Source organism: Sorex fumeus, unplaced genomic scaffold, assembly GCF_029834395.1.
Source record: "Sorex fumeus unplaced genomic scaffold, SorFum_2.1 ptg000015l, whole genome shotgun sequence".
NCBI lineage: Eukaryota > Metazoa > Chordata > Mammalia > Eulipotyphla > Soricidae > Sorex > Sorex fumeus.
The window spans coordinates 854,469-998,647 of NW_026606072.1; the positions used below are offsets into that span (position 1 = coordinate 854,469).

At 43.4% G+C, this 144,179-nt stretch overlaps 1 protein-coding gene across 2 annotated transcripts; it reads left to right on the top strand.

Annotated features, from left to right (window-relative positions):
• The first annotated feature begins 15,185 nt into the window (after positions 1-15,185).
• On the top strand, positions 15,186-90,984 carry NPR3 (natriuretic peptide receptor 3). 2 transcript variants are annotated; one of them, XM_056112158.1, is made up of 8 exons: positions 15,186-16,240; positions 28,669-28,791; positions 43,047-43,213; positions 73,520-73,655; positions 80,296-80,390; positions 82,518-82,653; positions 84,272-84,359; positions 85,536-90,984. In XM_056112158.1, the coding sequence occupies exons 1-8, from the start codon at positions 15,478-15,480 to the stop codon at positions 85,645-85,647; spliced, it is 1,620 nt and encodes a 539-aa protein (XP_055968133.1). In that variant the 5' UTR covers positions 15,186-15,477; the 3' UTR covers positions 85,648-90,984. The 2 variants fall into 2 exon arrangements, with proteins under 2 accessions (XP_055968133.1, XP_055968132.1); XM_056112157.1 differs by having other exon boundaries at positions 15,405-16,240; positions 84,275-84,359.
• The last annotated feature ends 53,195 nt before the right edge of the window (positions 90,985-144,179 follow it).

Below are 144,179 nucleotides of genomic sequence, written 5' to 3' on the forward strand. Positions count from 1 at the left end.
TTCATAAGTGTAGGAATGGTCTAATGACAATCTCTACCTCTGAACTCAATTTTGATGCTTTTGGGTACAATTTAATGAACCTGTATTTTGTATTCATAGAAAGAGTTTTCACAAGCTTAATAGAAGTTATTAAGAAGCTGCAATGTATTTTTCTTTGTGTGTGTGTGTGTGTGTGTGTGTGTGTGTATGTGTGTGTGACAGAGATGGGCCCCACCCAGCTAATACTCAGGGACTATTTCTGCTCGTGCTCATAAATGACACTAGCGGTGCTCAGGGGGCGTACGCAGTGCGGCAGGATTGAACCAGGTTCGTCTGTACCCCCTATACTATATCTCGCTGGCATTGTAAGGTATTTTTTTCTTTTTATGTATAATATGTAGACTAACAAGGACACATGAGTAAATAGAATGTATACCGAGATTTTATAGCAAGTAGAGATGTAAGAACTTATAGCAGCAACTGATTGTTACAACCATCAAAGATTTTTTCTAAGAACTGGGACTGTGGGTCTGTGGTAGAGCCCTTGTTTTGCATGTAAGAGTCCCTGGGTTTGATCTGTAGCTCTCTGTGTGTGTGCATGTGCGTGTGTGCATGTGTCAAAGCCTTCATCTGAGGAGGTCACAAATTTATGTTAAAAATGATCACGATCACGATCATCCTCTTGTTTGTCGATTGCCTCGAGCAGGCACCAGTAATATCTCCTTCACCCTAGCCCTGAGATTTTAAAAAGTGCCATATTCAAGGCTCTTTCAGAGTTAGAAGAATGAGACCCATCATTGTTACTGGTATTTGGCATATTGGGTACACCACGGGGAGTTTGCCCGACTGCAATCCGTAGCCTGCCAGGTTGTCCAAAGTAAGAATGAGATAATAAGATGTTCGCGTTGCCCCGACTGTGGCCACACGCTTCCGGTAGCTGGATTTTATAGTCTCTGGGTCTGGCCGTTGATGGGATTACACAGTGCTGGGGGGCAGTTGGTGGGTGTGACCCCTGTCTACTGGAAGATGAAGGATCTGAGTGGAGGATGCTCAGCCCCAATCCAAGCAGGCCTGGAGATCTCAGCCCTGGGACCCTCATGCCTTTGTTCCTCTTTGTTAAAAATGATAACTCTGCTTTAAACCACCATTTCTCAAACAGTGTGAGATGATTCTAAAGACATCCTCTCAGATAACCATGAGTTCGCCAAAAGAAAGTTTAAGTGTTGCCTTTCTATTTCTAAGATAATCTCCAGGTTTTTAATATCGATTTTATGGATCATCTGAGTGCCCAACTCAGAACTGAGTCCTGTCAAGAATTTTTATGCTTCTGTTTGCATTTGTGTTCCTGATTTATTACCATCAAATCACACTACTCTAATTATAGTGAGTGAATAAGAAAAGAACACTAATATTTTAGCATCAAATAAAGGTCAACTAATGACCTGGCCCTGTTGTCCCAAGGTTTTCTTCGGACTGAAGAGATGAAAGTGGTGGGAGGATTGAGTCATCACAAGACATGCAGTTGCATAGTGCTATGGAGCTCCGAAGAGCCTGCAACTCAGAAGTAGTCTGTATTCACAATGGGAGGACCAGCACAGTTTCAAAACTTACCATCTGTCAACTGAAACTGAAATAAGTCATTGGTTTTATCATTTTGTTTGAATCTTACAATGTGTTTTAGTTTTCTAATCTTACAAGTGCTATGACTCCAAGCATCTATACCTCCAGCTTTATGTTTGTATACACCTTAGTAACGTAGTTTAAGACACTGTGGATGAGTGAGAACTGTTCTTGTAAAATATTCTATTGGTTTAATTGAAAGGGCTCATTTTAAGAACCAGTGCTCTAAGTATTTTGGATTGTTTCTCTAAAACTGGCCTGACTAGTGTGTTTCTCTGAGTATTTTCAAGAATATTATTAATCTTCCTGCTCTGGTGCTGCAAAGTACTCAAGTCATTGCCTCAGATCTTCTGCGAGTGCCTTCTTAGCACCTCCGCATTCTTCTTTTGGTCACTTGCCTCTGTGTTTTCCTTTCTGGAATGCAGTTTTAGTGTAACTGCCAATCATAGTGCCCCATCTCTATTCCACCCCCACCCCTGGCCTTGGACTAGACAGGGGATACAAATGATGCCAGTCAGACTCTCGTTGGAATTTGAGGCTTGAAGCAGAGTGACACAAGCCCTGAAAATAGTTGAAGCTGATTCATCTCAGTGGTAGAGTCTTAAAGATGACAGTTAACTCCTGCTACTTTATTTGCTTGCTTTTGTCTGCATTCAGTCTATTTTAAGACTTTGTGTGGACTGTTATGGGATGATCTACCTTTTACCAAATCCCTTTATTTCTGATTAATTTACTGGGAGATGGGCTTTGTTTATATGCAACCATGAATGGGTCTTAAAGAGAAAACTTTGGTAAGAAGGGCTAGTAAAAATAATTTGAGGGAATTTTTTATGGGTCAAGAAAATAGGGAGGCAATGAAGTCATATCAGATTTGTTGGGGTGTCTCATTTGGCTGTTAGTCCTATAAATGCTGAAGGAAGTTGAAGAAGTCTTGCAGCCTAGTGTCTTGAGTATCAACCAGATCAGGTTCGCTCACTTTCCAGCCACTCCTGACATTGAGTCTGTTACCAAGACTCTCCAAGCCTTAGTTTTCTCAGACGTAAGCTGAGATGAACCTTAGAGTATTTTCGGAAGATTCAACGTGATAAAAGCTATGGAACATGTAGCAAACATCAAAGTGTAAAGCATTGCTAGTCTACATTTATATAATAGTCATCGGGTTATATTCTGGGAATACAAAAGCAATAAGAGAAAAGAGGGGCTGGAGAGATAGGACAGCAGCTAAGGTGCTTGTTTTGCACACGGCCAACCTGGGTTCGAGGCCTGGCATCCCATATGATCCCCTGAGCACTATCAGGAGGAATTCCTGAGCCAGAAGTAAGCCTTGAGCATTGCCAGCTGTGGTCCCCCCAACCCCCCAAAAAAGGTAATAAGAGAAAAGAAATAAAATTTATCTCTATTCTTGGAAAAACTATTAAATTCTTTTTATTAAATTTGTTTCCAAAAAATATCTTTTTATTCTACTCCAGGTGATAAACCAGGAATTAAGTATCCTAAGTAAGCACTGATTTTAATATCCAAGTGAGGAGGGGAGCAGAAATTAGCCAGGGAAAAACAGAGTGGAGAATTTTGAGAAATGTAATATGATCTAGTCTATGTAAAATGTCTGTCTAGTATTTCTGGCTTTATAGATAGGACTATTGAATTAAGGGAGACAATCCTCAATTGTAATTTATATTTTTTGACTTTGTACTCAGAAAACATACTCTTTTTTTTTTATTAGTGAAACACCATGAGGTACCGTTGTAGGCTTACAGGTTGTTGTGCTTGGGTTTCAGTTATACAATGATCGAGGACCCATCCCACCACTAGTGCCCATTCTCCACCCCCACCATTCCCAGTATCCCTCCCATCCCCCCATCTCCCATCCCACCCTGCCTCTGTGGCAGGGCACTCCCTTTTGTTCTATCTCTGGTTTTGGGTGCTGTGGTCTGCAGAAGAGACATTGGGTGGCAATCATGTTCGGTCCATAGATTACTTTCAGCAAACATCTTCCATCCTGGGCAGATCTTCCCAGCGCCCTTTATTTGGTGCTCCCTTCTCTATCCGAGCTGCCCTTACCCCTAGAGTGTGCAGCTGGCCTCTAAGCCATGGAGTGAACAACCTGGTATTTATCTCAGCTGTTCTTGTGTGTTAGTCTCTTATTTTGTTACTTTATGTTACCCAGATGAATGAAATCTTTCTATGTCTGTCCCTCTCTTTCTGACTCATTTCCCTTAGCAATTTCCATGTAGTACCACTTGTACGTAAATTTCATGACTTCATTTTTTCTAACTGCTACATAGTACTCCATTGTGTAGATGTATCAAAGTTTCTTTAACCAGTCATCTGTTCTCAGGCACTCAGGTTTTTTCCAGATTCTGGCTATTGTAAGAGTGCTGCAATGAACAAACAAGAGCAGATGTCACTTTGATTATACTTTTTAGCCTCTCTAGGGTATATTCCCAGGAGTGGTATTGCTGGGTCAAATGGGAGCTCGATTTCTAATTTTTTGAGAGTCGTCCATACTGTTTTCCAAAAGGGTTGACCCAGTCGGCATTCCCACCAGCAGTGAAGGAGGGTTTCTTTCTCACCACATCCACGCCAACAAAGTTTGCTTTTGTTCTTTTGAATGTGAGCCAATCTCTGTGGTGTGAAATGATATCTCATTGTTGTTTTGATCTGCATCTCCCTGATAATTAATGATGTAGAGCATTTTCTCATATGCCTTTTAGCCATTCAGATTTCTTCTTTGAGAAAGACTCTGTTCATTTCGTTGCTCCACTTTTTGATGGGGTTAGATGATTTCTTCTTGTGGAGCTCAACCAGTACTTTGTATATCCTTGATATCAACCCCTTGTCGGATGTGTATTTGGAGAATATCCTTTCCCATTCTGTAGATTGTCTTTGTATCTTGGTCACTGTTTCTTTTGAGGTGCAGAAGCTTCTTAGTTTAAGATAGTCCCATTTGTCTATCTCTGTTTTCACTTGCTTGGCCAGTGGCGTGACATCTTTGAAGATACCATTAGCTTCAATGTCATGGAGGGTTTTGCCAACTTTGTCTTCAATGTACCTTATGGATTCCGGTCTGATGTTGAGGTCTTTAATCCATTTTGATCTTACTTTTGTACATGGTGTTAGGCAGAGATCTAAGCCCAGTTTTTTGCATGTAGTTGTCCAGTTTTGCCAGCACCATTTGTTAAAAGGCTTTCCTTACTCCACTTCCCATTTCTTGCCCCTTTATCAAAAATTAGATGATCATATGTTTGAGGGGATGTGGGTGTGTCGGAGTGGTACAGAAGGTATGGCTTGTCCAGGCTGAGGATTTTGAACTTGTAAATACCCCTTAATCTTTTGATAAGGGGTAGAGGAACCCCCACTCCTCTTCCAGGCAACAAGCTTCCTTTCCTAAAAGTCCTTTAAGATGAAACACCTGGCATTGCCTTTATAACAATTGCCTACCAAACAAATGTCACCTTACATTGCTTTGAGATCCTTCACAAGAGACAGAATTTGACGGAGAGGCTCAAGTGCTGGTCTGGGTAGGAAGAACGTATGTACAAAGTTAACTGATACTACTGAGAAAAGCAGGCAGGGGTCTGGCAGCATCTGCGAGGGTGATTCCAAAGGAAATTGCCAGACATGAACACTGAAGATCTTTGTCTTTTCCTTTTTCTTAAAGTACTTCAGTACTTCTCCAGGATTTTCAGTGTTAATGTATGGGCTTTAGCATGCTAAATTGGCAATTAGAGTGTGGCTAATTAATCCAGTGTTGAATGCTGTATATTCTAATGTGTTTGGAATATGTATCCATCCTAGATGCTTAAGCCCAGGGCTAGGTCGATTCTCTTGTTCTTTATCATGGTACAGTTTGCAGAAATATGGATCCCATAACCAGTGAAATTGCACTAGTGGAACTAGGTGGTCAAAAGACAACAAAATTCTCTGAAGTCTTAACCAAACAAATGTATATCCTAGGATAAAAAATTAACCTCAAGAAAGTTTAGGACTTTGGTCATCTCTGAGAGATTCTAGAATGATCTGGATTGTTTGGGACATTCTTCCTAACGTGAGAGATATGTTGTACATTGCTTTCCTTACCACTAATAATGGGGTACAAAGCTTGGTGGGCCTCTTTCCTCTTTGGACTCACATATACCCCCATTTGGGCATTTTCTTTAACTCATTTACTGATTAACTTGTAATGTACAGGCTCTGAATGGGGCCTAGAATAAGAATGGTTCTGAAGCAGACTTAGTCTCTGATCTCAGCTGCACTGCCATTTAGAATGAACAGTAGGAAAGTTTCCCTCCCTCCCTCCTTCCCTCCCTCCCTCCTTCCCTTCTTCCCTTCCTTCCTTCCTTCCCTTCCTCCCTCCTCTCTCTTTCTCTCTTTCTCTCTCTCCTTCCTTCCTTCCTTCCTTCCTTCCTTCCTTCCTTCCTTCCTTCTCCTTTTTAAAAAAATTATAATTATTTTTGTATTGAATCACCATGAGACACAGAAAGCTTTTGTGATTGTGTTTCAGTCATACAATGTTCCAACAGTTATCCCCTCACCAGTGTATATTTACCACCACCAGTACCCCCCATATTCTATCCTCTCCTCCCCTAACCCCCTCCCTTACCCCACTGCATCCCAGCCTGCCTCTATGGCATGCACTTTATGCTACTTTTGGGCATTATGATTTGCAATACAGATTCATTCTTTCTTTCTTTCTTTCTTTCTTTCTTTCTTTCTTTCTTTCTTTCTTCCTCTCTGCTTTTACCTTATTCAAAAATAGAAACAAATCCATTATTTTGCTTTAGAGTTGAGTAGATATATGAAACAAGAGGTCTCCTGGACTTTATGTGATCAAAATGTGTCCATCAATAGCCATATATAGATGTGATGTTTTCACAGTATGAATCCCCGCCCCCCACCAAAGACCAGTTTAACTGATCATGTAAAAGATATACCAACCAAACTTCCACCACAGCTCTGGAATGTCAAGGTAACTGAGAAGTAGAAGAGTACCTGTTCACAATGAGATTAGGAAAGAAAAAATTGTACAGAAACAGAACTGAAGGTATTAAGTACATTCTTTTCCTGTAAAACTTAGTTTTCAAATAAATGTTTTGCTCGATAAAATGTTAAATTGAGAAAATTAAATAAACACTAAATGATCACTGAGCATTTATTTACATGAAATCACCATATTTCAGGCCTAGAACATTCCAAATGATGATGTATAACAACCCCTTACTGTGTAGCACAACCAGGACCGTTGGAGTCACCATATCCTTGTTCTTGCTTTCCTTCATTCAGTGGGAACCAGTGTTCATGTAGCTTGCCAGGCTCACCATCCACGAAATAGAAAGACTAGATGGACTATATTCTGGTAATCTCAAAATTCTAACATGTTAATTATTCTTTTGGGAATTTTTTTCTGTATCTGTATCCGTATTTAGGTCTTTGAAAAGCAACCTACTTCTTTTTTAGGGGTATACAAGACATATACATTTGTACTTTATTGCAGAGTGGATAACTTTTTTTTAAAAGATTTTTTTAGTTGAATCACTGTGCGATAGACCCTTAAAAAGCTGTTCACCATTAGGTTTCAGTCATATGGTGTACCAACACCCATCCCTCCAGCACTCCAGTGGTGTACATTTCTCTGTACGAGTGTCCCCAGTTTCTCTCCCATCATCCCTCCTCCACAGACTGCCTCTAAGGCAGGCACTTTCTCTCTCTCTCTCTCTCTCTCTCTCTCTCTCTCTCTCTCTCTCTCTCTCTCTCTCTCTCCTCTGCACTGCTCCCCCTTCCTTTTGGGCCTTGTGGCTTGCAATACAGATACTGAAAGGTTATCTGGTATATCCCTTTACATACTTTTAACACTCAATTCTTACCCACCGTGATCATTTTCCAGCAATTATTGTCATTCTGTTCCTTTCTCTATCTTACCTACCTTCCACACCCCATCCTCCCCTTGTGGTTGATTCTAAACATTGATCAGTCATCCTAGCTCCTGTTTTCCCTAGCTTTGGATATTAGCCTTCTAATATAGATATATGAATATATATATATACACACATATATATAGGATTACTTTCATCCTTTATTTTAGAGTGATCATTTATGCATTTTCAAGGTATTTCTTTTTTGTCTTCATGTAAGCATACGTTTTCCTTTTTTTCTTCTTAAGGCAAAGATGATGGATTTCTTTATTTCTTTAAACCTACCTTGAACAAAAACCTTAAAAGGATTCTCCTATCAGTTGATTTAAGCTTTTCCTTCATACCAGTCAGAGTACATTATTGTACCAATGAATCGAGTGCCTAGGACTGAATAGTTTAAGTGTACATTTGCAATAGTCTAAAGATGTTTGGCATTTTGTATTTCTAGGTGACCTCGACATCATAAAATATTTGATAAGTGTGTTGACCTATTATCTATTAAGATAGTCAAGGTCCCTACAAAATTGTTTTAGGCTAGTCAGCTGACAGACACCTGAGATGACGTCGTACAAATATCGTACAAATTTCACTGAAGGTCAAAGCAATGAAATCTGGGATTTAAAAATTCGTGATGTGTGTGTGTGTGTTTATGTGTGTGCGTATTTCCATATCTGATAGTATTCAGGAGTTATTCCTGGCTTTGTGCTCAGAAGTGACCCAGGGTGGTATTCAGGGAACTTTATGCAGTGCTGGAGATTTGAACCTGGATCAGTGGGACACAAGTCATTATTGTTAACCCCTGTACTATCTCTCCAGATCAAATTATATTATGTAAAAGTGTATGTAATTCATTGGGTCAGCAAGTTAAAATTTTGTATATAAAGTTTAGAATACACTCTATTTACTGATTCCCCATCACTGTTTGTCTGTGGCTGCTTTTGTTACACAGTGGCAGAGTTGAGTCATTGAGATGGATGTGGGATGGCCTGAAAGGTCTAAAGCATTTACTGTCTGGTCCTTTACAGAAACATTTTCTTAACTTTGGCAGTGGAAAAACAACTTGTTAAGTCAAATAATTGCATAACAAGTGCCAAGGGCTGTTTGGTTTACCCACATCTGTTTTGACAACTGCAAACACTGTCTCTACTTGATGAAACACCAAATAATTTACTGTCATTTTTCCAAGACTTATCTCTTTTCATTCCAGCTAAATTGGGCCTGTAAATGGATATGTAATAGGATTCATTCTCTTTCCCCACACAAAAAAATATTTTGTGATAACTCTATTCAGAAATGTAGAATTACTTTTGTTTTACTATTTTGAAGAAGCAAGGAAACCCTAGAAGTTCTTGCCTTGATTTCAGATTAGTGGATGAGGGTGACTGTATCAGCCAGGAATCAGAGAAGGGACTCAATAGAAGAGAGATATCAAGAGAGATTAATTTACTTTATTAACTTGCGTGATTGGCTTGCAAGGCAAGTCTAAAATCTGGTGAGCAGCTTGTCGGGAACAAATTGTGTTTATTGTGGAAGGAATTTATTACTCAGGAAAGTCTCCATTTGGGGCCTGTCTAGATTATCCATAATCTCCCTAAATCCAAAATCTCCTTAATTAAACCCACTGGTGATGTATTTTCATCACATTCACAAAATACCATCATAGAAACACCCAGGTCAATGCTTCTTTTATTGTTACTGCCGTAATCCAGGTCACATACGTGCCTAGCTATAATGCTTGTATTTTTAATTATGGTGCTTGTTGGGATCATACGTCAGACTGTGGGGCTCATACACTTTTCTTTTGGCTACAGTACTTCAGTACTTGCCAGAGGTTAACATTCCTTTAGTTGTGATGCGCATATATATATATATATATATATATATATATATATATATATATATTGCTTGACCAGGTTCAGTAATGTCTCCATTGTGAGACTTCTTGTTACTATGTTTGGCATATTGAATATATCACAGGTAGCTTGCCAGGCTTTGCCGTGAGGGGAAGATACTCTCGGTAGCTTGCCGGGTTCTCCAAGAGGGCCGGAGGAACAGAACCTAGCTCAGCCAGGCCAGCAGCGCAAGGCAAACGCCCTACCGCTGTGCTATCACTGTACTTGATTTTGTTGGGGTCTGAAAAATCATTCATGGTATTGGGGATCACAAACAGGGCTGTTAGAATCCTGTTCAGGGCATGCAGTGGAACTGTAGAATTGATCCTGGTGACTGAACCCATGCGTCAGGCTGGTGAAACAGGTGCTCTAAAGACACTGAACTACTGAACTATCCCAGGGATCCTTGGTGGAGTACTGAAGGGAAGGTAGTCACAAGAGCTCCCAATGAATCATTCCTGCTGTAGAGCTACTTCTGACTCTTACTTCCACAACAACAGGACAATACCATTCTCTCTCCATTTCAGAAGCACAGAAGCAAGAAAGGGGACAGAGTGATGGAGCTGATGATCAGCTAATGGCTTCAGACATGTTTTTTTAGGCTTCAGAACACAGTGAAATCCACTGAAGACTGGGGTCCTATATAGACTGACCTCCCTAGAAATGGAAATAAAGTCATGAGCTTGGAGACTCAGATGGGAGAGGCAAATGCTGCCAAAATTTGGGGCTACTGAAAGGCTTAAGGGAAAAAGCAGAATCCAAGAGAAGAAAAAAGAAAAAAATTAGAACCCAATGATTGCTTATTTTATCCTAATAAATTTTCCTCAAATTCCATTTTATAGGGTTGGAAAGATAGCGTGTAGGAGGCACATGTCTTGTACGTGGTTGACCCTGGATTGATTCTCAGGAACACTTGGTCCCCTGAACAACTCTGGGAATGACTCCTGAGCAGAGAGGTACGAGTTGCTCCTGAGCACACTGGGTGTGACCTTGACCCCTCAACCCCACCTGCCTCACCAAACTACCAGAACCAAAACTTAAAAATTAACCACCCAAAACCCCAAACCCCATTTTATCTTTTTATTTTATTTCATCTTTTTTGGATTAGCAAAATGTACAACAAAATAAACCAATTATATATGGTCAGTACTGGCATACCTAACCTTGAAGCGCAGTTTTTTAAAAAATGAATAATTCATAAATTAAAAAATTGTCTGTATATTAACAATAGAATTCTGCTTTCTATTTATAAACCCTAGAAAATCTCATGTGAGTACCCCAGTGAAATCACAGATCAGTTCTGCATTTTCCCAAAGTAATTTCTAATCTCATTTGTCTCAGAACACCTCCAAAGAAAAGAAAAAAAGATTGTTAACAAAAGCGTAAGAGGGCTGTAATACAGAAACAATTTAGACCCTAAAGAGATTCAAATACTAGAACCGTGTTTTCAAAATATGCCTGCAGGTCACATTTAACTTCAGTGTCTGGTGAAATTGAATCATAAATTTAATTAGAAGAATATGTTATTGCTATTATTACAGTGGTATTGTGCGTGCGCACACACACACACACACACACACACACACACACATACAAACTCATAGGTTTGTGTAATAGAAGAGAAGGGGTCAAAAAATAGAGTCCCTGCTTAAAAAAGACAAAACCTAGAGGCAAAGTTTGGATTTAATTTGTTGGTGCTTATTGGATTTTCCTTTCATATCTTCAATGTTTTTTTTTTTTCTAAAACATCAGCTATACGTTAAAAACTGAAATCCCAATACTTGCTGAATTACAGAAGCGTTCTTAAATTTTGTGTTTATTCTTTTATCTTTTCTGCCTCTAGGGGGAAGTGTGTTTTCAACATTTCTGTTTCAGGAAGGCTATAAGCTTCACAAGGGTATTTTACAGTGTGACTTCAGAGGTTCTTTTCTAAAAATCTGAAAGGACCCTTTCTGTAGAACCTCTTGTCACTAGGAGGGGAAAGGTCACACAGATTGTAACAAGTGGTGGAGAAAACTTCTGCCTGGATGTGCTTCCAAGTGTCTGTACGTTGGCCTTGGAGGCAAGAAATACCAGCACTCAGGCACTGATTTTATTTCACAGAGTTAGAAAACAAAGACTTGAGTACTTTACAGAAAACTTGACACCTAATTTTAATAAACAATTTGAAAAAAATGGTTTGTGGACATTGACAAGATCATTTCTAAATCTTACAAAAGGTGATGATATCTCTAACAGTGTTTAAGACTAACACGGACTTTCAGCCAACTTCATTGTATTTTGCAGCACTTCTCTGTAAGTGCCTTTTATTTTCATCCAGCAAGTAAAACAAAGAGCAAGCACTCAGTGAGAAGGTTAGCAGTCTTTTGAATGATGCTTCTTCTTCCACCCCCACTTCAGTTTTACAAAATTGAAAAAAAGTATTTGAAAATTCAAGGAAGGAGTTCTTTTCCTTTTGATTTTTGGGCCACAGCTCCTGGTGCTAAGGGGACCAGGCCTGGCCTGCTCGCCAGGAGACCCCTGCTTGTTGAGCTCTCTCCCAGAGCATGGGATGAATATTTTCTGTATCTTCTTCTTTCTTGGTTTAACTCATCTTTTTACTGTTGTAGAGATTTGTATATAAAATATTAGCAATCTTCTGACTCTGCTCTATCTTTGAAACTTAATTACATATGAAATGAAGGTTTGCTATATAACATGCTTTACTTAATGATAGTTTTGTTTCCAAATTCTCTTTCACCTGGCATAATCGGGGGTGCACACTTGATCTCTTGCCCAGTTTCTTGAAAAAGATATTCTCAGGGGATGGAGAGGTTTTTAAATAACTCATTTTGTAATTGGTGGTGGTGGTGGTGGGAACTCAATTCTTCACGCAGGCAGTGGGAGTGTCTTAAAGACAGGGGTGAATTTAGAATCTATCCCACCGGCTGGGAATGTGTTCAGTAAGCACTTGCTTCGAATGTGCGAGCCACAGGGGGGGAGAAATCTTTTCCAGCCCAAGATTGGAGAATGCATATATATACATATACTGTTTGGGGGGGGGGAAATCTAATTGGATGGGAAGAAAACAAATTTATAGGGTCAAAACCTGGGTACTCCTATTTCTTGGTGGGTCTTCTTACAATCTGCTGTTTATTTTCGTTGGGAATAAAAATCCTAACTTCTGCACATTGGGAAATTCTCGGAGGTGCTTTGAACATCACCAAGAGTCCAACCCTGTCTTTTGGGGTTCAGCTGTGTAAATTGAGGGGCTCTTCCTGGTCACACCTTGTTTTGTCAGGATTTTGAGTGACTAACTGGAGAGGGAGCAACCCCAGAGACTGACACACCTTAGCGCGCTGCCCTAACAGTGACCCTCGTTGGGCAGCGCCTGGCGGAGGAGCGGAGCTCTTGGTGCCCCTGAAACCCCAGACTCTCTGCATAAGCCCATGCTACACCCCGCCCCGCGCAGAATCCTATCGCCATTGGCCCGCGTCCCCAGACACAGGGCAGAACCAGCGGTAATAGGAAACCCTGCTCCTTCTCTGTCTCCTGGCAACCAGTTTCCAAATCCATTAAGACCCTAGGAATTTGGATTCAGTCCTCGTCTGTCTCGGTCTCTGTCCTTCTTCGGGGTTCAGGGGGGAAGACTCAATTGTTGTGAATACTTCAATCTCACTTCTTAGTGTGTGTGTGTGGGGGGGGGTGCTGCTCCGGAGTGAAACCGTGGGTTCACGTCTTTTTTGCTAGTCATCAGCAGCTCTTAATAAATCAATGAAGGTTCTCGCAGGCGCTACAAAGTCCCGCTGAAAGATTCAGGCGCATCACTTGAAATCTCAAGGACCGAGCGGTTGAAGGTTAAAGCGTTGCCTGTCGTGACGCAGCAGGAGGTGCCAGCAAGCGATATGCAGGTGCCGTTATTGGCTGCGAGGCTTCTGCCTTCGGTGGCCACATCTCCGGGAACCCCAGTTTGCGTTTTTTTTTTTTCTGTTACAAAGGAGACTGACGGCTCTTGTGGGACTCGAAGTGGGGGTGGGGTGGGGGGCTGGGGGAAGACCACCCGAAACGACACAAAATAGCACAACCACAACAAAAAAACTTGAAGCCCATCAACCAACCCCAAATCAAACAGCGCTGTGGGTGCTGTGGCCAGCGGGAGGCTGCCGGCTTTTGCCGAAAGAGGGCGTCGGGAGGGAGGGTTTGAGACGCATCGGAATTTGTGAACTCGGACGCCCGGGCGAGGGAAAGACCACTTGAAAACATTTCCAATTTATTTTAATTTGCTGGACTTAAGTGTCCAGCACTCTCCCGCCCCATGTGGCGAGTTCACGTCGCTAAGGGCCTCGGTGTGCCACCACGTTGCGCTGGGACCTGTCCCGCAGCGGGCGGACCCGGGCGCGGCTCCTCTGAGCTTGTCTCGGCGGCCGAGGGGAACCGCGGGCCCGGGTCTCCGGGGCAGGAGCCACTCCCTGCTTGTCCCGACTCTGAGCACTGTGTGATGGTGCTCCTGGGAGAAGAAGCGGTTGGATTTCCGGGAGCTCGGAGGGGAGCGGAGCGTGCGCCGCCACCCCAGGGGACACTTGGGGGTGCTACCGGGGGGGGGGGGCGCGGAGAAGCTTACCTGGAATAGCTGGGTTAGCCCGGAGCACGCTTTGGAGATGGGGTTCAAGCCTTTATTTAATTTATTTATTTATTTTACCCCCCCCCCAGAAGCTGAGCGGTGGTTCCCCCCCCCCCACCCCCCGGCGTGGGGAGCAACAAGTTTCGCTTTGCTGCTAGCAGCGCGCGGCTGAGGGTCTGTGCGCGCCGACGCCGAGATCCCCAACACTGCGCGGACGCGGGGATCCCCAACACTGCGTCCGCAGGGAGGAGGTCGGCGCTGCGCCGCGGCTGGAGGTGCCACTGAAGACCCGGCGTCCCCGGTCCGCCATCTGGCCGTCCGCACTCGGGACCTTGGTCTTTGTTCCCCGACCTTGAGCCGGGGTCCAGAAAGGTCCTCTGCCCACTCCGAGGGGGCGCGTCGGGAGGAATCTGGACGAGATGAAAAAGAGGTGAGAGCGAGTGTATGTGCACATGTGTGTTGGTAGGGGGAGTGGGGAGGGGGAGGGGATACCTACGGATTATTTCTCCACCGAAACCACCCATTTCCCTACCCCCTACTCCCTCGCCTAATTACGTTTCGGCTTTTCCTTCCTTGCCTTCACTTTCTTTGTGTGTCGCGCGGGCTGGCATGTGCATTTCGGCACATGCAAACACAGTTCCTTTACCCCAGCGGGCAGCTGGAGAGGACTGTGCCACGTGCGGGCCCCGGCGGGGCGTGCGGCTCAGCGCTGCGGGCTCCCGCGGGTGCGGTGCGGACGTGGGCAGCTGCGGCTTTAAGGCAAAAGCCCGCGGCGGGCTGGGAGCGGGGGGTTAGGGACTGGGGAGGAGGAGGAGGAGGAGGAAGCGGAGGGGTGCGGGGAGGAGCCCTGATGTAAGAATGTTAATGAGAGGCTCCCCCAGCCCAACCCCCACCACTCCCTGTCCCCCCACCCCCACCCCCTGCTGGAAATACAAGCCCGCCTCGGCGCGCCTTGTGTGGTAACACGCTCCGCCGCTGCCACGCTATTTAAACGCGGGCCATGGATCCAGGAACCGGCGCGAATCAATGAGATCAAACGCGAGGGAGATGCACCGTCAATTACAAACACTCGGACAAGTCTAACTTTTTTTTTTCCTTTTACAAATACGCTTTCAAAAGCAACCTTAGCAACGCCCAAATAAGAAGCCACCTCTAAGCAAAATAGCATATATAAAGGGAGGACGAATATATATATTTATCATTAGTGTATATAAGTATATTCCAGGCGTACAGGTTTACACCCGGTGAACTTTTTTTTTCTTTTTTCTTTTTCTTTTATTTTAAACTAGTGGTATCGCAGAGAAGGACTCTTGCTCTCCTCTGCCTTTCGGCGAGTTACCGAAGGTGGGATATTCTCCTAGCACGCCCTAAGGGGCGTAGGGACCTCGGAGAGAAGAGAAGGGGAGAAAGAGGCAGGGTGGGCGGGTGTCACCGGGCGAGTCGGCGGCGAGGGCAGGAGCGTTCGGGCGGCACCATGCGGTCCCTGCCGGTGCTCGGCTTCTCCGCGTGCGCCCTGCTCTGCTGGGCGTTGCTGGCCGGCGGCACGGGAGGCGCCGGCGGCGAGGGCGCGGGCGTGGGCGCGGGCGCCGGGCGCCGGGAGAGAGAGGCGCTGCCGCCGCAGAAGATCGAGGTGCTGGTGCTGTTGCCCCAGGACAACTCGTACCTGTTCTCCCAGGCCCGGGTGCGGCCGGCCATCGAGTTCGCGCTCCGCAGTGTGGAGAGCAATGGGACCGGGCGGTGGCGACTGCCGCCCGGCACCCGCTTCCAAGTGACCTACGAGGACTCGGGCTGCGGCAACGGCGCGCTCTTCCGTTTAGTGGACCGCGTGGCGGCGGCTCGCGGCGCCAAGCCCGATCTCATCCTGGGGCCGGTGTGCGAGTACGCGGCGGCGCCCGTGGCCCGGCTGGCATCGCACTGGGACCTGCCCATGCTGTCGGCCGGGGCGCTGGCCGCCGGCTTCCAGCACAAGGACACGGAGTACTCGCACCTCACGCGCGTGGCGCCAGCCTACGCCAAGATGGGCGAGATGATGCTCGCTCTGTTCCGCCACCACCAGTGGACTCGCGCCGCGCTCTTCTACAATGACGACAAACTGGAACGGAACTGCTACTTCACCCTCGAGGGGGTCCACGAGGTCTTCCAGGAGGAGGGCTTGCACACCTCCTACTACAGTTTCGACGAGGCCAAAGAGTTGGACCTGGACGACATCGTGCGCAACATCCAGGCCAGTGAGCGAGGTGAGCAGGAGCGTGCCGCGGGCCCCCTGCCCCGACCAGCGGCTCTCCGTACCGGGTCCTCGAACCCCACTGCCCCGCGCGGCACGGGAGAACCTAGGGCGGGCGCGCGCGCGCGAGCGCGGGAACTCGTCCGGGAGTGTGGCCTGTGCCCGAGCAGAACTTGGATGATCAAGCGTCCAGGTGGTGGGCTGGGAGTAGAGGGTCCCAGGGAGGTGGAGGAGCAGGGGTGGGGATGGGGGTGGGCGGGGAGGGGCTTTTAGGTTGGCTGTTGGCGCGCGTCTGGGTCGGACAGGTGCTGTTTAACCGCGGGAGGATCTCCCCCAGCTCGCTCCCCCTTCTGCCGCACCCGGCTGGCCGTTTAGGGGTGCGTTCTGGTGAGCGTCCTGCTCCCGCGTCTCTGAGTATCCGGAGACGCCAAGAACTACCTAGTCTTTTCCTTCCTTCCTTTCTTTCTACACCCCTCTTCCCCCGACGTGCGTCCTGCTGAGAGCAGCTGACGTTCTGGGGTCCCGCGCGACCCGTTGGCCAGCTCAGGTCTGGGGTGTCTCCGTTCGGAGCCTCTCTTTCCCAGGTCTCAACTTTTCTTTTGAAGGCTCATTGTTTCGCCTTTCTCAGACCTTCCGCGGGCGCGCAGTCCCCTCGGGAAGGAGCTGCTTGTGGTTGTTCGGGTCGCGTCGCTCACGTCCAGGAGGAGATCGGATACCCAGAGATCTCTTTCCCGGGTGCCGCCCAAGTTTCCTTCTCCCACCCCCCCCCCCTTTTTTCTTTCTTTCTTCCCTTTTACTCTGTAGATCGGTGGGGGTTCATATAATAATAACCAAACTGTGTCAAGTGCTCAAGTCGGAGGGGCATGGATAGGGCTCCAGAGAGCCTAAGGGGAGGCGGAGGCTGGGGGAGAGGGGTGCGGGTACCCTTACCGCGAAAGCCCGCCTGGCAGCTCACTTTACTGCCCAGTAGACTGAGGCACGGTGGGCTGTGGTCCCAGCACAGGGGGCAGGTCCCTCTAGGTTGAAGTCAGGGTTGGGGTGTCAAGTCTCTCGGAATTCCACCCCTGAGCTCCCTCCACGCTCACGCTCTTGGGTTGCCACGGGATGGGCAAACGGGGAGACCCAAGGTGAGAGGGGCCGACCCGGCTTGGGGCTAGTCCGTGGCTCGGCACTGCAGGGCACCTGGGCGCTGGCCGCGGGGAACAACGCACCCGAGGCAGGGGCTCTCAGGAACAGGTGAGGGTGGACAGAGGCGCCAGGGAGGTTGGCGCTGCGGCCACCCGCTCCTCTTCCCGCACTCCGGGTGAACGCCCTTCTGAGAGTGAAGACGAGGGAGGTGTTGATGGCTGGGAGGCCAGGCCAAGTTTGGCGCATTCGAACTCCAGGCAATCCGCGCCTCTCCCTGCCAGGCGGCGGGCCGGCGGGGCAGGCGGATTAAGAAAAACGGGCGCTGGGACCCCGCTACGCATCCGCCAAACCGGGTCGAGAACCCCACATCTCTTTTTCCGCTCCATCTCTGCAGACCCCCTGCAGACATCGCGCCGCCTGGACCGGGGGAACCCAATTCCTCGAGGCCCGGGAATCAGCAGCTGATGATTTCCGGGGGCAGGCAGGGGATGGGGGTGCCCGTGCGCCTGCGGGCATCAGCTGCCACTTCCCGCAAGTCTGCAGAACAGCGGGGATCCCTGAGAGGGGATTCCTGCTCCACTTGAGGCAGCTGAACTAGAGGGGAGTTGGACGCCCGGCAACCTGGCTGGGACGCTAGAAGCCCGGGGGACGCGCGCGCGGAGTGGGGTGGGGGTAGGGGGTGTCCTGCTGTCGGGCTTGGGCTGTCAGAGGGCTTGGTCTACAAAGCCTGCTGCAGAAACGGGTTTCAGTTCCCCAAAACTCTTCCCCACAGTCTCTTCGCTGTTTATTTATTTATGGTTTGGGGCCACACCCGGCCCCGATGCTCAGGGATTACTCCTGGTTCTGCACTCTGGATCCCCAGCATCCCATAGTGTCCCCTGAATCAATCCTGGCATGCTGAGGTGGGGGAACCATAGCGAATGCCGGGAACCCCCAAACTGCGCCGGTCCAATGTAAGGCAAGCGCCCTACCCACTGTGCTATCTAGCTGCCCTCCCCCCACCCCCAATCACTTCGCCTTTTAAATTTTTACTTACCAAGTTTGAAACGGTCATACGAAGATTGCTCGTATGATCTTGTATATTATTTTACAGGTGGTAAAGTTACCTCATACTTCTCCTAAAATGTATTTTCAACAGGAACTTGGCCGATGTTCTAAAATATGGAACAAAATAACGTCTCCGCTCAATTTACACCCCGCCCCCTTAACACGAGAACTTCTTACTCTCCAGAGAGTTGCTTGATTACAAAACTTGGGCATTTTTTTTTTTTAACCAATCACCTTTAGCCTTGAATGGGCTTTAAAAAGAGGTTCTGTACAGGGGATCCTGTATACAGGCGGGGATCGGGGGTTGGGGAGTGGAACTTCTTTTAAACCTCTCTTCCCTGACCCCCTCCCCCCCTAAAGTGGGGTCCTAGGAAGCTCCTCTCTTGGGGCTGCAGGGAGGATTAACTGAGCAAACAAACTGGAATGCCTTGAAAGGGTGCCAAAGAAGCACTAAGTACCCAGTGAATGTGAGGTTTTGTTCTAGTTGTTATTAACACGCTTATGACAGTCATCCTAGTGGAAGGAACTCATAGAGAGGAGAGGCTGATTCAGTCTCTCTTCCTCTGCCTATTGTATGACCTGTGATGGTCACTGAGCTCTCTTTGCCTGATTTCCTGGTCTCTGAATCAGGAAGGTCAGAAGAGAACCCCACTTCTCCACAGGGATGTTTGGTGCTGCTCGTTTGAACACACACAAGTGTAAAAATATAACTGAACTTTAGAGGTGTTTGAAAATTCTATGTTAGACTGAGAACTAGAAAAGTATTACCCTTGGGGCCAGAATGATAGTACCATGGGTAGTGTGTGACCTGAGTGGATCCCCAGCATCCCATAGTGTCCCTGAGCACCTCCAGGACTAATTCCTGAGTGCAGAGCAGGAGTAACCCCTGAGTACCCCCAGGTGTGCACCTCCCCTAGAAAAAAAAGTTTTATTCTTATTTGGGGGATTTGGGGGGCTCAATTTATCTTTAAAACAAGATCATCTTGCTTGAATCTCTTAAGGAGGAAGACACTTATAGAGGGAGACAATGTTGGGGCCAGGGGGAGGGGAAATAATACAGGAGTGTTGGGCATGGAGTCGAATCCTTAGACCCACGTGCTTTTCTTGCCCTCAGCATTGCCTGGTGTGGCCCTGGAGGCCTCCTGTCAGTACTGTTGGGGTCCCTTCATGAACCCCCAACACTTCAACGTCCCTGACCTTGGGCCTTTGCTTTGAGCCTTTCCCATTGGCAGAGAATCACAACGAATGGTCCCAAGTCCCTATGAGCCTCTCTTGGGAGCTCCCAGAGTGTAAAAATTGAAAAGCTTCCACTTGAAATAATATAATAAAAGCTCATTTGACTCTGCTCTATGAGAGAAAATGGGAGAAAAAAGGAATACCAGACATTCATTCATTTAGGGATTTACCATCAAAGTCAGTAATTTAAATATTTTCTCTAAAAAAGACAACATATGTCATTGAGATAAGTACATCTGTCTGAGCATATATAGGTAAATATCTTTATCTCAAAGGGATTAAATTATAGGGTCATTTGAATTCTTCAATATTCTATACTCAATAGCAAATTCATTTGTCAAATGGTTGGTTTAGAAAGAATAATACTTTTAAGCTTTTTCTTAGTTTCAGTGTGTTAGCCATTGAGGTTTATCCAAGGCATGATTATTGCTAATTAAAGATAGTTTTTTTTTATGTAACAAAAGCTAGAGTTTTGTCTAAGATATAGAACTAGAAGTACTTTCATAGGATGAAGTGTGCTTTTATCCATTTAGCTATGAACATGTTATTAATCTGGGCCTGCATGACAACTGTAGTGATAACAATATTTAATCAGTCGGAGTCATTTATTTTTAGAATAAGTCTGGGGTAAATGACATAGTGGTTGATCAGAGTTTCTAAACAGAGAACTCACAATGAGTAAATAAACACAGTGGGGGTAGGAGGAGAACATTGGATAGAAATGGAATAGAAGCAATTTTATGAACAACTGATGTAAAGGTTCAGTCTCTTTGGTAAACAACAGTTAATGTACAGTATTGAAAAAAACTACTTTTGGGGAGCGGGCTGTGTGGACCAGCGAGGTCAAGACTTGGTCCCAGTGAGGCAGGTTGCTTAGGGTCAGTGATTAGGGACCTCCAATACTATATCTAGGGGTAATTAACCTATGAAGTGCTAAGGATAGAGTTTGGGGCCTTGTACATGCCAGGCATACATTCCAGCCATTTGAGATAGTCCTCCCACCTCTGAGAAAACACTCACCTCCAATTTTATTAAGAAGCTGTGATTTGCAAGACTGTTTAGACATATAGTTCCAACCACCGGAGTGTCATTGTGTTTCCAAGTATTTCTAAGTCCTCCGTTCCCCACCAGAAACTTGGTTTTGTAGACAGAATTTCAGTGTCTGTTACCTTTGGCCATTTGTTATTCCCTCACTATGTTTCTTAGTATCCCACATACCAGAGAGATCATTTTGTATTTGACCCTCACCCTCTGACTGACTTCAGTCCTGTGATGCCCTCTAGTTCCACCCATATAGCAGCAAATTTGCCTGATTTCACCTTACTTATAGCTGAGTAATATTCCACCATGTAAGTACACCACCATTTCTTTACCTTTTCATCTGTTCTTGGAGACTTAGATCATTACTAGGTCTTGGCTACTGTGAATAGTACTGCGGTGAATATAATGCAGATATCTTTTTGAAATATTGTTTTTGAGCTCTTGGGGTAGATGCCAAGAAATATAATTACTGGGTCATAAAAGCCTATTTTTAATTTTTGAGATATCTCCATACTAGAGAAAATAATTTTTAAAGTTGTATTTATTATTTTTTTAATCAAAGTTAATTGTACAACTGTATGGTTTAAAAAGTCAGAAAATTGCATGATATATAATAAACAAGTATTTTCCGTCTTTTTCATGTCATTGCTCATTTTTCAGAGGAAATTATTTTCAAATGTCATAGCTCTCTGTAGGTGTTTATATTCATCCCTTTAAATAGCCTGTTATTTCTATTTCTTTGATTTTAGGTCTTGTCTCTTACCACACTCAATTTTTTCTTCTTGTCATTCTCTCAATATGATCACACCAGAAGTTTTGATTAGTACAGTGTTTGGTATCATTATTGCCCTCTAAATGTTATCCAGCTGGGCTATAATGACATTTCCTTTCTTGCCCTACTGTTCTACCCCCACCCTCCAATCTCCAGAAATCAAAAAAAATAGACTTTTGTTTGTTTGCTGTGAACTTACCATGAACACGTCTACCAGTCTTCATTTTAAACCTCACTTAAACCTCCTTGAACTACTCTAGTTTGGTTATTTATCCAAGGCTGCCACACAGTTGTCACTCTACAGTCTTCCTTCAGTGTCCAACTCCGTTTCTCATCTTGGCTGGATTCCTCTGTGCTCCTCTTTCTTAGCTTGTGCCCTTGTTTTGGAGGAACACGTCTGAGAAAGTATGGATAAAGTTTGAGATCTCCCTTGACGGAAAGTTTCTTCTTCCTATCCTATCATCGGGTAATATAAAATGACATATTGAAAATCATTTTTTCTCAAAATATCCTTCTATGTTATTAGAAAACTTAAATGAGTTTGAATTCTTTGCCTTTTTTGAAATTCTTTTCTGAAAAATTATTTGTGTATTTATTTATTTGTTTGTTTTTGGGTCAAAACTGGTGATACTCAGGGTTAAGTCCTGGTTCTTCACCCAGGAATTATTCTTGGTGGTGCTGGGCAGGGGTAGAGCAGTAGTCAGCTGCATGCAAGACAAGTGCCCTGTCCACTGTACTATTGTTCTGGACCCTGGAAAATTTCTTTTTTTTTTTTTTTGGCTTTTTGGGTCACACCTGGCGATGCACAGGGGTTACTCCTGGCTCTGCACTCAGGAATTACCCCTGGTGGTGCTCAGGGGACCATATGGATCCTGGGACTCGAACCCAGGTTGGCCATGTGCAAGGCAAACACCCTACCCGCTGTACCATTGCTCCAGCCCCGACTCTGAAAAATTTCTTAACTTCTTCTTTCCTTCATTCCCCCATTAACCCTTTAACCCTGCTCTTAAGTTATTTCTTTTATTTCATTAATTTTCTGTTTTCCTTTCTGGAATTTGTTTTATTTAGATTTTAGACATCCTAGATTGATATTCGGGCTGGAGCGATAGCACACTGGGTAGGGCGTTTGCCTTGCCTGCCTCCGATTCGATTCCTCCACCCCTCTCAGAGAGCCCAGCAAGCTACCAAGAGTATCTTGCCCGCTTGGCAAATCCTGGCAAGGTACCCGTGACGTATTTGATATGCCAAAAACAGTAACAACAAATTGTGAGACTTTGCTGGTGCCCACTTGAGCAAATTGATGAACAACAAAAGGACAGTGCAACAGTGCTACAGGTCGATATTCTACTTTTCTTACTTTCTTTTTAAAATTTATCCACATAAAATTATAAAATTTTAAATGAGTACATTTAAAATTTGCGCATATATATAAATGTATATACATACATACACACACATACATGTACTGTGTGTTCATCTGAGATGTTTCTTTGACTCCCCCAGAGTACTAATAGTTTCGATTTTCCATTTTTTTGCTACAATTTTAATTTGTATGACTCACACAAGGTGCCTTGCCTCCACAAAGCAGCATCTTCCCTCCCCCGCCTCCCCCCACCCACTTCTGCGTAAATGGAAGACAGCTTCAGGAGTAAGATGGATAATATTAAAATATTGTCTTTTTGCGGGGGAGGTGGCACACTTGGTGGTACCAAGGGGCTGATCCTACAGCAGCTACTCCCAGTGGTACTTAGGGGACCCTGTGGTGCTGGTGATTGAACTCAGGGCTCCTGTGTGCAAAGCATGTGCTCTAGCCCTCAGGGTCAGCTTTCTGGCCCCCAAACATTGTTGTTATTATAGATAAGACCTATTCAAGACTGGACTTAGCTCTGTTTCTGAAAGGGCCTGCTTGTTACTTTTCCTCTTGCCCACCCAGCCTGATCATCCACGGATTGACAATTAGTGCCAATCAGCTGCAGATGCCCCTTACACTTGATGAAAGTGGCCTGTATGCAAGCAGACATACTTCTAGGAGGAAGGAGAGAGGAATGAGCCTTGTGGGAAGATTTTCTTCTTCCAGACTCACTGATAAGACACTTCTTTTCCTCCAGGGCTCAAGAGTAGGTGGGGGGTACAGGAAGAGTTGAAGATACAGTGAGTGACAAGGAGAGTTGCGAATCTGAGATGGTCGGAACGGAGAAAGCATTATCTCCTAATTTGGTTGTGACAGCAGAAAGTTTTTTGATTCTTTGAGTGGATTTCTCTAGACACCCTTTTGCACTCCTTTCTCTGTGAGTGACTGCATGAATGTCCTGCAATAGTGAAAAGTCTGTTTAGAAGAAATGTCAATTAGTCGGGGGAGGGATGTGTGTGACCTGAGATACCCCTAAGTCGTTGGCAAGGAGGAGAGAACGGAGTAGAATGCTGTAACGTCTGTTCAGACATGTAAATTGCACTAATACCCTGTTGTAGAAGTTGTGCAATTTCACCAAATATTGCAACTTAGTTATTTAGGTTACTTAAATAATGTATTTAAAATAGATTATTTAGATACTTAAATACATGAGAAAGTTTTTTAATTTTGGGGGGACACTCCCAGCTATGCTTAGGGCTTCTTCCTGTCTCTGTGCTTGGGGATCACTCCTGGTGGGGCTCGCGGCTTGGGGACCATATATGGGAGAGTGGGGATTGAATCTGGCTTGGCTGTGTGCTTGCTTGCTTGCTATCTCCTAAGCCCCACAAAGAATCTTATTTGACCTTCACTTATGCAGATTGAAATAGGGCTAGCCAATGTTGTCTTTTTCTTTCTATAAATCTTACTGACTATTAGCAATTGATGGCAGCTGCCTTAACTCTGAGTATGACTGCAAACTTCCCACATGTGTGCATTACTGTCTGTCCCCCAAAACTGTTTATGTCACTGTGCTTTTTATTATAGTATGCAAAATACATTAGTGATATGAACTTATGACATGTGAGTAGAAAGAAAAGGTTATCTTAAAAATTTTTTTTGGTTTTATTCTTAAATTGAGGTATGATGACATAGAGTCATATTGGTTCCAATGGTCCAAAGTGATGGTTTGATATTTGTATAAGTGCAAAACAGTCACCACGGTATAAGGCTAGTTAAAATCCATCACTAGAGGCTGGAGTGATAGTACAGTGGGTAGGACGTTTGCCTTGTACACAGCCGACCCAGGGTTTGATCCTTGGCATTCCATATGGTCCCCTTAGCACTGCTAGGAGTAATTCCTGAATGCAGAGCTAGGTGTAACCCCTGAGCATTGCCGGGTATGACCCAAAAATCCCCCTTCCCCCCAATAAATAAAATCCATCACCAAACAAAGATACATTTATTTTTGTGATCAGAATTTTTAAGATCTGCTTTTGGAGAAGCTTTCAGATATGCAATAAAGAATTATTAACTAATCCCTGGGCTGTGCACTGCGTCCTCATAACTGCCACTTGCTGCCTTTGGAAGAGGAACCACCAGTCTGTTCTCTGTATCTGTAGCTTGGCTTAAAAATCAAAACTATTAAAAACCCTCTGTTAGCTAAAAATACTTGTTGAATGAAATAGTCATCAGAAATCAGGCAATATCTTACAAATCTAGGTGGATACTGCACTCTGATCACTTTGCAAACCTCTGTAAGAATTTGTTCCAACTGAAAGTGGAAGACTGTGGATGGTCACTCAAGAGAGATAAGGAGGAACATAATAAAAGTCTGCCTAGATACACACAGTGCCGCCTTGAGTTCTCTTGCTCAGTCCAGGCAGATATGGACATTTGTTAAAGAATGCATCTTTCCAAAAAAGGTTGGTACTGATGGTGATGGCGACAGAGAGGTGGAGATGGACCAGGAATGTAAAAATAGGCAAATGTATGGCACAGGTCAGTATTGTCAGCAGCCCCATTCAGGATGTTTGTGTCCGAGCCTAAGAACACACACCGCCTGTTCTGAATCACGTACCTGAACCTCCTTGGTGCTTGCTTAGGGGACTGGCAGAGCTTGGCACCTTTGGAGGCCTGAATCTTCCAACAGAGCTCCCTGACCCTGATTCCATCATCACTGACATCCCCTCTGCTCCTGGCCTGGCTCTCTATGTTCAAGTGCATAATGGTCAACTCACACATGTTTGTGATCGAGCCAGAGTGATAGTACAGTGGGTAGGATGCTTGCCCTGCAGGTGATTGACCCTGGTTCATTCCCTGGCATCCCATATGGTCCCCTAAATGCACCAGGAGTAATCTCTGAGCACAGAGCCAGGAATAAGCACAGAGCCAGGAATAAGCTCTGAGGACCACTGGGTGTGGCTCAAAAAATTAACAAACAACCCCCTCTCATGGAAAAAAATGTAAAAAAACAAAACACCCCGACCCCCCAACCATGTTTGTCATCACTGTAGTCCTCATACTATTGAGGTGGCCTTCGTTTCTGAACATCCTGTGTTCTGGACTCTGTCCACTAGCACGGATTTGCCTCTTCCTCTGTGGACAGCAACAGTGTGTGCTTGTGGGAGTTTCGGGCCAGGCTCTGGGCTGTGATCAATGGATTAAGAAATTGAGAGCTGCCCAGCTCACTTTCTAGGGTGACCTGGAGTTGCTGCCTCCTTAGGAATCCACACTCTTGAAACTGACTCAGCCCCTGACAGTCACTTTTTGACTGTTCTGTGGGACTGTTCTAGGCTGTTTTCTTAAAAGAAGGGTCAGCATCAAATCGGAGCAAAAAGTGGGGGATGGGTAGGCATCTAGAGGTGGTTAGAAATGGTGAGTTGCTTTGCAAGCATCTTTACTGCGGCACCTTGGAATTTAACTCTTTACCCTCAAACATAAAACTGTATGTGTCCAGGACCAAAACACAACTATAGACCTTGGAAGAGTTTTTGTCTTGGTCTCAAAACTTGCTCCACAGAGCTTTGGGTCTGTACAGCAAGCCCCTTTGTAGTAAGAAATGCCAGCGTCCCGGATAAAAGGTGCAGAGTGAATGTGGGCAGCAAATGGAACATCAACAAGGCGAGTGCTGCTCCGAGCAGGTTGCCAAGGCAGCCTTGGCGCAGTTCGTAGTTGGTTTGACGTCTTTCAGCACCCCTGTTTCACAAAGAGCGCACACATCTCCGAGGGCTGGCATGCTGGGTGATAACGCGTGCGCGCACAGAGCCCAGGCCGCCAGTGGCTCCTGATGGCTTGATGCATGCCTGCGTGCAGAGGGTCCAGCCACAAGGATCCTAATAACTGGGTAGACTGGGTCACAGGGCAGCGATATTCTGGAGCTGTGCAAAACCTCTAACGCCAAGGGTTGCTTTACCCTTAGCGCCCTGGGAGGGACTGGGAACTGGCCCGAAGGTGCCCAGACAGCGGCAGAACAATATTTCCACATTAATATTGTTCCCTGCAGTCTCAGATTTGCCAGATGAGTTACGTTTGCCCTTAAGCCATTCAATTCACTTTTTCAGGAAACAGTTTACAGTGCATTTACTATAAAACGTGGTTGGTCTATTTTACCTTTTTTTAAAAAAAATAATTAAGCAAATCTGGCTCTTTGTTTGAAGCATTTACTTATTTTTCTGTCTTTATCTTTTGTGAAGTAAAGCAGTTTAATTAGAAAATAGGAGGGGAATAGTGGGAGGGGGGATTTGGAGTGATCCATGTGAGGAGAGAACATGGGCTCTCCAGAGAAGAGAGGGCCTATTTGAAGTATTAAAACAAAACCAGCAGCTCTATTTTTAAATAATTTTATACTTTTGGAAACAATATAAGAAAGAATAAAGAGCCTTGTAGAATCTTCTAGATTTTTGCCAGTTGTAATTATTAGAACATAGATACTTCAGCAGTTGGGATCTCCTCCTACCTCTGTCCTCCCATCCCTTTTATTTCCTCCTCTTCCTTGCCTTCTTCTTCCCGCCCTCACTTCCCTCCATCTTCCTCCCTCCCTTCTTACCCTATATATCTATATCTATATCTATACGTATGTACATACACATATAGATGGACACAAAAATATCACTGTCTTTATAGGAACCATTTGAGCATAGCGTTTATGCTTCTTTATCCTCAAATACATATTCAAGGATGTTTCCTAAAAATAAAGATATTCACTCATATACCTATCGTAGTTATGAGAAATCACAACTTTTTTTTTTTTTTGCTTTTTGGGTCACACCTGGCGATGCGCACAGGGGTTACTCCTGATTCTGCACTCAGGAATCACCCCTGGCAGTGCTCAGGGGATCATATGGGATGCTGGGAATCAAACCCGGGTCGGCCGTGTGCAAGGCAAATGCCCTATCCACTGTGCTATTGCTCCAGCCCCGAGAAATCACAACTTTTAACACAATGCAATGCTATGATCCAGTTGACAGCTCTTATTCACATTTCTCCAGTTGTCTCAATAATGCCTTTTATAGCAAAACTTCCATATTTATCTTTCCAGATCAGGATTCAGTTGAGGGTCACCACTGATTTTAATTTTCCAGTCTTTGACCTCTGTTTTTTATTCTTTTTCATGCTTCCTTGGCCTGTCTTATTTTTCATGAAATAGACTGCTCTCAAGAGTGTGGGCCGGCTGGCCGGCTGTTCTTTGGCTGCTACCCAGAATGGGGCTGTGGCTGCTTTCTCTGATTGGATGCAACTTTGTCAATGTTGACATTTAGGGTTCTGTTTGTGTTACCTTAAGAAGCTTGTTGATTGTGCTTGGTGGTGGTGGCAATGATGGTGGTGGTGGTGGTAATAGTGGTGTTGGTGGTGGTGATGGTGATTGTACTGACAGTGATGATGATGGGCGTGGTCGAAGTGGTGGTGGGGGCGGGCTGGAGCGATAGTACAGCGGGTAGAGCATTTGCCTTGCACGAGGCCAACCTGGGTTTGATTCCTAGCATTCCATGTGGTCCTCCGAGCACCACAGGAGTAATCCTTAGTGCAGAGCCAGGAGTAACCCTTGGGCATCGCCAGGGGTGACCGAAAAAGCAAAACAAAACAAAACAAAAAAGAAATGGTGGTGGTTATGGTAGAGACAGTTTATTCCATTATGTGGTGGGTTAGTTGGGTTTCTCCACTTGGAAGTTACCATCCTCCCTTCTGTAATTAATCAGTAATCTGCAAACAGTTTCTTTAGGAGGATGGAGATTCTCTGCTCCTTGTCAGCCACCCCGCACTGACCTCAGCTTCTGGCTGTCCTCTGTGCAGGGGTGTTTGACCATGTGGTTTGTTCCTCCCTCTCCAGTTGTGATCTTGTGTGCGAGCAGCGACACCATCCGGAGCATCATGCTGGCAGTGCACAGGCACGGGATGACCAGTGGAGACTACGCTTTCTTCAACATCGAGCTCTTCAACAGTTCTTCCTACGGTAACTCTTTCCAGAATTTTCTGCCACAGCCATGGTGAGAAAGTGCCAGTGGTGGGAGTTATCTCAATAGATTAGATTTTCATAAATAAGATTTTCATAATTGGCGATTATGAGTATTCCCATGATTTGTGGTAAGTTTTCACGCTTTTCATATTGGAGAGTTGACTTGGAGCCAAAAGATACCAGGGGACTTATCTAGCATTCATTCCAACGATCATAAATCCAGGGTGTCTCCCTGTGTGTTTTCAGCTGCAGGTTGCCAGCTGATTATTGGAATACTTAGTGAGGTTTAGAAAGAATGTTTAATAGAATAGAACAGACTGACATCTCTCAGTGCAATGAAATAGAATATGTTGAAGAGATTGATACATGCCACATATATTCTTTCATAGAACTTGTATATTAATAGTATAATTGCATGTTTGTGAATATATGTGTGACACATATGTTCATAATGGCCTATGATGCGAACAAAACCTCAACCGTTTATGTAAACAGACGCAAAAAGGTCTGAATCCATTGCTCCTGGCCCCCTTCCTGTCCAGATCACTGCTGATTACACCCCTTCTATGTAGAAGTTTGAGAACTTCTAACATGTGTGACTGAGTGTCTTATTCCTTAAATTGTATCTGGGGAAGTTCTCAGGGTTCCTGTGATGGAGGATGTTTAAGGATGTGATCAAGATTACAACTCTTCCCCCCTCGTCTTGTTGTGAGGGTCCCTCTAAAGTAGGCACTGTAGGGTTATGGGGCACTTTCTTAAATACTACTCTCTGGCTACTCAAAGCCGAGCCATTGTAGGGAGTTGTAAGTAAGTGTGTGTATCATGTCCACTCCCCAGTTCTTGCTCTTGAGAGAATCAGGATCTAAACCTTAAGCATTTATTTACCTCAGTTTCATGTTATGGAACCCAGGTTGACTTAAGCAATAGATTATTGTTCATAAATAGATAATAAAATACAATTCTCACTTGGTTGGAGAAAATTTGCTGGAACCCAAACTAGCAAGTTTCCTGTGGAGATTTATGCCTTGTTGGGTAAATATTCCAAGTTTTCTTCCTCACTGTGATCTTCCATACTCTTTTCACCCCAACCAAATGCTGGCTTCACTTCTTGGCCCACTATCAGGATGTAGTTGTATGAGAATTGACTACAGTACTGCGTTCATGGAGATAGTGGTGGAGACTGGTGAAAAATTGAAAATGTTTATTCTGTGTTTTGCAAGTTGGTAATTAAAATCTAGAACTTGGAGGCAATTCATAAAAATGCACATGATAAATGGGCAGGTATCCTACAGATGTGAGGAAGGGACTGGAATCCCTTTGCTCCACAGGTAAACCTTGTATTGTATTTTATCTGCCAGTTACCATAGAGGTGTATTGTAGAAAATGTGGGCACAGAAATACAAAGTGAAGAAAATAAATTACCATAATTCTACCACCTAGATGAAAATACTTTAAAAAGTGTGTATGTTCTCTTTGATAAAAATTTCTAAGAAAATTTTTTTATTAAAATGATTATTCTATAATGTCCAAAAGGGAGGAGAGAGAGAGAGACAGAGACAGAGACAGAGAGACAGAGACAGAGACAGAGAGATAGAGACAGAGAGATAGAGACAGAAACAGAGGGAGATAGACAGAAACAGAGAGACAGAGAGAGAGAAGAGAAGAGACGAGAAGAGAAGAGAAGAGAAGAGGAGAGAAAAAGAAGAGAAGAGAAGAGAAGAGAAGAGAAGAGAAGAGAAGAGAAGAGAAGAGAAGAGAAAAGTGCTTCCCATAGAGGCAGGTTGAAGGAGGGTGGTGGCATGAGGAAAACTGGGGACATTGGTGGTGGGAAATGCACACTGGTGAAGGAATGGCTGTTGGAACATTATATGACTGAAACCCAATAATGAACAACTTTGTAACTGTATCTCACTGGGATTCAATTAAAAAATTAGGTTATTTACTAAATAAATATGACTCAAAGTTGAAAAAAAGATAAAATGATCATGCTAGTTATAGTAAAACTTTATAGTAGCACTAAAGTTGTCATGTCATCTTAATCAATCTCTTACATTTTAATATGTATATTATTCCCATTTTTTTCTTTGCTATTGAGAACAGTGCTAGGGGCCAGAGAGATAGTACAGTGGGTAGGGTGCTTGTCTTGCTTGTAGCTGATCTGGATTTGATCCCTGGCACCATATATGGTCCCCTGAGCCTGCCAGGAGTGATCCCTGAGTGCAGAGCCTGGAGTAAACCCTAAGAATTGCTGAGTGTGGCACCCCAAAAGGGAACAATGCTATGTAAGTAGTCTTGCATGTACGTGTGAACATGTGCATTTATATATGTGGATGAATATTATCTCTGAGAAAATTTCTAGACGTAAACTTTCTGGGTCATAGGTTACATAATTTAGGTTTTGAGAGTATTGCCAAGTTGCTTCTCCAGAGGTTTCTCAGTTTATACTTCTGTAACAACTGGAAGGTTGTTTATTTATTTATTTATTAAAATTTTTATTAGTGAGACACCATGAGGTACAGTTGTAGACTTACAAATTTTTGTGCTTGGGTTTTTTGATCATTATACAATGATCAAATACCCATCCCTCCATCAGTGCCCATTTCCCACCACCATGGATCCCAGTATCCCTCCCACCCCCCATCCCCCCCATCCCACCCTGCCTCTGTGGCAGGTTGTTTTTTAATATCTTTGTCAGCTTGTCATGTTACTTTAAGTTTGATTTATTTGATTTTTTAGTGTCCATAAAGAAGCATTTTTCATTTCCTTCATTTATTTTCTCTTCTGTTGCTGATAACTATTTCATAATATTTCCTTATTGTTTAAATTGTAGTGGCTTTAGAGAATATGTGACTATTTGTTTTATTTAGTTTCCAATGATTCCACACAGTAATCCTTGTTCCAGTTGTTTTTATAACAATTTCAAATAATAATTTCAGTGTCAATTTCAATGTCTAATAAATTTTAATATCAACTTTATAGCAATTTCAAGTAACAAGCAATTTTCTCTCTTTTTTGATAGTTGATTATTTTAGTTCTTTTTCTTGGCAGAGATCCTCAGAATAATTACTCTATCACAGTGGTGATACTGAATTTCTGGTGTTTTATCTTGAAGTAGATATTAAAGTATACTTTCATTCCTGGTTTATTAGCTATTGTTTGAAAAGTTGATAATGATTATTGAACATTATCAAATACTTCAGACATTTTCTCTAACAAATTTTCTAATATTGAGTAGTAGTAGAATACTTGGAATTGCATGATTTTTAAAAAATCTTGACATGATTTTTTAAAAAGACATAATGATTATCTTCAGTTTTTAAGCATTTTGTTTTATTCATAAGTGAGAGAGGACAGTAGTTTTCTAGCCTTGAGGTGGTTTTGCTAGATTTGGAGAGCAGTTTTATATGAACTTTGGAAGATTAATTAGTATACCTTCCATTGTTTTTGTCCTCTCGGATAGTTTATAGAACATAAAATTATTCTTGAAAGTTGGACACAATTTAGTATTATATGTGGACCCAATTTTGTTTTTGAAAATTAAAAAGAGTTGGAATGATTTTAAAACTTATGGAAAACTTGCAATGTAAAATAGAAAGTTCATATTCAGTTTCCTTAAATGTTAACCATTGAATGGCCAAAACAATTTTACCATGGTATGTTTCTACTAAATTATAGGCCTTATTGAAATTTACCTTCCCTTCATTTATTTATTTATTTTTATCGAATCATCATGAAATACAGTTACAAAGCTTTCATGTTTGAGTTTAGTCATACAATGAACACCCATCCCTCCACCGGTGCACATTTTCCACCACCAACGTCCCCAATATACCCCCCCACCACCCCTCCCCCTGCCTCTATGGCAGACAATTTCCCCCATACTCTCTCTCTCCTTTTGGGCTTTATGGTTTGCGATACAGGTACTGAGAGGCTATCACGTTTGGTCCTTTATCTACTTTCAGCATACATCTCCCATCTGGACTTATCTCTAACCATCATTTACTAAGTGATACCTTCTTTATTTCATCTGCCTTCTCCCCCAACTCATGAGGTAGGCTGCCAACCATGGAGCAATATTCCTGGTCCTGTCTCTACTGTCCTTGGGTGCCAGTATCATAATATGTTATTTTATATTCCACAAATGAGTGCAGTCATTCTATGTCTGTCCTTCTCTTTCTGACTCATTTCACTGAGCATGATACTTTCCATGACCATCCACTTATAAGCAAATTTCATAACTTCATCTCTTCTAACAGCCGCATAGTATTTCATTGTATAGATGTAATAAAGTTTCTTTAACCAGTTGTCTGTTCTAGGGCACTTGGGTTGTTTTCAGGTCCTGGCTATTGTGAACAATGCTGCAATGAGCATACAGGTGCAAGTATCATTTCTACTGTGCTTTTTTGCACCCTCGGGATGTATTCCCAGAAATGGTATTGCGGGGTCATATGGAAGCTCACCTTCCCTTCTAATCCTTTCTCTGTCCCAGAATCCAGCCCAGGACTCCACATTGCCTTCTACTGTTGTGTCTCTGTATCTCCCCCAACTGTGAGAGTCCCTCAAGTTTTATTTCTTGTGGCCTGACTCATTGATACAACAATTATTTTGTAAACTATTTCTCAATTTGGACTTACCTGGCATTTTCATGTAATAAGTTTATACTTTTGAGGAAAACTACAAAATTGATTCTGTGTCCTTCTCATTGTACATCAGAAATCACGTGTAGGGCCCTGGTGAGAGCTCAGAATTCCAGAGCCTACGCCTGGCAGATAGAGGCCCTCACGTTCATCTCGGGCATGGCATGGCATGGCCCTCCCAGCACCCTGGTGGCATTAGCAGCACTACTTCATGGGACCTGAGTGTTGAACTATTCAACATTTGCAGCTGGACAGAGCATTTCCAAGAGTGGCCTGGGGCACTGTTAGGGAAAATGATCCCTCTGGCCTCCAAAGAAGTTACATACACATAATAATATGCGTACGGAGCATATGGAGGCATATGTACACAGATGCATATCACTTGAGAGGAGGCTTGGATATTTTTGTGAAACTTAGGGTTCTGTGAATTTTTCTGCTCTTTGAAAATGTGCTGTAATGCATAGAAATAGATAGTATGCTCTTATCTAACCTGTCACGTGTTCTTGAAATTTTGAATGAAGTTCTTTCTTTTAGCTTTTCATAGCATAGATGCCTAGGCTTTGGGTACTGATACTGGTCTGTCTAGGAGGCTGTTCCACATACTGGCTTGAGGCAGATTCACAGATCCTTACTTTTCTCAGTGAGTATTAGTTTTTCTGGAAATAATAGTAGTTGTTCTATGGCATCAGGCTGAATAGCAATGAGGTGATATATGTGGGACATAGAAGCATAATGAGTATTTAATGAATGTTAACTCTGGTATTAGTTTGCTTTGGTGGTTATACTGAAAAATAATCTATATTAAAGAGAAGTTAAATTTGTACATTTCCCCATGGTTATAGTTTTATGGATAAACTTAAGGCTATGCATTAATTTTTTTTTTTTACCAAATTAGCCAACATTTTTTCTTCAAATTTTATTTAGGCATTCTGATTTACAATACTATTAATAATAGAGTTGTAGACATCTTCCATTATCACACCTCCTCCAATGTCGCAAGGCTTCCTTCCACCCCTTCTCCCTTAGCAAACTTAGTTCTGTAGGCAGACACTCAGAATCTGTTACCATTGGCCATTTGCTATTCCATTACTATGTTTATATTCCACATACGAGATATAATTATGTATTTGTCCCTCCCCCTCTGACTGACTTCACTAGACTGACAACTCTGGTTCCATTTATGTACGAGCAAATTGCACGATTTCAACTTTTCTTATAGCTTATTCATATTCCAGGCTGGAGTGATAACACAATGGTAGGGCATTTGCCTTGTACACGGCCGACCAGGGTTCAATTCCTCTGTCCCTCTCAGAGAGCCTGGCAAGCTACCGAGAATATTCTGCCCACATGGCAAAGCCTGACAAGCCACCCATGAGGTATTCGGTATGCCAAAAATAGTAACAACAAGTCTCACAATGAAGATGTTACTGGTGCCCGCTCCAGCAAATAGATGAACAACAGGAGGTCAGTGCTACAGTGCTACTTATATTCCATGGTGTATATAGACATCCTAGTTTTTTTTATCCACTTATATGTTTTGGGGTACTTTGTTGTTTCTAAGTCTTGAAAAGCAGCCAATTTTTATCTAATGTATCCTGAGAACTTGAGTGCATAAGGAATTATGTCTGCATACAAATCACCAAGACTCCTATCTATGGTGATTTAAGCAAAGGCAGAGGTTGGTCTTTTGCCTGTGAGAAAGCTTGAAGTGGGTAGTTTAGGCCAATGATGATGGCTGCAGTTAGTTACTCTGGGGATCCAACTTTAACTGCTTTCTCAATTTTGGTGGATGATCTGTATCCTTACAATTACAAAATGCTTAATACAGTGTCAGGATCATATATTAATTCTGAGCAAGAGGAAGGAGGAAGATGAGAGAGAATCATATAAAAGAACCCCTTGCCCCCATTGCCCTCCAGATAAAAGTTTTCTTGAAGGGCCCCATTCAAAAATTTATGCATTGTATGTCATTGGCTCTCCTGAGTTGCACTGGATGTAAGAATATAGCTTTTTTTTTTGCTTTTTGGGTCACACCCGACGATGCTCAGGGGTTACTCCTGGCTCATGCACTCAGGAATTGCTCCTGGCAGTGCTCAGGGGACCATACGGGGTGCTGGGAATCGAACTGTGTTGGCCATGTTGGCTGCGTGCAAGGCAAACGCCCTACCTGCTGTGCTATCGCTCCAGCCCCGAGAATATAGCTTTCTTATGCTTCTCTGCTGCTCCAAATCAACTTAGGAATCTGGGACCAAGGAAGAGGGGAGAGTGGATGTGGGAAGGCAAGTGCCCATGTTTGCTTTCACCCTGAGACCCCTAGCTCCTCGGGATTAGAAGCAACAGACAGAATCTTCTGGCAGGCATTTTGCCTAGGCCAAGTTTCTGGAGCACTTCATTAATAAAAGGTCTTCTCTGGGATTTTGGGTTCCAGAGAACAGACAGATGTTCACAAGAAGTTCTTGCACACCCTCCGTTCCCTATGTTTTCTCATGCTCATGTTCTTCCACACCCATTCCAGAATAAGGCTCTGTTTTAATGAATAACTGACACTGAAGTTTTAAAAAATGTTAATAATGTGCCCGTTTTATTACTGGATTGCTTTGTCTTGTTGAATGACTAAAAAAATTGTTAGGCTAGCACAAATATTTGGAAAAAACTTACAGGGTGATATAGATTGCCCTGGAGAATTTTACTAACAACTACGGCATTCCTGTTTACTGGCATTTTGTTTGGGTCTGAATTAGGATGAAAGTAGTTTTTTTTTTTTTGTCAATTTAACCTTGGATTATTAGGATTATGTAGAGCTTTCCTGACATCCTGAAAACTCAGAGGGCAGTGAGGGACGTGAGGATGGATGCATTGTAGAGTTAGGAGAATGTTCATAAATGACTCAACTCTGAAAAAGAAAAGAAAAAACTGACAAGGGATTGAATTTATTCTGTTTTTCTAAAAAAGTGATATCTGCACAATAAAGTCAATTTGGGAAAGGAAGAAAGATAATTTTTCACTGAAGTATTCAACCATTACAAGTTGTTAAATCATTTTTAGACATTTCCTTTTCCTTTTGTCCTCTGCCTGCTTGCTTGCTTGCTTTATTTATTTATTTATTACATTTTTATCATTCCACCGCCTAGGCAGTTAAAAACCGTGGAACAGCCTACACTTTGATGAAATGAACAGAGAGTAGCCAGGACACCAGCAATGGAGACGGGCTTGCATGGAAATATTGCTTCCATTCCTTATTCACTCAGTGACGTTGTACACAGTCATCTCCCGTCTGGTTTCCTCATCCATCTGATGGGGATCCTACTTCAGTCTTCATCAGAAGAGTAGACAATGCAATAGACAACGCCTGGAAGCGATGCTGTTATTATTACTATGAGCAGCCCTATCAGGAAACTCATGGCAGGCATCTCACACTGATGCCCGGAGAGCGTGAGCTGAGGCCAGTAAAGCAGTTGTCTCTCTCTTACAGAAGTGGTCACCCACCCACTCACCCACCATCAAGAACCAGGGTGGCATGTGGTCGGCCAAGGAAACTCCAGGCATTTGTTTCTGTGATGTCTCAGTGCATCATTCAACTTACCTTTCTGGAAGGCCCCCTTTGTTCTGTTGCTTGAATAGAATGGCAACTGGGGCCTGGCAGTTATCCCCATGTGGGCTCCCCACACAGTGCCTGCTGCCTGATTGCAGGGGAGTTGAGCATTAGTTGAGCGTTGGGCAGGTTATTTTCTCTTCCATAAATCTTCTTGATTAATTGTCTTCTTTGTTTAGTGAAAAAACAGTGCATTATGCCATTATGTAAGTTTCCTGTGTGGACCATTTTGCAATACTCTGTGCCCTTCTCACTCTGAATGTAAGCTTGGGGTTCTGTGACATTGGAAACAAAGCAAAAAAGAGCAAAGTCAGCTCCTTTCCCCCTCTTTCCTGAACCTTCTCTGTTGTACTTTTCAAATGCAGACTTCTTTTATTTTTTGCTTTTCGGGTCACACCTGGTGATGCTCAGGGGTTTACTCCTGGCTTTGCACTCAGGAATTACTCCTGACAGTGCTCAGGGGACCATATGAGATGCTGGGAATCGAACCCGGGTCAGCCACATACAAGGAAAATGCCCTACCCACTGTGCTATCACTCCAGTCCCTCAAATGCAGACTTCTATCTCCTCTTCTTACATTCTTGTTCAGAACCATTATCTGGATCTGAAATTGGTACCCGTTATACTTCTGACAGTGCTAGCCTCAAGGTCCCCATCCTATTGCCAACACCAGGGGTCAGGCCTCAGGCTGAGCCTCTATGCCTCCAAAGTCATGCTAGTCACTGGAACATTCTGCTTTGCTGGTTGTGTTCTAATTTGTGTTGTCTGGGATGGTAGTTGCTAGCTACGTGTGGCTACTGAGCACTTGAAATGTGGCAAGTGATACCGAGGAGGTGAATTTGGAGTGTTTTTATTTGAGTGGCTTATAAGTGAGTTATGCAAAGACCAGTGGCACCTGTAGTAAGCTGTACAATTCTAGAGCATTCCATATTGTTTCCATCTATTTCTCTCAGGAAATAGATGTCTTAGTGGTGATCCTTTCTGGTTCTCTGTTAGGGCATGCCTGTCTCTTCATACTCCTCCTGCCCACGGATACCCCAATTGTCTGTGCTCAGCCCATCACCCTCTTGCCCTCACTCTTTGGTGTGTCCAGGTCCTGGATTCTGATCACACCCGAGCCTCCTCTTTTGCCTTTATTTCTACCTCCGCCTACTGGGGTCTGTCCCATGGGCCTTCTGTGGATGGTCAACTTGGATTTACTATGCCCCTGATTCAGACTGTGATTATTTGCAAGTCTACTCAACCTCCTCACCCCTGGCTCTGCTCTTTCCCTCGAATGACGACCTTTTCTTTCCTCTTTGGCGTCAGGGGTGACGCAGCTCCCTTTGCTGTCTCTTACTCCCTCTTTCTCCTAGAGTCTTGAGATTCCTCTTGTATCCATTTTAGGGCTAGTGTGTGTGTGTGTGTGTGTGTGTGTGTGTGTGTGTGTGTGTGTCTAAAAGAAATAAACACGAATGGAGAATCAATCAACTGGACTTGAATGACACAGAGAACCATGTTAAATTTTGAAGAGTGAGAGAGAGAGAGTGCGAGAGTGAGTGAGAGAGAGTGAGAGAGCGAGGGAGTGAGAGCGAGAGAGAGAGAGAGAGAGAGAGAGAGAGAGAGAGAGAGAGAGAGAGAGAGAGAGAGAAACTGACTTCCCGACTTCCGGCCTATCACCTCTGCTCACCCCTTGCCTGGATTACGGTGACTGTGACCCCTTGGTGTCTCCCTGCTCTAATCCAGGACTATTTCTCAAGCCTGATTCTGATCATGGCATTCTTCTGTTTCGCTCGTAAATCTCCAAAGGCACCCAGTTGTCCACCGAATTAAATTTGTCCCCACTGACAGGGAGTCATGCCAAGCGGGCCTCTGTGACATCCCCTACAGAGACAACCAGAGACACCCACACAGAAAGGAAGTCATAGCCCCGGTTGGGCTGGAGGGTCTTCAGCATTATTGCTTGCATTCTTTTCTTTTCCTCTTGAAAACAAAAGTGAGCTTTGAGATTATGGTAGAGAGATTCATCCTACTGGATTTTCTTTCTTTTCTTTTTCAGCAACTTTATCCACCAGCTTTATCAATAGATCCATATAACTAGATGAGAAATAAATCTGAATCAAGGCATAGTAAATTAAAAACCAATAATACTGTAACTATAAAGACTTGAGATGCTGTTAATATTTGGCTCAAAAATTATACCACAGCAATGAAAGCTAATATATAGTGAACTGCTTTCTAAGTTCCAAACAATAGCTTATTTTATTTATTTATTTATTTATTTATTTTTGCCTTTTGGGTCACACCCAGCGATGCTCAGGGGTTACTCTTGGCTCATGTGCTCAGGAATTACTCCTGGTGGTGCTTGGGGGACCATATGGGATGCTGGGAATCAAACCCAGGTCAGCTGAGTGCAAGGCAAATGCCCTACCTGCTATGCTATCGCTCCAGCCCCCAATAGCTTATTTTAGAACAATACATAAGAACCTAAATTTAGCAGAACATAAATTACCTGGGCTGGAGCGATAGCACAGCGGGTAGGGCGTTCGCCTTACACGTGGCCAACATGGCCGACCCGAGTTCGATTCCTCCGCCCCTCTCGGAGAGCCTGGCAAGCTACCGAGAGTATTCGATATGCCAAACACAGTAACAACAAAGTCTCCAATGGAGATGTTACTGGGCCCGCTCGAGCAAATCGATGATCAACGGGAGGGAAAAAAAAATTACCTGAATTTGACAGAAAGATTTTATGTACAATAAAGAACAGTCAAAGCCAGCCTATAAAAAATGATCAATTAATTTTTTCTCTCCCTTCCTTCCTTCCTTCCTTCCTTCCTTCCTTCCTTCCTTCCTTCCTTCCTTCCTTCCTTCCTTCCTTCCTTCCTGCTTTTGGGCTATATAAGGTTGTGCTCAGGGCTTACTCCTGGCTCTGCACTCAGGAGTTACTCCTGGCAGGCTTGGGAAACCATGTGGGGTGATTAGGATGGAATAAGGTAGGTTGTGTGCAAGACAAGCGCCCTGCCTGCTGTACTATCACTCCAGTCCAGAGCAACCTAATTTTATACGATTGTTTATGCTCAAGAAGAATGATACCTGAGTTAGTTTTGATTCTATTAAAATGATGTTTTGAAATTGGATTTTATTATTCAGAAATTAAAAACAAACCTGCGTGGGGGCCGGAGAGCTAGTACGGTGTGTAAGGCTCTTGTGAATGAAACCGGGTTCATTCTTTGATATCCCATATGGTTCGCTGAGTATTGCCAGAAGTGATTCCTGAGTGCAGAGCCAAGAGTAAAACCCCCAAACACTGTCAGGTGTGGGCCACCCCTCCCAAAAAAAAAAACAAAACTAAAGGCCCCAAAGAACAATAGCAAAAACCTGTTTTTTTTCCACGTTAGTAACTGAAAACGCTGATATTTGCAGTTCTGTGGGTATTTTTCTGATGAAGTAACACAGAGCCCTGGAGGGCCAAGTGTTCCCTTTCCTGGGCTCTTGGAGACCACTTGTTCGCAGAGCTGAGAAACTCTCGCCCTGTTGGCTGCAGTGACACTGCTTCTGCTGAGTCTCGATTCACTGAGTCTGCAAGTGAATCATAAGCGAATCAACAAACACTGATGGCTCCTTTCAGAAACGAGCTCCTCCATGGACTGAAGTTGGTTCTGGCTGTTCTTGGGTTATGGGGGTCTTCCTGGCTAAAGGATTCGCGCCCTCCACCCTCTTAGGGTGTCTGTGCTGTGAGTGCCGGCCGGGTTCATTCTGCTGATGCAGTTTGCACTGCGCCTGCGCCCTGGGCCCCGGCTGGTCCCCACTCAGGCCGTGGCCTCTTGGCATTTGGGAGGGCCCAGATGGGAGGAGGAGGATTTGTTTGAGGGCCTGAAATTTAATCTGTTGCTCCTTGAGAGTAGCTTCTTTTTCATTTGTTTTGTTTCAGGGTCACACTCAGTGGTACTCAGGGATCACTCCTGGTGTGGTTAGGAGACTGTCTGGGTGGGGTGTTGGACATAGAACCTGGGTGGGCCACATGCAAGGCAATGCCTACCCCTCTACTAACCTTTCAGTTGTAGTTATTGTTTTTGTTGTTGTTATTCCTTGAGAGTGGACCAGTTCTTGGTGGTTTCTGTTCTCAGCTCTATCTTATTTCTTTTTTACCAGCTCCTTGAAACATAGGAGGTAATGAATTAATGGTCGCCCATGTTAGAATGATGGTTATCCAGATGCCTCCACAAATAGATCCTTTGTCTGTACCTTTTCTTTTCTTCTCCTTCTCCTTCTCCTTCTCCTTCTCCTTCTCCTTCTCCTTCTCCTTCTCCTTCCCCCTCCTCCTCCTCCTCCTCCTCCTCCTCCTCCTTCATAACAAATCATAAGGAAACTTAGTTTAAAACACATGTGATTTTTCTGTGACACTAACCCAGTTATATGACCCTCCTATGATCTTGGCCCACAGTGTAAGAAATTCTGTTCTAACTAGTGTTTCTCAGCCTTTGTTCATCAGTGTTCCCTCTTTTGACCTGTTTGCTTCCTGTGGCCTACGTCTCCTACTGGTTTGTCCCTTCCTGCCTTTTCTCCTATTTCCTACTGATGCTCACAGTTGCTGTCTGAAATCACCCACATTTGCCCCATGGCCTGTGTGACTGGCTCTGCCAAGCCCACCTTTCTGTCCCTTTCTCCTCCCAGTTAAAATCCTCTTGACCCATTCAGGATCAAACTTATGCCTCCTCCTCCCACAAGACCTTCCCCCATTGGGGGTCCTTCTCTACACTCCATTGCGTCTTTGTACCACTCCCTCCCAAGCCCCCCATAGGACACTGTAATAAACTCTGTCATTTTCAGGTCCTTCTTTTGATGCCCCTCCTTTAGGTGGCGATGATTGTCATGGACATTTCTGATGCTGACCGTGGAGATCAGATAACCTTGCATGGAGGACCCAGTCACTCCATGTTGGTCTCATCGGAGCTGTGATAGACTAGCCAGTGCCACCCCCTCTTTACCCTTATTGCTCAGCTGGCTCCCTGCCCCTGCCTGAACCAGTGACTACAGGCTCAGCTGCAGATGTCAGGGAGCAGAATGGCGATCCACAGATGCTGCTATGTATTGTCCAGAGGTAGAGGTCCTCTCTGCCTCCTGGAGCCCTGCAGGCTGCCTGTTTTATCCAAAATTAAATAATAGAGAAGGAGAATGATGCTTCGTTATGTAATTTGTCTTTGCTTTTGTGACAGAAAGCAGCACGAGGTAGGAGGGAACCCAGCCTCTCTGTGCCTTGGTTTCATCATCTGTGAAAAAGAGGGTGATTACTTCCAGGCCATGGGATTGTGAGAAGATGACATGCATTAAAAATGCTCAATAAGGAGAGCATTTATTATTTTTATTCTTATTTTGAATTGTCACTTTTTTTTGCAATTAATGCATGGAAGAAACTGCCCAGCAAAAAAATTTGTACAATGTTGGCAACACCAGAGACATAGAGAGCCTCGAGTCCTTGCAGTGACCTTTCACTCTGAAGGGATTTAAGAAAGATTTCAAGAAAGAGAAAAACATTTCCAACCTTTCTTCTCATAACACCAAGTGATGCTGACCCCCAGCCCTTGTCACAGCAACTGTTCCATTGCTCCATCGCTCTTATTTCCCAGTGGCATAGGCTCACCTCCATGGGGACAGTAGATACCGACACATAAATGTGCAGGCAAGGAAGACAGAACTTCTGAATCTTGCCATGCTGCCCTACCCTTCCTGGGACTGAAAACTTCAGTTACGTGGTAATTAGAAGGCAATGAACTCAACAATCTCTCTCTCTCTCTCTCTCTCTCTCTCTCACACACACACACACACACACACACACACACACACACACTCAAAGGGACATACTTCCGTAGGGCCTTCTTTGATGGTCTTAGCGTTGCCATATTACACCCTAGAACAAACTTAGGACAATGCGTCTTCCCCCCTGCTGCAGGAGTAACACGTCGAGACACATTGCAGGGAAAGGGGAGAATGACTCCTTTATGGTGACTGGCTTGGAATTATAAATATTTTTATTTCTCCCGTAGGAGACGGCTCGTGGAAGAGAGGAGACAAACACGACTTTGAAGCTAAGCAAGCGTACTCATCTCTCCAGACAATTACTCTACTGAGGACAGTGAAACCTGAGTTTGAGAAGTTTTCCATGGAGGTGAAAAGTTCTGTTGAGAAACAGGGGCTCAATGAGGAGGATTACGTAAGTGCTTGATTATGAGCCTAGACCTTTAGCATCCTGAAAACACTCTTCTAATTAAATCAGAGGTGACAAAGTGTCCCATTCTCAACCATTCAAAAATTCCTGGGTTCATGTCTGAAAGTCACTGTTGCTTTCTCTCTGTGTATGTATGCGTGGATTTTTTTTTTCTGGCTGGTTTTCCTCCTTGCCTCCCCCACCACACCCCCATCACCTCCACCCTCACTTATACTTTTCCAACTGCTGCAGGAAGGGAAAATTGCTTTTTGTGGGTACTTGTGGTCATACTGAGCAGATGTCTGTAGACTTCCATCAACTCTTCGGCTAGCAGACGGGGGGAGAAAATGGATGAAGAGGTGCCAACATTTGGCCTGCTTGGTTTTTCCGAAGTTTGGTGGCAGAAGATATTTTGGGTTTTAGAAGGCGCTTTCTGTTGGTGATGTGTCTCATAGCTTCATGAGTCTGTTTCCTCGTGGCAGTGTCATGGGTCCCTTCTGTTGTAGGTTGTTTCCTGTTCAACTTGTGTGAAGTTGCCTGCTTCTTTTTAGTTACTGGATGTGTTTTGCCGGAGTGGACTAGATTTAACAGCATAGACGGGACCCAGGGTTAAGCTAGGAGGAATCTATACGATAGTAAGTGGTCCTGAAGCTGCTGACCATGTCTGACATGGTGCCATTGTTTTTGCTGCTTCTGGTTCATGTTGCTGTGCAAGTTTCACACCCCTCTGTCCCTTCTGCATATCCTTTCTCAGAATGGGATGAGTGGGAGATATTTGGGGCTCATTGGGGAGTAAACTGCTCACACCACTGATTTCAAATCAGGAAAGGAGCACCTTCTTCATGACAGATACTTGGCTTCTGGAGTCCCTGCCAAGCTGATAATGACAAACTCAAAGAGAGTCACTCCTACACAGGGCCTCTCCAAGGCTTGGAGTACTGTCTCTAGACTTCCTGGCTGAGCCCTTTGGGGTCCTCTCCCAGTCCGAGTTGTTCTCTCTGCTGGGAGGATTGCAGATAAACTGAAGCATTCAAAATGCTTCAGACAGGAATGTTTCAGAGAGGAAGAATACCAAATATTCTTCCTCTCAAAAAGTTGGAAGTCAACAAATGAAGAAATGAAGTCTCTTTTATAATATTGGTAACATTTTATACCTTATTTTATAGAAATTTACCATCACATGGTATATAAAAGTTCTTATAAATATATCATCTTAAATATTGTATATATATTATACATAAATAATTTAGAATGCTTTTTATTTTCAAATCAGGATTTGTTCTAGTAGATAATAGATACATAATTAGAGCCATGCATATAATTAAATTTTTCAGTAGCCACATTTAAAAATATTTTTAAAAAGTTTTAGGTAAATTACTTATAATAATAATAACAATATATACTGGGCTGGAGCAATAGCACAATGGGTAGGGCATTTGCCTTGCATGCAGCCGACCTGGGTTTAATTCCTTCACCCCTCTCAGAGAGGCAGGCAAGATACCGAGAGTATCCCACCAGCATGGCAAAGCCTGGCAAGCTCCCCGTGGCGTGTTCAATATGCCAAAAACAGTCACAACAAGTCTCACAATGGAGACGTCACTAGTGCCTGCTCGAGCAAATCGAGGAACAGGAAGACAGTGCTACAGAACAGTGCTACAGTGCTAATAATATATACTAATATATCATATTTAACATATAATATGTTATATAACATACTGACAATATGATATATAATAATAATGATACATAGCTCAAGTTAAAAAATATTTTGGTTTATACCTGGCTGGCAATGCTCAGAAGTTACTTATGGCTCTGCGCTCAGGAAGAATTTTTGGCTGTGTTCGAGGAACCAAATGGGGTGCCAGGGACCAAACCTGGGGTTGCTAGTTCAGTGCCTTATGTGCAACTTAAGTGCCTTAACTGTTATACTTTCCAGCCCCTAAAAAATATTTTAACATTCAATAGATATAAAATTATGAGGAAGATTTTATATTCTTTTTTTGTTGTTGTTAATTTGGAGCCACACCCTGCTGTGCTCAGGGCTTACTCCTGGCTCTGTGCTCAGGGACCACTCCTGGTGGGACTGGGACACCATATGGGGTTCCGGTGCTGGGGACTGAACCCAGGTCAGTGACATTCCAGGCAAGTGCCCAACCTGTTGTACTATTGCTCTCTCTTGCCCTTTTATATTCTTCTTATTGTACAATGTCTTTGAAATATACTATGTATTTTACCCTAAGTGCATACAGTTTTTGTTTCGTTCTTTTAAATTGATCTATCTTGTTTATTTGTGCTTTGGAGGCCACATCTAGCAGTGCTCAGGTCTTGCTTTTGGCCTGCTCTCAGGGATCACTCGTGGTGGTGCTCAGGGGATGGGGTGCCAGGGATCAAATCCTCTTTGGCACATGCAAGAACCCTACCTACTGTGCTCCCACTCCAAGTCCGTATTTTGCTTTTATTTTTGAGTCATACCCTAATAGCTCTGTGCTTCGGGGTATCTTCTGGCAGTGCTTGGGGGACCATGTGGTTTCAGGGATCAAACCCAGATCTCCTGCATATGAAACACGTGCTCAGTCCATTGAGCTATCTTTCTAGTACCTTTACTACATACGTATTTCAGTTTAGGTGCTCAGTCCTTAGATGTGACCAGTGTCCAGCACCTTGAACAGGCCCTTGTTCTTAACTTTAAAAGGAAGATTATATACTCAATTTTATATCTGTTCTTATCAACCTTTAGGCATGATATTTACTAATGAGGTTGGGGGGGAAAGAGTCTTTATTAGTTATAAGCATTTCTTTTTATTCTTTGTTGGTGGAGTTTTGTTTTGGCAGAATGATGCTATTAGGACAACAAAGAGTCAACATAGTCCAACGAACATTGAGGTTTATATAACGTAGACCGCAGAAAGGGTGTAGAGCCAGAGAGGTAGCAGAAAGGGCTGGAGCACACGTTCTACTTGTGGGAGACCCAGGTTTGAACCCAGCACTACATGGTCACCTGAGTGTCATCAGGAACAACACCCAAGCCTCTTGTGTGTAGCACCCAGACCCCCACCTATACTGTCTGTGGCCCCAAAGCACCCCCCAGTAGCTCCCCCAATAAAAGGCAGGGTGGGCGGAAGGATTTGGGCAATTTTTAAAATTGTAGTTATACAATGTATGATGTATTGACTCTGAGTCTTGATGTTAGTACCTTGTTCTTATTAGCATCTTAAAAATACCATGTTCTTATTTGCATGTCAGCTTTCCTAATTGGGCTTGTCATCTTCTCAAAATGCAAACATTTGGGACTTTAATTTTGAACAGAGTTCACTAAAACAATGGAAAGAGGAAGTGACAATGATTTTAAAAATTATTCTTTATTTTCAATTTAACATTTTTTAGGGGCTACACAGAGATCTGTTCAGGACTTACTCCTGACTCCATGCTCAGGAATTATTCCTGGAGGGCTTGAGGGACCAGTTGGGTGCTGGGGAGAGAACCTGGGTTAGGCTGGTGTGTGAGGCAAGTGCCCCTTACCTGCTGTCCTATCTCTCTAGCCCTGACATTTACCATTTTTGATGACTCAGTGCAATTTTCTTTCTGGAGCATCACTCTTTTCTTCTCCCATCTCCACCTCTTGCAATCTTTTTGGAAATTAACTTTTAAAATGGTGTTAAATGCAGATCTACATGAAATTTTAAGAGATAATGCAGAGACATCCCTTGTATAGACAACCCACTTTTCTCCCCACTGGTAATTTTCTAGAAAAATCATCAGTGGGATCACAGCCAGGCTTCTGACGTTGTGGTCACCTCACTCAGACTTCTTCAGTTTTCTCTGACCTTGTGTGGGTAGGTGTGTGTAATGTGTGTACGCCAGTCTTGTCACCTCTATGGGCGTTTGAATCTTATCAAATGCCTTTTCTATATTGAATAAGGTAACAGAATGTTTTATCTACTCAGTTATAATGTAGTGAGTTTAATTACTAGGTTATTCAAGCCCCTTTCTTTTTTTGAGCCAAAAACCATTATATCAGTTATAGCATGCACTTGATATATTCGCATATTGTGCCATGATTACTCTAAGTTTATTAATATCCATTACCTCACAAAGCTATATCCCCTCTTCCCTTGAAGTCAGCACTTTTCAGATCTACTCTCTAGCAACCGTCAAATATTCTATTAGATAATGTTAGCGCCGATCACTATACTATCACATTCCCAGAACTTACTTATCTGGTCACTGGAAGTTCGTACCTTGGAACCACTTTCATTGATCATTTAGTCATCTATGCACTTCTGGGATAACCTTACTGTCCATACCTCAAGCCTGTGTGAACATCTTGATCCTCTATTTTGGAGAAGACAGCTGTGGTTCAGTCCACGCATCTTTTCCTGGGTGGTGCTTTGAGTGCTTGAGTGAGGGTTGTTCTCTGCGGCTGTGATAGGCAGCCTAAAGATTAGTGTCTCTGGGTCAATCCTCTTCTTCAGTTCCATTGGTTGTGAGTGTGTGGGTGGTTGGGTACCTGCATGTTAAGTGATAAAAAATAGGATTTCCTTTTTTTTTATTGAATCACCGTGAGCAACACTGATAAAGCTTTCATGTTTGAGTTTCAGTCATTATCAAAATTCATCCTTCCACTAGTGCACGTTTTCTATCACCAATGTCCCCCGTATCCCTCCTTCTTCTCCCCCTCCCCCCATACTGCGTCCCATTCCTCCCCCTGCCTTTATGGCAGACAGTTTCCTTCTTACTCTCTCTCTACTTTTGGGCATTATGGTTTGCAATACAGATACTAAAAGGCTGTCATGTCTGGTCCTTTATCTACTTTCAGCCACATCTCCCATCCCGAGAGATTCCTCCAACCATCGTTGACTTAGTGATCCCTTCTCTATCCCAGCTGCCCTCTCCCCCGCTCATAAGGCAGGCTTCTGACCATGGAGCAATATTATGGTCCTGTCTCTACTGTCCTTGGGTGTTAGTGAAAATAGAATTTCTTGGGGCTGGGATTTCTTGGGACCGTGGACAGGGCATCACTATGGTTCATTATCTTATATCAGTGTCTTCACCTTCCTTATAGTTTATGAAGAATTATTTTGAAAAGTACTCATTTTCTTCTTACTAGTGATCCTGGTGGCTAGTCAGTTCCTTTGGGATCCATCACAATTTAATGGGGTCCTGTGCTTGGAAATAGTATGTGCTGGGGTTCAAGGCTTGGCTCCGCTGCTAACTATCATTTTATCGGTCCTACGCAGTTTTTATTTCTGAAACTCTGTACCCTTATTGAATGATGATAAGACTGTGAAGGAATTTTGGAACAAGAGGACATGAACTTTAAGACTTGTATATAAATTGTATTTAACACGATGCCGGAGCATAGTTTATATTCACTGGCTGGCAGACTGGTCCTCTTTCTCTGACTTTTGGGCCTTATACTCCAGATCAGTGATGGTGGTATAATACTTCTTTGGGGTGAACATTCTTCTCACTCCTATTCATACTTCAGGACCTAACTCAAACCCCACTTCCTCAGGAAGGTCTTTCCTATCACCCCAGACTATCTCACAATGTTCTGGAAACTTCCCAGCACCGTCAGCCTTCCAGGTTGTAATCACATCCCTCTGTATGGGACTTTCTAACCAATTTTGTCCTCCTTTGCCGCATTAATAACTCCAAGAGAGAGGAGCTGTGTTGGTTCCTTGGTTATTCATTCCTCTCTTACAATGCTTAGCATCACAGGGAGCAGTCAGTACTCCAGCTGTTATTGTTGTGCTTAGTAATTTAATTATGATGGTGTCAGAGGACATGGACTCTAATTCCCTTTCTTTACAGTGGTGGAAACTGAGGCCAAAGAGACAACCACTCTTTTGTATTCAGTAAAGCTCTGTTCGGAAGTGGCTGGTGCTTAGACCTGGTCAGCTGGACAAAGCCCAGGGTTCAATTACATGCTTATTGCGGGAGACTGTGTTGGAAGATATTAATGCTTTTTCACCACACGCCTCCGAAGACCCTCTAGGGTGTCAGCAGAAACATGAAGTGAGAAGTAAAGTCTCCTAGTGTTAGTGGGGCTCTGACCAGTGTTTTCCAATTCCTCCTACCCTTCTCTGGTATTTTTTCTGAGTCACCCACATGTTCAGAGGCTCTTTATTTATTTTATTTTTTTTTATCGAATCCTTGTGAGATACACAGTTACAAAGTTGTTCATGGCTGGATTTCAGTCATATAATGCTCCAACACCTGTCCCTTCACCAGTGTTTATTTCTTACCACCAATATCCCTGGTTTCCCTCATGCCAACCTTTCCCCCAAGCCTTGGCCTGCCTCTATGGCAGACACTTTTCTCCTCTCTCTCTTCTCTCTCTCTCTCTCTCTCTCTCTGTTAGAGGCTCTACATCAAGGGTGTATTAATGGAGGTGTTTGGCTTCTACCAGAGAGTGGTTCCAATTCTAGAGTCCTGGTATTTGGTTTAAGAATGCGCTATGTGGTGGCCAAACCAAGATTAGTTGCTGTCCCTGGGTCCTGGTTCAGTGACTCTTTTTCCACTACATCAGTCTGACCCTTTCAGTAACAATGTGACCAATCTGGAGCTGAACCCATGACCTGAAGATTAAGTGTCTCAGGTCCCATAAGTGAGCCTGGCAGGCAACACAGGCTGAAGTATTTCCTTCCTTTCCCTGCACTCTGCCTGCCCAAATACACACTTTGGAAGATATCAGTTTCTCCTGACTCCTTCACACACTTGACAATGTCTGTCTGGGACTCTGTCCCCTTTTCATCTGCAGTGACCTGTTTTCCCAGTTTAGATGCTGTTATTGAGCATCCCAGGGTGCACTCTCCTGTACTGCTCTGGGTCCCAGTTGGGGTTGAATTCTTATCACTTGCACATCCTTCAGCATGTATGTAAATGTCTTTTACCGTGAGTTCTTGGAGACCTCCCACCGCGATCTGTGCTCCAGGTTTCTGAGTGCATTGAACATCATGGTACTCAGGGTGAAGATCTCTGACTGTGTGATACTCACCCAGGTTTGCATGGCATATGGAGAGCACACTGAGTCTGTCACATGTGTGAAAATGCTCTTGTTCCCACAGAAATTAATTCACATCCAGGAGAGCGGGCTCACTTAATTCTTTCAAATTCATCCAAGTGTCCATTACCTCTAAGTAGATCAAGATTTCTTAACTCAATTAATCTTTATAATTATGTATGTTTTTTACATATAAGTGTACATGTGTGTAGTTATGGAAAGGTCAAAATGCCTCGTCTGGTTCTTTTAAAAATTGTGATTGCAGTAATATGGCGATGATAGTGGTTATGTTTATGTCTTTGGTGTACAAAGTTACTGCACTTCTATCATCCCCGAAGTGCCAAAGGACCCCACCACTGTCATTATGTCACTAAATCACCCATCTCCCCATACCACAGAACTTTCCCCCACTATACCATACTTTTAATTTCTGTTCTGATATCAAAGAGTTTGTTTACATTGGCCGTTGTCTATGTCTTTTCTTTGTTTCTTTATATACTACACCTAAGTGAAATCATTCATTTTTTTGTCATTCTTTCTCAGACTTGTTTTGGGACCCCCTCTACATAAAAACTGTAGTCAAAGATAAGCTTTTATATATATATATATACATATATATATATATATATATTTGGCTCTTTGGGGTACACCTGGCAATGCACAGGGGCTATTCCTGGCTTTGCACTCAGGAATTACGCCTGGTGGTGCTCAGGAGACCCTATGGGATGCAGGATGGTAGGGTAAACACCCTACCCGCTGTACTATCACTCAACCCTAAGCTTTTTATCTTTTCTTATATAAATACCTAGCTGAGTCATATTCTATTGTGTACTTAATGCCACCATTTCTTTATTCACTCATCTGTGGTTGGGGACTTGGATTGTTTTCAGATCTTAGCTATTATTGTACAGAGTGCTCAGTGAGCATAGTAAAGCAATCTCCTTCTTTGTGTGTTTTCTTGTTGTATTGTATTTGGGGGTCACACCTGGCAGTGCTCAGAGCCTTCTTCTGGCTCTGTGCTCAGGGATCACTGCTGGGAGTAGTGAGGGACTAGCTGGGCTGCCAGGGATTTCACATCGGTTGGTGGATGTGCTGTACTCTGGCTCCATCCGCCCATCTTCTAAAATTTTTGTGTTCTGGGGATAGATGTAAAAGAGTAGAATTTCTGGGTTAGAAAGTTTTCCCATTTTAATTTTTGGGGGACATCTCCATGTTGTTTTCCTAGTTCCTCAACTACCACATCCCCACCAGCACAGACTCTTTGATTTGGGCCACTATCACCCGCTGACTTCCAGGGGCATTAGTATTGCAAAAAACTTAAATTTGAATAAGACTATGGCTGGTCAGCTTAACTTTGACAACTTGTTGTCTCAAATCCGGCTTATTTACATGAATAGTGTAGAACATTGTACATGCAGGGATACAATGAAAAATTCCTCCTTTGGGAAAGACATGAAAAGCTCTAATATCTAAAAGCTCTAATTTTTTTTTGCTTTTAAAAAATTTTTCTTTTTTTGCTTTTTGGGTTACACCCAGCGATGAACAGGGATTACTCCTGGCTCTGCACTCAGGAATTACTCCTGGTGTGCTCGGGAATAGAACCCATGCAAGGCAAACGCCCTGCCCACTGTGCTATCACTCCAGCCCGCTCTAATGTTTTTTAATGTTTCATTCTAAATCCTTTATTTTAATCTCTGAGTTGGAAGAGATAATCATTAATTTATTAATTGTGGACTAAGCAATCAGTCCAGTCTTTCCAATTCTTAGTGTTTCCACATTATGTCTGTAGGGTGGAGACTTAAATCTGTCCTTGCTGCTATTTCTCAGTCAGTTTAGACAGAGCCCGTGTCAGACACCTTCTCCGTCTGGCAGCTGCTCTGACTTCTTGGTCCTGTAAATCCCACTCTTGGCCTTCACCTATTCTCCCTATTGTTCTTGGCAATTCCCAGACCTCTTCACTGTCTGGCCCTTGAACAGTTGGCTCTGCCCTTCGGTGAAGCTCACTCTCTTTTCCTGCTGCTGTTGTTGAAGTTAAATAACACATGACTTTCTAGATTAAAACACCTATATATTGTGAATGTAATGATCCATATTAAATTTTTAAAAAATTGCACCATAAGTTTTAGAAATAAACAGGAATCATCTGATCTGTACTTCTGACTACCCTCCTCAGAGGCAATAATCCTTGCTGACATCAGTCTTCTGTATTTACCTCCACATTTCAACAATGGTTTATTCATATTACCACTTTGATATTAATTTTCATGTTAACTCTTAGTCTCCTAAAACAAAAATACTTAGCTCTCTTGACTCACTTTTCTTTTTTTTTATTTCTTATTTTTTGGGGGAATTTTTGGCCACACTTAATGATGTTCAGGGGGTATTCCTGGCTCTGTACTCAGGAATTACTTCTGGAAGACTCAGGGAACCATAGGTGATGCTCGAGATTGAATCCTGGCTGGCCATGTACAAGGCAAGTGCCCTATCAACTGCTATCGCTCTGGCCCCTCTACTAGGAAATTTAGCAGGAGGAATTTAATAAGAGAAAAATAATCTTAGAAATAGGAAGAGTTGAAATGCCAAATAGAAGAGTAAGATAACCAGAGATGAGCAGAAAACCCATCGACACCTATAGAGTCAGAGGAATCAGGAAAGAGATGGTTTTACTAGGGCCAAAGAGTAAGGGCTGCTCATGAGATCTAGTGGCATGGAGAACGGCAGTCTCTGCTGGAGATGGCATCTTAGGGAAAGAGAGAGAGGAGAGGAGAAAGCATTCTTATTGGCCCTTTCTTTAGGACGACTGTAGACTTCTGCTTCATGCTCTACCCAATCTCCAACTGTGCCCATTCTCCTCCCAATAAATTATCTTTGTTTCTGCATGGATGGGAAGGGACGTTTTCTGTCTTTCTTTTAATTTAAAATTTCATTTTATTTTAGGCACTGTATTATAATACTGCTAATGATAGGTTTCCTGCATGTAACATTGCAGTATGTTTCACCTTTCACCAAAAGTCTTCTTCCTGCTACTGCTGTCCCTATGGGACATTTTCTTTTCTGTGTAAGATTTGAGTGCTTGGGACTGTGACTTTTAAGGGCTCCTAATACTGATTTTCAGTTAATCTCCCGATTTAAAACCCAGCCATCTCCAGAGTGCCCTCATTCTAAAGTCTGTGCACTGCAGTTCTTCGCTTTTTGTTGAGTTCCCTGCCGCGTTCCTGTGCAGACTTTCCCTTTCCGTTCCTCAGGTCTCTCCAACCAGGATGTTGGGACCCCTTTCCAATACCCCAAGTTTTGTTGCTGTTGCAGCTATTTCAACTTGCAAATTTACATTTACAGTTTTCATTTGTTGTCATTTTCGGTGGGGATTTTTGAGGGGAATGTGTGTTTATTTTATTTTTTTTTGACTTCGTTGATTTATCATTAGCTTACAACATTATGGAATTGAAGGAGTACTGCTTAACACCCACCTCCCTTTGTACGTAGGAGACAGGAGACGCCTGCCTCCATCATTGGTGACGGGATGGCGCTGGATCATGGATGGTGGCAATGCATATTTAAATGACCGGGTCTCTCTAGGTTGTTGAATCTCAGTAGCTTGCACATGTTCAAAGACAGTATTCGTTTTTTCAGTTAGTTGGGAAAGCATAATCTTGTTTTTGTTTTTGGCTACACCCGGTGGTGCTCAGGGCTTACTTTTGGCTGTGTGCTCAGGGATCACTCCTAGCAGTGCTCAAGGTTCTGGGAATGAAGCCTTGGTCAGCTGTGCAAGGCAAGAAAGCAAGTATCTCTGTACTATTTCTCTTGCCCTGTGAGGTAGATTCTTGTTATATAGTAGAAGCAAGTGAGGAAGAGGGAAGGAAAGATTATGTGCTTAAGAGAGGAAGCCAGTATGTTCCCATTTATCGCAAATACTCTCTAGTCTTTAGAAGTTTTGGATTCCGCCCCCTCCCCCGCCCCTTGTGGCTACTGTTTTTTGGTTCAGTCACTCAGTGTTTACTTTTTTTTCTTCCACTTCCAGACACAGTTGCTTTCTGTGACTTTTTTTTTTTTTAAAAGCAGTTAAATGCAAGCAACATGCATTAACAGTAACAGATTTTTCAGACTGGTGTATGAGGATTTTATTTTACCCTATGCCCAGGACTAAACTGTTACTTCTTTTAACACAATTTATGTTTGGTTTTTGCAAAAAAAAAAAGTGTTCTTTTCTACATCTATACGGACATCATCTTGAAATTTTCTTGCAAGTCTTGGTAGAATTTTAGGCTTAAAGTAGCTTATTTATTTATATATTTTTATTTGGGCCACACCCAGCGTTCCTGGTGACATTCAGGGGACCCTATGCCCTGCTGAAGATTGAAGAGGGTCAGCCATGTGCATGGCAAGTACATTAACCCTGTACTGTCTCGTCAGTACTAAAGTAGATTTTTAAATAGTCAGGTTTATAGTATGAGATTAATATCTAATGCCATGAAAAACAGGGTCCAGGAGGACTGGTCAATGGTTGGAAGCTACCACAAGAGTGTGAGGAGTGGAGGACAGTTAGGATAGAGAAGGTACCAGTATGACAATAGTAGTTGGAAATGATCATTCTGGACAAGAACTGAGTGTTGAAAGTATGTAAAAGGATTTGCTCGAGCGGGCCCAGTAACGTCTCCATTGGAGACTTTGTTGTTACTGTGTCTGGCATATTGAATACTCTCGGTAGCTTGCCGGGCTCTCCAAGTAAAAGGATATACATGATAACTTTTCAGTATCTGTATTGCAAACCATAATGCCTCGAAGGGGAAGGAGGGAGGAAAGGAGGGAGGGGGAGAGATGAAGAGAGACAGGGGGTGGGGAGGGAGGGGGAGAGATGAAGAGAGACAGGGGGTGGGGAGTGAGGGGGGAGAGAGAGAGAGAGAGAGAGAGAGAGAGAGAGAGAGAGAGAGAGAGAGAGAGAGAGAGGTTCCTGGTTCCTGCCATAGAGGGGAAGGGTAGGAGGAAGGGAGGCAGGAACACTGGTGGTGGGAAATGTACTCTGGTGAAGGGATGGGTATTGGAACATGATATGACTGAAATCCAGTCATAAACAACTTTGTAACTGTGTATCTTACTATGATTCACTTAAAAATTTTTAAAAATGTTAAGTTAGTTTGAAGCCTAAAAACTAGATGTTCCCATAAAAATCAGTGGAGCTATTTGTGTGCTGGCATGTTACTTTTAAGTTCTGACAGTGTCGTGATAGCAGTTGGACACCATTTCTGGATCTGTTTGGGCTCTTTTATTGTATGATAAAGCAGTTCAGAGAAAACGCTTGGAAATAATAGAAGACTGAAAGTTGCTAAGAGGGCCCAGCATGGAGCCCCGTTACCTTTAGATGCACCCCTGGAGGGCAGAGCCCAGCTCTTTCAGAAAAGAGCCATCCTTGAGTCATCCGCAGTATCACAGACAGCATCATGCCAGCAGGAAAGACTCTGGAGAGAAGCAGAACTCCTGGCCAGGCGCTGGAGCAGCGCACATGGGCTGGGGAGGTCTTTGCAGGTCCCTTTTATTTATTTGCTTCCTCGCTGTAACGCCAGAGGCTTGGCCTACCTGCTCAGGGGACTTTTCCATTCTCAGTTTCCATTATTCTGTGTTGAACACATTTTTTTTCATTTTTTATAATTTTATTTATTGAATCACCGTGAGAGCAGTTACAAAGCTTTTGGGTCTAAGTCTCGGTCATACAATGAAACACCCGTACCTTCACCAGTGCCCATTCTCCACCACCAAAAACCCCAGTATACCCCCATGCCACACCCTCCCCCTACCTGTGGGGCAGATAATTTCCACATTACTCTCTCTCTACTTTGATCACATTCAATATTTCAACACCAGACCCACCATTATTATTTGAGATTTTACCCCAACACTCAGATCTGCTGAAAAGGCAACAATAGACAATTTGTGTTCTATTGCTGGTTATGAATAACATATGATGTCGCGTGGCTGCAGTAGGGCCATGTGGTTTTGAAATTCCGAAATTTTAACACTTAAATCTGGAGGGATTTCTGCCAAAAGCCACTGGGTTTCGAGATCGGCTCCTGAGTCTCTGGGATCATGGCCGTTGAGCAGCTTGATGAGGAGCCAGAGAGGCCGTTCATGGGCGATGACTTGGGGTGGGGAGGACAGGCCCGGCTCCACCCCATCCCGTGAGGCCCAACAAGTTTCGTCACTGTGGGCCCAAGCCTGACTGTCCAGTGACCTCTGGAGGATGACGGCCACTGAGCCGCCAGAAGGAAACAGGCGGAGGGACAACACCCTTTCCCCACTGGGGTGGCCCGGCAACAGTAACCTACTGCGGGGTCTGGACATAAGAGACGCAGAAACAAATCTCGAACACATTTTTTTAAATTAAATATTTAAAAATTTGAGACAACATGATGTACAGTGCTGTTGGTGACAGGGTTTCCTGCATGCAGTGCGTCAATGCCACACTCTCTACTGGAGAGGAGATCCGTTGTCACCCACCATTGTCTTGGGGTCCCCCTCTCTACCCAGTCCCCCGAAACTGATTTTTGTGAAACGTTCCTATTAGAAACTGAGTTTCATTGTTATAGTCACATATTGTTGTTGAAGAAAATCACCGTGGGACAATGACCACCTTGTTCACATTTTAGAGGAATTTTGTGGCAATAAATTAGTCTGCAATGTGTCACAGAGCATCAGAAAAGTCTGCTGGAAATTTTCATGACCCCACTTTAAAACTCGAAGGATCAGGAAAATCATTCACATGGCTGGAGCATGTGCTTTGCCATGGGAGGCCCAAAGGACATTGCTGGCACAGCCTTGCCCAAAGTCCCACGGGGGTGGGAGTGGAGGGGGGGGCGAGACTCCTGAGCATCACTGGGTGTGGCCCACAAACAAATACAAAACAAGAATAAAATAAACTCCAGAGGACCAGACTTTTCTTTAGCTCCAGACTGGTCACCTTTCTAAGGCACATCACTGTAAGTGCAGAACTCACATTGTGTACACAAATGAAGTCATTGCATCCTTCTATTCCAATTTGCAAAGATGCGACTGCTAGCATAGTTTTGCAAACATAGGATCAGAGCCTTAATTTTAATAAAGGATTTGAAGCTATTTATTTTTTTTTAAATTATCCAATTTTAGAGTTTTTTTTGTTCTGAGAGAAAGGTGTTTCAGCTACAAAGAATGTAGAGTTCATTTTCTAATGAAATAATGCTACATCCTTCGTACATTGACTTTCAAATTCAGTTTCGTACTTCTTAATGCGTCCTCTGTTCTTGACTTGGGGTAAAATTTGGTAAATGCTGTTTTTATTTCTAACCAGGCATTCTGAGCAGGGGTGATTTTATAACCTTGGGTATTTGCTCGTTTGAGGTTAGCGGGCCACCCATAGCTTGTTTTTTCTCCTGATTTAAAAGTTGAAAATTTAACTAATTAAACAAATATTCCGGTGGTGTTGGATGCAGGGCAGTATTGTTAAGGAGGTGGGATGTGTGTTTGGGCCTTCTCAGCTCCCCCCCCGCCCCACACACACACACCCCTAACACTCAGCTATGAAATGGGAGTCTGGGGAGAGAGCCATTCATCTAGCCGAGGGATTTGAACAGAGACAGGGTTTAATAAATCATTGTTTAGATAGGCCCGACATTACAGTTTAGAAAGCCCAAAATGTGGAAAAACACTTTCCTCCCCTTGGTGAAGGGCAGACCCCGCCGGGGCGCTGTCTGTCTCCACCAGCTGTGCTGTGACACTGGCTTTGCACAGAAATGGTGTGGGAAGTGACAGCAGTTGAAAAGTTCTCAGGTCACTGATCGCATATTGGCCTGACACTTCACACCCTCTTGTTTTACAGAATAGCATTTAATCGGAACAGCATACCCTTACTGAAATTTTAAAAAGGTAGTTGTGTAAAACTCATGCAAGAAGACAAGGAAAAGCAGCCAAGGCAAGCAGTATTTGTCCCATTTCTGGGGAGATTGCATACAGACAGGCTTTTGTGCCTGCCAGGGACGCATCAGAATAGGAGACTACCCCCCCTTTCTCAAACATTTCCCCCTTCTCTTTTGCCCTCACCCCCTTTCTTTAAAGTCAGCCAGGGAATAATTTGTCCAAATGAAAAGGCCCTTTCAGGCATTGGAGGGCCTTGCTAATTGTATTTGAAAGAATAAAAGCAAACCACAAGTTGGCTTTTGACAACAGAAAAATGAGTTCACATGCCAACATATTAATAAGATTAGTTTTATTAGGAAAATGTAATCAGGAGACCGTGGCTCTGCAGGAGGAATGGCTCATTAAAACCAATTCTTTTTTTTCCCAGCTAAAGAAGTAAAGTTGATTTTCAAAACACATTTAAATAAAGATGTGCTGATATTGAAAACAATGCATTACTTTCATTTTCTTGAAATAAAGGGGGATTGCTTTAAAATGGATTGCTGTGCAATAACTTTTAAATAGTTTTCAGTTGTGCTAAATGAGAATATTTTTTAAAATGGGGAATCTTTCTGTTAAAGTTGTTTGTTTGTTTAATTGTAATGCTATAATGATTTGCCTGTGAATTATACATGTTGGAAGATGTATTAATTGCAAAAGTGCCTCAAGGTACGTTGAGGTGGTACAGTCTGATGATGTTCAAGGAAGAAGCAGAGAAAATGGAAAATGACTTTTTCATGCAACAAGTTTCATTTTGATCTTCTAAAGGACTATCATTGTGTTTTGTTCCCCCCCCATTTATGTGTGGTATACTTTGTGATATAGTTTCAGTTAGAGATATTTTGCAATAATAGTGACGATATAATCAAATATGCATCATTAAAATAGCAAGGCAATGTGGAAATCTGTTTCACAATGGAAAGGCTAAACTGTTTTACTTTTATTTATTTATTTCCCCCTGCATGGCCCCTGCGTGGAATGAAGGGCATTTCAACTCATTTGGCCAAACTCTTCACAATGGAAACAGAAATAAAATTCTTTTTAGAAGCCAGGTCACTTTAAATAAGGATGCTGGACAGGCAACCACTTGGTCTACATATCCACACTTCGGCTCTCACCATCACCCCTGCTAGTGTAAGTGGGGGAACGTGGACAAAAGATGGAGGGTGAAAGCTCAGATTTCTTTCATTTTTCTGTCTTCCCCTTCCAGGGCCTGTGAGCCTTTAGAAACTCCACACCCCCTTTTTACCATATGGTGGGGGGTCCATTTTCACCAAGACACCAGGAGTTTCTCCATAGATTCATTTGACAGGAGATTGCATTTAAAAGAGGGACTTGGGAGAGGAAGACTTAAGGGAAAGGGATGTAACAGGTGGCATTTTCTGTCAGGTGGAAGAGAGGAGGGAGTCTCGCATCACTTCTTTCTAGATGGGAGCTCTGTCCAGGAGCCATTTCTCTAGTTGCACCATCCCGTGGATGGAGCAGCAGGGTCTTTAGGGATGTCAGCTCCTGTCCACGAAGTGGACTTTGACTTTGACTTGTGGTGCAGCAGCTGACCAGTACCAGAGGGAAATGTCCTGCATTCAGCCTCCGAGCTGAAAGGAAGGAAGGAAGGCCCTCCTCCAGTGCCCCCTCTCCCCCCCACCCCTGCTCCTGCCGGCTCTCTTGGCCACTGTACTAACAGAGGATTCTGGGGTTTGATGCTGACAGCCGCCGCCACAGACTTTTAAAGTCTTTGGGCAGAGTTCTGCTTCATAAGGCCTGACCACGGATACTGCAACCCGTGTGGGTGGATGTGGCAGACTAGCCCGCAGTGGTGGTTCAATAAATATTAATTGATGGGCATTAAAACAATCAATGACCCCAGAGCATGCCACCTGTGTGCCAGAGACTTTAATCTGTGAAATGGAGAAAACCACATGGAGTTTGCTCTTGGAAGTGCGGAAAAATGATTGTAAAGGGGTTTTATAAGCTTAAGCACATTTGACCGATAGTGTCCAAAGCAAACAGCTCCAGCAGGCGAGAGCCGACCATCTCCAGAGCGAGCAGCGGGAGTGGCAGTGTCCAAGGACATTCTTTCTGGGGCCCAGCCAATTGCTGAAAGAGAGGAACTAGAATATTCTAATGATGGAGAGTCTGCCCTCCCCCGAGTTATGAAATTTGAGAGTAGCTTAAGCCCGAGGAAATTATTTTGGATTAGTTCTTTATCTCCTGACAACACCTCCATCCCCCTTCATGAAAGAAACTTGCTTCTTTTTATAAAGGTCTAAAATTCTTGCTTCCTATGATTTTGAAGTAGGGGGAAGTGAGCAAAAGATTTTATTTTTCTTTTTGAGGGGGGATTGTGTTTGTCCTATACTCAGCAGGGTTCGGGGGCTATACCTGACTCTGTGCTCATGAGTGACCCCTAGTGTTGCTCAGGGAACAGTGTGATGACCCAGGAATTAAACCAGAGTCATGGTGAAAGTGGCCACATGGAAGACAAATGTCTTACCTCCTGCACTATTTCTTTAAGTCAGACAGGTTTGGGCCACACCTGGCAGTGCTCAGGCCTTACCTCTGATGATGTACTCAGGTATTACTCCTGGAAGTATTGTATGGGGTGCCAGGGATTGAACCCAGATCAGTCATGTGCAGGACAAAGGCTCTACCCACTGTACAAATGTTCTGGCCCCTATCCTAAAGATCTTAAGGAGATTGAATTTTTTTATTAGCAAGCAGCCCTGCACCACTTTCTTACTCTAGATTTCTCTTGTTCTACAAATTATATTTACTTCTATGTCTGTTTTTTTTTCTGAATTCAGCAGTGACATATTTTTATGGTAACCATGTGTGCAAAAATTTCATGGGTTGCATAGATTATTGATGCGGTTCATTAACCCTCTGCAGACACACATAATTTTGTTGACCACCAGATCCATGGATTACCATGCATATAATCAAACCTGCAGATAGTGACTGATGAATTGACCTGCATACCTACCTTGAAGCATTTACTGAGTCCTTTTTTGGGGCTAGGCATTGTGCTGGGTCCTGAAGGACATTTCAACCCTGTGTGGGTGACTCTTGAGAGATAGGGAGGAAGAGATGAAATATGGAGGCGATTCCTAAATGAGGCAAATATGGGTATCTGAGCTTAGAAAGAGAAATATACTCGACACCGGCGGGACATGATGAGTAAAGAACCTGCCTTGTTGGGGAACTTGGTGACAGAGTGGTTGGAAAGGTCTCCCTCTTTTTGGAAATCTGCTCCATGCTTGGTTGCTAAGATACTAAGTCTCCATCCACATCGCAGGGTTCATTTTAGTCTCTCTTTATGATGCCTCTTTTCCACTTGCTCCACAAATATTGGTGTTGCCCCTGGTGCTTCCTCTTGGCTCTTTTCTCTCTAAACACCGTTTCTGGGCAGCACATCTGCTCATTTGGGTGGGATGTGCCCTTCTCCATGGAGAACACTCACATTTGTGTCTCCAACTCTTGTTACTCTTCTGAGTGACAGCCCCAGCTTCTAATTTTCCCTGCCTGAAGAATGCTGTGGTCTTTTTTGCCTTTTAGAATAAAAGGACAACCTTGTATTGATGGCTGTCCTGTGCAGAGCTTTGCTGGATGAAGCATCAAGGGAAGGTCAGGAGGACAAAAGTTTGAGTCCAGAGAACTTGTTAGAGGGGCTAGAGAGATAATTCAGTGGGAGAGCATTTAATGCCTTGCATGTGGCCAATCCCCGTTCAACCCTTCTGATTCCATGAGCTCCTCCCTAAGCCCACCAGGAATGCAGAACCAGGAGTAAGTGTTGAGCACCACTGGGTGTGGCCCTAAATCCAAAGAACTTGTTAAATGCATAGAAGGAAGTAGGAGAGTGTCAATTATTATTATTATTTTTTTATGGATTTTGAGGGTCTTGATACTGATACTCGGCAGCCCCTGAGATGTTGCAAGCAGACACGTCTTCCTCTTTGTCCAGTGTAATCACAAAATAAATTAGTGATCATCTCGGTGACCAAGTGCCTCTTCCCCACCCCTGCCTGCGTCTCCAACAGATGCAGGAAGGAGGGATTAGGGTCTGGCTGGTTGGTGATCAGTTGCTGTTTGTTTCATTCTCCCCATGCACTGTTCTAGTCTCACTAAACTCCCCATTTCAGTCTCACACTGCCCCTCATTTCCGTCCCTCCTCCTGACCCCCTCTTTGTGCTCAATCTTGCTGCCTTGTTCTCCCTCCCAATCTCCTTGCATTGGGGGCAGTAACTATACCCAGGTCAGGTAGCACAATCAACATATGAAAGCCCTTCCTTCAGAAGGAAGCTCTTCTAAGAAAAGACAAAGATCTCCTGAAGCCAGGAGATCTGCTCAAGGGGAAAAATACCACTTAGGGGTGTGTTTCTTCTTTTCTCAGTCCAATAACCATTTAATAATATTAGTCATTTTGTCGATTTGCTCGAGCGGGCCCAGTAACGTCCCCATTGGAGACTTTGTTGTTACTGTGTCTGGCATATCGACTACTCTCGGTAGCTTGCCGGGCTCTCCGAGAGGGGCGGAGGAATCGAACTCGGGTCGGCCATGTTGGCCGCTTGTAAGGCGAACGCCCTACCCGCTGTGCTGGAGCGATAGCACAGCGGGTAGGGCGTTTGCCTTACACGCGGCCAACATGGCCGACCCGAGTTCGATTCCTCCGCCCCTCTCGGAGAGCCCGGCAAGCTACCGAGAGTAGTCGATATGCCAGACACAGTAACAACAAAGTCTCCAATGGGGACGTTACTGGGCCCGCTCGAGCAAATCGACGATCAACGGGAGGGCCTTTACCTTTAGTCATTTTGTAGGGACACAGTAAGAGATACATTAAGCTTGTAGGGTGGCTTTCTTAGGGACATCTTGCTATAGATCCCAGACTACTGTGCTCAGGCCAGATTAGTCTTTCCTAATCCTAGCAGGGTCCTAATCCAGTTTTTACTCTTTGGCTCATGACAGAATTTGTTCATGACTGTGCTCTTACAGTTAAGTGTTATGGCTCTTGGTTTGGCCTGGGTCCATCCAGTCCCTCATCGGGACCCTGCTTTTGGGGTGCCAGGAACTAAGGCAACTGAGGCTTAAGTCAAGAAAACAGATGCCCAGGAGTGAGTGAATATAATTTGGAGTCAGTTAATTCCCAAGTTATAAAAGAATAGCATTAACTGTCTTTCTGTATCTATACAAAAAGGACATTGCTCTGAAGTAAACTATGCAAAAGAACATAAGAGAAGGAGAAAAGCAATATTTTACTTACAAATACAAAATCAGAGATTTCTGAGGAATTTGACTTTACAAGTCACAGGTACTGCTTAGGGGAAAATGGTGATTAACTGGTTGGGGAAGAGAGCACAGAGAAGAGGTCAAAGATAAACACAGAGGAATGAGAGTGCCTCGGGAGCACTGTGAATGGGTGAATTCCAACAAACCCAAGCTTCTTGCAGCCAGGGAGAAAGGTCAAACCAATATTATCCTCATTTTCCCATCTTTTAGAACTGTTGAACTGGAATTTGCCTGTGAACCAGAAGAGGTTCAGAGATCTTCACATGCATTAAAGCCTGAGAAGCAATAGTCTAGGGTACGTGCTTGAGAATGAGTAGGTGAAGTTGAGTGGAGATGGAGTTCATCTCCCAAAATGGTGGTGAAGAAGCCAAGAGGTTTTGGTTTGTGTGAATGGATAATGCACAGCGACACTGAAATGGCCCACTATGAATGCAATAATGTGGGTGGAGAGCAAGAATGTGTGCTGACTGCCAAACTCCTTAATGAATTCATTATGCCTGGGAGTAAGGGAGGGTCCTTACATCAGATGACAGTGACATCTGAGAGAGGATTTTTGACATCTCAGTTCTTTGAGAAAAGCCTCTGATTAGTTCCCCTACTTTCTCTACTTTATGTTCTGTAGCTCAACTCTTATAAAATATAGCAAATCCTTAATAATAAATTCATGCAACGAGCAGTGGAATGTTAAAGCTCAGAACCTTTTGCCTGCTTTCAAGTCAGTTTATAAATTTATTTGTTTAAGCAATCCTAGAGCTGTCTTTAATAATCTGGTACACAACCCGTATCATCTTTATCCCCATTTTTGTCCTCTTTCCCACCCCCGACAATTCAAAATGGATTTGTTAGGAAAACTTTGCTCTATTTTTCTTCTTCTTAATAATGTAAATGGCAGCTTGGAAGTCTTCTATATGTTTGTGAAGTCATATCCAGGTTTTAGAAGAAGAGGTTGGTATAGCTGGTGCTAAAACGCCTGAGTATGAGGGCAGATTTTAGGGAGGAACCTCACATGACCATCATAGATGCGTGGTTCAATGTGTGGTTTGGCGCATGCCTCAGGCAACCACAAGCGAACATCTGAGCAAGCAAAGCAGTGCAGAGATGCGATAAAGGAATACCTCAAAGAGAGAAGAGCAAAAGTACTAGTAGATGATGCAGAAGCCGGGAAAAGCACCCGTAATGCCCACCTGTCCTTTGCCAACTACAAGACTAAGATGACTGCCCTCTGACGTCCTGATGGATCTATCACATCTTCCAGAAGGGCAATGGAGAAGATTATCCATGACTTCTACTCAGATCTCTTTGATAGCCACGTCCACCTGCCCACATATCAAATTCTGCAGGATGGATATGTCGTTCCCAATGTTCTCCCTTCCGAAATCTGACACGCCATTTTGTCAGTAAAGAAACGAACAACACCTGGCCCAGACAAGGTCAAACCTGAACACCTGAAGAACCTGCCATCAGTACTCATCAATACACTGGCTTGGCTCTTCACACCCTACCTGTCTGAATGCAAGGTTCCGTCCCAGTGGGAAACCAGCAGGACTGTACTACTGTTCAAGAAGGGAGACATCCACGACATTGATAACTTTCGCCCGATCTGCCTATTGTCTCTCATCTACAAGCTGTTCACTCGAGTCATCCTGAATAGGATTGGCAGAACACTAGATGAAGGACAACCATGAAAGCAAGCCGGTTTCTGAAAAGGATTCAGCACGATTGATCATATCCACACAATAACCAAGGTCATTGAGGTTTCTCGGGAGTTCAAGATGCTGTTCTGTCTAATGTTCATTGATTTAAAGAAAGCCTTTGATTCTGTTAAGATGGAAGCAGTCATTGAAGCCCTAGCCAATCAGGGCATTCAAACTCAATACATCAGGATCCTCCATGAGCTGTATTACGGATTCACTACCAGGATCTCACCATTCTACAAAGAAGTAATCATTGATGTCAAGAGAGGGGTTTGGCAGGGTGATACCATTTCACTGTAACTCTTCAGTGCCACCCTTGAGAACATCATGTGATGACTGAAATGGGAAGGAATGGGAGTGAAGATAGATGGTCAGCAACTACACCATCTCCGCTTTGCTGATGACATTGTTTTAATAACACCAAACATTAGCCAAGCAGCACAAATGCTGGCCGACTTCGACCGGAGTGTGGAAAGGTCAGACTCCAGCTGAATCTCACGAAGACAATGTTTATGAGAAATAGTCTTGTTCCTGACGTTCCAATCGCTCTTAACAGAACATCCATCTCTGAATTCAACCGTTACGTGTACCTAGGTCGAGAAGTCAACATGACAAATAACCTAGCACCTGAGTTGTGTAGGAGGAAGAGAGTGTCTTGGAACGCCTTCAAGAGCGTCGAAGAATGGCTCCCAGATGCCCCCCACCCCTTCCTTAATCCGAGGGTGTTTGATCTGAAGGTGCCCCTCTTTCTTGATCTGAAGAGCAAGCTTCCTTCTTATATATCTATGGTCGAGGAATGCAGTTAGCCCAGAACAGCTCATGCTTACAGCCATTTTTGCTTAGTTGTTTAGAACACAAGCATCAAGGAATTCGTCTAGGAGTTTTGTCTCCCCAGAGAGCAACCCTTTATGCTCAGTTTAAAAAGCAGTGGCAGGCAGATGGATCTGGAGTGTGTCATGCTGAATCAAGTCAGCCAGAAGGAACAGGGACAGAATGGTCTCTCAGAGGCATGATATAAAGAAATATAGTAAGAAAACGCTCAAAGGCAACGGAACCTGAGAGCTGGTCTTCAGTAGGAAGTTTACCATGGTGGGGGTATGGGAGAGGCCCTTGGCCCAATGCTGGAGAGTAGTGGGTACTCTGTTGCTGGGTATCTACTGAAAAACTGAAATATTTGAGGCATGATTGTTTTATTTTTTTCCTTTTTGGGTCATACCTTGCGATCAGGGCTGACTCATGACTCTGCATTCAGGAATTACTCTTGGCAGTGCACAGGGGACTATATGGGATGCTGGGAATTAAACCTGGGTCTGCCTCATGCAAGGCAAGTGCTCTTCCCGCAGTACTCTTGCCAGCTCCTGTTTTATGCATAAAACCCCATTATTAACAGTATTAATTGAAAAAAAAACCACAGCAGGAACAAGATTTCTATTCTTTCCGACAGAATTTAAAAAACAATAAAGAGGGTTTGCAGCAATAATACAGTGGGTAGGGCGCTTGTCTTGCTTGTCTTGTGTGATTGACACAGGTTTAATCTCTGGCATCCTATAGGGTCCTGTGAGCATTGCCAGGTGTGGTTCCAAACTAAAACAAAAAAAAATATAGGTTCTTCAGTCACTCTCAGAGAGGAAGGCCAGGTGCAAAGCTAGGTTTCTTTCATTTGCAGCACCTGACTCTGGCCAGTTGCACTGAGGAAAGCAGGTTTTCTCCTCCCGCTCCTTCCCAGTCCTTGTGCTTGAATGACTGAAGGTTGCACACTGGCGCAGTGCTCAGACATTGCTTTTAGCGGTGATGCCCACCAGGGTTTGCATGTCGGCTGTGGTGCTCACTGAGGTTTACAGTCCTTCAGCTGGGGTGCTTGTGCATGTGCACAGTGGGGGTTTTGTGTGGAAACAAGGCACACAGGCCTGCTTGGGATACTCACCAGGGTGTTCTCTGGCGCCCACGTGTCCTGGCCATGCTTCTCATATGCCTTGGAAGTTTCAATGTTTGTTGGGGTGCTCCTCTTTACATGGGAGCCATATAGACCTGGCTGTGGTACAGCTGGAAACTGCTTTTAGGCTGGGGCATGGTCAACAGCAGAGCTAAGTTGCTCCAACGTCAGAGCTGCCAGGATTGTTCCCTCACACATGGGGCACAAGGATTTGAACACATGACCTTATGCTTGGGAGGCAAGTGCATTCTTTTTTTTTAATAAAAATATTTTAATAGTGAGACATCATGAGGTACAGTTGCAGACTTACACATTTTTGTACTTGAGTTTCAATTATACAATGATCAAATACCCATCCCTCCACCGGTGCCCATTTCCCACCACCACGGATCCCAGTATCCTTCCCACCCCCCCATCCCCCCCATCCCACCCTGCCTCTGTGGCAGGGCATTCCATTTTGTTCTCTCTCTCTCTTATTGAGTGTTGTGGTTTGCAAAAGAGGCAATGGGTGACAATCATGTTTAGTCTATAGTCTACCTTCCGCAAGGTGCATTCTTTTTTTGCATTTGGTTTATTTTTTATTTATGAATTTTGCTTTTTATTTTTTTGGTCACATCTGGCGATGCTCAGGGGTTGCTCCTAGTTCTGTACTCAGGAATTGCTGCTGGTGGTGCTCAGGGGACAATATGGGGTGCCAGGGATTGAACCCTGGTCGGATACATGCAAGGCAAATGCCCTACCCATTGTACTACGGCTCTGGTCCCAGCAAGTGTACCCTTATCTCTGGGCTCTGGGGTTGCTCTCGCTTGTTCCACACTCTCCAGAATGAGTAGGAGAGAGTGGCTGGTTTCTGTTACTGAGAGCATCATCACCTGTAGCATGTCTAGGCCACTTTCTGTAGGAGAGCAGAATGGGTTCATTCCTAGGGGTCCTGAAAGTGTCAGGTATTTATGAGACACTTCACTGGATGATGCAAAGAATGAGTAGCCTGAAGATCGCCCCGAGGGGCCTTTTCACCACTGCCTCACGGGGTGGCTGCGTAGAACAGGGCTGCTGGTTGTGGGAAGGAGTACTCCCAAGCCTCATGAACTAGATTTTATTTTTATCTTTAAATATTCCTCCCCCCCATTTTAAAAAATTGAATCACTGTGAGATACAGTTACAAAGCTTTCATGATTGAGTTTCAGTCATGCAATGATCAAACACCCATCCCTCCACCAGTGCACATTCTCCACCACCAATGCCCCCAGTATATCCATCCCCCCTTTCCAACCCTCCCCCCTGCCTCTATGGCAGACAGTTTCTCCCATACTCTCTCTCTCTCTCTACTTTTGGGCATTGTGGTTTGCAATACATATACTGAGAGGCTATCACGTTTGGTCCTTTATTTACTTTCAGCATACATCGCCTATCCCGAATGGTTCCTCCAACCATAATTGTCTTAGTGATCTCTTTTCTATTCCAGCTGCCTTGTTCCCCCAGCTCATGAGACAGGCTTCCAACTATGGGGCAGTATTCCTGGCCCTTGTGTCTACTGTCCTTGGGTGTCAGTCTATATTGTGTTATTTTATATTCCACACATGAGTGCAGTCCTTCTATGTCTGTCCCTCTCTTTTTGACTCATTTCACTTAGCATGATAATCTCCATGTCCATCCACTTATAGATTCTTTTCCTATGTTTTGGGGGGGGGGTTAGAGGAGGGTATGCCCAGTGGTGCTGGGGGCTACTCCTAACCTAGTATTCAGGACCCACCTTTGGCAGTGCTCGGGAGACCATCTGGTGCCAGGAATCTAGCACTCAAAGCCCAAATGCCAGCCCTTTGTGCCATCTCTTGGACTCTCACTGTTTTCTTACCTTATTGTTTGGCATTTAACCAGGAATGGCAGATTTAGGTCTTTAGTGAAGACTTGTCTGATGAGAACACAGTTTTATTGGCTAGTGATGATCAGTAGTGAAGAGGTGGCTCAGGTGTAAGGCTTCAGGGGGGTGAGAGGGCTGGGGGGGGGGGGTTAGGGGGAGATCTCTTTTGGCCACCAGTCTATCAGTGAAGACTTTGAAGGGCAAGTGTTCTGGGCAGAGCCCAGGCCAGAGCAGGTGCCCCTGTTCCTGTCAACCCAGGGGCCAGTGGAGTCTTCCAAAGGTTACTTAATACTTTGGGTTCTTTTTCTTCCTCATTTTTTGCACTTCTAATGATCAGTGTCTAATAATGTGCTAACGGGCTTTCCTCCCATTAAAAAACACAGGTGGAAGTGAGAATGTTCTCCTCGAGAAAAGGCGGTCTCTAGGTTTTGCTTCTGACCTGAGGTCCTATGAGATAGGTGTTTTGAAACCTCCCCCGCAGCAAGCTGGGGTGCCAGTGAACGTAGGTGGAGGTCAGCAGCTTGCCTGCTAATTTTGGCAGTAAAGGGAGACACTCAGCCACTGTGAGAGGTGAGAAGGTACTATATGAGATCCCTCTGCAAACTTTCCAGACCCGGGCAGATGTTCGGAGCCTATTTTGTCTCTTCCTCCATCAAAGTCTCAGGGAAAAATGTCATCCCAGTTTATGACCATATGTGATGCCAGGCACTGAACGGGGCTCAACTGCAAGCAGGGCAAAGCCCACAGCTTAACCCTGGTGTTAGCTTATCTCTTGGTCCACACCTGAGAATCCTCATCACGCCTGATCATTGCTAGACAATAAAACTCATGTCAGATGGTTGTTCCTCCTGTGCTGAGTAAAAGGAATTTTGAAAATTTTATTTTTGCATGGTGGGTTTTCCTTGAGTGATGCTCAGGGAGCACCTTCCTGTTGTTCTCAGTCATTCAGTCTGGAAGACCTATGCATCGGCCCATGGACGTGATGCTGCTCAGGTTCTGCAGTTCTGGGAATGACCTAGGCATGCTGACAGTGCTGAGGGCCTCTGGGACTGTGCTTCTCAATGCCTGGGTTGGGGGGCATGAGGTATTGGGGATTGAATGGGGACGACTGCATGCAAGGCATGTGCCTTAACTGCTGTACTGTCTCTCTAGCCCCGAGAGGAAATATTGAGGAGGAAAGAAGAGAAAGTGTCAGTCAGAATGTGGCCAGGACCTAAGTCCCAAACTTTAAGTGGTCGTGGCATGGAAAGTGAAAGAAGAAGAGAGGTGGAAAGGCACTGAATAGTGGTACTTCAGGGTTTAATGGGTTGTCATTCTAGGCTTCCCAGTCATAAGGAGCATAGAGGGAACAGCCTCTTATCACAAAGTGCCAGACCAAGGGGGAATCTCTGCTCTTTTGATCTTCAAAGTAAGGAGAAGTGTAGACTGGAATTTTTTGTATGTTAATTTCTGCATTTATGTTTTGGGCTACACTTGACATTGCTTAGAGCTTACTCCTGTCTCTGTGCTCAGGAGTCATTCCTGGTGGTACTCAGAGATCATAATGTGATGCTGGGGACTGAACTAAAGTGAGTTGCACCTGGAGCAAGAACCACCCCTTAACCCTTGTTCTATCTTACTTTTTAAAGCTACCTGACAACTGCCATTTTCCATGAGTCCTGATTCTGTGACTTCCTCATCTGGAAGGTAGTTTTAATGCCATTAAAGAGATATTTTTGAAAAGAATTCTTTTTATTTGGGCCTGCGTATAAAATGACACCACTGAAGTCTGCCTATGGAAACTCATAAATTCATCCACATGCATACATTATTAAGGCATGATGGCTTCATAGTCTAAGTGAAACTTTTGTCTTCCTTTGGGAAATTGAATTAGCATAGCCAAATCGCAGAAAACTACCTTTGACTAGTAGATGTTATTTCTACCCCATTCTTCTGTGCCTAACAAAATAACCACTCAGAGACTTGGACTTGATGGTTAAGAGTAAGAGCCAATGTCTATTACTTGCTTTCCCTGTCCCAGGAACTGTTTGAGATGTTTGATATGTGTGCAACCAAATCCCTAGAATTAAGGCCCTAGAGATTGAGTCAGGATTGAAGTCCCCATAAAACTAACTAGGAAGGGGAAGATTAGGGTGATGAGGTGACACATTAAGCTGAGCAGTAGACTCTGACCTAGAAGCTCTCTCCGAGCTCTCCTGTGATCAGCCCTCTTTCTGCCTCCACCTTTCCTGAACAGTCAGTTGCCTACTGTGTTTCATGCATCACTCTTGGGATGAGCTCAGGGAATGATTTGGGAACAGTCTGAGGACTGCTTGTTCATGCTCCAGCATGAACAAGGAGCCTTCACTTCCACCAAGAGTAAGATGGGCCAGTAAGATGTACTATATGGGTGATTCTAATTAGAATTAGAATAGGAATTAGAAGCTAAGTAGGACTTCTAGATTTATAATTCTCTAACTCTGAACAGTAACTTGAAACAGTGAGTGCTGGTGGTCGGGCACTACTGGAGTTCTTTTTTTTTTCTTTATATTTTGGGCCATACCCTGCAGTGCTCAGGGCTTTCTGCTGGCTCTGAACTCAGGGATCACTCCTGGTAGGCTCGAGGGACCCTATGGGATGCTGGGGATCAAATCCTAGTCAGCCATATGCCTTATCCACAGTAACTTCAATGTGGTGCTGTGGATAAGGCATGTGCCTAGTTCCTTTAAACATAGCACAATCTCCTGAGGCAGTGAATAATATTTTCTAGAAGAGGGAAACAGTGACTCCGAAGTGTGTCGTAGTGAAGTTAGGAACTTGAAGAGCTGGGAGGGGGCTCAGGATCTTTGAACCATTTTTCCAAACTGCTTCTCAACATTGGGCTTTGAACAATCTGAAATCTGCTTCCATGATGCAAACAAGACTCAGGATTCTTTGGGTGGGATGACATCAAGCAGAGCTGGCTGAGCAGGGTCTTCTGGGAATGTTTGTGGGTTTGAATCAGGTGAGGCAGGTTTGTTGTGGTCCTGGGGGTTGCCACTGGTTCCTTTTTCCAGGATGGGGATGGGCGTGCCCCTCACAGAGCTTCATGGGGGTCGTCCATGGGACACCCAATTCATTCTATTTTATTATCCACTCTGACCACTTCTTGAAAATAAGAAGGTTCTGATTTAGTTTTTGTACTTTTACACAATGTGTCAGTTACTGAGTGTTTCCATATGCCAGTTTCACAGTGCAGTGATATCTAGGATGGGTTTCAGTCACGATCACGACCATCCTGTTGTTCGTCGATTGTCTTGAGCAGGCCCCAGTAACGTCTCCTTCGTCCTAGCCCTGAGATTTTTTAAAAAAGTGCCATATTCAAGGCTCTTTCAGGGTTAGGAGAATGAGACCCATCATTGTTACTGGTATTTGGCATATTGGGTATGCCCCGGGGAGTTTGCCAGACTCTGCCGTGTGGGCAGATTACATTCGGTAGCCTGCCAGTTTGTCCAAAGTAAGAATGAAATAAAAAGATGTCGCAAAAAAAGATGGGTTTCAGTGTGATGTTAGAAATAAGGCTCTCAGAGATTAAGTGAAGTTTATATATTTACATGGAAGTTTCTTGAAAACTGGAGCTGTGTTACTTGAGCCAGGACTGATTGGGATAAACCGTTCATCCAGATCTGTTTCTCTTCCAATGGTAGGAAGTGGTTAAATGTACAGTAACTACTCCACATGATTAGAAAGAGAAAAGGAGAAATTACTGTTAGGAGACACGAATTCCTGACAGTCAGGCATTTCTCTGATCTTAGCATCAGTCCTCTGGTAGGTGTACAGCAGTATTTGGATATGAATCATGGAGACTACTTGTAGTTACTGTCCACATTCAGAGATTGAGCAGAGTGAATCAAGGGTATTTTGGAAGATGGAGAAGACCATCTCCCCTGGGGAGGTTGGACTTGAGTTACCTTCAGGTAGAGAGAGCAAAGCTGGGGAAGAGCTGCATGCATCCCCAGCAAAGGTTAATATACTAGGTTTCTTGTTTAATTTTGCATTTTATTTTCTTATAATAATTATAATAATTTAGATACATGGTTATAATGTACAAAAGTTATTGCTGTACAGTGTTATTACTCCTCACCCCCACCACCAAATGCCCAAGCCCCTCCACCACTATTCCTGTGTTACTTCTAGTCTGATATTAATTTCCCCTCAACTTTCCTCTCTGTTGCTTGGAAATTGGTTCTGTAACATAAGGTCAAGGGTTGGTTTGATGTTTCCATTGTTTGATACTGTCTGTTCCCTGTATTTTTTTCTCTATTCCAAAGATGAGTCAGATAATCTGGTATTTGTCTTTCTCTCTCTGGCTTATTTTGCTTCTTATGACACCTCCAATTTCCTCACATAGTCGACAGTTTGCTTGAGTTCTGCCATATTGTGCCAGCTTCCAGAATTCCCAAATGGGGGGAGGAGGGTTCCTCACTTAGTCTGTGCCAGGAGAGTCGTGACACTTGATTCTTATTAGCTGCTTTCTGTCACTCTCTGTCATTGTGGACAGAGCTCAAATCACTTTTCACCGTTTTGTTTTGTTTGCTTGCTTCTTGCTTGTGAGTCCTTTGGTGTTTGAGCTCACACACTGGGGTTTCCTTTCCAGGTTAACATGTTTGTTGAAGGATTCCATGATGCCATCCTCCTCTATGTCCTGGCTTTACATGAAGTACTGAGAGCTGGCTACAGCAAGAAGGATGGAGGGAAAATTATCCAGCATACTTGGAACAGAACATTTGAAGGTAAGGGCTCAGAACTGGGGCAACTTGAGCATTTCTCATATTTATGGTAAGGAAGTAAGTGAGAATCAATCTGTGCTATAGGTTTATAAAAATTATGTGAGATTAAATTAAAAGTACATATGAAACTATTCCTCTGAAATAGAAAGCCTCTGGTCTCTTTCTGCTTAGTAAATAACTATGGTTCTTAAATCTTTTGCAAGCTTTATTCACAATAGATAGTTAAGAGTACTGTGGTCAGTTTTATTTATTTATTTATTTATTTATTTATTTATTTATTTTAAACACTGTAGCACTGTCTGTCCTCCCGTTGTTCATCGAGTTGCTTGAGCGGGCCCAGTAACATCTCCATTGTGAGACTTGTTGTTACTGTGTTTGGCATATTGAATACGCCATGGGGAGCTTGCCAAGCTCTGACATGCGGCCAGGATACTCTATAAATTGCCGGGCTCATTCCTGGGAATATATCCCAGAGAGGCAAGAAAGTATAGTCGAAGTGCATCTGCAATTGTCTGTTTATTGCAGCACTCTTTATAACAGCCAGAATCTGGAAAAAACCTGAGTGCCCGAGAACAGATGACTGGTTAAAGAAACTCTGGTACATTTACACAATGGAGTACTATGTAGCTGTTAGAAAAGACGAAGTCATGAAATTTACATACATACATGGAAAGTATCATGTTAAGCGAAATGACTCAGAAAGAAAGGGATAGACATAGAAATATTGCATTTATCTGGGGAACATAAAGTAACAAAATAGGAAACTAACACCCAAGAATGGCTGAGATTAGTACTAGGAATTTTACTCCATGACCTGGAGGCCAACCACACATATTAGGGGAAAACGGAACTCAGATACAGAGGAGAACATCAAATAAAGGTGTTGGGAGTATCCTCCCAGGATGGGAGAAGCATGCTGAAAGCAGACTATAGACCAAACACAATTGCCACTCAATTCCTCTTTTGCAAACCACAACACCCAAAAGGAGAGAGAGAACAGAGGGGAACGCCCTGCCACAGAGACAGGGTGGGATGGGGGGGATGGAGGGTGGGAGGGATACCGGGATCCGTGGTGGTGGGAAATGGGCACTGGTGGAGGGATGGGTATTTGATCATTATATAATTGAAACCCAAGCACAAAAATGTGTAAGTCTGCAACTGTACCTCATGATGTCTCACTATTAAAAACTCTTTAATAAAAAAAAAGAAAAAAAATAAATTGCCGGGCTCTCCAAGAGGGGGAGGAGGAATCAAACCGGGCTCGGCCAGGCCGGCCGTGTGCAAGGCAAACGCCCTACCGATGTGCTATTGCTCCAGCCCTTTTAAACACTATCTTTAAAAAATGTATTGAATCACCATGAGATAAACTATTACGAAGTTGTTCATGATTGGATTTCAGTCATACAATGTTCCAACGCCCATCCCTCCACCTGAGTTCATTTCCCACCACCAGTGTACCTACCGCCGTCCCTCCTCTGAGCCCCCACTCCTGACCCAACTGTATGGTAGCCACTTTTCTTCTTTTTATCTCTTTCCCTTTCAGCATTATGGTTTACAGTAACTGAGAGGTCATTGTGGAAGCGCTTTTAAAAAATGTTTATTGACTCACTGTGAATTATAGTTATTCACAATTCAGTTTCAGGTGTATACAATGTTCCAAAAGCAATTCCTTTACCTGTGTCCTTTTCCCTCCACCAATGTTCCTAGTTTCCTTCCTGCCCCCAGCCTACCTCTATGGCAGATGCTTTTTTTCTTTTCTTTCTCTACTGAGCATGTGGTTTGCAATACTATTACTGAGAGGGTCTCATGTATATCACTTGACCTTCTTTCAGCACCCAGTTGTGTTCAATTTTAAAAGAAATAATCCCCTTCTTAAACCTGGGTGGTTTGAGACAGAGTTGAGAGAAAATAGTCGAGCTTTCTCCTTTAATATTGCTTTAAAATAAACACTAGCTGCTGTTTTCTTAAGAACAGAAAGGTAGAAGAACAGCAACAAAAGTACAGCCCATAATTGCAACAGTCAAGCAACCTCTGTTGACATTCAAAAATTATATAAGAATGATACTGTTCTTGGCTAGAAAATTACAGCAGTATAAAAATGTATGAAATGAAAAGTGAAAGTTTTCCTTCCCTCCCTTCTCCCCTCTTCCCAAATGTAATCACTATTAACAATTTCCTATGATTCTGCCTGAAAATATTTTGTGCCTTCTGCTAGCACATATGCGTTTGTATATCTTATCTAAAACATTTAGATGAAACAACTCATACTCTGAATGCCATTCTTCATCTTAACTTTGTAACTTAAATATCAAGGGAAGGAATTTTCTATATGAACTCTCAGAGAATCAGCACATTTAAAAGTGAAAGTTTCATATTTTTTCACCTATATCTGTGGAAGGATTTCTCTCACCGATCTCCTATGGATATTGCACTTATTTACAGTTTTTGCTATTATTAGGAATGCTATACATCAACATCTTACATGTCTTAAAGAATTGTTTTGAGTCTGTCCAATAGGGAACTTTTGTAATTATGGATTTCTGAACCCATAGTGTGTTGGGACATTTTAAATTCCATTACATTACATGTATTATTTTGATCACTCCCTAGCACAGAAAGAAATTGAGAGAAAAAGAAAAAATCTATTAGACATTGACAGATAGATTTTAGAAAGACATGACAATCTCTAATCTTGACAGTAATGCTTGAGTTCTTGTTTCCTTTCATCTCACTAAAATCCAAAGCAGAACAACATGAGATTCAATATTGGGATTATCCAGCTTCTGAAGCCTCACAGATATCAACTTGATACTTGTTCATTCACTGATTCATTCATCAAATATTCAAATAACACCTATAGGTGCTGGTGGTACTTTAGTGGAATAAAGACATTTCTTGCAACAACTGAACTTACATGGTAGTGGGTGAACTAGAGAGAGATTGTGGGGTACATATCATGTGGGTCTGAGAGCTATGCTAAAGAATCTGGGTCTTACCCTGAGGGAGAAAAGAGATACCAGAGGGTTTTGTGGGTCACAGACTGTCTAGAGTCTTTAAGGGGAGTTCATCTGTGGCACACGTGGAAGGTGAATAGTAGAATAAGGAGGAACATTACTTGAGAACCCTTGACATCGAGTACAGTCATTAGACTGAGGTCAGGAAACCTGCATCCTAACCTCTGACTGACTAGTAACCTCAGCCTATTGGACTTACTTTTTCATCACCAATAGTTTGGGGCTTGGATGAATTGATGACTTCCAAGGGTCTTTGCTGTTCAACAGCATCCATTTTATCTTGAGTCCTTCAACAAACTTCAGGAAATGACTATATTTATTTGTAATCTAAAGACATTATAAAAAGTGATATGGAAAAAGCCCTCCAGAATAGATTTGGGGCACTTTTTTTTTTCAGTTGGGATTCCTGTCCATTGCACTGTCTTGTCCTGCACCTTGTGATTGGAAAGGATAGGGCAGTCCATAAGGTTCACTAAGACTCAGATTGGGTTGTCTGAGAAGCTACCTTGGTGTCCATGGGTGGTTTTCATTTATTCCTGGTGATTAAAGTGAATAGCACATTGTAGTACAACTTAGAGTGACAGCTGAATTAACTTTCAGTACCCCTTAAGACATGAACAATAAAGTCTCCAGGGTGTATTGCTTAACCATTGACTACCCCAGGTAGAAGCTGGAATTTAATAGGATAATCAGGGGATACATTAGGACAGAGTCAGTTTCCCAGAAGTTGTGCCCAGTACCTTGAGCAACCAGCATGTGTGGACACACCCTTGGTAGTAGGCCACATCCCATTCTTAGCTATTTCTCACTGCCTGGTGTGGTCATTTGTTCTTGATCTTTCGGAGAAGGGTTGTGTAAGGACTGGGTAAGCACCCACAATGGCCAGAATTTGGTTTTGTTTGGTGCCATGGTACGGCCTAAATTTTCCTTTAGGTTATCTTGATGCTTCAGTTCTGTGAACAGATCTACACAGGTAATAAGAAAATAAGTCAAAAAAAAATCAGTTGCTCAGTCCAAACTTAGAATCTCATTTCCCCAAATGCAAAGGGAGTGGAAACCAAGAAAAATTTTGAGCTTAAATTGTTGAAAGAGCATATTTTATTGGCTTAAACAGTGATCAACCTTAGAGTGGCTCCCTGAATTTTAAGGTGTCTGTACAAAGCAAAGACACAGCTTTGCTGAAATTAAAAACCATTTTAATTTTAACGGTCACTGTAAGTGACCATTATGTTGTCACCAGGTAACTACTCTGGCTGTATTTTGTACCAAAATCCAAATTCTGGTAATAAAATTTGGATTTTATTACTATGAAACCTATGTCCAGCTCCCAAGACTTTGAAGAAATGGCCTGGAAAGAAGTTGAATTTCTTCTCTGTGTGAGAGATCTGAGTGACAAGGTAAATAGGACTGTGGCTCAAACCTTGAGCTTCACTACAGGCCAATAGAAACGGGGGTGGAAAGACTGATTCCTTATGTACAGGAAAATTCTGCTGCCAACCTGACAATCTCACCTTCTATACAATACTCTTAGGTGAAGTCTCACTTGCTAATCGGCCACCCTGAGGGTTCGCACCCCATTTCTTGGCAGAATTGTAATAACTTCAAGTGTAATGAGGTCTTGAAATACTAGGGCCACCTTGTCTTATGAAATACTCTCAGCAGGACACACTGTCACAGACACCTCGGATGGAGTGACGCGTGGTTTTGGATGGCCAATATGTTTGGAGATAAATGTATTTTTAAAAAACATTTATCACCTAAATGTTTTATAGGCTGTCAGAGATAAACATGGCTGAGATAGGTGTGCCCTTCGTAACTAGGCTATATTAAGAAGACCCCCCCCCCAAAAAAAATCAGGATTCATGGTTAGCTTCGTTCTGTTTCTGGCAAAGTAGACCAGAGTCTGGAAAAATCAAAGGAGCTTTCAAATCACAACCCAGAGGACAATAAACCCAAATATCCACTCCCTCCGAACCACACTAAAGGATGGAACTTTTCCTCGGGATGCTTTTCCCCAGACTTTCATTTTACTTTTGAGAGAACCAAGTCAATGGAAACTCCAGTTATGAATGACAAAGCCTAACACTGTTCAAAAGAAAACAAATGAGTTCCCTAGAGGGTGACTGACACAGGCATTCTCTTAATTAGTTAATGAACATGCCCGTATAGACCCGTTTAATAAGCACTCACAGTCACTGACGAACGGCTCTTAACCACCATTGCTAGCCACAGCAGATGCAAATCCACGAGGTTTCTCCAGGCTGTGCTCTAACCTGACAACTCCCCAGAAATTTTCTGGTCCTCTAGTTCCTTTTGGTTCCTGTGCCTTGGAAAAATACCCACAGGGCCAACCTAAACACACCCAATCCATGATGGCTATTTGTGCAAATTAAAGACTCCTCTGGCATCCCTAAAAAGAGCTGCTCCTCAATCAAGTGCTCCCCGAGTCTCCAATCGAATATGCCTTTTCCTCCAAGCCAGGCAGGCATGGAAAGATGTCCTCTTCTCAGAGAGAGAGAGAGAGAGAGAGAGAGAGAGAGAGAGAGAGAGAAAGTGTTTGCCATAGAGAGGCAGGCAAAGGGTGGGGGGTGGGGGTGATGGGAGGGAAGGAAACCTGGGGACACTGGCGCTGGGAAATGTACACTGCTGGAGTTGGGTGTTGGAAAACTGTATGAGTGAAATCCAATCATGAATAGCTTTGCAATCATCTATCTCACAGTGATTCAATAAAATAGTTAAAGAAAAAAAAAAAAAGATGTTCTCTTTCAGATTCTGGGCTTTGTGACCACCATAGTCACTCAAGACAGAAACAACTAACTTCATTTAAGCCAATTCTGAAAGTACTTTACCTGTCTGTTTCATTTATTGGTCTCAGCAGATAGTGGGAATACATTTGACATGGAGGGATTTGAATGCCTCTTTTACAGTCTGGAAGACTGAGTCTCTGAGACCTTATCCCAGCTTACAGAGCTAGTAATACGGGTGATGGCTGGGATTCAAGGGTAAGCCTTTGCAATCTGATGCCAATTTATTGCAGCTGCAGAACAAAATTGACTTCACCTAGAAAATGCCCCTAAAACACTTGGATGGACAGTGGGTGAATGCACAAAAGATGTACAGAGGGTGAATAGACAAAGGTCAAAGGCGAGCTCATCTGTTTAGTACTGAATTCCTGTGATCTGTGAATCAGGGCCCTTGTCTGCAATTCAAAGGAACCAGCAGCAAAGCATCTCAAGAAGTCCTGATTCCATGCTGGTCCTAGAAATGTACCAGGCCATCTCTTCCCACTCTTGCAGCATTTTTTAAAAATTAACATACAACTCTGGCCTAAGTATGTTGCTTGCAGCATGAGCCTTTATTTATTTATTTTTAAAACATCGTCCCCAAAGAAGGTCATTTATTTCTCTTTCTTTTCATTTTAAATGGAGAAATGTTAAGAATTTAGGAATGCAGACACAGATGAAATTACAATGTCTCTCCAAAGGCCAACAAAAATGCTCCTAGTCAGATGAGATTCCCTGTGGCATGAGTTTGTTTAAAAAAAAAATCCTGTCGATTCATTTTCTTGTTTTTGTTGGCGGCGAGAAGGATCATAACTGACTTGGAGCCTTCCACCTCTCCCCCTCTAGGGATTGCTGGACAGGTCTCCATAGACGCTAATGGAGATCGCTACGGGGATTTCTCGGTGATCGCCATGACTGACACAGAAGCTGGCACCCAGGAGGTGAGCCGTCAAAACCCCTACTCACGGTGTCCCTACTCCTAGCTGATATTTCAAGGAATGACTCGGTCCCAGAGACCAACAGACTGTCCCCAAATCAGCCTCCCAAGGAAAATGGCCTGAAATCCTGGCTGTTGCCAGGTTGGGGGCTCATTTCCGGTAGAGGGGACTCTGGAAGATGTTAATTGTGGTCTGTGTTTGTCCTTAGTGGGGAAAGGCTGTTTTAGTTGGGGAGGCCCTAAGGATGCGAGAGGGAAAGGGAAAGTGTGTGTTGATTCGCTCTGAAAATTGGCAAGTTTGTAGGGAGTTGGGAGTGGCACTGGGTTTGTAGTGGCACTGGGTATGCCACCTGGACCGTGTGTTAGGATTTCACCACATGATGGGGTTCAGGGGAACCTGGTGAAGAGAAAAATGTGCTCTGGTTCCAAGGACGAGTTTCTGACCCTGGGGTACAAGATCTCAGCCTCAGTGTCCTTGATTGTGACTTTGAAATCACTAAGTCTCCCTTTCTCGCTGACTCATCAGATTATTGCGAGCACTGGAAAAATGCATTCAAGTTCAAGTCAACTTGAAATAATAAATATACAAGCAAAGACTGTACCAATAACAGTTAGTGTTTGCTTGAATCGTGCTGTTTCTTCCTCACTGATTGTCCCCCTGAATTGTGGCTTCCATTCACTCTGACTTGCCATTACGGATTGGTCTTCCTTCTGCCGTACATAGGCTTGGCTTTTATGGGGCTCCTTGATATGTTAAGAATGACTTTTTAGGGGCTGGAAAGATAATACTCTGGGCATGGCACTTGCTGGGCTCATGGCAAACTTGAGTTTAATCTCTGGCACCCCATATGGTCCCCTGAGCCCGTCAGGAGTGATCTCCAAGTGCAGAGCCAGGAATAAACCCTGAGCACCCCCCCCCCCAACACACACAAAAAAATATTAAGGGCTAGGAGGGTATACAATGAGTAGGGCACATGTCTAGCATGGGACTGACCTGGGTTTGATTCCTGGCACTCCCTGGTCTGCTGGCCAGAGTGGGGTACAGCCCTAGAGGCCCCCAGTACTGACCAGGTATGCTCAGCACTGCAGGACCTGAGCAACATCACATCCTCAGCCCCTTGCATTGAATGGATGGGCTGGTTCATCCAGAATTGCCAGAGGGGCTCATGGAAATCACTTGGGAGCCCTCCTCTACCTGAGGGTGAGGAGGAGAGAAGTATCTTGGAATGACGTGGGTCTATCACTCCTCTGCCAGGAGAGGGTGGCTCCTTCCCAGCTGCTGAGAGCATACAGAAGCAAATGTATATGGGCTAAGTGTTCCGTCTAAACCCAAGATGGTTCTGTCTGGACAATGATCTAGAATCCTTGATACTCTGACATGACGTTTCCCAGGCTTGGACCCTGTGGTGCTGGGGATTACCTGGGCAACCCCTGTCATGCTGGAGGCCTCCAGGGCCACCCCTGGCAGTGCTCAGAAGGCCATGTGGTTTGGGGACTGATCCCAGGCCCAGATCCCTCTGATGGACAGTTTCCTGGTTCTAGAATAGTTCTCTTCAATGCTTTTATGACTTGCACAGCTAAGTGTGTGGTTTGAAGCTGTGTGCCTATGGCCCTTGCACCCTCGATTTTGAAAGGACCCCTGCCTTCTTCACACATCCCTGAGAATACCTTGCACCTTCAAGTGGCTGACCACATGCTCTACTCTGTGGCCAAGGAATGAAGTATCACGCTCTCCACAGCCAGGGAGAGTTCATTACTCCGTGATCATTTTTGCAGGGAATAGCTTTCCTTTCTGCTTCTGCAGATTATTGAGGGTCTATGCAGGTAAGGCCCAGATTTCAGGGAAGGTAGCCCTCTCTTGATCTGCTTGCCCACCCCCATATTCCCTTTACTACCTCCCATCTCCTTCTACTTGTGTCTGTTTAAACCATATTCTCTGCCTTGGGAAGCTGTACTTCTCCCTAAGTTATGCCTACCTTAAGATTTGGCCACTCCAAATCTTGGCTACAAAGACAGCAGAAACACAGCCCAATACTGTGAGTGATGAGGGCTCACCAATGACTCCTTTGGCACAGAAAACTTTGAGTTTCTGTTGGTATATTGTTTGCTTTTGTTTTTGCTTTTTACATAGGTTATTGGTGATTACTTTGGAAAAGAAGGTCGGTTTGAAATGCGGCCGAATGTCAAATATCCATGGGGACCTTTAAAACTGAGAATAGATGAGACCAGAATTGCAGAGCACACAAACAGCTCTCCTTGCAAATCATGTAAGTTTAGAGACTTAATTTTCTGCCATGTTTGATCACCTCTAGTTTGGCACATTTAAAAGACTGGCATTATTCTGAAGCTTTGGTTTGGAAAGTTCAGATTTCTTGGCTGATGTGGTAGAACCCCAGGGAACAGGTCAATTCACCAGCGGAGGTCTCTATGTCTTTCTGCCTTATCTCAAGAGGTAGAAGGAATCTGTTTTTATATTTCTTACCATAATCTTATAGTGTTTTTGAGGTGTCTACTTTTAGGGATAATAAAAGATTAAAAATCTCTTAGTCACTTCTCCCAATGAGTCTTAATTTGATTATTCAAAGCAGTTGTCTTTCTGTCCCTTAGACCCAAACAGATATGTTCCTTCAACACCTAAAAATTAACCAACATTGGGGCCAGGAGCAATATACAGTGAGTAGGTTGCTTACCTTGCATGCAGCTACCCAGATTCGATCCCCAGCATCCCATAGGGTTTCCTGAATTTCACCCGGAGTAATCCCTAATATCAGGGCCAGGAGTAAGCCCTGTGCACCATTGGTTTTCCCCCACCTTCACCCCACTCTGCCAAATTGACCTCCACAAATAAGAATATAATCTTTTGAGTGTCTTTGTCATAAATATAGAAGCAAGTAGACTGGCTCATAAGGTCCTTACATCCAGAAAAAAATGATGGAGATGCCTGCTTTAGAGAGACTCTTTTCTAAGCTGTGGGGGAACCCTCAGCAGGCTGACATCTGCACATTAGGTTTGGGGAGCAGCCTTCCAACTCTAGACAATAACCTATTGGCGATAATTAGGGAAAGGATAATTGAGGAAGGGAGCAGCACCTTTTCTGCCATTACCGGTCTTTGAATATCATTACTTTGATATTCTATCCTGATCAGGGGCTGATGTGCCTCTGCGGGTGTCCTTTCATCCACTCAAGCCTCAGTCTGCTCGTATGTGCAATGTAGGGAAAGTGCCCAGTATTTAGGGCTTTTGTGAGAATTAAAAGCTTTCCATGATGCTGTATACACAACTAGCTAATTATCACTTTTAGTTAATAACTGGACACTCCTGAACTTGTTTCAAATTGTTATTCAAATTTTCACAAGCATTTGGGCATGAAACCCTGGCTTTCGTGAGAGAACATCTAAGAACTGAACTGTTAGCCCAAGGAATTTCTCACTGACTCTTTCAGCAATTTGAAGGGTCACTATCCACCTGTGAACCTCAGGATGGGGTTAACTCCATGCATGGTCAGTCCATCTAGTATGTCTCTGACAAGGATCATCAGAGAGTGTGACTCTGTGAAAATGCCAGCTTCAGGTTTTCTTCAGATCTTCCTGGGAGTTGGGGAGGTTTCTGTGGTCCAAGAGACAAGAGTTAACCTGCGAGGCACCCAGGAAAGAAGAGAACCTGTCCATGGTGCCCACACACTTGTGCATATAGTTTCAGCATGTCCTTAGATGCTGTCTGCTGTCTTTAGGGCTGTACTTGGTAAAAAGAAAAATAAAACGTGGGATCTTCTAGAAAAATCATCCATTAAAAGATAGGAAACTGAGAAACACCTTCCGGTGAATGAAATGCCAGGAACTCCGATTTTCTGAAATGGACTCTGATGATCTCTGTTTCTTCCTCAAGCAGGTGGCCTAGAAGAATCCGCAGTGACTGGAATTGTCGTGGGAGCTTTGCTGGGAGCTGGTTTGCTAATGGCCTTCTACTTTTTCAGGTTGGACTGTTTAAAGTGTAAAAGCTTGAAAGCCCATTCTCTTTGATCCTCTTTGTGACTTCCCTTTGCATGGTTCATGACTTGTCCACAGCTTTCACTTACTCACAAAAGCATGGGGGGCTAAGAGAACCAAGACATTCTCTTGGGGTCAGTGAGTCCCTGGCTTGATTGACAGTCCCTGAGTCAGCATCCAGGGACTGGGTCAGAGCTTTTATTGCTCTCCTCTTGTAGGCCACAGACTCATTATTGTCCTTTGATCACAAATATTCAGATTCCTATTCAGTACCCACCAAAAGAATCAGTAGGCAGGGAGTCTACATAGAGTGGAATATCAATTCCTCATTCCCAAACTTTCTCCACTTTCTGAAATAGATGCTTGTGGGACTAGAGTGAGTTCAGTGGGTAGGATGCTTGCATTGTACACAATCAACCTGGGTTTGATCCTTGACATCCCATATGGTCCCCTGAACACTGCCAGGAGTGATCCCTGAGTGCAGAGCCATAGTCAGCCCTGAGCACTGCTGGGTGTGACCCAGACTCACCTTCAGAAGAGGAGGGGGTATCTCAGAATATTCCAGGCTCTCGGGCTGTTCTAGACTCTGTATTTGGAGAACGAACATTGTCTGATTACTGCTTACCAAGTCCCATGCATGTAAAGCTGCAATGATTTTGTGTGTTCAAGATATTATGAGGTTTTCACCATGAGGGAGGTCCATCCTTTTGTTATTTTTGGTGGTTGTGCTTATGGCTTATTCTTACATCATTAGACCAAGACTGCTGCATTTGTGCATGGAATTATAAAGCAGGGTGTTTGAGACTGTGGGAACAACTGTATTCCTGTTCCTTTAGTCACTTAATCTGATCTTTATCTAGGGCATATCCTGGGAGGTGGGGAGGTTTCTGTGGCCCAAAAGACAAGAGTTAACCCACGAGGCACCCAGGGAAGAAGGGGAAGGCTTGTTCTATGGCATTTCAGAAAGCAGGCCAATTTTGCTCCCTGAATAAGGGCATCGTGCCTTGGGGCACACCACTTTAATCTCTGACCAGGGCTTCATATTCTGTCACATCTCATTTATCAACTGCAAGCCAGACGTCCCTCAAGGGCATTCTTTGTAAGAGAAACCATAGTATTTTGAAGCTGAACTTCATTCCTACGTTCACTTTCCCTTTACCCAGGAAGAAATACAGAATAACCATTGAGAGACGAAACCAGCATGAAGAAAGTAACATTGGAAAACATCGAGAGTTACGGGAAGATTCCATCAGATCACATTTTTCAGTGGCTTAAAAGGAAGGCTTTTCTTCCAGCATGAGATTCTTGGAGGAGAGAGAAAGCATGAAAGAGTTCCGCGGAACCGAAGGGTGCTCTTGAAGAACTCATTCTTTTAAGCAGTTAGTTGTTTTGTTGTTAAATTTCTTTAGAAGCTCAGGAATGATTATTGATCGCCAACTGCCTCCTGGCCTCCCATCTCATGATAAATGTATAACGTATAACAGCACTCTGTTAAGATGTTCGTACTATTTCCAGGGCATACGATCAGATTTATGGTTTGAAAATCTGATGTCTCCACGTCTTGATGGCTTTTGGGGGCCTTCCAAACTAGGCTGTAAAATGTGGTTTTCTTAAATGAAATGTTTTATAGCTGGAGTAAAATCATTTTTACAAGTAGAATATTCTTGGAAAGAATTTAACACCTAAGAATAGGAAAATGTCTTGAAAAAAAAAATCTTAAAATGGAAAGAACAGCGTTCCTCTCTCTCGGGCTGGTGGGTAGATTTGAGGTTGGTTGGAAGGACTCTGTCCAAAGTAGCCATTCATGTCCTGACTTCTTTCAAAAACGAATTTCTTTTCTGTCTCCTTCGGTGTCTCATGAAGCCACTCTAGAAAGTTGTAACTAATAACAAGATGAGAGAATTTTATAAAAGAAAAAGGAAAACTAAAATGGTTCATTCTTTAATGTAAACAAAGCACCCTCTCACTAACATTTTATTTTTTAAGTATCTTAATCGTATATTTTGCTATTAGAAAATGTGTCTATTTTTTCATTTAAAGATTAAATTTTGCTTATATTTTAACAGTATGGGTAAAATATAAACAAACCAATATTGATGAGACTTCTTTTTCCCCCCTCCCTTTTCATAATCAAATGCTAGTCTTTGCTTTAACTATAGAGATTCATTCTTGTACTCAGATCACAAATCCTATAGTAGTGCATCAATTTACCTATTTTGAGTGCAGATTGTTTGGGGGATTGATTCCTTCTAATTCCGACCAAATGAGGATTTTCAAGATCAGGGGTGAAATGTATTAAGTCCAGTAGAATTTCATAAAAAGAGGCAACCCTTCTCCTTCAAGAAGAACCTTATAGTCAGAACTTGACCAGGAAAGATAAAATTTGCAAGCACATACATGACACTTTGCCCAAATTCACAGTGATGCTTTTAGGGTAAGAGAGGGAAACTAGATCACTAGTATAGTTGCCTTTCAGTGAATTCCACATAGCTTTTTTAGTTTACAAGTAATTCATAGAATGGAGAGCTTAGGGTAAATATAAGGGATTTGAATATTTTACTGACTGTGTATTTTGCATCTGGTATTTTGAATATAGGTTTAAACTCAGGTTGCTACTTTTGTGTATGGTTTGTGGAAAAAATAGTGAGGGAAGAATGGAAAGTTGTCAAATCATGTATCTTCTTGTAATTATGCCAAGTAGGTTTTTTTTCTCAGCCATGCTTCAGGTAGCTGAAAAACAATTTGAAAGATCTGACGGTCTCTAAAAGACCATAAATGAAGGAAAACAGGGAAGTTCTAATAATTCCTTGGTAGCAATGCAGGTTGTAGATCATATAGGAAGTGTTGGAAGTGGGTGAGTAGTAGCCATTGTCCTGAAAGCTGGTCTAGAAATTGCTTCTCAAGAAGTCTGCCTTTATTGCTTCTAGCTCAAAGTGAGTAGATTTTTTTCGCCATATGAGGCACCATTCTCTAGTACTGTGTCAAAAAATGGGGTGCAGGCAGTCAGTGAGCATGAGAAAATTAGCTTATGATCAGCAAAGAGTTTTCATTATAGATCTCCAGCTGGATTCAAAGGACAATGTTCAGAATTTAGAGAAGGACTGGTGGAGTTGGGGAGAAGGGAGGTGGGTAAGGTGGAAGATGCTGGGATGGGGGACTGGAAAAAGTATGGAAGAAAACTAAGTTCCAAAATTTGAGTATAGGAAGGGTATTTGGCAGAGCAAAGCATTTAATAGCTCAGGACTCCCCAAAGTGAAAATAGAAAGGTTGTGTCTCTTATTTCCATGAATTTGAGCATCTATTTCTCTCATTTTAATTTGTAAGGCTGTTTTCCATGTATTTTACAGATACCCAATTTTCTGTTGTCTTTCAAAAACATCTGAATTTTGATCCTCTGTGCTTATTATAATCACTCTGATTATTGTCTTTGAATTGTAAACATTTCTGATCTTTTTAGAATTTATTGACTAACATTTTAAAGAACGTATCATTTATTTCTATTTCAGGTAGCGTGATAGTTCTAAACTCAATATTATATCCTTAGATAAAAATTTTGAAATAAGTGAGAATTTAGTATTAAAAATGATGGAATATTGTGAGGTTTCTTATAAGTAGGTGCTGCTGTCTTGAAATCTGAAAGCTCTTCTAGGCTTCTGAAGATTGAAAACTTACTAACATGTCTGACTGTTCTTTCTTTCTTGAAACTGTCACACGAGATACAAAAACTCTGTTAAAAGTTTTCAAAACTCCTTAAGTTGGAAACCTTTAATAAAAGCATAGGTGTTTGGTCCAAGGTTACCACCGAGGTAAGAATGATGGAGATTATGCCTTGGGATTTAAGTTCCTAACTGCTAACCAACATATTTACAACCCGTCATTCATATATAATATAGTAAAATAAATAGAACCTTAGTTCTTAAATAATTCTATAAGCTTTTGCCCTGAAACTCAGGGTGCTCAGATTTCAAAATGGTAGGCTTTATCGGTATTTTCTTATCTGGCCAAATATAAAATAACATTTATATAGGTCAAATGAGCATATGCCATAAAAATATATACGTGTATACACACACATGCACACACACACACACACACTCGCACACACACTGATGTTATTAGAAACAAGTATACTTTTTTTATGGTCATCATTGTCACCTTCTTAAATTTTTTCCCCCCAGACTCAAAAATTAAAGCTTTCTCTAGTTAACCACTGCTACCCAGAAATAACTTTCGGTATAGAGTGCCTATCTTACTCCAGACTGACCACATTTCCACAAGGGAACCCCTGTAAACATTAATATTTCTTGGAAGAACCATCAGCTTGTCTTTTCCTGAATGACAGACACAGTCCACAGGCAATAAAATAGTTCTTTACATTTCAGAAGCCATATTTCATGGAGGGAGTGGAGAAACACAGGGCAGGAGAAAGCTTCCCTCTTTGCTTTCCCTTCAGTCTAAAGACTTTTGTTTTGGGATGTTCATACACTTCTCCCTCCTCTGAGGCGTCAAAAATCATGAGTTTATTCCAGGTGTGTGTGTCCTCTTTGCCCCTACATTACCACTTTTTTCTGTGTGCTGCTGAGTGGGGGCAGTGTAAGATGTGCCCTTCAGTGATACTAGGGCCACTGTTTAACCTCACATTGAGTGACAGGAATTCTGAGTATAGGTCCCAGAGGTATCACCACCTTCTTGTGCGAGAGTCCACAATGTTTATTTGTGAAAGCCTCTACAAACTACAAAAGTCTCTACAAACCACATTTGTGAAAGTGTAGTTCAAATAGAATAACACTGATAGATATTAAGGGAGTCTTTCCAAGTTGAAAGGAACACATGCCTATGTTTGTCAGGGCACAAAGAACTCAGCTCCTAACTGGTTGCAGCCAGAAAGTCAAGTGCCACTAAAGTTAGGTCCCTTGATCAATGTTTCATGGGCTTTATTTAATTATACTATATGAGGAAGTGGATAATGAGCTGAATTTCTTCGATAGAAAAAAGAAAGGAACTAACTCTCTGGAAAGGATTTAAGGCCTAATGTTTCTTTTCTACTCGATCTTTAGAATGACAGGATGATCAACAGTTTCATCTCTGGTTAACAGCCAGATTCAACAACAACAACAAAAAAGTTGGCATGCAACTAGTAAAAAGAATCAGGAACTTGATCCCCAAAAGAAACAGAAGTGGGTAGCATTGCAAGCTGCCACCATTTTTACCATTCCTTCGTCCTCCACATCTCCCATCTGTCATGGCTCCAAAGAGTCAGCATCTTGTGAGGGCAGGTAGAAACTTGTGACTTGGACCTCCATAGTTCCTCAGAGGCAAAGAAGGCCAAATGGTGCTGGCCGGAAGGGGGCTGGCTTTTAATCCAAATCCTTGTGCTAATTTAACCACATATATTTTCGGTGAGATCAAGCCTGGGGTGTGCATTTGCTTCAAAAGCCTGATTTTCATTTTTCTGCATATAGACCTCATACACATCTTTTGTAGGCCTATGCCAGAGCTAGACTCCAGGATTAAAATGATTTTTCAAAGGTGTTGGATTGAAATTAGTTCAAATTTCTCATTAACCACTAATGTTGATTCATACAAAAGGCAAAGTGATTTTAAAGGGGCTGATGCTGTTGATGTTCATGTTTCAAGTTACTTTAAGCCCAATGGAAAAGTCTCAATGGGAATTGAATCCCAGAAGTAAAAAGTCTCGATGTTATAATACCTCTTTGATGTTATCAGGCATGGAATGCTTCTTTGGGGAGTGATGATGAATGACTGGAATTAAGAGTGAGCAAAAATGGTGCATTGTTTTGATTCATATGTTAGATCAAAACATTTAAGACATAAATGTTTATGCACAAGGAAGAAAGGACCCATTTACCAAGTACAAACTACAACATAGGCTACCATTTCTTTTTTTTGGTGGGGGGGCGTGAGGTGGAGAATGTTAGGGAAAAAATGCATCAAAGCACATAATGACTAGGTAAAGAAAGTTGAGAAAGAAAAAAATTTGTATTTTGAAATTGGTGTCCTACTGTTTGCTCACTATCAAAATTCAACAATGGCCAAGGTGGCACGTCTTACCAGAGACCTTCTGAGGTACCTGTGACAGCCTGGAGAAACTGTGGGTTTGCAGACCTTTTTGCTGGGTTCAGGGCATCTGAGTTCTGCTCCCTGTGTGTGATGAATAATCGAAACCAAGAGGACATGTTGCAGATACCACGGAAAATGAATTCTTCGGCCTTGTCTTCTGGACCGTATTACTCATTGTTTATGCAAAAACAGGACTATCAAACAATACAGACCTACCATGATTCTGATAGAAAAGTCAAAGTAAGAGCTGCCCAAGCTTCAGACAGTTTATTATTCTAATGTAAGTAGAACTATCTGCATATAATGTGATTTAATTTATTGTTGTTTGTGTAGAAAATGAAACTTCATGACTGTGGATATAACCCCTGTTTTGTATAATATATTTTATTTCTGGTGCAAACTGATCATTTAAAGTATCTACTTCATTTGGTATTTGGATATCAATGTGTATGTGTTCTTGTAAATGTTTCTATTAAGCAAGAATACCATATGCTTACAATATAATGTGTCCTAATTAAAATATACATCCCACAGAAATCTTTTCCTGTTTATCCTTCAGTCAACCTACAGCACCATCTCCGTGTTCTTAGACAATTTTCTCTTCTCATAGGAGGAGTTTAAGTCAAAGATCAATTAGTGATTGAGATGAACTGCCGTGTTTGAGTGGTACTCAAGAATCTGCCCATCAAAGGGAGATTCAGAGAAATAAGAAATACATATCCAAGTGAGGGTAAAGCTTGAACTGACACATTAGGAAGAAGTCTTTGTCAATCATATCATCTTGATTGTCTATGCTTGAGAATGCTCCATCATTAAGAGCTAACCATTGGGGTATCACTAGGTTCCATGCTCACTTAAACAGGTCCTACGTTGATTTTGTCACTCCAAAGAGCTCCTTGGGTGTTAGTGGACTAAGCAGGTAACTTGGTAGGAGTGAAGACTGGAGCCAAGAAACCTTAAGAAACATAGGCGCCTTTGTCCGTTCAGGTGACTACAAGAACACTGATTGTGGAGAGGGGGCTTTCTGTGTGCACGTGGGGCGTGGAGGTGGAGGGGGCCTTTGCTGTTCCCTTAAAAGAACACTGAGATGGTAAAAAAATCACTGAGGTCACACCAGGGCCTCATTTGACCTTAATAGCTTCCTTGGAAGCTCCATCTCCAAACAGTCCTACTTTGGGTTTTCAACGTAAGAATTTCAGGTCAAACATTCAGTTCACACTTTGCTTTCTCACCTTGGGGACCATGACCTCCTTGAAACTTTCCGTTTCATATCTATCTCCGCTTCCCCCACCTGCTTGCCTGCCACGGACTTCATGTGTATTCACCATCTCTCGAAGCCAGTGCCACCTCATGCCTATGCCTTGTGGGACTATGTGTCCTCTGTGAGAGTTCAAAGAAGCTCCAAGTATTATGACCCATGACTTCAGGTCCTAGTCATAGCCTCAATCATGGATTTCTCGACTAAAATAGTAGAGAGACTCACAATGATAACACATCTTTGAACACTTAGAAATTGAGGAAACCATCTCTGAGCACTGAAAATTAAGAAAATGATTCCTGTGCTTTGTGCTTCCCTGACCACTGGTAGCACTGTAGCACTGTTCTGTAGTACTGTCCTCCTGTTGTTCATTGATTTGCTCGAGCAGGCACCAGTAACGTCTCCATTGTGAGACCTGTTACTGTTTTTTTTTGGCATATCGAATACATCATGAGGAGCTTGCCAGGCTTTGCCATGTGGGCTGAATACTCTCTGTAGCTTGCCGGGCTTTCCAAGAGGAGTGGAGGAATCAAACTCGGGTCGGCTGCATGCAAGGCAAACACCCTACCCACTATGCTATCACTCCGGCTCCTGACTACTAGTAGCAGCAGCTACTCTAGCCCTCCCGTTTCATGCGCGAGGGCACAAGTCCCTGTCTGACACCTGTGGCTCAGCAGCCCATAGGAAAGTTGGGATTTCATAAACTCAACAGCACTACTTCTGGATGCTCAATTTTTTAAAGTTTTTTTTTTAATTGCAGCATCATAGTTTACAATAGTACTGATATTGACATTTTACACTTGTATGCTGCTACACTGTGCCCACCAGCAGTGTACCAAGATCTCTACCCTGTTTCCCTGAAGTTTCCCCCATCTCGCCATTAGCACCTTCAGTTTCTAGTTGTACTTACCCTGTGTCAGAATTTATTTCTAATAAATGTGGGTTGTCTAATCCTTGCTTTGTTTATACTGTGCATGTGAATGAGATCATCTGGTGTTTGTCTTTTTCTTTTCTCTTTTTTTTTGTAGGAGTACTGCTATTTATTCAGCCACTGATTAGCTGATTGAATTGTGCATGAACTCCACCTTACTTTTTTTTCTTTTTCCATTTTTTTATAATTTTATTTATTGAATCACCGTGAGAGCAGTTACAAAGCTTTTGGGTCTAAGTCTCAGTCATACAATGAAACATCCGTGCCTTCACCAGTGCCCATTCTCCACCACCAAAAATCCCAGTATACCCCCATCCCACACCCTCCCCCTGCCTGTGGGGCAGATGATTTCCACATTACTCTCTCTCTACTTTGATCACATTCACTATTTCGACACCAGACCCACCATTATTTAAGATTTTACCCCAACACTCAGATCTGCTGAAAAGGCAACAATAGACAATTTGTGTTCTATTGCTGGTTATGAATAACATATGATGTGTGGCTGCAGTAGGGCCATGTAGTTTTGAAGTTCTGAAATTTTAACACTTAAATCTGGAGGGATTTCTGCCAAAAGCCACTGGGTTTAGAGATCTGCTCCTGAGTCTCTGGGATCATGGCCGTTGAGCAGCTTGATGAGGAGCCAAAGAGGCCATTCGTGGGCGATGACTTGGGGTCTCATTGGGGTGGGGAAGACAGGCCCGGCTCTACCTCCCCCCCATCCCGTGAGACCCAACAAGTTTCGTCACTGCGGGCCCAAGCCTGACTGTCCAATGGCCTCTGGAGGATGACAGCCACCACGTCGCCAAGAGGGAGCAGGCGGAGGGACAGAACCCTTTCCTCCCTGGGGTGGCCTGGTGACAGTAACCTACTGCGGGGTCCGGACACATTTCTGACAAAAGCCACTGGGTTTCAAGATCTGTTTCTGAGTCTCTGGGATCAAGGCCGTTGAGCAGCTTGATGAGGAGCCAGAGAGGCCGTTTGTGGGCGATGACTTGGGGTCTCGTTATTGTAGGGAGGACAGGCCTGGTTCCACCTCCCCCCCCCATCCCGTGAGACCCAACAAGTTTCGTCACTGCGGGCCCAAGCCTGACTGTCCAATGACCTCTGGAGGATGACAGCCACCAAGTCGCCAAGAGGGAGCAGGCGGAGGGACAGCACCCATTCCCCCCTGGGGTGGCCCGGTGACAGTAACCTACTGCGGGGTCCGGACACATTTCTGACAAAAGCTGCTGGGCTTCGAGATTTGTTTCTGAGTCTCTGGGATCAAGGCCGTTGAGCAGCTTGATGAGGAGCCAGATAGGCCGTTTGTGGGCGATGACTTGGGGTCTCATTAGGGTGGGGAGGACAGGCCCGGCTCCACCTGCCCCCCCCCCATCCCGTGAAACCCAACAAGTTTCATCACTGTGGGCCCAAGCCTGACTGTCCAATGGCCTCTGGAGGATGACAGCCACCAAGTCGCCAAGAGGGAGCAGGCGGAGGGACAACACCCTTTCCTCCCTGGGGTGGCCAGGCGACAGTAACGTACTGTGGAGTCCAGATGCATTTCTGCCAAACGCCACTGGGTTTTGAGATTTGTTTCTGAGTCTCTGGGATCATGGCCGTTAAGCAGCTTGATGAGGAGCCAGAGAGGCTGTTCATGGGCGATGACTTGGGGTCTCGTTGGGGTGGGGAGGACAAGCCCGGCTCCACCCTCATCCCGTGAGGCCCTGTGTGTCTCATCACTGGGGGCCCAAATGTGACTATCCAGTGGCCTCAGACGGATGGCGGCCACTGGGCCGCCAGGGGGAGTAGGCCAAGGCACGAAACCTATTCCCACCTGGGTTGGCCCAGCACCGGTAGCCTACTGCAGAGACCAGACGCATTTCTACCTAAAGCCACTGGGTTCTGAGATTCGTTTCTGAGTCTCTGGGATCATGTCCATTAAGCAGTTCAATCAGGAACCAAAGAGGCCTTGCCTCCTATTATATAGCTGAGCCGGAGGTGGTTTGTGGGTGTGTTTCCCACATACCTAACTTTTGGCCATTTACTTTCTTGGTAAACTTTGCCCCAAGTTTTTGGGGTCTGGTCAAAGGCACAGCAGCAATTTTGGGGTATCTGGAAGTCTGAAGGCGCCATGAGGCTGCTGATGCACTCGCCTCACAGGTACAGATTGACCTGCTGGCAGCACCATACCCCTCTTTTCTCTTTTTTAACTTTTTTTTAAAAAATTGAATCACTGTGAGATAGACACAAAGCTGTTCATGATTGGATTTCAGTCATACAGTGTTCTAACACCCAACCCTCCACCGGTGTACATTTCCCAGTACCAGTGTCCCTAGGTTCTCTCCCAACACCCCCCACCCACACCTATAAATTTTTAATTGAGGAGCCAAAGGGAGAGCTCAGCAAGGTGCAGTGTAAGCTTTGCAAGAAGGATTCCTGGGTTGTATGCCAGGCACTGCATGGTTCCCCCAAGTGCCATCGGTCCCCCAAACCTCTGAGAACCACTGGGTATGCCGCCCACAAATATACAGAAGTAATTTTTTTGGTCATTTTTTGTGCATATTGATGGGTACTCAGGGGTTAGTCCTGGATCTGCATAGGATCACTCCTGGCAGGGCTCAGGGGACCTTATGGTATGCCAGAGATCAAACCCCTGGTCAGCGTATGCAAGGCAAATGCCCTGATTGCTACACTATTGCTCAGGCCTTCTCAAAAGTAATTTTTAATTAGAAATTCCAAAATTTTAACATTTAAATCTGGAGGAACTTCTGCCATAACCTGCTGGGTTTCGAGATTTCTTCCTGAGTCTCTTGGATCATGGCCATTAAGCAGCTTGATCAGGAGTCAGAGAGCCCGTTAGTGGGTGGCGACTCGGAGTCTTGTTGGGATGGGGAGGAAAAGGCCAGCTCCATCCCAATCCTGTGAGGCCCCACATGTCTCATCACTGAAGGCCCAAACCTGACTATCCAATGGCCTCTGGAGGATGGCAGCCACTGAGCTGCCTAGGGGGAGCAGGTGGAGGGATAGCACCCTTTTCCCCCCTGGAATTGCCTGGTGACAGTAACCTACTGTGGGGTCCAGACACATCTCTGTCAAAAGCCACTGGGTTTCAATATTTGTTTCTGAGTTTCTGGGATCATGGCCGTTAAGCAGCTTGATCAGGAGCCAGAGAGGCCGTTCGTGGATGCGAACTGGGGTCTCGTTGAGATGGGGAGGAAAGGGCCTTCTCCAGACCCATCCCGTGAGGTCCTGTGTGTCTCGTCGCTGTGGGCCCAAACCTGACTGTCCAATGCCTCTGGCAGATGGCAGCCACCAAGCTGCCAAGGGGGAGCAGGTGGAGGGACAGCACCCTTTCCCCCTGAGGGTGGCCCGGTGACAGTAACCTACTGCGGGCTCCAGACACATTTCTGCCAAAAGCTGCTGGGTTCCGAGATTTGTTTCTGAGTCTCTTGGATCATGGCCATTAAGCAGCTTGATCAGGAGCCAGAAAGGCCATTTGTGGGCGACGACTCGGGGTCTTGTTGGGATTAGGAGGAAAGGGCCAGCTCCACCCCCCATCCCGTGAGGCCCCACATGTCTCGTCACTGCAGGCCAAAACCTGACTGTCCAGTGGCCTCTGGAGGATGGTGGCCACCGGGCCACTAGGGGTAACAGGCCAAGGCATGAAACCTATTCCCACCTGGGGTGGCCCAGCACCGGTAACCTACTGCAGGGACTGCCAAAAGCTGCTGGGTTTCAAGATTTGTTTCTGAGTCTCTGGGATCATGGCCATTAAACAGCTTGATCAGGAGCCAGAGAGGCTGTTGGTTGGCAACTCGGGATCTCATTGGGGTGGGAGGGAAAGGGCTGGCTCCACATCCATCCTGTGAGGCCCTGCTCGTCTTGTCACTGTGGGCCCAAACCTGACTGTCCAATGGCCTCTGGTGGAAGGCGGCCACTGAGCCGCCAAGGGGGAGCAGCGGAAGACAGCACCCTTCCTCCCTGGGGTGGCCCGGTGACAGTAACATACTGCGGGGTCTGGACTCATTTCTGCCAAAAGCCGTTGCGTTTTGAGATTTGTTTCTGAGTTGCTGGGATCATGGCCGTTAAGCAGTTCAATCAGGAACCAGAGAGGCCATGCCTCCAATTACATAGCTGAGCCGGAGGTGATTTGTGAGTATATCTCCCACATACCTAACTTTTGGCCATTTACTTTCTTGGTAAACTTTGCCCCAACTTTGGCCAAAGGCAGAGCAGCAATTTTGGGGCATCTGGAATCTGAAGGCACCATCAGGATCCTGATGCACTCACCTGACAGATACAGATTGACCTGCTGGCGGCACCATACCCCTGCCAGGTGGCCATTTTTGAGAACTTTCCAGACCATTTGGCATGTTGACAAGCAGCCCCACCCTCTCGAAAGCTAAAGAGAGGAGGAAGAGTTCCCTTTCCTATGTGCTGCTCCCTTCCCCAAGGACCCAGACAAAGCAAGAGGAGAATGGTCCTATTTCCCCTGAAGCTCCCAGCAGGCCCTCTTATTCCTTCAGGCCTTGTCTTCAGAGTGGAGACGTCAAACTCTACCTGCTGCTCCCGGCCTGCTCCCTGCCACCACTCCCAGGGCAGTGGGTGGTGTCTGTTCTCCCCTATCGCACCAGGTTCGAGTTCAGAATGCTGGGATTGTGTCCCAAGGCAACAAGAGGCATCTCGACGTGTGTGTGTGTGTGTGTGTGTGTGTGTGTGTGTGTGTGTGTGTTCCACTAAGACTCCAGTGAGCTACAACAGGTGTCGAGTGGGCGGGAAGGTGGAGCATGATGACAACAAATTATTCTCCGAGTTCCTGGTGTTCACCAGCACCTTCCCCTCCTGCCCCAGGGGAATCAGAACAGTAGAGCAGAAATCCTTTCTGGAAGGGTCTGCGGCATTTGAGAAGGATTGTGGGAAAGGCAGACCTGGGTGACGGTGTCCCAGACCATGTTACCCCTCTATTTCTCATAGGTGACAATATTGGGTATTCCCCCTAGCTCTGGGGAACTGCCGTGTGTGGGAGCAGGGTTCCCCTGTCAGTGCTTCTGGGGTGATCTCAAAAGTATTCTGGGCTCCGAGGCAAAAATGCAAGACTCCAAAACTAAATGGAACTGGCCATCTGGTATCTTAACCCAGTACTACTTGATGAATATTTTCAACCTTTTTTTAGGAGGAAAATGTGGAACAAGCAAGGTGGCATGTCATCATCTTTTCCATTCAATCAGATTCCCATCCAGCTACGCCTTTCATTGCTACTAAACAAGGCCTCTCACCTTATCCCTTCAATTAGCTCCTAACTCTGCTCCTTATTTTTTGCACTAATTTTCCACATCACTGCTGTGCAGTTTTCCTAAAAGAGCTACTAATGTTACTCCCTAGCTCAATGATCTTTTACAACACTCCCATTTTTCAGCATTTGAATGCCATCTTCTGCACCTGGTGCTCATGGTCTCCAGTATGACTCTATTTCCTGAAACCTTCATTATTCCTTTGACTTGGTAAACTCCGTTGAATTGAACTCACTTAGATTTATTTACATGTCACCCATGAAACACTCCCTCCACTTTTCTGCCTGCAACCTGGTGGTGCCACTGCTTGTCCTGCCAGAAAGCCACACCAGTTCTATCCTTCACTAACAGTTCACACCCAGCTCCTCCATAAACGTTCCTGGCCACCCTGGCCTCTTACAGATTCTACTTTATTTTGAAGTGTTTATTGTCTCAGTAGGGCTGGAGCGATAGCACAGCGGGTAGGGCGTTTGCCTTACAAGCGGCCAACATGGCCGACCCGAGTTCGATTCCTCCGCCCCTCTCGGGGAGCCCGGCAAGCTACCGAGAGTATTGGATATGCCAGACACAGTAACAACAAAGTCTCCAATGGAGACGTTACTGGGCCCACTCGAGCAAATCGACGATCAACGGGAGGGCCTTTACTTTACTTACTTTATTGTCTCAGTATGAATAGGTAGGGCTAGAGTGATAGCACAGCGGTAGGGCGTTTGCCTTGCAAGCGGCCAACATGGCCGACCTGAGTTTGATTCCTCCGCCCCTCTCGGAGATCCCGGCAAGCTACTAAGAGTATCTCGCTCGCACAGCAATGCCTGGCAAGCTCCCTGTGACGTATTCGATATGCCAAACACAGTAACAATTGTCACAATGGAGACATTACTGGGCCCGCTCGAGCAAATCGATGAACACTGGGAGGACATTGACAGTGACAGAAAATAGGTAGCCTGCAGGTGTGCTTTGTTGGCCAGTAAACAAAACATTAACAGTTTTTCATTAGGGAAAAATGAAAAGGAATGTGAATATGCTTTCCAATTTATCAGACTCCAAATACCTCTAAAATTTCATTATCTGAGTTAATCTTTTTTTTTAAACTAATTTATGCTATGGCTTTGGGTTTGCAAACTCTGCAGGTACATCAACAAACCATATAGTCCTTTGTATCTTCTCTTCCATTGTCACAACTTCTGGGCTGTGCTTTTCAAAGAATTTGCAGACACTTGAGATTTGTCTCTCTCCCTTTGGCTTATCAAGTACTAAGTCCAAGATAGAGCTTCCCTGAAACAAGGAAATTATTACCCCAAGAATGTCAGTATAGTTTTTGCTTTGTGAAATTTTCTGAAGACGGGGATTTTCAAGAAGCTTCCTATAAGAACTCTAAGTGCAAATCCTTTCTATTTTCTTGCTGTGGGGAACCTAAAGGCCATAAAGCCTGTTTCCTCCTGTGTCCAATGAAGGGAATAACAGCCATGTTGCAGCTCTCACTGACAGTTCCTGCAATGCAACAGGCCTTCAATCACGGAGCTATTGCTATTTGCATGAGGCCACTCTTGTAGTACTTCAGACTCTTGGGTAGCTGTTGTCAAGACTGACCTTTAGCAGCCTTGGGGTTTGGGAGTAGACATGGCACAGATGAGAGCATGTAGCACACATTGGATTATGGGGATGAGATGTCTGATATACAGCCATAGCAAGAGTGACCCTCCACCAGGCCTCACATCTTCCATGGTTCTCATCACAGTCCTGAACTGGAGACTACAGTCATCACTATAGCACGACGGACACAGGGTCCATTTTTGTTTCTGGTCCACACCTTGCAGTGCTCAGGGATTATCTTGTGCTCCAGGATTTCCTGGTTGTAATCAGGGATCATATGAGGTGCTGGGGACCAAACTGGGGCTGGCCACATGCAAACCAGGTGCCTTCCCCTTGTACTATTTCTTTGGCCCTGAGACACAGACTCTAAAACCATGTGGGTGGTTCACTCAGCCAGGACATGACAGAACCAAGGCTGAGGTTGGAGACTATTGCTCCTGAGTCCAAACTCCCCTCCTCTCTGACTGTGGCTTAATCATTTATGCCCTGAGTACTCCCAAGCCTTCATGGACCCACCATGTCATTCCTCATTCTATAACACCCCACAGACAACAAGCAAAAATAAAGACAATACCTAGTGCATTTACAGCAGAATTTAGGATTGTACCTTGGAGGTTTCCGAATTGTACCTGTGGACCAATGTCAATCCAGGGAGTTTTACTCAGTCATGCAGACATGAGAAAAATGAGAACAGTAATAGGCAAATGTCTCCACACAAACATTGACTCAACATTTAAAGCATTAGCATTTCCCCCCCTGAGACTCTAAGTGTGATATTTTATCTGAGTTGTGAACATCATAGTGGATTTGTTTTTCTCTAGTCAAACACAGTAACAAGTCTCACAATGTTACTGGGACCGCTTGAGCAAATTGATGAACAACAGGAGGACAGTGACAGTGATTATGTTTAAGATCTTATAGCATCATCATTTCCTCCTTCTCCTCCTCCTCCTCCTCCTCCTCCTCCTCCTTCTTCTTCTTCTTCCTCTTCATCCTCCTCCTCCTTCTTTTCTTCTTCTTCTTCTTCTTCTTCTTCTTCTTCTTCTTCTTCTTCTTCTTCTTCTTCTTCTTCTTCTTCTTCTTCTTCTTCTTCTTCTTCTACTCCTCCTCCTTCTCTTCCTCCTCCTTTTTCTTCTCCTCCTCCTCCTCTTCCTCCTCCTCTTTGTTTTGGGGCCACACTTGGTGTCTCTGTGCTCAGAGATCACTCCTGACAGGGCTCGGGTGGCCATACGGGATGCCAGGGATTGAAACCCAAAGATGCTATATTTCCTCTTCAGGTGAACCTTGGCCCCAATTCATTCTAGGTTTTTATTTAAGAATGAACTGCCATTTTCTTTCTTTTTTTTAGATTATGCTGACTTTATTATTTTATTTTAATTTTTTTATTTTTTAAAAATTTTATTGAATCACCGTGAGATAGTTACAAGCTTTCATGTTTGGGTTACAATCACACAATGATCAAACACTCATCCCTCACCACAGTGCACATTCCCCACCACCAATATCCCCGGTATATCTCCCCTTTCCCACCCTCTCTCTGCCTCCATGGCAGACATGATTCCCCATAATCTTTCTCTACTTTTGGGCATTATGGTTTGCAATACAGACCCTGAGAAGTTACCATGTTTGATCCTTTATCCACTTTCTGCACACATCTTCCATCCTGACGGAGATTCCTCTAGATTCATCTTTTTCTTAGAGATCCCTTCTCTATTCCAGCTGCATTCTCCCCTTTGCTCATGAGGCAGGCTTCCAGCTATGGAGCAATCTATCTGTCCCGTGTATCTACTATCCTTAGGTGTCAGCCTAATGTTATGTTGTTTTATACTCCACAGATAAGTGCAGTCCTTCTATGTCTGTCCCTCTCTTTCTGACTCATTTCACTTAGCGTGATACTCTCTATGTCTATCCATTTATAAGCAAATGAACTGCTATTTTCTGGTTCATCTCTGTCATATTAAAGAGTCCAAAGCAGCTGGTAGTGTTGCTGGATGAAGCTTGTACTGGTTCTCAGGAGATACAATTGCTAACATTTCAGAACTTTGTGAGCTGGTTGGTAAACAAAGACATTCTTAAAAATGAAACTATAACTTACAATGAAATGAGTTGCATGTATTTGAAATTAGTCCATGCTTAAGGAATTGTTTAATAATTTTATTACTGTCTATGTTTTTAATGTGATAACACCTACTCAAATACTACTCATGTACTATTTGTGGGGAAAAACATTAGTGAATGGCGGGCTACCATATTGTGTCTTCCCACTCCCCATTCAGTGACAGCAACATGGAACCTTGAGGTGGGTTTTATTTACACAGGGTGGGGTGCCTTGTTTCTGCCAAGGGTCATTTTGTTATTTATAACAGTATTCGTGGGGTATACAATACAGGCAGACAGTCCAATGACTGCTGATGAGAAGAATGTGTGTCTATCCCTTCATGCAACAACGCTAGACCACAGGATCTCATGTGCCTACACACGCCACTTATTCTGTGGTGCAAACCTGGTATTTCCACCTCAGTTTATACTACAATGCGACAAATCATGCTGCATTTCCACTGGAAACGTGGTTGCTAATTGTTCACCTGCACATAACTCTCTACCACTCTCGGTCCCAGGAGTTTAACCCAGAACTTAATGCACCAATGATGCTTCTGTTTCACAGATACAGAAATGAATGCTCTCACAGGTTAAGTGGGTCTGTTCAAATTTTCAGAGCTGATAAACAGTAAAGTAGAACTATGGCACGGGGCTTCCCAAGAGTACTCAATGCTCTGTATTTATGCTGGAGAATGAAAGACCCTCCACTCAGAAACTAGACAATGAAGATTAACTTCTCTGCTCCTTATGGCCTGGGAAAATTCTGTCCTGGGGGTCGGCTGAGTGATCAAAGAGTTTGATTCTTTAAAGAGAAAAGGATTCAATTTAGATTTGAAAAAGGATGTAATGACCTCAGCTCATAGTCCCAAATTGTTGTCTATCAACACTTGCAGCATTTGAGTGAGGTTCACATTTGCTTGTGGAAGTTTTCGCTAGTTGCAACTAGGAATAATGTGATGTCACCAAAGGCTCTGGCTGTGAGGAAGCTGACAATGGAGGCTTCACTGTGAAACTTGTTCCATGTCCTCAAATTTACTGACTTTGCCTCATATACTCCCCTTCATGTGCACATGCATGCATGGCAAAATAAGAAACAAAAACAGAGAGAAACATGCTAAAATAGAGAGAAAAATAAAAATTCAACTTGAAACATGTTAGCCTTCCATGTAAGACATTAGTACTTATTTACAAGCATTTTTGTTTGTTGTGATATTTAAAATATATATAAAACAACGTGGAAACAATTTAGGCACATGCAGTGTGAAGCAGAGGAATTTTGACATATTTTCCTAAGAGCAACGCATATAATTTCCTAAATAGAGACCCCCAACATTAGCCTCCAGTTTAGAAACTGTCATGTCAACTATATAAACTTCTAGAGACCAACAGTCACTGTCACTCTTGATATGGCCTTGTTCAGAGATCTTATATAAAAAGGAGGCACAGAGAAAGTGAAAAAGGATTCTCTTGGGCTGGAGAGATAGCTCAAAGGACTGAGCACATGCTTTGCCTGAGGAAGGCTGGGTTCTATTCCTGGCACTGGATGGTCCTTGAGCATCACTGGGAGTGGTCCTGGAGCATGAAGCCAGGAGTAGGCTCTGAGCAATTGGTGTGGCTCAGGAACAGGAAAACTAAACTATGTCACAGAGAAAATAGTGTTTTTGATATACTTAATTTTATTTCCACAAAGCTAATAAAATGACTACAGGGTTATGATAACTTAAAAGCTTCCTTCATTTCTCAAGATAGTGTTTGCGGGACCCAGCTATGTCCCCAAAGGACCAGTAGCTTTTTCTATCTGTCCTCACTGGCTAAACTTGTCTCAGAGCTATGTTTCCCAAAATGATATTGCTGATCAACACTTGACTTTCAGTTTCACACTCAACCTCCCCCTACCCAAGCTTTATCTTCTATCTTAGGAACTCAGATACATGGTTAAACATTTCCCTTGAAAACCATAATATACAGTGTTTACAACGAAGTGTCTTGTCTAGGTGCAATGCAATAAATTTTAAAAGGACAGGGAGTGTTCTCTACACCATCATAGACTTGGGTATTCAAGTGGCCATGGTCCCATGAAATTTTTTTAAGGTATGAATGATGCTTTATGACATATAAATAAAAGGCTGTGGATAAGCATGGAGTGGACACTGGTCTTTCAGTGCCCCTCGGGATGAGGGTCACTTATGTGTTCCCAAGATTGTCCTTTGGATATTATTATATCCAATAGGATATAGAGAAGCGTCAGAAGTTTATGCCATTAGTTTAACATATAATTTTCAGTAAAGAAGAGAGATATAGTTAAGCAATCTTCATAACGTGTACATTGCTATGCTCACAGATGAGGCACAATCTCAGAGTTCAGCTGCCTTCTATTCAACTAAAGCCACTATCCTTCCTTCATTGCATTTGATGAGGAGGATTTCTGTTGCAACTTAGACTTCTCATTCTTTGCCCGAGTAGCCCATGGAAAGTCCGCTGTACTTGTAGGTCCCTGAGGGCTTCATTCCTTGAATCGCTGCTGAACATGTACAGGAGACATTCCTGCAGCCTACTTAGGAAACTATTTCTTGAGGAACAGTCATCACATTTCTGAAAAATTATGGTGGCAGCTGATCCAAAATCTTGGCCTTGAATTCCAGCCAATGTTTTCTTGACTCCAAAGTGTCCTGCCAAAACAAAGTAATTGCACAGCTGACAGAACCTCTCTTGTTACCTCTTAGGAATGGCCATAATTTACAGCCTGCAGTGCCAATGGTGGTCTCCCAGTGAACATACAGCCATGCTGGGTGCATTTCAGTGAGTCATTGCAGGGCTATTGATCTTCTCATATTTACCACCTTCTCAGGAAAACACGGAATTCCTTGTTTGGGGAGAATGAGATTCCCAGTAAGAAGCTCTGGTTTCACTGCAAGTGGGTACTTCTTTTTTCCTTCTAGGTGCCCACTTGGTTTCCTGACCTTATAGCTTGCTGCCATTTCCTGGAACCTTCAATTTTTGTCTCAGCTGTTATGGTGGTGGCCATAATAACCACAGTTGTCAATATGAAGATTTGCTATGAAGAAAATCATATTTAGGGAAGAAAGGCTTTCAAAAGTAATGTTTAATTTTTCTCCAAGAACATTCAAGGCTTAAATATTCATTTGAAGGCAAGGTAATGATCTCAAGAATCTCTGACTTATAGCTTCGGCATCTAGCAGCATTAAAATGGGGCAAATGGGAATAGGAAAAGACTCATCCCTAAATTTGTGAGTCTCAGAGAGGAGCTGAGGGGCTGAGAGCTCATGGGTGACAATGCTCAGAAGCTCAAAAGTTCTGTGGACATCTAGGATTTGTTATTGCACTTGATTGGTTTCAGTGGTCTCTAGGAACATCCAGAGATGCGCTGAAGAAAATTCCTTATATTATTTCTCAGGAATAGTCAATGGGAAGAAAAATTTGGTCATTGATCCTGCTCCGTGCCTAGAAGTCATTCTAGGTTACCCAAGACAAACACCAAATCTAGCAAAATTTCTCAGAGATGTTTATTCTCTTTTCCTGCATGGCTCTTCATTTCCATAAATGGGCAACTCTGTATGCCCTTTGTACCCTGGACAGTGACTGTGGCTCATGTACTTTCTTGCTCTGCTACTCATTCAGGTCCTTTAATTCTTGGGGTTCTTAAACATCCCCCCAATCTTTTTTGGTGAACTTAGCTATGTATTTATAAGAATGTTTCTATTTACAGTATGTAAATAGAAGTCCTGATACTCATATCATCCATACTGCCACAAATGAAGTTTTCAAAATATGATGTAAAAGGGAGAGAGACCAACCATTGAACGTCCTACTTTGGCCTTTACTAGAAGGATTTCATACTGGGGATGTTCTGAATCAGGTCTTCCAGGTTCATTCTTTCTGGGAGGAGCTTTCTGACAGTGGCATCAATTATAGTTTGCTACAGGGCTGCTGGGTCTGCTGCCTGATTGAGTCCCTAAGCCTCCCATTGAAAACACTTCCCATGTGGAAAAAGGAAGTTCCTATTTGTTTTGAAGGTGGACAGTGCACTTCGTTTTTAAGACTTTGACTCATTGGCTGAACCTGTTTTCCATTCTTTATCAGCTATTCAGCTCCTCCTCCATTTTTTGATGGTTATTTTTTGTTTTTGTTGAGTTTTGTGAATGTTTATATATCTTGAAAGTAACCCTTTGTCGGAACCTTGCATTCAGATAGGTAGCGTGTGAAGAGCAGAGCCAGTGTATTGATGAGTACTGATGGCAGGTTCTTCAGGTGTTCAGGTCTGACCTTGTCTGAGCCGGGTGCTGTTCGTTTCTTTACTGACGAAATGGTGTGTCGGATTTCGGAAGGGAGAACGTTGGGAACGACATATCCATCCTGTGGAATTTGGTATGTCAGCAAGTGGACATGGCTATCGAAGAGATTTGAGTAGAAGTCATGGATAATCTTCTCCATTGCCGTTCTGGAGGATGTGATGGATCCATCAGGAAGTCGGAGGGCAGTCATCTTGGTCTTGTAGTTGGCAAAGGACAGGCGGGCGTTACAAATACTTTTCCCGGCTTCTGCTGCATCTACCAGCACTTCTGCTCTTCTCTCTTTGAGGTCTTCCTTGATCGCATCTCTGCACTGCTTTGCGAGCTCAGACGTTAGCTTGCGGTTGCCTGAGGCATGCGCCAAAACACTCTGGTGAATAAGCTCAAGAGTTTTCGAAGACAGGCATTTTTTTTGTGGCTATCTCTCTCTTGGCATTCCTCGCACATTCGTGGAGGTGCTGTACCAGCCGATCGTATTCCTCGTCAATGTTGTCAACAATGGCATCTTCCCATGTTGCCACAATAGTGCCAAAGAGCTCCCAGTTGGTGGTCGTTCTGGGAGTTCTCTTTTTAAACTTTGCAGCCCTTTCTCCCCGCTTTGTGAAGTAGAATTTTGCACGAAGGAGATGGTGGTCCGATCCTGTTCAGAATTTTGGGACAACAGGGACATCGGTCAGGCAAAACCATCGATTGAATATGATGTGGTTTATTTCGTTGTGGTCTTCACACGCTACCTGTGCTCTTCACACGCTACCTGTCTGAATGCAAGGTTCCGTCCCAGTGGAAAACCAGCAGGACCGTACTACTGTTCAAGAAGGGAGACATCCATGACATTGGCAACTATTGCCCGATCTTCCTATTGTCTGTCATCTACAAGTTGTTCACTCGAGTCATCCTGAATAGGATTGGCAGAACACTAGATGAAGGACAACCATGCCAGCAAGCTGGGTTCCGCAAAGGATTCAGCACCATCGACCATATCCACACGATAACCAAGCTCATTGAGGTTTCTCGGGAGTTCAAGATGCCGCTCTGTTTAACGTTCATTGATTTAAAGAAGGCCTTTGATTCTGTTGAGACGGAAGCAGTCATTGAAGCCCTAGCCAATGAGGGCAGTCAAGGCCAATACATCAAGATCCTCCGTGAGCTGTATTGCGGATTCACTACCAGGATCTCACCATTCTACAAAGAAGTAATCATTGATGTCAAGAGAGGGGTTCGGCAGGGTGATACCATTTCACCGAAACTCTTCAGTGCCACCCTCGAGAACATCATGCGACGACTGGAATGGGAAGGAATTGGAGTGAAGATAGATGGTCGGCAACTACACCACCTCTGCTTTGCTGATGACATTGTTTTAATAACACCAAACATCAGCCAAGCGGCACAGATTCTGGCCGACTTTGACCGTGAGTGTGGAAAGGTAGGACTGCAGCTGAATCTTACGAAGACAATGTTTATGAGAAACAGCCTCGTTCCTGATGCCCCATTTGCTCTCAACAGAACAACCATATCCGAATGCAACAGCTATGTGTACCTAGGTCGAGAAGTCAACATGACAAATGACCTGGCACCCGAGCTGCACAGAAGGAAGAGAGTGGCTTGGAATGCCTTCAAGAACATCGAAGAAATAGCTAAGAGGACGAAGAACCTCCGGCTCCGGGCATATCTCTTTGATTCCACTGTTCTTCCTGCATTAACATATGCCTCAGAGACCTGGGCCCTACGCAAACAGGATGAGAATGCTATTCAGGTCTCCCAAAGAAAAATTGAAAGAGCTATGCTTGGAATATCACGTTTCACTCAAATGAGAGAAAGAATCCGGAGTTCTGACATCTGTCCACGATCAAGAATCAGGGACGCTGTCTCATTTGCCAAGGTGTCAAAAATCAGATGGGCTGGTCACGTAATGAGATTTGAAGATGACCGCTGGAGTAGAGCTGTTACCCACTGGATTCCATGGGATGTCAAAAGACCGCGTGGCCGCCCACCTACCAGATGGTCAGACTTCTTCATGAAGATCATGAATGATCAGTTTGAGGCTTTTCATGTTCCCAGAGTGAACAGATGCCATTGGGCTACACTAGCACGCGACAGGGACAAATGGAGACGTTACTGGCACCCGCTCGAGCAAATCGACGACTAACGGGAAGTTAAGTGATTAAGTGATTAAGTGAACCCTTTGTCAGATGTATGAAAACAAATATTTTCTCTCCTTCAGGAGGCTGTCTATTTCAGACACATTTCTTTTTCAGTAATGTGGTTAGGGCTGGAGAGATAGCACAGTGGGTAGGGCGTTTGCCTTGCATGCATCCAACATGGCCGACCCGAGTTCAATTCCTCTGCCCCTCTTGGAGAACCCGGCAAGCTACCGAGAGTATCTCACCTGCACGGCAGAGCCTGGCAAGCTCTCCATGATGTATTCAACATGCCAAACACAGTAGCAACAAGTCTCAAAATGGAGACGTTACTGGGCTCACTAGAGCAAATCAATGAACGATGGGAGGACTGTGCAATATATATGTGGCCACTTGGATTCATATTTAGTTTGATGTTCTTCCATAATTTGATGCTTATTTTTGCTTTATTTTTCTTTGATAATAGAATTGAATCATTGAAGATTACTCTGCGGTCACATATTAGACTAGGTATTCATAGAGGCCTATTTTTTTCAATGTATTTTATAAATTGGGGTCTGATATCAAGGTATTTAATACATTTTGAATTAAACTTCATGTATCATGTAAGGCAGTTAAACCAGAATTCTTTAAAATATTAAATGGTGGAAATACTGACAGCCCAATAGCACAGCAAATTAGATAGGAAACGTAGCATAGAAGCCCACTAAGCTCAATAAATGAAAAAAATTATAAGAAGGATCAACTAGCAACAAACAGGTCAGTAAATCCTCAGACTTTAATAACACCAATGTGAGATATAACAATTTTCACAATTTTTCTTTTGCTGAACTACTTATTGATAATTCCATTTGCCTTTTTTTGTTGTAACAAGCAATATAGAATAAACTATTTTGCGCTTACTAAGGGGGCAGTATTGGGGGTGGTGGAAAACTGGGGATCAAAGGGTAGCAGGAAGGTTGTACTGGTGGTGGATTGGCTTTGGAACTCTGAATGACTGAATCAACAGTATTTTGAGCAATTTTGTAAATCACAGTGTTTAAATAAAATTTTAATAAAAAATGAAAGATAAGTGGTGGAAAAGAAAGATGGAAGGAAACCTGAAGATGTTCTATAATTCTTTGAGAGCTACCGAGTTAAAGACTTCTTTCAGAGTGACTTAATTATTTAAGCAGTTGTGTAGTTCTCTATTATTTGCAGATCAAGTATCCAAAACCATGCAAATATGTGTAGGGGTTTGGTATTTAGCAAAACTAACAATAGGAAGCTGCTAAGATTTTTAGCAAAACTGTGGATTGAAAAAAAGATGGTGTTGGGTTTGGAGTTTCCATTACATGTGGCTAGCTTGGGTTCAACTTCTGGTATCTCATATGGTTCCCTCAGCCCACCAGGAGTGATCCCTGAATACAGAGCCAGGAATAAGTGCCAAGCACTGTCAGGTACTATCACCAAACAAAAACGCTAAAAGATGGTCTAGGGGGCTTGAGCGATAGCACAACAAGTAGGGCATTTGCCTTGCACATGGCCAACCTGGGTTTGATTCCCAGCATCCCATATGGTCCCCTGAGCACCGTCAGGAGTAATTCCTGAGTATATGAACCAGGAGTAGCCCCTGTGCATTGCCGGGTGTGACCCAAAAGTCAAAAAAAAAAAAAGGTGGTCTAGTTTTATGACGTTGGTGGAAAGGGTTGTAGAAGTTTACAAATGTGCAAAGGAGAGAAGTTTGAATGGGAACTCAATTTGAAAGGGAATGTGATGAGTTACATCTTGAACATGTTGAATATAATCCACTTTTAAGTTTATCTAAGGATATGCCAAGTAGGTTATGAAGTTGTGAAACTTGAAAAGATCTTCATTTATAATATAACGTGTTTTAAATTACATATATAATTTGGTGATATATACAGAATAGAAGAGGATGACCTTCAAAGACAACAGAATGAAAGACAACATAGAGTATCTGAACACAGTAGACTCAGCTTCTATATTTGTACTTAAGAACACAAGAAATAGAGAATTGGTCTTGATGATTTGAGAGAATCCTCCTATATCTTGTGTTGTGGTAGTGTGAGGCTATGTCTTCTTTCTCATATTTTATTAGATGTTCATAAGAGACCAATAATTATGTCTTATATATTTGATTGTTTCTTCAAACTGCTCTCCTAAATTGACAAGGTGTTTGGAATATAGTGGACATCAATACACTCCTTAGTGAATGAATATTTGTTGAACAATTAGAAGTTCTGAAATGATGAATTTTCTGAAATAATCTTTTTATTAAATACTTGGAGATGAATTAAAATGTTTTATTGAACTCAACAATAAAAAATCCAATACTGAAAATATTGAAGGGTCAGGAAATATTTTCTGAAATCCTTTACCTGATAATCATGCAGTTGTCTGTTTAAGATGGTAAGATCACACTAATTACTGAATTCCTATTTCTGTATGATCAAAGCATACAGAAGATAAAATGATCCTTACTTTAACAAGATAGTCTCATGCCCCCAGTGTTAATCAATTTCTTCTCTCCTATAATACTTCCAAAGTTGATTCTTCCTCAGTTAAGGAAGAAAATTGCATTAGGTCAAAGTAGGCTTCAAAAATGGCATCCGATTGAATATCAGAGATGGAATAATATGCAAGGTGGTGATTTATTATAAATTCAGTGTGCCCAAAGAAAGAGAATTACAGGCCGATATCCCTGATGAACACAGATGCAAAGATCCTCAACAAACTACTAGCAAATAGAATCCAACTACTCATCAAAAAGATCATACACCATGACCAAGTAGGATTCATCCCAGGGATGCAAGGATGGTTTAACATTCGGAAATCAATCAACATAATCCACCATATCAACAAAAGAAAAGATAAAAAGCATATGATCATATCAATAGATGCAGAGAAAGCATTTGATAAGATCCAGCACCCCTTTATGATGAAAACCCTAGCCAAAATGGGTATAGAGGGGACCTTCCTCAACATAATTAAAGCCATCTACCACAAGCCTACAGCAAGCATCATCCTCAATGGGGAAAAACTGAGAGCCTTCCCTCTAAGATCAGGGACGAGACAGGGATGCCCACTCTCTCCACTGCTGTTCAATATAGTACTGGAAGTACTTGCAATAGCGATTAGGCAGGAAAAAGATATTAAGGGCATTCAGGTAGGAAAGGAAGAAATCAAGCTCTCACTATTCGCAGATGATATGATACTCAGAGAACCCAATAACTTCCACCAAAAAACTCCTAGAAACAATAGACTCGTATAGTAAAGTTGCAGGTTATAAAATCAATACCCAAAAGTCCATGGCTTTCCTATACGCAAACAGTGAGAGAGAAGAAAGCAACATGAAAAAAAACAATCCCGTTCACAATTGTGCCCCAGAAAATCAAGTACCTAGGAATCAGCTTAACTAAGGAAGTAAAGGACCTGTACGAAGAAAACTACAAAACGCTACTTCAGGAAATAAAAGAGGACATGAGGAAATGGAAAGATATCCCCTGCTCATGGGTCGGGAGACTTAACATTGTCAAAATGGCAATACTACCTAAAGCATTGTATAAATTCAATGCAATCCCTATAAGGATACCCATGACATTCTTCAAAGAAATGGAGCAAACACTCCTGAAATTTATATGGAACAATAAGCCCCCACGAATAGCTAAAGCAATTCTTGGGAAAAAGAAAATGGGAGGAATCAACCTCCCGAACTTCAAACTGTACTACAAAGCAGTAATAATTAAAACAGCATGGTACTGGAACAAAGGCAGAACTGCAGACCAATGGAACAGGGTTGAATACACTGACATCTCCCCTCAATCATATGCTCATCTAATCTTTGATAAAGGTGCAAGTAATGTGAAGTGGAGTAAGGAAAGCCTCTTTAATAAATTGTGTTGGCATCACTGGACGGCTACATGCAAAAAAATAGGCTCAGAACTCTGCCTAACACCATGTACAAAAGTAAGATCAAAATGGATTAAAGACCTCAACATCAGACCAGAAACCATAAGGTACATTGAAGATAAAGTTGGCAAAACCCTCCATGACATTGAAGCTAATGGTATCTTCAAAGATGCCACGCCACTGGCCGAGCAAGTGAAAACAGAGATAGATAAATGGGACTATCTTAAACTAAGAAGCTTCTGCACCTCCAAAGAAACAGTGACCAAAATACAAAGACAGTCTACAGAATGGGAAAGGATATTCACCGAATACACATCTGACAAGGGGTTGATATCCAGGATATACAAAATACTGGTTAAACTCCACAAGAAGAAAACATCCAACCCCATCCAAAAATGGGGCAATGAAATGAACAGAAACTTTCTCAAAGAAGAAATCCGAATGGCAAAAAAGCACATGAGAAAATGCTCTACATCATTAATCATCAGGGAGATGCAGATCAAAACCACAATGAGATACCATCTCACACCTCAGAGACTGGCCCACATTCAAAAGAACAAAAGCAACCGATGCTGGCGTGGATGTGGCGAGAAAGGGACACTCCTTCACTGTTGGTGGGAATGTCCACTGGTTCAGCCCTTCTGGAAAACAGTATGGACGACTCTCAAAAAATTAGAAATTGAGCTCCCATTTGACCCAGCAATACCACTCCTGGGAATATATCCCAGAGAGGCAAAAATGTATAGTCGAAGTGACATCTGCACTTGTTTGTTCATTGCAGCACTCTTTATAATAGCCAGAAACTGGAAGAAACCTGAATGCCCAAGAACAGATGACTGGTTAAAGAAACTTTGGTACATCTACACAATGGAGTACTATGTAGCTGTTAGAAAAGATGAAGTCATGAAATTTACATACAAGTGGTACAATATGGAAAGTATCATGCTAAGCGAAATGAGTCAGAAAGAGAGGGATAGACATAGAAAGATTGCATTCATCTGGGGGATATAAAGTAACAAAGTATGAGATTAATACCCAAGAATAGCTGAGATCAGAACCAGGAGGATTACTCCATAACTTAGAGGCCAGCCGGGTATCCTAGAGGAAAGGGCAGTTCAGATAGAGAAGGGAGCACCAAATAAAGGATGTTTGGAGGATCCTCCCAGGAGGGGAGATGCATGTCGAAAGTAGACTATGGACTGAGCATGTTTGCCACTCAATGCCTCTTTTGCAGACCACAACACCCAAAAGGAGAGAGAGAACACAGGGGATTGCCCTGCCACAGAGACAGGGGGGATGGGGGGATGGGGGTGGGAGGGATATTATCCATGGTGGTGGAAAATGGGCACTGGTGGAGGGATGGGTATCTGATCATTGTATAATTGAAACCAAAGCACAAAAAATTGTAAATTTACAACTGTAAAAAAAAATTTAAAAAAATAAAAATTCAAAAAAAATTCAGTGTGCCATAATAAAGTATTGTGCTGTAGAAAAATTTTTTGAAGGGGAACAAACATGGCAATGTTTAGGGCTACTCCTAGCTTGGTGCTTGGGGTTTATTCCCAGAGATGCTCATGGGCCCATGCAGTGCTAGAGACTGAATCAGAGCCTCCCATTTGCAAATTAGTGGCCTCCAGCCCACTGAGATATTGCTTCAGCTTGAGTACTTAAGAAACTTTATGTCCCTCCAAAAACACTTAAGTGAGTTCATTACGATATCTAAAATCTCCTATGGGGCAATTGCTCCTGTGAAGAAGTCAGAACATAGAGTGAAAGGAAAAACAGAACCTGCATTTATTGATCCTTCTATTAATTGGGTTCTTTATGTTGCTACCTCATTTGACACGAGGAATAAAATCATATGTACATTTGTTTGATAAGTTTTGGTCTAAAACTATTTAAGAACTTTGAAAATTATTAGACTACTCACTGTGATTCACTTGAGAAAGAAATTAAGTTAAATGGACCCAAATCTTAGTTTTAAAAAAGAAATTTAGATGGGTTCCTCTGCTTTTCCATACCCAATATCTTTCAAAATTCCCTCTTCTTGAGCCAGCAGCCATAAAGTTCCTCCTAAACCCACACTAAGTACTATTTAACGCAGAGGACAGAAAGCCAGATAGGTCTGGGTTTGGGTATCAGTAGTGTCTTTGTTGTGGAAAGATGTCAGTTTACAAAGTCGTCACTGCACTGTACAGAACTGTGTACATCCAGCAACTTTATAGCTCAAACCCCACTCCTTGGGGACTTATAGAAACTTGTAAATCCATAAGGAATTTTTCAGCAAACTTCTATTTCTTAGTTTATTCATGGATTAGACTTGTAAGAGTAGATTCATTCTGAAGCTCTAATGAACATGTTTTTTTTTCTTCTTTACCCTGAAGAGAACACTTTGCCTCTCTTTTCCCAACATTCAGCATATCATGGTTTCAGAATTTATGTTCTCAGTTATATCCCCCATTGACTGTGAAATCTTAGAAAGTACTCACCATGGTTCTTCCCAGAATCTAGCACTATTCAAAGCCTTTCTTTATGTAGCATTAGAAAGTGGAGACCCACAAAACTGTTTCACATGAGTTTGGTTTATTTCTAAGAACATTGGCTTTGCTCTTCCAACTAACCAGAAATCTTGAAATGGTTTAATAAGGAGCAATGTCTGTGATTAGGGGTGAATAATTTGAAGAGAATTTCCATGCCAAATCTCATAGAGTAGGGCTGACAGTTAACTCCCATTTGCTTTTCCTGGTAAAGATGTGAGCTAGAATTAAAAAACTTATCCTTCAGAATAAAGTCCTTCAGGGACTGGGAAGTACTAATGACCCCAGTGACTATGACCGTATGCATCAGCTTCATGTCTGAAATCCATCTGAGTCACTTCATTTCATGGATTTCTATGAAGGTATCAATATTTGGATTTCCCTTATTTTCTATTCAAAGATAGATAATTTTCCTTTAGTTTCCACTGCTTGCTTAATTTTTGTCTCATTGTTTCCAACGTTCATCTCTGCTTCATCTTGGTTCAAAGATATTTTGAAGGTGTCTCTTTTACTTTTTGGTCATAAAGACAAAAAAATCTTTGAGCCGAAAGAGTTGACCCACCTAAATGATGCTCTTAGGAGATAAATGAAACCCAGAGAAAAGAAGGGAATGAAATTAAATTACTGATCGTGACTTTAATGGGATTTGATTTAAATCCTCGGTCTTCCTATACAGCAACCCACCTAAAGAATATAATCAAAAGCATCACAGGTAGGGCACATAGCTGAAGAGTTCATTTCCTTGTCTATGTTATTATAATTGTTTTCTATGCTGCGTAACAAATCAACACAAAATTTTAAACTTAAAACTATATATATATATATATATATATATATATATATATATCACTCTCCGCACACATGAAGGTACTGGCAGAGGGACAAAGCCACGCGGGTTCCGGGGCCGAGACCTCCAAGCCTACTCGAATTGGAGTCGAGCATCTTCCACCCAGATCCTCCAAATTCCAGTAGGCGGGGGTCACACCCACCACCTGGCCCCCTGGCGCCGTGTAATCCCATCAGCGGCCAAGACTCAGAGACTATAAAATCCAGATCCCGGACGAGAAGAGTGCAGTCTCTGCCCCCGTGCCTGGCTGTTCCTTCCCGGAGTCCCTTGGAGGGGAGCGGGTTGAGCTTTCCTCCCCGCCCCGGCCAGGGCTACGGCAGCCGGAGACCTCCAGGACCAGCCACCACCATGCTGAGACCACTCTCCGCACACCTGAAGGTACTGGCAGAGGGACAAAGCCACGCGGGTTCCGGGGCCGAGACCTCCAAGCCTACTCGAATTGGAGTCGAGCATCTTCCACCCAGATCCTCCAAATTCCAGTAGGCGGGGGTCACACCCACCACCTGGCCCCCTGGCGCCGTGTAATCCCATCAGCGGCCAAGACTCAGAGACTATAAAATCCAGATCCCGGACGAGAAGAGTGCAGTCTCTGCCCCCGTGCCTGGCTGTTCCTTCCCGGAGTCCCTTGGAGGGGAGCGGGTTGAGCTTTCCTCCCCGCCCCGGCCAGGGCTACGGCAGCCGGAGACCTCCAGGACCAGCCACCACCATGCTGAGACCACTCTCCGCACACCTGAAGGTACTGGCAGAGGGACAAAGCCACGCGGGTTCCGGGGCCGAGACCTCCAAGCCTACTCGAATTGGAGTCGAGCATCTTCCACCCAGATCCTCCAAATTCCAGTAGGCGGGGACCAGCCACCTTTTTTTTTTTTATGACATCTTATTGTCTTATTCCTACTTTGGACAAACTTGCAGGCTATCGAATGTAGCCTGCCCACAGGGCAGAGTCTGGCAAACTCCCCGTGGCATACCAAATATGCCAAATACCAGTAACAACGATGGGTCTCATTCTCCTAAATAGCCTTGAATATAATCTCAGGGCTAGGATGAAAGAGACGTTACTGGGGCCTGCTCGAGGCAATCGACGAATAACAGGATGATGAAATGAAATGAAATGAAATATATATATATACATATATATATATACTTACAATCAGAACATGATGTACTATATTGTTTCACTATATACACTATATAAGACTATGTATATTAACTATGTCTAACTTACCATTTCTGTGGGTCAGTACTCTAGCCAAGGGTTATCTGGATTCTCTGGATTCAGTTTTCTTTAATCAAATTATCAGTCAGGCTGTGCTCTCATCTGGAGGCCTGACCGTAGAAGATCCTCTTTCAAGTTGTCCTCAGAGTTTTGGCAAAAATTGATTCCTTGTGGCTTTAAGACCAATAAGCCTATTTCCCCAGGCTCTTGGCTAGAGAATTTCCTCAGCAACTAGAGGCTTACCTCTTTGCTATGTGGTCTTCCTAACATGCTCCCTTACTTCTAAGTTAGGTAGAAAATGTCTAGGAAAAATTAGTCTTATGTAACTTAAAATGGTACATAAAACACAATGCATGACCCTTTTCCTATTCTATTGGCTAATATCAACTCTCACATACTGTTTAAACTCAAGGGGAGAAGGTTGATACAAGGGCACGGAAATTAGAAGATCAAATCATTAGGACTCATCTTAGGTTCTATCTGCATCAAGCTCAAACAAATCATTTACTTGGGTTCACATTGGAATAAATTCTAGACGAGCAACGTTTTGTCAATTTGCAAATACATTGCTAGTGGTGGTGTGTCTTGGAGCTCACTGCTCTCTTTCATTACTATTCTCACTTTTATCAATGATTCCATGAAGACACAAATGATTTTTAAGCAAATGGATGAATGAGACACAATTAGTTTTCTATTTTGCTTCTATGCTATTAGTATAATGGGAATTTTCTAAATTTACATTTACAATTATTTTTATTTTATTTTCTTGTTTTGCTCTTTGGGACATACCCGGTGATGCACAGAGGTTAATTACTCCTGACTCATGCACTCAGGAATTACTCTTGGTGGTGCTCTGGACACCATATGAGATGCTAGAAATCGAACCCGGGTTGGCAGCGTGCAAGGCAAATGTCCTACCTGCTGTGCTATTACTCCAACCCCTACAATTATTTTTGTATATGACTTTCCTTGTTTGTTACTGTCTCCTTGCCAGTCATAGGCATTCATTTGCGGGGGTGGGGTGAGTGGAATTAGCATTTTTGTAGCGGGAATGCAAGGACAAAATTTTAATTCAATACTTACATTCCAGAATGGAAGCTCTGAGTCTGTAGACTGATACTATTTTTAAAAGACAGATTTGACGAGAGAGAACAGATTTACAAAGTTCTTTAGTCCCCAGAAACTTAAATTTTTTTTATGATTGAGTTTTTATATAAGAAAAAAGGGCAGAGGCAATTCAGACATAATGTTATGGAAGCTTTTACCATTGAGGAAGAAAAATTCAGTCCTTGAAATCACAGAGGGAAGAGGGGATAGAGTAGGATTTGGAGGTCATATTGTGAGGCCAATAGGAACCTTGAATAAATGAAAAGTTCAAGGACTGATGAACTATCCAGATAGTTCTGTTAGTTGGGATAACTATCTAGATACTACAACTATTAGATGAAAACCTGGTCACATTTGGAGGAATGGTTCGTTTTCCTAGTGTAGATGGAGGTAACCTGAAAATTCTGAAACTGACCTTACAACAGCCTAATGTACAACGTGGTGCCTCATGTGGTAAGAAGTTAGCATGATAGATGACTCTGAGGCACCACCTCAGCCTCATGTGATCTTTGTATTATTCTTGAAGCCCAGACATTCTCACTTACTCAAGAAAGGCACTTACAGATACTGAGAGAGATTGGAGTGAAAATAGAAGTTTTAGGGCCAGAGAGACTGTACAGTGGGTAGGGCACCTGCATACTGCTAACTTGGGGTCAATCCCCAGTATCCCAAGTTCCACCAGGAGTAGCCCCTGAACACAGCCAGATGTGGTCTCAGACCATAATAATAATAAAATAATAATAATGATGATGATGATGATGATGATGATGATGATGATAAAAGTTGATAGTGGCAATGTTGCAATTTACCAGAGACCCAAGGAAATAAAAAAAAACTCATTGCAAAGAACTACCTATCAGATTGATAAGACGCTCAGATACCTCTTTGCTTACCTTCAAGGCCAGACACATTCCTTTCAAATTCCCATTCCTTGCCTCATACATGATTAGTTGAATAGTCTGTGTTCAGTGATCAATAGAAATGAGTGTTTTTTTAAGTGTACTGAAAGCAGGAGCAGGTCAGAACTTCATCACTCCTTCAGGTAATCCAGCTTCCTACGCTTCTTCAGATTTGTCACCTCTAATCTTATCCATGAATTCTGTCACCACTGCTTTGGTGACAATCAGTACTTTTAAATTTCATGACAGTGTTTGGTGAGTTTGTGACCAGGGGTGAAGGAGCAGGGGCATTTGTTAAGTTGGGGATGTCAGTGTGATGAACCAAGTCTCAGATGAGTACCAGGCACTGCAGGGATGAGACTGATGCATTGATGCATGTTCTGCGTCCACAAGGATGTCCCTGAGCTTCTGGGCCCCTTTCTTGTCATGAAGTCCCATGAGTTCCTCATTCATTCATTTCACATCTTGGAGAAAAGGAACTAGTGCTTCAAAGTATAAAAATTTACCCAAAAGGATTGAGCCAGTTTCTTCTAGCTTAATAGTCTATTTTTAATGAGACACTATTACTGGAAAAATATATATTTTTTGCCACCCAGGAGGGTCTTATGAGGATTGACTAGCTCTGCCACTCAAAAATTTGAAACAGAATATTATTATTTTTTTTTGTCGGGAGAGCACAACAGACATTAGTGTGCATAGATTGGGAGCAATTACTCTAGAATTACGAATAAATAAAACAAAATGATGTTCCCCAGTAGTAAATGTAGGCTTCTACATTTGAGTTCAAAAACATGTGAATACAGGATACGAATATTTGGTTTAGGAATAACATGGCAGCTCTCAGGAAGAAAAAATTAGGGGTTGTATTAGTCAGGAATTTGGAGTTGCAACTTACAGAAATCCAGCTGGAATTAGGCAAAAAGGCAAAATGGGAATTTATTGGCTCTCTGAATCCAAGAACAACCAGCCTGGGGAAGGCAGGGAGGCTGCTGGGTTTCAGGGTTTATCCAGAAGGGAGAACACAAAAGCCCTGAGGCTCTCCTTTGGATCCTTTCTGATCTTTTTGGGTGGTATCTTCTCCTGCAGGCCTTCTTCTCTCCTTGTGGGACCTTGTTTCTGTTGGGCTAAATGCTTAGGAGTCTCACCTCTTAATTAGTTAATTAGACTTGAGAGTGGGTCAGAGGAACTCTGTGTAAGAATTCGGATGGACAACCTGTAGCTAATACAGAAAGATTGCTCTCAGAAGAGCCGCTTCAACGTGCTCTTTTCTTTAATTTTTAAAATCAAGTCACTGTCATTTGTATAGTGATTCATAAGTTTCAGGCATGCAGTGTTCCAGCATCAGACCCACCTCCCCTGTCAACTTCCCTCCACCAGTGCCCCCGGTTCCTGCCTACTGCCCCCTGAACTTGCCTGCTTGGCTGACACTTTTTTTTTTAATTACACAGTTTTCATTTGGAAGTTTTGAAGGGAAGGAGGAAGAGAAACTGGGAGAGAGTAGAGAGTAACGTGCTCAAGAGAAAACCCGGGCTTCTCCAAGGGTGGAGAGAGCCCCTACACATATGCCAGCATTAGACATGAAAGCTTTAAAGTACACATCTGAATAGGGGAGATGCGGGGGCCACATGTGCTTGGGGGCCACATGTGCTCGGCCACATGGGTGCAAGCAGCACATGGGCTTGGGGAGCATATGGGCCAGGACACATGTTTTAAATTTGGTGGGTGTAGTTTGGATCATCTGCTTTCAGTGTTGTTGGCTCTGTGGTTTAGAAATACAGAGATACCACACCTCTACCCCACTGATGTGCCCCAAGGGATGAAGGAAAGGAGGTTCTTCCCCAAATTTCACAAAGCAAAGAGTTTTTGGACAAAAAAATTCCATGAGGGCCAAGTATAAATGATCAGGAACCATTATTGACAGCGAGAACATGTTATTCAGAGGGCTGGTGTATCTGGAGGCTGGGTTAAAGGATGAATTGTTTAGGGTGAAGCTATTAGCACACACGGAGGGTTTGAGGGCTCACATTTAGAGGGCTTCTAGAGCAAATGGAGGGAATTTTGAGAGATGTAACCAGACTGCAGGGCAATGCCAGCCATTCCACATTGCTGCTGCTGTAGCCATCTAGAGGAAGCTCTAGAGCATCAAGGATATTTCATGTGGGGAGTTGAAGTCCTCAGCATCCCTGAATGCTCCGATTCCCTATGTACTCCGAGGGAGAACCTTCAGAGCAAAGACTTTCTTGCAATGAAGCTTCTCTGCAGATGGATGGTAATATGAGAAAGCAATGAAAGAATAATACAACAGAAGGCTCACTTAGTCACCCTTTCTTTCATTCCTTCATCTCAAGTTCTACAGGAGCAGATCATCACTGCATTTTCTCACACCTGGCCCTCGAGGGCACTATATTAAAATTAGCCAAGTGAATGAAAGAAGATATAGGTGAAAGGGTATAGTCATGGTGGTGTTTGCACTGAGGACTAGAGTATTCTCAGGGAACTGCCTCCAGTTACTGAGAAAGCTGATCAAAGGCCATGTTCTGCCTGTAAGTGTAGTCAACTCATCAAAACATGATGCACTTTGTGCCCTCTTTTCTTGTCCAAACAGAGACAGACTCTCCAGGTTAAGGAAACAAAGGATAGAAGCTTATTGTTTGGACTATGTAACAATACCTCTGTGGGAGCAACTACATTGTTTTTACATTCTTTCAGCTTTTGTTGTACAAATACAGAATTGTATAAATTTCTTTGTACTGGAACTGGAGTGATAGTACAGTAGTAGGGCATTTAACTCCTACATGGCTGACCCCTGGGATCCCATATGGTCCCCCAAGTACCGCCATGAATAACTTCTGAGCGCAGAGCCAGGAGTAACCCCTAAGCACTGCCAGGTGTGGCCCCCAAAAGGTAAAACAAAAAGAATTGAATTGTACTGAAAAGCACCACAGACCCCAGACTGAATACAACTGTGAAGCGGAGACTGCACATACAGACCTTCTTGACCTGTTTCCCTATTACCATTCTAAAAAAACCCTTCTATATAATTTCTTTGTCATTTTCTGCACATTTAATGCATGATTGCATATGTTCATATACTCGTCAGTTGTGAATGTCTCCTATTTGCCCTTATGAATATGCATGATATCCCCTAATGCCCCCAATATCCTAACTCTACTAGGCATAAAATGAGTCTCCTTCCCCTTACCCACAATTTATCGTGGTCAGACTAATTTTTCAACTTTTAAGTTGTTTTCTAGCTAACAAAGCTTCCCTTTCTAGTTTTCATTTTTTATTTTGGGCCACACTCAGAGGTGCTCAGGAATCATTCCTGGAGGTGCTTGTGTGTGTGTGTTGGGTGGTGTGTGTGTGTGTGTGTGTGTGTGTGTGTGTGTGTGTGTGTGTGTGTGTGTGGAGAATATAAGGTGCTGGGGGTTGAACCCAGGTCATCCAAATGCAGGGTAAGTGCCTTGTACATTGTACTATCTCTCTAGCCCAGTGAAGTCCTTTTTTTTTTCTATTCAGTTTTTTTTTTTTTTTGCTTTTTGGGTCACACCCAGCGATGCTCAGGGGTTACTCCTGGCTCTTCACTCAGGAATTACTCCTGGCGGTGCTAGGGGACCATATGGGATGCCTGGGGATCGAACCTGGGTTGGCCGCATGCAAGGCAAATGCCCTACTCACTGCACTATCGCTCAGGCCCCTGTTCTGTGATTTTGAATGAAAATCTGCTCTGATGAGCATGTATGCAAGAGATATTTTGAGAGGACAGAGAAATGGGATTGACCGATAATGCTCCTGAGGGCCAAAGCAGAGGAAGCAAAACTGGAAACTTTCTTTTTTTAAAATTTTTGTTAGTGAAACACCATGAGGTACAGTTGTAGATTTACAAATTTTTGTGCTTGGGTTTCAATTATACAATGATCAAATACCCATCCCTCCACCAGTGCCCATTCTCTACCACCACTGATCCCAGTATCCTTCCAACCCCCCATCCCCACCATCCCGCCCTGCCTCTGTGGCAGGGCATTCCTTTTTGTTCTCTCTCCCCTTTTGGGTGCTGTGGTTTGTAAAAGAGGCATTGAGTGGCAATCATGTTTGGTCTATAGTCTACTTTCAGCATGCATCTCCCATCCTGGGAGGATCCTCCCAACACCCTTTATTTGGTGCTCCCTTCTCTATCTGAGCTGCCTTTTCCCCCAGCTTGTGCTGCCAGCTTCCAAGCCATGGAGCAGACCTCTTGGTACTTATCTCAACTATTCTTGGGTGTTCGTTTCCCCTTCTGTTACTTTATATTCCCCAGATGAGTGCAGACTTTCTACGTCTGTCCCTCTCTTTCTGACTCATTTCACTTAGCATGATACTTTCCATGTAGTACCACTTCTATGTAAATATCAGCCTTTTTGGAAAACAGTATAGACGATTCTCAAAAAATTAGAAATTGAGCTCCCATTTGACCCAGCAATACCACTCCTGGGAATATATCTCAGAAAGGCAAAAAAAGTATAGTCAAAGTGACATCTGCACTTGTTTGTTCATTGCAGCACTGTTTACAGTAGCTAGAATGTGGAAAAAACCTGAGTGCCCAAGAACAGATGACTGGTTAAAGAAACTTTGGTACATCTATACAATGGAGTGCTATGTAGCTGTTAGAAAAGATGAAGTCATGAAAACTGAAAACTTCTTACAGGAAAAAATGAGGAAGCTAAAGAGGAATGGGAAAGGAAATGTGGCATCAAGTGAGCCTTCTCCTAAAAGGCACATGAGAAAATGCTCTACATAACTAATCATCAAAGAGATGCAGATCAAAACAACAATGAAATATCATCTCACACCACAGAGACTGGCCCACATCCAAAAGAACCAAAGCAACTGGTGTCGGCGCAGATGTGGCAAGAAAGGGACCTTTCTTCACTGCTGGTGGGAATGTGGACTGGTTCAACCCTTTTGGAAAACAGTATGGACAATTCGCAAAAAATTAGAAATTGAGCTCCCATTTGACCCAGCAATACCAATCCTGGGAATATATCCTAGAGAGGCAAAAAAGTACAGTCAAAATGACATCTGCACTTGTATGTTTATTGCTGCACTGTTCACAATAGCCAAAATCTGGAAAAAACCCGAGTGCCCAAGAACAGATGACTGGTTAAAAAAAAACTTTTGGTACATCTACACAATGGAATACTACGCAGCTGTTAGAAAAGATGAAGTCATGGAATTTGCATACAAGTGGTTCTACATGGAAAGTATCATGCTAAGTGAAATGAGTCAGAAAGAGAAGGACAGACATAGAAAGTCTGCACTCATCTGGGGAATATAAAGTAACAGAAGGGGAAACGAACACCCAAGAATAGTTGAGATAAGTACCAAGAGGTCTGCTCCATGCCTTGGAAGTCGGCAGCACATGCTGGGGGAAAAGGCAGCTCAGATAGAGAAGGGAACAACAACTAAAGGAAGTTTGGAGGACTCCATGGGGATGCAAGATGCGTGCTGAAAGTAGACTTTAGACTGAACACAATGGCCACTCAATACCTCTATTGCAAACCACAACACCCTAAAGCAAAGAGAGAGCAAAAGGGAATGCCCTACCACAGAGGCAGGGCAGGGTGGGGCGATGGGTTGGGGGACTGGGAGGGCTGCTGGGCTCATTGGTGGTGGAGAAAGGGCACTGGTGGAGGGATGGGTACTCGATCATTGTATAACTGAAACCCAAGCATGAAAGTTTGTAAGTCTACAACTGTACCTCATGCTGTTTCACTAATTTTTTTAAAAAGTGAGCCTTCTCATGCTTCTGGTTTATTCCCTTCCTGATGGGGTGGCCCTCAGGCCACCAGGGCTCAGTGCCCTGGTTCTGATACTGCATCTCCCTACTCTCCTTTCCATTTCTACACCCTTCCCCACATACCTTAAAGAAGCCCTTTCTTCTCCCAGTTTTTGGAGGGCTCATGTGTTTAGTTCCACCCTTCCATTATTCAACCTGACTGACCGCCTTCTCTACGGTGAGGTGATGCAAAGTGATGTAAGATGTTCCACATCATAAAGATGTAAATGATGGACCAGATTTAATGGGTTACTCATTCAGGCTTCATTTCCATTGTGATGTAATGAGAGACCATTTCTAGCCAAAGAAATGACATGCTCAATGAGAAATTTTGTCCCTCTCATTAGAAGTTGACAAATTTAGAGGACTTATATAAGGATTAGCTTCTTTACCTTCAAGACTTTTGTTTACACTGTGATCTGGACTGTGTAATCAAGTTTTGGGGTCACAGCTAGCATACCTTAAAGAACCAAACTGAATAAAAGAAAGTATTGTCATATCATGTAGTAAGGGTAATTTAGGTGTCACAAAACATTTTAGGTACACATGTATGTGTAAAAATATATATGCAGATATATATTTGCATTTAAAATGTATTTTGATGTGTGTTGCAGTATAAATAATAGGTTTTTTTTAAAAAAAATCTTGTCTTTTTTGTGAGGGTACACCACACCAAGTGGTGCTCAGGGTTTACTCCTGGCTCATACTCAGAGATCATTCTTGACAAGGCTTAGGACACCATATGGAATGTAAGGGATGGAACTTGCATGCAAAGTGAGTATCCTATCCTATTCAATGTGAATATCCTATCTGTATCAACTCTCCAGATCTACCCCCCTAAGTTCTGCTGTAAAAGTACAGTTTGTATGAATAAGTTAGCTTATTTATTTATCTATTTACTTATTTATTACAGTTTAAGGATGCTTTGGCTATTCTATCTTGCCCTGATCTCTAAGCAGAATAATCTTATTTCTTTACTCTTTATATCAGAGGAGCAGATATCTCTCTATTTTTCCAAGTCCTTTCAGGAATAAAATAAAATGAAATACTAACAATTGTTTCCTGCCTACTTAAGCAAACGATTTTTACTTGAGATTTTCCCAGGGACCATTACAGGAGATGAAAACTTGACCCTATGTTTCAGAGAACTTTTGATAATTCGAGTCATTAACAATGCAATCTGCCACCAGTAAGAGTAATTGTGAGTTTCCTACTGGACTTTCCTATTTGACCAAGCAGAAGAACCAGCGTGGTTTGTTTAAATTAAATGTCACTGTTTGAAAAACAAATCTTGAAGAAGAAAAACAAAACTCACTTCAAGGGAAAGTCAAAGCATTCCCATTTCCAGAGGCAATCTGAGCCTTGAGTCTGTCACTCCTGGAAGCAGAAGATGTCACACACCTGCTTTTATGAATTATTCCATTTTAGGGTGAATATGTATGATGATGATAATCTGTTGAACCATCCCCCCCAACCCCAGACTCCCAGAGAAGTCTCTTGTACTCTGAAGAAATACATGGAGAATTCCATTTCACCAAGAGGCTACTGAAAATGCCAAGTCTAAGATTCCACTGGGAATTCAGACAGACAAGTTTGAGAATTTCAGCCTCAGGGAAACCACCCAGAATTGTAAACTGGCTGTTTATGTGATTAAATCTACCCTGAGTTGGTGCCATCCAGACGAAAAAAAAAAAAAAGAATAAGAAGAAGGCCAGCAACAACCCACAGTGCTTTGGCCAAACTGATAATGAGTAATGATTTACAAGATGTTCTTTTCCTTGGCTATACTCCCAGTAGAATCTTTATTTCTCCTAGGTAACTGAAAAAGAAGTTTACTTTTTATTATTCTCCGTGTTTCAGGAGAGAGGAAGGCAAGGTTGCTACCTATCCTTCAGTAAAAGTCTTGTTTTAGTAATCTGTGTGGATCAGACTGCCTTCTAATCACATCTGGATTATAACAATGAGGAAACTAGAAGAAGCAGTGGACGAGTAAGTCTTTCTATGATTTAGAGCCTTCAGACGCACTAGAGTGATTACTGTAATGATGAAATATTTGAAGAGCATTAGAACACATCTTGATGGGGCCTTCCTGAAAGGCCACAGAAGCCAGCCCTCAAGTGAAATAAAATAAAAAAGTCACTTCTCCACCTAACTCATTATCTGTGTTCTATTAGGTATGTTGATTTTACTGAAAAGGAATAGGTGGAGGAAAAGTGGGGACTATCAGATATCTGTGGCATTTCTTATACATTTGGTCCTAAATCATCTGAATGGACTTGATAAATTAATGTCTATAAAAATTTGATGAACTTAAAGGTGGTCAGCTGGATTTCAGGAAATAATATTTTGGGGAGTTACAGATTATCATGTTTAACTGAAGTACTGTTGATGATGTCAACGAAGAAATGGCAAACACGAATTTTGAAAAAGTGCTTTTCTTAGAAAGGAACACTCTCTCAGATTCTTACAAAGTTGCAGAAGTTTTATCAAAAAGGATTCAGTTTCACTGGAAATGCTTTACAATCCAGAGAGATTGATCTTGCGAGACAACAGAAGAAATTTCAGTCAAAGCTGAGAAATGTAAATGAAGTTATGGCTGAAGAGATAGAAAAGTGAGTAAAAAGCTTGCTTTTTAGCAGTACGGTGAGTAAGGAGCTCACTTTTCACACAGTTGACCTGAATTTGATCTCCAGCATCCCTCATGGTCCTCAAGCTCCTCCAGGACTGATTCCTGAGCGCAGCATCAGGTGTAACCCCTGAGCATCTGGGCGAGGGGGGGGGAGGGGAAGGATGTTGGCACAAAAACAAAAACAAACACAAAATATAAATGAAGCTGAAACGGTTGGAGCCTTCCTTGAGCACCAAGAAGTTTTTCTGAAAAGAATTATTCTGGAAATGTAAATATGCATTTCGGTTTTCATCATGTGCAACCCAACATGTGTATTGCCCCTCTGCAGGGAATAGGCCTTCAAAAATGTAACATCTTCCTTGATCCTCCCTCCATTCTTAGCAGCATGCAAGAGTTTCACAGATAAAGATGGTGCCAAAAGAAGAATGATTTAAAAAAATAAATAAATTAGAAAATTTATTTTCTAATAAATTTTGCATATCGAATACATCACAGGGAGCAATGAATTTTGGGGAAGTAATAAAACCAAATTTGCTCGAGCGGGCCCAGTAACGTCTCCATTGGAGACTTTGCTGTTACTGTGTCTGGCATATCGAATACTCTCGGTAGCTTGCCGGGCTCTCCGAGAGGGGCGGAGGAATCGAACTCAGGTCTGCCATGTTGGCTGCGTGCAAGGCAAACGCCCTACCGCTGTGCTATCGCTCCAGCCCTTATTTAATAAAACCAAAAGCCCAAATACTGCTAAAATCCCACTGTGGACACAGGAACTAAGGTCTGATACCTTTATATGGTACCAGCACAGATCCAGAGAAGACTGGACACCACCTCCCTCTTCACCCCCACTCTGCCCCTAGAAGCTGCAGCAGGAACAAAGGCCAGGAAAGGAATTTCAAAGAAGACCATCCAGTGGTCCCAACTCCTTTCTAACCACCTTTCTTACCTGGGTAGAAAGCCCCATGTGGGGCAGAAACCTTGGGAGAAACCCTATAAAAGTCAGCTTGAACAAAGGAAGCGCACACACATGCGGCCTAAGCTCATGTACTGCCTGTGCCCTTATGTTGCTGCCGAAAACATGGAGTGACCGAGCACATGTGTCACCCACATCTCGCCTTTTGTGATGTGTACTTTGAAACTTTCATGCTTTAATGCTGGGATATGTACCGGGGCGGGGGCTCTCCATTCTGGAGAAGCCCACATCATCCCTCTCTCTGCTTCCTAAAAACTTCCAAATAAAATCTGTTATACTTCACTGCTCAACTACTCCTGAAGTTCTTTTCTGTGAGGGAAAGGGGAAAGACCTCAAAGGTTTGGGACTGACTTTTCTTTCCTGCAGGGAGTCAGGCTTGCAGAAGACTCTCATCAGTCCTAGATTCTCCAGCCACTTCCATTCTCTGGGAGGGTGGGGGCGGGGCAGATGTGTATGGATAGTGAGAAAGTGTTAGGTTCCCCTCTACAGTCTGCTGCCTCTCCCCGCCTCCTCCCCACTGCACAGAAGATACTCTGGGACTCCACTGGCATGATATCTGAGGGTGGCATAGACCCTCACCACAATATTTTTATAGCAAAATAGCTTCTAATTTGCCAATAATTAACTTATAAATGACTATTAGCAGCAAGAAATAGCCATGGAAAAGCAAGGAAACGGAATATGTTCTAATAATCCCATATTTTAGATCTTGCGTCAACCCAGGTGTGGCTCTAACTCGTCTGAATTAGGACCTTCAAATAAACTATATTGAACATATCCTATTCCAACAGCTTTGCCCTCATTAGAAGGCGATTTTCCCATAAGGAAAGAGGCAATAAAGTCTGATACTCTGGTGTATTAACACCTTCTGGATGTTTGTAGAGGGAGCAGCCTGGGGCCGAGTGAATAAGAGAAGAGGAAGTTCTGAACCACTTGCCGAGGGCTGAGGCTGAGGAGCAGATGTCTCGGGGCTGCCCAGATGTCAGCCACATGGCCCAGCAGTGCTGCTACTGCTGCCGAAACCCCAAGTCTACAGCTCAGGGTGGTCTGGATGTGGAGGATTGTTTTCCGGAGAGTGGTTTCAAGAATGTAGCTCCTCACCTAATAAAAGGAATGTGCAGTGATTAACTGAGTCTAATTTAGCATCGACAAAATAAAGAGCAATTGGGCCCACTATGAAAGAGAACAACCCTTGCATGCACCCATTGCCAGGTAAAATCTGTTCTTTTTCGGTTGTAAATCTTTCTTGGATGCCAGAGAAGTTGTTTTACTTCCGTCAGAAACATGGGATAAACGAAAGAGAAAGAACATGCTGTTTTGGAGATGAAAGCATCTGGAGTTTAAAGCTCTGGGTGTCATTTCTGCCTGATTTCTGGCTCCCTTTTGATGGTGTCCTGGACTTGGTTATGTCTGGTATTGTTTTTCATGGGATGGGGCAGCACGGGGAGAGATGAGGAGGGGCCATTAGCTTTAGGCTTTAGATCCAGTCAGAGAACTAGCACTGGACATTGAATCTCCTGGTTCTCCTGGGTGGGCCTTGGTTAAAACTCCTTTGAAAACCAAACCCTGGATAATTATGAAGAGTGTATCAATAGACTCAAAGGTATTTTCAATTCAGGAACACCACTAATTGAGCTGCAAAAGTTGAAGCACCTTGTTCACCGAATGAAGAAGCTGTTAGGTGCTTTATTAACAGTGTCAAATGTTTCTTCACGAATCCCTTTGAGGTAGAGAAGCAGTTCTCCACTGGGAGAACTGTGTGTTCCTTAGAGTATCAGCTTCACCTGTAAACTTGAAAACTGTACATGTATGAGCCTCATGCCAGGCTTACCAGGTCAACAAACTGTGTTTTTAGAAGTCTTCCAAGTGTTTCTGATGCTCACTAACATCTGGGGGTCACTCATGCAGAAAATATGACTCCATAGAATGTATTACATGCCATCGTGTCTGGGCTATGTTTAAGATTCTCAGAGCTTGAAATTTCAAGGTTAAGTTCAGAGTTTTGAGTATCTTCAGGACTATGCATCCAATAGGCAGTCAATAAATATTCTCTTTCCATTCAAAGTCTCTGAAGTAGTGTTTATCTTTCACCCTTCCCTCCTCTTCTATTTCCCCCCATGTCCTTTCTTCTCTTCTTTCCTTCTCTCTCATTTCTTATGTATTCTCTCCAAGATTACTTCATGGAATATTCATTTCTCTTTTACATATGCTGCAACATGATGGGTCTGACAATCAAGCTGATCATTTCTAACCTGCCATTTTGTAGTCATTTAACCCAGGCTAACCAAAATGTTTCACTCCCTGGATGCAGGACTGCATCTGTCCAAAGATCCTAGAAGATTGCCTCAAACGAATTCTATGAAGGAGACTCTCTAGTCCTGGTTTGTAGCACTGAGAAACCAGGTGAACTTGAAGCTTCTGGGAGGGGCCTTTTCTTACATGTGGAGATAGTAGGCCGGCAAAGAAGCCAATTCAGAGTAAGGCCAAATCAAGTGTTGGAATGGTAGAAGGCAAGGAACTGACATTATTTTAGGACCATTTTTAGACTTAACTGCCTTGAAGCTACCTTGTCCTTGATATTTAAGTCAACATTCTCTGTTAATACCATAACCTTAGATCCTGAGGTCATTTATATTGATGTGTAGATTAATTTACTTTTGAGTTAATTATTTAAAGCTTACTTTCCATATTGAAATAGTACAGGAATATACTTACAAGTTTTAACTTAGCAAAGCTTTATCCTGTGGAAACCTGAGATTCCATGTGATCAACCCACTTCCCTGAAAATTTCTGTCTGAAGTTTATGCATATTCCTTTAGATTTTTCTACAAATATACTAATGAATTTGTATGCTAATTGAGAATTTTCTTGATGTCTCAGTTTTCCTAGAGGGCTCCAAAGTCAAGAATGAAGCAACTGATGTTAGCACATATATTTTAGAGTGAAGTTATCAGACTTTTCATGCAGAAATTGCCAAGTAAGTGAACCATATCTGCCATTATCATCTTATGGAATAAATTGTAATAAAAGGATCATTAATGAGAGAGGAGATTGACAGGGTCATTGGAAACCCACATCTCTAGAGACTATTTTCAGCATGGTGGGCATTATTCTCATCCCGGGGAGGCTTCGGAGAACTCTGATTCATTCTAATCAAACTAAAAAAGGACTTTTAAGAAAATCTCCCAAATGACTTTATAGAAAATCACAGGAATTTGAGAACTGTGGAGCATAGTATATTAGTTATTCATTACTACTACTTGCAAGGTGGCAAAGGGAAGAGATGAGCTGAGCTCATAATTTGATCTGATAGAATTTCCTCTTTGCCTGCCTGCCAATTGCTTCCAATTTGGAACTGCTGCAAAATGTGAAATCATCAAGCACATTGTATCGATTTGGTTTGGATGGCACTTAGAAAAGCTTCATTCATCACATCTGATAATGAATTTCTCCTCCAAATCCATGACCTTTCTGTAAATAGTCTCCTGAGTCCTCATTCCCATCTTGGGACACCCCACACCCCCACACCCACCCAGGGCAGATCCAGGCACAGCACAGATGTAGTGCTTATTATTGTGGGAAGTGATTTACTAGCAGAACTATGGTTTCAGTTCTGAGTGTACAGATGGTCAAAGTCCTTACAGTGACTTCCAGGTCTAAGTCTCAGTTAACACTAGCATTTTCTGGAACTATACTCCATTTTCTGTATCTATATTCCTATAGACTTGATTTTTTCACCCCCAATTTCATCTTCCCACATCCAAATGAGGTCCAATGTAAAAAGTGTTTGAATTCTTCCCATGCTATCTCCCTTACTGAATCCTCTTTCCTGAGCGTCAAGATTTTAGTGTCTAGTTGTTTTAGGAACGTCATAAGAACATTGTTTAAAAACAATTATGCATTGAGAATAAGAGAAGGAACACATGGAGGGTGCGGGATCCCGGAGGAAAAGAAAAAAGAAAAAACAGGTTCCAAAAAGAGCCGAGAGCACCGGGAAGTTCCAGATGGAGTAGGCGCCGCATCCCGCCTCCCCCAGATGGAACCCTGGTGACCAGAAGCCTCTACAAACACAGCTCGAGTATGCGGGAACGAGGACTTTTTCTCAAATCTGCCGGACTACACCTCCCAGGTAACCTCTGATCCCGGAAGTCATGCCCACAGCCCGCCCCCCAAGCGCCATCTTTGAAACGTTCAGAATAAGAGAAGGAACACATGGAGGGTGCGGGATCCCGGAGGAAAAGAAAAAAGAAAAAACAGGTTCCAAAAAGAGCCGAGAGCACCGGGAAGTTCCAGATGGAGTAGGCGCCGCATCCCGCCTCCCCCAGATGGAACCCCGGTGACCAGAAGCCTCTACAAACACAGCTCGAGTATGCGGGAACGAGGACTTTTTCTCAAAACCGCGCGGCCGCGTAAGAGATGTATATAGACATCTCTCTATATACAAAGTGATCAATGAGAAGTAAACCACCCAATCTTTCTCCCTGAAAATCAGAGTTAAGTTTGGAGCATGGCCACAGCCCCAGAAACACAAGGACTTAATGCAGAAACCAGCAGCTTAGAGCAGAAAAGTGAACGGACGATGCGTTAACCCAGGCCATCATTTCTGCCCAGAGGGGAAAAGGGTGTTGCCCCATTCGCCCTCTCTTCTCTGGAAAGAAGGATGGCGGCCGCATGGGAGCCTTGTGGACAGCAGGTATGAGCCGGGGGTGTGGGGGCGACTAAAACCTCATGGGAAGGGGGGCGTTCCGGTCCGTCCTTCACGCCCTACCGAGGTCACCAGTTGCCCCCCACGAGCGGCTCTCCAGCACGGCCACAGCCCCAGAAGCACAAGGGCTTAATGCAGAACCCAGCAGCTTGGAGCAGAAAAGTGAAAGGACTATGCGTTAATCCAGGCAATCATTTCTGCCCAGAGGGGAAAGGGTGTTGCTCCCTTCCGCCCTCCTCCCTCTGGAAAGAAAGATGGCGGCCACATGGGAGCCTTGTGGACAGCAGGTATGAGCCGGGGGTGTGGGGGCGACTAAAACCTCATGGGAAGAGGGGCGTTCTGGTCCGTCCTTCACGCCCTACCGAGGTCACCAGTTGCCCCCCACGAGCGGCTCCCCAGCACGGCCACAGTCCCAGAAGCACAAGGACTTAATGCAGAACCCAGCAGCTTGGAGCAGAAAAGTGAAAGGACTATGCGTTAATCCAGGCCATCAAGTCTGCCGGAGGGGAAAGGGTGTTGCCCCATTCGCCCTCTCTTCTCTGGAAAGAAGGATGGCGGCCGCATGGGAGCCTTGTGGACAGCAGGTATGAGCCGGGGGTGTGGGGGCGACTAAAACCTCATGGGAAGGGGGGCGTTCCAGTCCGTCCTTCACGCCCTACCGAGGTCACCAGTCACCCCTCACGAGCGGCTCTCCAGCACGGCCACGGCCCCAGAAGCACAAGGACTTAATGCAGAACCCAGCAGCTTGGAGCAGAAAAGTGAACGGACTATGCGTTGATCCAGCCCATCAAGTCCGCTGGAGGGGAAAGGGTGTTGCCCCATTCTCCCTCTCCTCTCTGGAAAGAAAGATGGCGGCCACATGGGAGCCTTGTGGACAGCAGGTATGAGCCGGGAGTGTGGGGGCGACTAAAACCTCATGGGAAGGGGGGCGTTCCGGTCCGTCCTTCACGCCCTACCGAGGTCACCAGTTGCCCCCCACGAACGGCTCTCCAGCACGGCCACAGCCCCAGAAGCACAAGGGCTTAATGCAGAACCCAGCAGCTTGGAGCAGAAAAGTGAAAGGACTATGCGTTAATCCAGGCAATCATTTCTGCCCAGAGGGGAAAGGGTGTTGCTCCCTTCCGCCCTCCTCCCTCTGGAAAGAAAGATGGCGGCCACATGGGGGCCTTGTGGACAGCAGATATGAGCCGGGGGTGTGGGGGCGACTAAAACCTCATGGGAAGGGGGGCGTTCTGGTCCGTCCTTCACACCCTACCGAGGTCACCAGTTGCCCCCCACGAGCGGCTCTCCAGCACAGCCACGGCCCCAGAAGCACAAGGACTTAATGCAGAACCCAGCAGCTTGGAGCAGAAAAGTGAACGGACTCTGCATTGATCCAGGCCATCAAGTCTGCCGGAGGGGAAAGGGTGTTGCCCCATTCGCCCTCTCCTCTCTGGAAAGAAAGATGGCGGCCACATGGGAGCCTTGTGGACAGCAGGTATGAGCCGGGAGTGTGGGGGCGACTAAAACCTCATGGGAAGGGGGGCGTTTCGGTCCACCCTTCACGCCCTACCGAGGCCACCAGTTGCCCCCACGAGCGGCTCTCCAGCACGGCCACAGCCCCAGAAGCACAATGACCTAATGCAGAACCCAGCAGCTTGGAGCAGAAAAGTGAAAGGACTATGCGTTGATCCAGGCAATCATTTCTGCCCAGAGGGGAAAGGGTGTTGCTCCCTTCCGCCCTCCTCCCTCTGGAAAGAAAGATGGCGGCCACATGGGAGCCTTGTGGACAGCAGGTATGAGCCGGGGGTGTGGGGGCGACTAAAACCTCATGGGAAGGGGGGCGTTCTGGTCCGTCCTTCACGCCCTACCGAGGTCACCAGTTGCCCCCCGCGAGCGGCTCTCCAGCACCGCCATGGCCCCAGAAGTACAAGGACTTAATGCAGAACCCAGCAGCTTGGAGCAGAAAAGTGAACGGACTATGCGTTGATCCAGCCCATCAAGTCTGCCGGAGGGGAAAGGGTGTTGCCCCATTCGCCCTCTCCTCTTTGGAAAGAAAGATGGCGGCCACATGGGAGCCTTGTGGACAGCAGGTATGAGCCGGGAGTGTGGGGGCGACTAAAACCTCATGGGAAGGGGGGCGTTTCGGTCCGCCCTTCACGCCCTACCGAGGCCACCGGTTGCCCCCCACGAGCGGCTCTCCAGCACGGCCAGGACTCCAGAACACAGAAACCAATTTCTTAACTATCTGACTTTCAGTAGAAATACTTCCAGGGTCAATAGGTAAAAGAGCAGAAATCCAAAACCAACATTTAATTCTTGAACCCAGCCGTAGAAAGCAAATCACTTCACAATGCTTTTTCAGCATGTCTGATTTGGGGGGGGGGGGGGGTAAACTCTAAATAATAGTGGTGAATCTTTTATTGAAACAATGAATCTAATCAAAGCAGATAGAGTGTTAACTAGAATTCATCTGCTTCACAGGGACGGGGAGGGGTGGGGGTGGGGTTTTATTGGGGTTCTTCATGGTAAAAAATAAGTATTGGTAAAGGGAAATGTGTTTGATATTTGCATGACTGAGACATAAACCTGAAAGCTTTGTAACCTTTCCCACAGTGATTCAAAAAATAAATTAAAAAAAAAAAAACAATTATGCATTAAATTTGAATTGAGGGAATTTCCCCACATGATCTCATTTCCTCCTTCCAATGTCCCTGCAAAGTATTTATGTCTTCATTTTTGAAGATGAGTCTACAGAGCAAGAGTAGGTGCATGATTTGCCCAGGATCACACAGCAAGTTTGCAGTGGAGCCATTACAAAATCCAAATTTTCCTGATTGCAAGGAAAGGCCTATATTCTTTCCCCTTACAATCCCATCTCTTTAATAAACTGCCTTTTGCAGCAAAGGATTATGTTTAGTTTCACTAGCTTCAACAATCTCTCTGTGCTCTCTTTCTTTGTCATTTTTCTTCAAACTCCTAAGAATTTCTTCTAACTCTGAGAAATTTTTAGAACAGTTATATATTAAGCATTTTTCATCCAGTCAGACTAAGGACAGACAAATTTGGGAGCACAAATGTTTTTGCCAATCAATTTGAATGAAATATTTGAGATCTCTTTTGAATGAACTTTTCTTCAGAAGTGACTTTTTAAAAAATATATTTTAAAAAATATTGTCCTTTGAACAGAAAAAGTCTTTAATTCTTATAAATAGGACAGTTTCTAAAAAAATCCCAAGAAGTTGTTTTGCTATCTGAAAACTGTTGTTAAATGTATTTACTCAAAAAATAATGGCTGTTGCAGATGTGACTCAGTGGCAGAGTGCATGCTTCTCATGCATAAGGTGGTCCTGGGTTCAATTCCTCAAATCCCTCCCAAAAAAACAAAGAAAAAGAGCATAAAAATAATTTCTTCAATGTTTTGTGTTTTAAAGCCACAATCAGTGATCAGGGCTCCTGGTTTTGTTCTTAAGGGTCACTTCTGAAGGGATTTGAGGGACCATTTGGAGTGCTGGAAATTGAACTTGGGTCCATAGAGTGCAAGGCAAGTTCCCTACCCACTAAACTGTCTCTCTGGCCCATAATTATTTTGTGTGTGTGTGTGTGTGTATACACACCCATACATATACATACACATATATATGTGTGTATGTGTACTGTAGCACTGTAGCACTGTCCTTCCATTGTTCATCAATTTGCTCCAGAAGGCACCAGTAACATCTCAGAAAAAATTGTGAGACTTGTTATTGTTTTTGGCATATCAAATACGTCATGGGTAGCTTGCCAGGCTTTGCCGTGGACGAGATACTCTCGGTAGCTTGCTAGGCTCTCTGAGAGGGGTGGAGGAATCGAACCTTGGTCGGCGGCATGCAAGGAAAATACCCGACAATGCCCTACCCACTGTGCTATCACTCCAGCATATATATATATATATATATATATATATATATATATATATGTTGCAACTTCTTTTTGGGGGTCTGGAACCACATGTAACACTGCTTGGGAGTTGCTCCTAGCATGGTGTTAGGAGTTGCTCCTGGTAGTGCTTGAGGGACCATGAATCAAGAATCAAGAATCAAGCTCCCACAGAAAAAGCATGCATTGCAACTCTTGTTCATATTTCCAAGCCCCTGTATTTTAGCAACTTAAAAAAAAAACAAAAAAGAGCAAAAGACACACAGCCACCACCCTGTTGACTCAGCCACATGTTCCTGCTCTTTTGATTCATGACTAAATTTCCGACAAGACACAAGTCAAGCAGTTAGAATTCATGGACACATCAGTCCCCCTGGCTGAGAACTCTGATCTTCCCTTGGGATTGGGGTGGGCCAAGTCCCCTCCCTGAGAAGTCCCAGCAGGCACACCCATACCCTACGGCTGCAACCACGCCAATGGCTCAAGACCTCCATTTCACTAATACTCTTTACAGGGACACCAAACTGTGAAAAATTTCAGGTACTCCTGATGTCCAGGCTGAGAACTTTGGGATCTTTTCAACTTATTGGCCCAGACCATAGGTCCTAAAGAGTCTGGACGGAGTGACTGTGTGTGCAGCCATGTGACAATTCCAAATTTGTCAATACTGAAATTACAGTAGGAGCACACCAAATTACATGGAAAAGTAGCATAGAAACCAGCTAAACTCAACAAACTCAAAAACAAGAACTCTGAAGGCTCAATTAGCAACAAACAACTTAATAAATAAATTTTCTTATATTTTCTTTTACTGAAGTCTTTTTGATAATACATTTTTTTTTCTTTTTGGGTCACACCTGGCGATGCACAAGGGTTACTCCTGGCTCTGCACTCAGGAATTATTCCTGGTGGTGCTTGGGGGACCATATTGGATGCTGGGAATTGAACCCGGGTCAGCCGCGTGCAAGGCAAATGCCCTACCTGCTGTGCTATTGCTCCAGCTCCTGATAATATCTTTAGCCATTCACTTGCAACAAACAATATAAAACAAATTATTGTGTGCTGCTAAGAGGGCAGGCTTGGAGGGAAGTTTGGTAAATGGGGACAGTGGTGGAGGGGAGGTCACTTTGGTGTTGGATTGGTGTTCAAACATTGAAAGCCCATAACAACTGTTTTATGACCGACTTTGTAAACCACAGTGTTTAAATAAAGTATCTTATTTGCAAAAAAATAGAGCAAAAGGGGTCATCGTTAGTAATATTACCCTTTTGATACCGTGTTTTGTAATAGTTGACCACATGAGAGTGGAAATAAAGAATACATACCTCCTGTACAAAGACCTACTTGTACTTGTACATAACTGCCTGAATAGATGGCTTGGTAAATTTTTACAGCTGGTTGCAAAATGTAAAAATTTAAAAAAATGCACATTCAAGTATGTTCGTTTTTTATCTTAATCTGTTTAAATATTAGGCTTCCTGGCTTGTATAGTCACTGAAAGTGGCTTGGATTAACAGCATTTATTCTTGGTTCTTGGGGGGAAAAATGACACTACTTCTTAATTTCATATGTTTAAAAACATGAGTCCCCAAACAGCATTTACAGTAAATGTTTACATACATAACCTCACTTGACCTTAAAAACAACCCAGTGAAATATTATCATTATTTACAAGGTGAGAAGTCTGAAGGTCAGAAGGCCTCATTCTGTAAATATTGATTAAGGTTTACAGGCCTAGAAGAGGAGGGATTCCACGGGGCTGCTTGGCCCAACCTGCAAGCTTAAGAGGAATGTTCATTTTGGCTGCTATTAAGTGGGGATTTTGTCTATGGAAACAGGGTCTGTCCTTGTCTCCAATGCCAACTTTAACCTAGAATTACTCTTCTATCTTTCACAAAAAGCCACACTGCTGTCATTTCAGACACTGTGACGGTCACTCAGAGGTACTTCGAGATGGCAAGTTGGTAGGGTTGCCAGATAAAATATAGGACACCCAATTAAAATTGAATTTCAGGCAAGCTATAAATAATTTCAATATAAGTATGTCCTGTGCAATCTTAGAACACCCTTATTCTAAAAATTACTTATTATCTAAATGAAATTCAGTTTTAGCTGGGTGTCCTGTATTTTAAATTTGCTAAATCTGGCAAATTTACCAGACAGCTTCCTAGGCAAGAAGGAGCTGGGGACCTGGCCCAAATGTTCAGGACAACGAATCCACTAATTACGCCATAGATATTAAAGCCAGACTCTTTTTTGGGGGGGCATATCCTGGCTCCACTATAGGCTAGCTTAATTCAATCTCTCAAATCTCAGTGCTCCTCTTTGCCGAATAGCTGATATTTCCCTAGAATTATTGAGAATTAAATAATATTTTTTAGAATACTTATGATAAATAAGTATTTACCATAATTATCACTGGAGCGATAGCACAGTGGGTAGGGTATTTGCCTTGCACATGGCTGACCCGGGTTTGATTCCTCTGTCCCTCTCAGAGAGCCCTGCAAACTACCGAGAGTATCCCGGCCCACAGGGAAGAGCCTGGCAAGCACCTCATGCCATATTCAATATGCCAAAAGCAGTAACAACAAGTCTCACAATGGAGATGTTACTGGTGCCCGCTTGAGCAAATCAATGGACAATGGGAGGACAGTGCAACAGTGCTGCTTATAATAAAAACTTAATTAACTTTGTTGTTAGCCCTTTTCCATAATGCCTCTTTTCTCTGGAAAACACAGGAACGACAGTCCTTCAAATTGTCTATAATAAACCTATACCTACACCTCTCCCTGGAGTTGATCTTTCTGGAGTTTCTGACAGACCAGAACATGTTTTCATACAGTAATTGCAGTGCATGTGAATATTCTTTAAAATATATTTTTCTCTACTTAAAGAAAACTTTGTATATTGCATTTAGTTATGAAATAGTATAAATATGTTTATCTTCATTTTGAGAGGTTAGCTTCTTCATAACATTTGTAAATTTTTTGTATATTGTAAACTTTTCACATAATTTGATTTGCTGGGTTAAAACTACTATTCCACTGTACTCTGAATTTCCTGAGTTGCCTATTCATCAGGCACAAAAAAAATATTGTATACTGTGAATGATAAAGGTATCACAGCTGTGCAAAATGTCATTCTTTTGTGTGTATGTCTATATTTGTACACAGATACAGATAAGATATACACACCTATATATAGCATCATATGTAAAGCCATATATATACACAGCTTGAACAACATGATTTTAAATTGTGTGCCTTTACTTTGATGCTAATTAATTTTCTTTACCTCTTCACCTCTTCTATTCTTCTATCCCTACTAAGCTCTTGTGACTGAAAATCATAAGGATGAAAACCTTTATAATGACCCATTTCCACTTAGAAAATAGTAAAGAAATACAAAGTATCCACAATTATGAATAGAAAATAAATATAAACCATGTGTTCATCAAATTCTTGTTAGTCTCACTAAGGCTTCCTGTCAACACCAGGCTACTAGGAGTTAAGTCGGGGGAACCCAAAGTTAGACATTTGGCTACAGCAATGAGAGGGTTGGCCTCTCTTATCCCCTCATTGTCCAAGGGTAAGATGTATACACATGAACATAACAAATGTTTCTGGATCATAAATTTTTTATTACAAGGTTGCCACATGCTTCCACTTGATCCTTGTTTTTATTCTACCATGGGAAGGTCTGGGAGGCTAGCATGAGGGCTGTTGACATGGAAGAGCTCTTTGAATTTTCCTGACACTTTAGCAAGTGTGGTGATGATTCTGCACCTGCAATGATGCTAAACAATGAGGGATCATGCAAAGCTGTATAAAACCCAAGGGGTTTATGATCTATTTGTGGGTAAAAGGATGGAAAATAAAACACATTCGCGAATAACCACTGTACAAAAGAACAAGTGGTGAAGGATTTCGGATGAGTTCTGTTGACATACAACATAGGACCTGATGTTCTTGTTCAGATACTATGACAAGTGATCAGACAACCAGCACATTTGATAATGACAACTTTAAGATAAGACATCTTATCACTGAATTTCCATTTTTCCTTCCTTTCCTCTTCTACTCTCCTCATTTGGCTGGACTTAGACTTCTTCCTTTAGAGAAACACAAAAAATAACATTTTAAAATATTGTGTCTGCAGCATGACACCAAAAAACAGCATGCTTTGGTTTTCTTTCTTTCCTTTTTTTAAATAGAAGATTTCAGAAAATTTTCCAAATAGCAGCAGGTATAGCAAAAAAGTACACAAAACAGTATTTTAGTTCATATAAATATAAAATTTGGTCCTTTTATTTTATATTTAAAAATTTTAAATTGAATTACAGTGAGATACACAATTCCAAAGTTGTTCATAATTGGGTTTCGATTATATAATGATCCAATACCCATCCATTCACTAGTGTACATTTCCCACCACCCATGCATTGCCCCCAACCTGGCACTCTTCCCCCTTCTCTCTCACTCCATCCTCCTCTCCTTTTGGGCATTATGGTTTGCAATACAGATACTGAAAGATTATTATGCATATTCCTTTACTGTACTTTCAACAAGTATGTAGGGGGGCAAAGGGCAGTTAGGAGACAGAAGGGACCAGTATGGCAATAATAGCAGAAAGGATCACTCTGGACAAGAACTGACTCTTACTCTGTATTAACCAACAAAACTGTTTACAACACAATGTCCCCCAAGTGCCTGAGCAGCTGCTCTGTCTGTCCCGCTGGGGTTTGCTGCTGCTTCTGGAAATCTGCAGGGCCTTCAGCACAACCGTCTACTCAAGACCACAGCAGTTGTTACACATGTGCCTCAGCAACTCTGCATTGGAGCAAGGAGTTGAGGAGAACAATACCAGGAAGAGTCAGTCACACATACAAACAAATATGGATGTGTATCCCCTGTTTACCTTGGTTTATATGTTTGGGAAAACGCTCATCACTTTTACCTTCAGGGCCATTAGTTCCTGTTACAGAAATAGGATTAGTTAGCTTCCTGGGTGGTGGATACCTCTTGTTGCCTCAATTCCATACTCAGAAAGGGTCTCTGTATTTAGGGTGCATTTTTTTGGTTGCTATGTTGAGGTACTTAATACTTGGGTCTTTAAATCCACATCATCAGTGAAGCTTGTTCACTGGTGATGTGGATTGAACAATGAAATCTTCCGGGCATAAGGGCACTGGGGGTTAAAGCCTCAGCTCACCTTTGATCCTGTCTCTGCCACTTCTATTAGGTGACCCCTCTGCCTCCCTTGCCTCAAATCTGCCCACTTACTGCTACTGTCTTCTGCCCTGGTTGGGTTTTGAGTGTGAGAGGAGGGAGGTTGGGGGTCAAGTGCATGTTCCTACAGTGCAGGGCCAGACCCGGGACATCTGTCTCTGCTCTCCCAAGTCTCTCTCTTCACTCAGGCATGAACATGAAATTGAACAAACAAACACTACCTTGATGGACCCGCCCGAATGACCACAAGAGAAAGAAAGACCCTCTGTCCCCCTCTGCTTTGGAGGCTCATAATTACCTTTTGCACAGAGACCTATAAATTATGGAGATGGTTACAAGAGAGTAGCTAGCAGGTGAAATTGAGAAGGCTTGGGGTTCCAGTACAGCATGAGTGAAATGTTTATTCTAGTTGCAATGGGACCAAGGCCAGTACATCCCCTTCAACTCAGCCTTGGCTTCAGGAAGCCAGCCAGGAAGGCACAACCCACCACATTCCCGCAGGCACATCTTTGGACCTTTCCCACGCAGTAAAGAAAGCATCTTCAACTGCTGGCTGTAAAAATTATTGTCCTTTGAGTGTGAGGTGTGTGTGTGTGTGTGTGTGTGTGTGTGTGTGTGTGTGTGTGTGTAGGAGGGAGACATGGAAGTGACACTTACTGTGTCACTTTCTACACTATTGTTTGTAGCTTTCCTTGCTCTTTCCTCCCTCTGTTTGAAGAAATAATCCCATTATTTGAGAGGAGATTTGAACCAGTTCTTGGGGTGGGGGTGTGGGGCGGGGGTGGGGGGTGTTTCATTTTCAAAGGGAGAAAAAAAGGAACTAAGGTAGATTCAGCTCCTCAGGCAAACCCATCAATCTTGTCTGTAATTGGGTCTGCCGTTGGTGAGTAGCCACTTGGGAGGAAATTGCTCACCCATGTGGAGTGAATGAACTCTTTCAGGGTGCCAGCCTTCCACAGAGGGCCACAGATGGCCTCCTGCCAGAGGCATCCTCATGGTGCCTGGCTCTGCTGCAGGCTCAGCTCCTGGAGATAAGCATCTGTTTGCACTGCAGCTTCCTGTTTCAGCTGGGCTGGGGTCCCTTTTGAAAGGCACTGACATTCAAATGTATGTGGCTTCCGGTGACTGGGAAGAGGAGATGGAATCACTAAGAACTTTGAATCCCTTTGTTTGACTAAGAGAAGAGCAAGTCAGAGTTATGCCATGACGTCAAGGTGAAAGCTAATGAGGTCATGCATGCTTCCAGTCAATTAATCTCGAGCCATTTACAGCCAATGTTTATAAAGAAATGCCAACCCCATTGGCAGTTTGTCTATAATTGTTCTTAAGGATTGGCATGACTCCTTTCTTTCCTCTAAGAGATTCCAGATAATGCCTTGTGGCAACAAAGCTCAAGCAAGACTTACTCCTGGCCTCAACAATGTGAGATCACCTCTTCAATCTATTAGAGGCGTTGGGGATAAATAAATTAAGGAAGTGGAATTCCTGTGTTTATGCTTTCAGGCAACTTTACTGAAAGAACACTGAGCTGCCTACCACACTTTCCTGTTTTGAATGACTCTTCTGCATAAGGACCCAGTGACCAAATTCACATCTTGGTCGTTCCCATAAAATTCTTCAAGAGGATAGGTCTGCTTCTTCTTAAGTGAATTTTGTGACACAAAAGCCCATGTGCTTTATAGTTATTGGCTGGGATGAAATGGCCCATTGGATTTGCTCGAGCAGGCCCAGTAACGTCTCCATTGGAGACTTTGTTGTTACTGTGTCTGGCATATCCAATACTCTCGGTAGCTTGCCGGGCTCTCCGAGAGGGGCGGAGGAATCGAACTCGGGTAGGCCATGTTGGCTGCTTGTAAGGCGAACGCCCTACCCGCTGTGCTATCGCTCCAGCCCCTTGGATAAGCCAAGTAAAAATCTCCCAATTACTTCTTTATTGTATGGGAATGGTAGCACTGTAGCACTGTCCTCCTGTTGTTCATGGATTTGCTCGAGTGGGCACCAGTAATGTCTCCATTGAGACTTGTTGTTACTGTTTTTGGCATATCGAATATGTCATGGGTAGCTTGCCAGGCTCTGCAGTGCGGGCAGGATATTCTTGGTAGCTTGCTGGGCTCTCTGAGAGAGGCGGAGGAATCTAACCCAAGTTGGCCATGTGCAAGGCAAATGCCCAACTCACTGTGCTATCACTCCAGCCCGTATAGGAATGGTAGTAGGAAAAAAAGAATCATTAGTAGAAAAACATGAATATTTACTTGGTGCAAAATAAACTTAGAATATCTAGGTCTAGCCATTTTATTTTATTTTATTTATTTTTTTGGTTTTGGGGCTACACCTGCTGTGTTCAGGGATTACTCCTGGTTC

What these genes read in the sequence shown, in the direction of transcription:
- NPR3 (XM_056112158.1), top strand. Translation starts at nt 15,478, where the DNA reads ATGCGGTCCCTGCCGGTGCTCGGCTTCTCCGCGTGCGCCCTGCTCTGC. An exon ending in CTTCAACAGTTCTTCCTACG is followed by an intron (nt 28,792 to 43,046) that starts GTAACTCTTTCC and finishes TTTCTCCCGTAG; the next exon opens with GAGACGGCTCGTGGAAGAGA. An exon ending in TTGGAACAGAACATTTGAAG is followed by an intron (nt 73,656 to 80,295) that starts GTAAGGGCTCAG and finishes CTCCCCCTCTAG; the next exon opens with GGATTGCTGGACAGGTCTCC.